At 40.3% G+C, this 136,181-nt stretch overlaps 8 protein-coding genes across 9 annotated transcripts in view; 7 read left to right on the forward strand and 1 right to left on the reverse strand.

Moving 5' to 3' along the window:
- Nucleotides 1-16,017, forward strand: part of LOC129112809 (leucine-rich repeat-containing G-protein coupled receptor 5-like) — a 35,772-nt gene extending 19,755 nt beyond the window's left edge. The window contains 15 exon segments of the mRNA XM_054625043.1: nucleotides 4,677-4,745; nucleotides 5,160-5,231; nucleotides 5,325-5,396; nucleotides 6,737-6,805; nucleotides 8,076-8,147; nucleotides 9,117-9,182; nucleotides 9,847-9,918; nucleotides 11,995-12,066; nucleotides 12,312-12,437; nucleotides 13,069-13,115; nucleotides 13,736-13,819; nucleotides 14,247-14,490; nucleotides 15,026-15,189; nucleotides 15,279-15,635; nucleotides 15,638-16,017. Of these exon segments, the coding sequence (XP_054481018.1) occupies nucleotides 4,677-4,745; nucleotides 5,160-5,231; nucleotides 5,325-5,396; nucleotides 6,737-6,805; nucleotides 8,076-8,147; nucleotides 9,117-9,182; nucleotides 9,847-9,918; nucleotides 11,995-12,066; nucleotides 12,312-12,437; nucleotides 13,069-13,115; nucleotides 13,736-13,819; nucleotides 14,247-14,490; nucleotides 15,026-15,189; nucleotides 15,279-15,635; nucleotides 15,638-16,017 (1,966 nt within the window).
- Nucleotides 16,018-24,794: 8,777 nt separating this feature from the next.
- LOC129112697 (myelin regulatory factor-like protein) lies at nucleotides 24,795-40,486 on the forward strand. Its single transcript, XM_054624905.1, is given in 24 exon segments — nucleotides 24,795-24,867; nucleotides 26,215-26,308; nucleotides 26,790-26,851; nucleotides 27,181-27,385; nucleotides 27,387-27,584; nucleotides 28,398-28,601; nucleotides 28,725-28,920; nucleotides 29,426-29,502; nucleotides 30,047-30,157; nucleotides 30,230-30,323; nucleotides 30,413-30,613; nucleotides 31,235-31,343; nucleotides 31,445-31,554; nucleotides 32,288-32,433; nucleotides 35,160-35,318; nucleotides 35,426-35,488; nucleotides 35,810-35,856; nucleotides 36,243-36,392; nucleotides 36,635-36,682; nucleotides 36,913-36,997; nucleotides 37,835-37,909; nucleotides 38,000-38,111; nucleotides 39,443-39,514; nucleotides 39,907-40,486. Coding segments are annotated over 24 exon segments (2,796 nt in total). The 3' UTR covers nucleotides 40,012-40,486.
- Nucleotides 40,487-46,412: 5,926 nt separating this feature from the next.
- On the forward strand, nucleotides 46,413-54,660 carry cct2 (chaperonin containing TCP1, subunit 2 (beta)). The gene is made up of 16 exons (XM_054624601.1): nucleotides 46,413-46,543; nucleotides 48,292-48,366; nucleotides 48,508-48,573; nucleotides 48,913-49,024; nucleotides 49,564-49,640; nucleotides 49,738-49,850; nucleotides 50,737-50,939; nucleotides 51,041-51,141; nucleotides 51,985-52,112; nucleotides 52,231-52,334; nucleotides 52,445-52,564; nucleotides 52,826-52,954; nucleotides 53,050-53,153; nucleotides 53,249-53,348; nucleotides 53,950-54,091; nucleotides 54,175-54,660. The coding sequence occupies exons 1-16, from the start codon at nucleotides 46,541-46,543 to the stop codon at nucleotides 54,203-54,205; spliced, it is 1,608 nt and encodes a 535-aa protein (XP_054480576.1). The 5' UTR covers nucleotides 46,413-46,540; the 3' UTR covers nucleotides 54,206-54,660.
- Nucleotides 54,661-56,447: 1,787 nt separating this feature from the next.
- Nucleotides 56,448-63,354, forward strand: nots (nothepsin). The gene is made up of 9 exons (XM_054624521.1): nucleotides 56,448-56,509; nucleotides 57,245-57,425; nucleotides 57,912-58,033; nucleotides 59,305-59,422; nucleotides 60,292-60,491; nucleotides 61,358-61,483; nucleotides 61,750-61,894; nucleotides 62,001-62,099; nucleotides 63,177-63,354. The coding sequence occupies exons 1-9, from the start codon at nucleotides 56,448-56,450 to the stop codon at nucleotides 63,351-63,353; spliced, it is 1,230 nt and encodes a 409-aa protein (XP_054480496.1). The 3' UTR covers nucleotide 63,354.
- Nucleotides 63,355-64,206: 852 nt separating this feature from the next.
- On the reverse strand, nucleotides 64,207-74,007 carry LOC129112810 (bestrophin-3-like). Its single transcript, XM_054625044.1, has 13 exons — nucleotides 73,856-74,007; nucleotides 72,721-72,815; nucleotides 70,177-70,264; nucleotides 69,379-69,524; nucleotides 68,322-68,476; nucleotides 68,021-68,098; nucleotides 67,189-67,341; nucleotides 66,841-66,921; nucleotides 66,129-66,280; nucleotides 65,799-65,889; nucleotides 65,166-65,284; nucleotides 64,793-65,050; nucleotides 64,207-64,573 (listed from the first exon to the last, which is right to left on the reverse strand). The coding sequence occupies exons 1-13, from the start codon at nucleotides 74,005-74,007 to the stop codon at nucleotides 64,207-64,209; spliced, it is 1,935 nt and encodes a 644-aa protein (XP_054481019.1).
- A 1,820-nt stretch (nucleotides 74,008-75,827) lies between these two features.
- LOC129112726 (uncharacterized) lies at nucleotides 75,828-78,902 on the forward strand. Its single transcript, XM_054624940.1, has 6 exons — nucleotides 75,828-76,022; nucleotides 76,564-76,726; nucleotides 77,229-77,330; nucleotides 77,469-77,594; nucleotides 78,394-78,435; nucleotides 78,607-78,902. The coding sequence occupies exons 1-6, from the start codon at nucleotides 75,865-75,867 to the stop codon at nucleotides 78,703-78,705; spliced, it is 690 nt and encodes a 229-aa protein (XP_054480915.1). The 5' UTR covers nucleotides 75,828-75,864; the 3' UTR covers nucleotides 78,706-78,902.
- Nucleotides 78,903-90,773: 11,871 nt separating this feature from the next.
- On the forward strand, nucleotides 90,774-120,222 carry shank3b (SH3 and multiple ankyrin repeat domains 3b). The gene is given in 30 exon segments (XM_054624424.1): nucleotides 90,774-91,140; nucleotides 102,080-102,251; nucleotides 102,591-102,794; nucleotides 103,153-103,224; nucleotides 103,335-103,443; nucleotides 104,073-104,224; nucleotides 106,089-106,218; nucleotides 106,422-106,459; nucleotides 106,717-106,833; nucleotides 106,990-107,067; nucleotides 107,251-107,317; nucleotides 107,473-107,688; nucleotides 107,838-107,922; nucleotides 107,924-108,057; nucleotides 108,159-108,272; nucleotides 108,427-108,502; nucleotides 109,730-109,812; nucleotides 111,116-111,240; nucleotides 111,314-111,446; nucleotides 112,078-112,158; nucleotides 112,335-112,352; nucleotides 113,250-113,380; nucleotides 113,612-113,705; nucleotides 115,029-115,209; nucleotides 115,211-115,629; nucleotides 115,963-116,253; nucleotides 117,178-118,213; nucleotides 118,215-118,472; nucleotides 118,580-118,606; nucleotides 119,295-120,222. Coding segments are annotated over 29 exon segments (5,232 nt in total). The 5' UTR covers nucleotides 90,774-91,140; nucleotides 102,080-102,083; the 3' UTR covers nucleotides 119,890-120,222.
- Nucleotides 120,223-128,054: 7,832 nt separating this feature from the next.
- The window catches only part of tymp (thymidine phosphorylase), a 12,298-nt gene continuing 4,171 nt past the window's right edge, over nucleotides 128,055-136,181 (forward strand). Inside the window, exons 1-7 of one of the 2 annotated variants that reach the window (XM_054624812.1) lie at nucleotides 128,055-128,119; nucleotides 129,830-129,953; nucleotides 130,035-130,237; nucleotides 130,332-130,430; nucleotides 130,712-130,841; nucleotides 131,330-131,448; nucleotides 135,598-135,760. In XM_054624812.1, the coding sequence (XP_054480787.1) occupies nucleotides 128,069-128,119; nucleotides 129,830-129,953; nucleotides 130,035-130,237; nucleotides 130,332-130,430; nucleotides 130,712-130,841; nucleotides 131,330-131,448; nucleotides 135,598-135,760 (889 nt within the window). In that variant the 5' untranslated portion in view covers nucleotides 128,055-128,068. Of the gene's footprint in view, nucleotides 128,120-128,578; nucleotides 128,638-129,829; nucleotides 129,954-130,034; nucleotides 130,238-130,331; nucleotides 130,431-130,711; nucleotides 130,842-131,329; nucleotides 131,449-135,597; nucleotides 135,761-136,181 lie in introns of those variants that run through there. The other variant, XM_054624813.1, reaches the window with a different exon arrangement.

Genomic DNA, 136,181 nt, shown 5'->3' on the forward strand with positions numbered 1-136,181 from the left:
TATCAATAAATCAAGTTGTGTGAATAGACTTTCTCAAAATGCACACTAGTGTACAACAACATGAAGGCTCCTTAGTCTTAATCAAGACTGAAAACTTTATTAGTCCTTTCTTCCTTGACAAAGGCAGAGCAGACAAGATCCACTCTTTTGAGATCCCCTCCTTATCTTTCACAATAAAAGCCCTAGACATGTTTTACCTCACAGTTTACCTCATATATACCTCCAGCATTGCTTTGGGTCAATGGGATACTGGTATTTCGTCCTCTGCCTTCACACATTTATCAAACCTTTTATCGTTAAAGTGCTGCAACTGTCTTAAACTTGCATCACTGCTGGTATGAATAGTTTTGATGTGAAATATTATCAGGTGAGTATTTTGCCTTTAGAGTGTAAAGACATTCTCAAAAGGACAAAATGTAACGTGTCAGCTGCTATTTCTGCTACTAGCGGTTAGCATGTGATCTGTTTTTTTTAGCAAGTATTTCTGGATATTAGATGGAGGCAGATTAACCTGCGTGTGTGTGTGTGTGTGTGTGTGTGTGTGTGTGTGTGTGTGTGTGTGTGTGTGTGTGTGTGTGTGTGTGTGTGTGTGTGTGTGTGTTTATGTTGGTGCGTGTGTGTATAATCTGAGGAATGTGTGTGTGTATATAGAAATGTTTCTGTTTTCTCAGTCAACCAGAGAAGCAGGTTTAAACACACAAACACACGCTGCCTTCATTTGGAAATAGTTCTGTATTGAAATGTGTGTGTGTGTGTGTGTGGCTCTGTGTGTGGCCCTGGCTGTATGCTAATCATAATTACTATTCATGCGCACACACACACACACACACACACACACACACAGAGTATGTGTGTGTGTGTGTGTGTGTGTGTGTGTGTGTGTGTGTGTGTGTGTGTGTGTGTGTGTGTGTGTGTGTGTGTACCTGTAGGATCAGCAATAATAAACCACACCAGAGACTCAGGTTCATCTGAAACTACAAACACAAACAGAGAGAACGAGAAAACGGAAATGAAAGCAGAAAAAAAATAATTAATTCAACAAGCGCAGTTTGGTTTTAAAGGAAAACACACGTTTTAGAAGGACGTCAGTGTCTCGTTCGTCTGTGGTGGTTTTCATTCTGTTGCCCATCTCAGCTTCATCTATGCTCACATCCCCTTTTTGCCCAAATTAGACATTTTCTGGTTCCAGTAAGTGACGAAGATGGTGGTTAGCAGGAAAACCCAAAAAATCCAGCTTTCAAAACATCAGATGAGGTTTAAACCATAAAAATACCTTGAAGCTGTCTGTGGCCGGCATGAGCCTCCAAAGACCCACCAGTACTGAGTGGGAAACGCTGGGACACCTGTCAATCAACACAAACAAATTCAAAAATAAAAGTTTTCCAAATCTTAAACTGAAATGCAAAGTTTGATCCGATATTCCAGGAAAAGAGCTGACGTTTCTAGAGATGGTGTTTCCTGCCAAGAGCTGACATCACCTGGTCTAGAGCTGACCATTCCCTGTATAGATGTAGCATTCCCAGTCTAGATGTGACAATTACCAGTATAGAGTTAGTATTAGCAGTCTAGAGCTAAAACAATCCCTGTTTTCCCAGTCTAGAGCAGACTATTCCCAATATCAACCTGACAATCCAAGTTGAGAATTTACATTCCCAGTATAGAGCTGGTATTTCCAATCTAGAGCTTTCATTTCCTATGTAGAGTTAGTATTCCCAGTCTAGAGTTCGGCACTACCAGTGTGGATCTAGTATCATGTTAAAAGCTGGCATTCTAGATTTAAATCTGATATTCTAGGGTTTAACCCATTATTACTGTTCTAGAGCTGGCTATAATGTGCATAGATGTGACAATTCCCAGTTCAGATGTGACGATTCCCAGTATAGAGTTTGTATTGGCAGTTAAGAGCTAAAAGGTTCCCATTTTAAGTTTGGTTTTCCCAGTCTAGAGGTGACATTTCCAGTCTAGAGCTTTTCATTCCCACAGCATTGTAGAGCTGGCCTTTCCATTATAGATATTTAATTTCTTATGCAGCTGATATTCCCAGTATGGCTGTAGTTAAAGAGATGGTATTCCCAATATAGAGCATTACATCACCTGATCTAGGGCCGACCATTCCCAGTATATATATGGTTTTCCCAGTCCAAATGTGGCAGTATGTTTCAGCAGTCCAGAGCTAAAGCGTCTCCAGTTTGAAGTTGGTTTTCCCAGTTTAGAGCTCACCATCACCTGCTATTGATCGATGGGAGAACTGTTTCTGCAGGACTCCTGATGTTCCTCCGCCCACTAACTTCACCTATTGAACCTAATCAGCATGCACAATTAAGATAATTAGGATCGCCCCCAAAGCCTTCTGGATCTCCCATGAGCCCTTAAACTGACTAAATCAAAAACCTATTATCCAGCACTCGGCCAATCACAACCCTCCAAATTCCATCAATAATAGTTTGTCAGAAAGCGTAGCAGCCATTGTTGTTACAAACCATCCTCTGGACACACACACACACACACACACACACACACACACACACACACACACACACACACACACACACACACACACACACGTGTGCTCACACACGAAGGTCCAGACTGAAGCAATTTCAATTTAATGGTATTTTCACAATGTGGCAGCTTCATTCCATATGGTCTATGTATGTGTGTGTGTGTGTATATATGTGTGTGTGTGTGTGTGTGTGTGTGTGTGTGTGTGTGTGTGTGTGTGTGTGTGTGTGTGTGTGTGTGTGTGTGTGTGTGTGTGTGTAATAGCCACCTGCTTCCCAGAGATGGATGAGAGGACCTAACTGAAGCCATGTGTAGACTCGGAGAATGCTCTAGTCTCTACTGGTGATGAAAGAAATGAGTGAGGCTCAGTTAAATGTTTCTTTAATAAACTTAACAGACGGGGGGGGGGAAGGATTGAGCTAAACATCAAGCTTGGAACACAAACATTTACATGAAACACGTTCCCAGTATGAAGCTGACATTCCCACAGCATTGTAGAGCTGGCCTTTCCATTATATCGCTAACATTGAGTTGTAATTCCCAGTATACAGCTGACATTCCAAATATGTAGCTGTAGTAGCAATCTAAAGATGATTATTCCCTGTATAGCTCTGGTATTCCCAGTCTAGATGTGACAATTCCCAGTATTGAGTTACTTTAAGTAGTCTAAAGCTAAAATATTCCCAGTTTAGAGTTGGTTTTCCCAGTCTAGAGCAGGCATACTTAGGCTAGAGGTGTCCATTCCCAGTACATATTGGATACATAGCATCGAGAGCTCCATTAAAGAGCTAACAATGACCAACATTCCCAATATATAACGATATTACCAGCCTAAAGGGGACCATTCCCAATTTGGAGATGGTTTTCCCATTCAAGATGTGTCTATTCCCTGATAGTTAGTAGCCGTCTATGGCTAAACTTGTTCTCAGTCTAGAGCTGGCCATTCCTTGTATAGATCTGTTATTCCCAGTCTAGATGTGACAATTCCCAATAGGTAGCTGTATTACCAGTCTAAAGGTAACCATTCCCTATTTGGAAATGTTTGTTTTTTTCAGATTGTAGATCTGATAGTTCAGTTAGTAGCAGTCTAGAGCTAAAAATGTCCCAGTTTAGAGTTGTTTTTCCCACTGTCAAGTGGACCATTCCCAGTACATATTGGGTACTTACAGTCTAGAGCTGACATTCCCAAAGCATTTTTGAAATGGTCTTTCCATTATAGGGCTAACAATGAGCTATAATTCCCAGTATACAGCTGACATTCCCAATATATAGCGGTATTACTAGTCTAGAGCTGACCATTCCCAGTTTGGAGTTGGTTTTCCCATTTTAAATGTGACAATTACCAGTATAGAGTTAGTATAAGCTAAAATGTTCCCAGTTTTAAGTTGATTTTCCCAGTCTAGAGCTGACCCCTCCCAGTTCATATTTGGTACTTACCATCTAGAACTGACATTCCCAGTATATAGTTGGTATTCCCAGTCTAACAGAGCTACAGTTTCAGTTCAGAGCTAATCACTTCTAGTATTGATCTGGTATTCCGTCGGGCATTTGCATTCCCAGTAGAGCCAGTATCCCCATTTTGGGAGAGATAAATTCCAGTTTAGTTCTGTTCTCAAAGTAAACGTAAATTTTCCGAATTTGACCATTTTTAGTCTAAAACCATAAATCTAGAGTTGCCCAGTTTGACAAACCCGGTACAAAGCTGCATTACCAGTCCAGATTTGGCATTTTCAAAATAAAAGCTGACCCCAGATATTCCATATCCAAGTTTGACCTCATATTCCAGGTTTAGAGCTGACATTCCCAACGTCAACATGACAATAGCTGACCATTCCCTGTATGCATCTGGCATTCCCAGTTTAGATGTTACAACTCCCAGTGTAGAGCTCACCATTCCCAGTATTGCCTTTATTTCCAAAGTAGATGCTGACACCCCTGAAGTTTATTCTAGTTCAGGTGAAATTCCAAGTTTGACCTAATATTACATCTAACATTACTAATTTAAATGTGACATATCTGATGTGGTCGTGTTTTTCCCAGTCTAGATCCAGTATTCCCAGTCTGTGTGTGTATGCGTGTTAAAGAGAGATCTGACTGTCTGCTGATGTTTTATCTTTTATGTCACATTCCCAAACATTTCCTGTCATGTGTAACTTCCCGCTCTTTTCTCTCAGGGATTTGAACTACAACAGTCTGGTCGAGTTTCCGACGGCGGTCCGCTCGCTGAGTCATCTGAAGGAACTGTGAGTGTGAAAGTTTTTATGTGTGTTTAACTGGGAAAACTTTATCACTATTATACAACTTATGATTTCTATCTTAAAGAGGAAAACTTCATGTGTCATCTATTCAATTTTCAGCCGCTAAAGGCAAAAAACACCTAAATATTCAAAAGGTTTGCAAAAGAATTGGAGGAAGTTAATCAAATTTTGCATTTCCATACATCTTTTGATACTTCAAAATTGTGCATAAAAATATATAAATGAAAACAAAGATTTTATTTAACAACCTGATATTCTTGAATCAGACAGTCGTACATTTAGCTGACTTTGTACTTCAGTCAGATTGAGAACAAGTACTTCATCCACCGATGTTCATCATTAAGGGATCAGGATTTTAAAAAAGCAGGAACACTAATCTGCGTTCTGCTTCCTGTCTAGTGGTTTCCATAGCAACAACATCCAGTTGATCCCGGAGCACGCCTTCACTGGGAACCCCTCACTCATCACCATGTACGTACCGCTGACTCACCTCATGCCAAAACAAAAACACAACTCCAGACCCGGAGAGACGATGAAGCTCTTTGTCTGCTTTGGTTTTTATAGATTTTTCTACGACAACCCGATCCAGTCTGTTGGACGATCCGCCTTCCAGAACCTACCGGAGCTACGCACACTGTGAGAAAAACACTGAGATTAAATGTGGATGTCCATTAAATGTTGGTGGTAAATGTAGTCTATTTAAGTGCTGTTATATTGAACCAGAAAGCTGCAAAATCTGTAGTTCTTCCTGCATCCAGCGTCGTGACAATGACATAGTTTGAGGAAGGAAGAACTAACGGCTAAATTTATTGCGCATTTTTTCACTTCCTGTTCCCTCCTGTGTCTTTGGTTAGATATCTGAAATAAAGTCTCTTTAACAAAGGCTGAAGAGAGTTTAACATTTAGTTCTCTGATATTAAATAGGTCAGTAAACACACCTCTGGTGAATCTTAAAAAGTGTCTAAATGAGCCGACTGAACGTCTTCACGAGAACAGGAGTCGTCCTTTAGCTTGGATCTGACGTGAAGTCATGTGACCGAGTTGGAGTTCCTTTATAGCCTAACGTTAGCTTTTTACATTTACTTCAAACATCATAAAAGTGGTGTTCGTTTGTGACGTTTATCCTGGTGAACAAAACCTGTAAGAATCATAAACGTTTGTTTGTTTGTCACAGAGATTCTTTTCTGTAATAATCCAAAATCAAGTGAAAAGATCAGAGAGAACCAGTGATGATGACTTCCTGTTGGACTATAAATATACTGTTGACGAAAACAGCTAATAAACTTTGTTCTACAAAATTATACTCCCATAAAACGAAACTGAACTAAAGTTATGTTACAAGGGAAACACATTTTCTACTGATTACAGTCGCAGTTTTAACAGTTTGAAGCTCTTGGTTACATTTAGAAACGTTTTCAGAACGTTTGTTTGCCGTTTTAGTTTTCTGTAACAATCCAACATCTAATGGAAGAATCCCATTGGCTGTTTGTGGCGGGAACCAGTGATGATGACTTCCTGTTGGACTACAAATGCACATCATCCATGCAGCTCCCTGTTGGAGCGTATATTTGTAGTTCAAATCCGCAAAAATGGAATATTGAACTATGAGTGCAGAGGACGTGATGTATGAGGTCGAGGCTGCAGCTACTTAAGCCTTTGACGAGGATGCAATGCATTGTGGTCCATGTAGTCCCTGCCTGCACGGCTCCACGAGCACAAACTCAGCTTTCTCTGTCACTAAAGCAGCTCTGAGGAATGAACGGCTTTAATTTACCATCAACTCTGATTGAACACCCACATAGAGAGATGCAGAATTTTCCCTTTTAACTAAATAAATAGTGAAATGAAACCAGCAGTCCGTCAACGAGCTGCTTCAGATAATCAGACACTGATTACACGAAGAACACAAACACAATATTTCTCCGTATTTTCTCGACTTAAATCCAAAGCAAACACAGAACTCTCTGTTTCCTCAGCTCTCTGAACGGAGCAGCGGATCTCACCGAGTTTCCAGATCTGACGGGAACCGAGAGCCTGGAAAGCCTGTAAGACACACTCACTCACTCACACACACACACACACACACACACACACTCACACACACGCAGAGGAATGCTTCATATCTTGGCTGTTTGCTGTTGTAGTCGACATCAGTGTATGTTTTGAGAGCCGAAACCTCAAATCAAACTGCTGTTATTAAAACTGTGCGGCGGTTATTATTCCTTCTGACAGACTGTTGTGTCCCAGAGTTCCACGCCATAATAAACACCTCCACAAGGTTTATTTTCTTCTATTTTTGTTCCATTTAAACTGCGTCCCCGCTGGTTCCTGAAAGCAGCGTGTGTTGAACAGTAACCTCACACTGAACCAGTAGGTGGAAATAAAACCTCCAACCAAACAAAGCGTCACACATTCTTCATCTCTCTGTTTTTATTGAACGCCTCAACATCCTGCCTGATGGAGAGAAACTTTATGAGGTTAATGTTTTTTATATTCATCACTGTTTAGTATAAAATAATCGGGTTATATTTCACACACAGTCCACCTTAAATGCCCCTGAACACATCATAGTACATTTGATTCACATAAACACAACACAATGCACATCATACTTATATGCACCTGAACACAACACAATACACCTGAACACACCCTGGTACTATCCAATATCCCTTAAATGCACCTGAACACACCATCTTTTAACTAAGCACATCAAATAGAATTGCTCTTGAACACAACACAATGCTCCATAACACTATATGTTAAACCCAGTCACATCTAAATACATTCTCAGTGTTCCTAAACACACCACAATGCAACTTAAAACACTTGAACTATGCTTGAACACACCATAATTCACTCTAAATGCACTTGAACGCATCTTCTATACCTCCAATGTACCTGAAGAACTACTTGAACACAACAAACTTTAACCAAACACATAATCATCTTCATTATCATCATTTTAAATGTTCCTGAATGCACCCTAGTAAAACCTAGGAAGATTGAAATGTTCCTGAATGCACCATAGTGATTTGTATAATACCTTTGCATGCACAAGAACACATCGTCATGCCTTTTAAATGTTCCTGAACACACCGTAACACAACCTAGTACAGTAGTGATGCACCTGAACACAACATAATGCTCTTTTCCTGAACACACCAATGTATGACAACCTAGTAAAGTCCTGATGCACCTGAACACATCTTAATGTACTGTGTGTGTCCTGTGTGTGTGTGTGTGTGTGTGTGTGTGTGTGTGTGTGTGTGTGTGTGTGTGTGTGTGTGTGTGTGTGTGTGTGTGTGTGTGCAGGACCATCACAGGAGCTCGGATCACCTCTCTGCCCAGTTCAGTGTGTGAACAGCTTCCAAACCTTCAGCTGCTGTGAGTATTTTATTACGACAGATTAAGGCCATCGTATGTAAAAAAAAAAAAAAAAAAATTATAATAATCAAAATACAGAGCCCGGGGAGAAGGGGTTAATATTCAGAGAAAAACAAAATTTTACAAGAAATTGATTGGAAAAAAATGCCACCTTTAAACCCTGTGATAACTGTGTGTGTAAAATGTATTAATTATATAAGTATTTTTTCCTTACCATAAGAACACAACTTTAGGAGCAACAAAATTGAGACGGCGGCTGAATTTGTGACTTTAATTTCAGAGAATTTCTGAGTGTTTCATGCAAATTTATGATTTATAATTTCAGAGAATATTTTATATATATTATATATGTTTTTCTCTTAATTTAAGACTTTAATCTTGGACATTTTTAGGGTTTTTAATAAGAATAAAACCCCCCTCCCCTCGGCTCTGTAATTCTTTTTTTTAGGCCGTCAATGACCGCCGCTGTAGACCATTTGTTCCAACGCTTTCTGAGATATGAAAACTTATCATTGAACAAACGTCTTATCTTTGCAGCCTTTTAGTGGTTTAATAATTGTCTAATACATTCATATATTGTAATAACACTCACGCAAAATACTTAACTAAACAAACAGCTGAGGCTGATTGAATGTCTTCAGTTCTGCAGGTATGTGAACATAAAACCAAAGTATTTGACACATAAAAGTGACCTGATCACCAAGCCCGGGTCACCAGAGTTATTAGAGTTCATCCTGAGGTGAACTAGAGTGTTTGTGTTAGGTTTCATGTCCAATCATCCAGTAGATGTCGAGATATTTCAGTCTGGAACAAAGTGATGGACCGACTGACAAACATGAGGAAATATCTGACGCGTGAAATCTTCATTCACTTGATATATTTTTAATATTTCGTCTGATACTCTGTGAGCTCACTGTGATGCCTTCAGGGTGTTTTGGACTGATGACAACTGAAACTTTCTCCCTGCAGAGATCTCTCCTATAATCAGATCCAGACTCTTCCGAGCTTCTCCGGCTGTGAGAGCGTTCAGAAGATGTGAGTTTTTATTTGCTTTGTTTTATCTTTTTAATTGGACACTTACTAAACCACAGGTTCCCTCAATCAGAGGTTACTGTACTCCATTTAAGACAGGGTCAGTGTAATGTAGTGTTGATTCTGGCGCCCCCTGTGGACTAAAGTGGTTTTTACTGATTTTTTACTCATTTTACTGCAGCAGGTTCTGACAGTCTGCTCCACTCAGTCCTGGTTCCAGTAACAGGGCCTGGGTCTCCAGCAGCGTGGACTCGGTTCAGGACCCAGATCCAGCTGAGCTCTGGGTCCTGAACCGACTTTATAGAAACAGACGGTCTTTACGTCTTCACCACGTCACCTCCTTCCATATATTCTGTTACTACCGAATCCCGTTTTCCAGACCTGTGAAGCCTCCAATCGGCTCCACAGTCGCTGTATTCTTAACTGTTACCATAGCAACAATAAAGTACAGCCAGCTGTGCATTGTGGGAATAATTAGCACCGTTGTGGTCCATGTTTGACCAATCAGATCGCCTCTCTCTCTAAAACAGATTGATCAATGTGATGTCATGGAAATATCGGAGCTAATGTGTGTGTGTGTGTGTGTGTGTGTGTGTGTGTGTGTGTGTGTGTGTGTGTGTGTGTGTGCATGTGTGTGTGTGTGTGTGTGTGTGTGTGTGTGTTGCAGTGATCTGCACCATAACGAGATAGAGGAACTGGAGGAGAACACCTTCCACGGTCTGATGTCACTACGCTCTCTGTAAGCACACACACACACACACACACACACACACACACACACACACACACACACACACACACACACACACACACACACACACACACACACACACACACTTTAATTAGGCTGGAGATCCTGAGCAGCGATCCGAAGATGCCCTCTGTAAATACTTCCACATGGAAACACGCCCGGGTCCAGGTGGTCCGGTTGTTGATGGGTCGGTGTGATGCCATAGTTTGGCTCAGAGTCAAGAATCTACACAAAAATACTTCAACCGGTGGTGGAGGAAGTACTAAGAACTTAAACTTAAGTAAAAGTACTTCTCAACAAGTCTACTTTTCTACTACACTTTAATAACAAACTTGTTTTAACATACTCTTTATTTGTTTGTTTGGTTGTTTATCATATTTATGTGAACATTTGCATATTTTCTATTTTTAAATTATGTCTTTTACTATTGTATGTATTACTATTGAACTATTGTAAATAAACTGTTTCTGATACAATAGTGTAGAAATACTCTAAATGTGCTGCATTCCAAATCATATGTACTGAAGTAAAAGTACAAAAGTTAAAGTCATCATTTCAGAATAATATCTATTTTCTTTCATTGGATTATAATAATATATTAATGCATTAATGTGTTAATCACTTTAATTTGAATGACTTTATGTACTTCTGGGTAGTTTAATCCATAATAATACATCATAATTTATTCGTATAATTATCATAGATATTGAATAGGAGAAGAATAGACATCGAACTTTTAAAAGAAAACGTTGATTGTTGTTAGTTGTCATGGTGACGTATGCCTATTTTATATCTATGAAAATACTGTATTAATAATCTGAATATGCAAAGTAACTCATTTCAGTATCAGATAGATGTACAGGCGTTAAGTAAAGTACAAGTACCTTAAAACTTTACTTAAATATATTTCAGTAAATGTTCTTAGTTTATTTCCACCACCATAGCATTTGAGTACATGAACCCATGCACTTTGGAATTTATTCAAAGTACATTTTCCTACTCGTACTTCTACTTTTACTTGAGTATAATCTTCTAGTATTACTAAATCCACCTAAAATATGTCTCACTTAAACTGTAATCTGTGATTTCCTAATAACTGTTAACTTTCATTTTCAACGAGTTACATGAATACTAAAGTATGAGCTGTTGTACTTCAACCTGTCTTAACATGATGACTTATTTTATTATCGTATTATAATAAAATAAGAGTATTATATACACACGTTTTCTTTATCCTGGGATTAGAAACAAAGACTGGCTGTTGAAGGAGAACCCGTGGTTAATCCATGCTGACGTGCCTTCACAATATCAGGCCGGCGCCCAGACTTCACTGGCAGATTAAAGGGAAACTTCGGTATTTTTCAACCTGGAGGCTTTTCCCGTGTTTCTGTGTTGTTTTTTAAATTGGTCCAGTATTGAAGGAGAAGGAGCTGTAATTCACTGGTTTGGGGCATCTCCTCACCGTCAATGTGCTTCCACTAAAAGTTCTTGTTTTTTGCAACTGACAGCCTCAGATTGTTATTATAAATCTGCAGCAACATTATGGAAAGTTATTGTTTCTAACCATGTCTTATTCAACGAGAAGTCTTGTTCTGCTGGAAGACAGCGATGGAAACATGGAGGTAGAAGTTGTCAGAGTTTGTTGTGTTGGAGAATAGAAAGTGTAGCTCAGTGTTATCTTAAAAAATGTTTAATGTCTGAATATTAAGATGATTTCAATAATGTGGATTCTTGGAAACACACAATAACAAACAAACCAGATCAAGTGAAAGGTTAAGAAACATTTTAATATCTCTTAATTGCATCATGTTGTCAACCACTTATTTGATAACAATCTAATCCTGTCCGCGGCAACAACAAGATCTTTTAAGAGACGAACACGAGTGATAACACTACGGCTCATTTAGCAGCTGCAGCTCTCTCCTTCAATACTTTACATCAGTCACTTAGACAGAAGTTATCCTTAAAAAACCCTCAAACAGGCTGAGAGAACTATGTCCTCTCAGTTTGATAGAAGGTTGCTGGTTTAAATCCCTAATTCCTGCCTGTATTCTGTCTCTGTAGGGACTTATCGTGGAACAGACTGTCATCAGTGAAGCCGAACTCTTTCTCTGCTCTGCCTGCTCTCATCAAACTGTGAGTAACCAGAACACGTTACCATTAAAACCACAGCATCACCAAAGTGTCTTTACTGGTTGGTACAAAGCGAGGTTCAGTGTCGTCGGACTGCAGAGCGTTTTTTAAAAGCTCAGATCTGATGAATGAGTTCAGAGAAACAAACAAATATAAATCATTATCAAATTAACAATTCATGCTTTGGATTTCTTTGAATCCCAGACAAAAAAAAAAGTAAATTAATGTGATTTATTTGTTGTTTGCAGCGACCTGTCGTCCAATCAGCTGTCGTCTCTGCCTCTGATTGGTCTGCAGAGTTTAACTCATCTGCGATTGGCCGGAAACACACAGCTGATGGAGTTAATGCCGCGAGAGGACCTGCCCCGAGTCAGGTGAACACACACACACACACACACACACACACACACACACACACACACACACACACACACACACACACACACACACACACAGTCCTGAACTCTAATCTGTCTCCTTTGTGTCTACTGGGAATAATTTAAAGGGACATTCTGGTGTAATAAAGTTGATTTAACTTGAGAGTGTTTGGACTTAACCGGTAATGAAACGCTGATAAATATCCACTAGTGGAAAGTAACTAAGTACATTTACTTGTTGTGTTTAATTACAATTTTGAGGTAATTAACTTTAGTATTTCCATTTTTTGACACTTTATACTTCTTTTACACTACATATATATCAAATAAATAATAATTTATTAATATAGATTAAACTACCAGCAGTATATAAAGTCATTAAAATGATCTTAACCTTTACCAGCTGCAATGCATCATTATCACAATCCAAATTATTCTGAAATGAGATATTCTGCATAATAAATACTTTTAGTATAATTTAATGCTGATACTTTTGTACTTTTACTTAAGTTAGATTTTGAATGCAGGACTTTTACGTGTACCCGTTTCTCCACTGTGGTATTAGTACACGTTTCTTCCACCACTGTACATGATGAAGATGTTGAAATGGGTTTGTTTGTGTGTTCAGGGTGATGGAGCTTCCTTACGCCTTCCAGTGCTGTGCCTTCGTCTCCTGTGAGAGGAGAGGAGGAGGAGGAGGAGGAGGGAGGAGGAGGAGGAGGAGGAGGTTCGTCCTGGGAGAGAGAGGAAGCAGCAGACTCTACTGGGAGAGAAACCTCCGTCCTCTCCAGCCAAGGTGACAGCAAACACTCAACCTCACATCTAAAACAAGACCTGCAACTAAACCCAATATAGCCGTGAAACTAGAGGCCGATCACCAGAGAAACCACGATACGATATCATCACGAACCAGGAAACCTCCGGTTCTGAAAAGTGAAGTCAAAGCTTCATGTGTTAAAGCTGCATTCTCTCTGCTGTCCACCAGGGGGCGACTCCTCTGGTTGTATAGAAGTCTATGAGAAAATGACTCTACTTCTCTCTTGATTTATTCCCTCAGTAAACATTGTAAACATGAGTTTATGGTCTCAATCTCTAGTTTCAAGTCTTCTTCAATACAGCATGATGTTCATTTAGTAAATGATGCTCCATTTAGAGTCAAACAGACCATAAAGCAGGGGATGCTTTAGGGCGGGGCTACACACTGATTGACAGGTCCACACCAGAGATATTTGAGTAAAATTGTATTTCAAAGTAAAAGCCTTTGATGTCCCGCTCTCTTTGCTGTGTGTCTGCAGTCGATCAGGACTGGGAGGATTTCCTGATGGAGTTTGAAGAAGAACCTAAACTTCAACACTCCGTCCACTGCAGCCCAGCACCAGGTACATAGAATACCTGTATATACTGTATATTTATCATTATTATATAACAATAGTAATGTTGTGTTAATAATGTTTTATGTTACATTAATATTATTGTTTAGTTTTATATTTGAATGCTTTGGCAACATCATTTTTATTTTTTACTTTCAAGCCAATAAAGCCACGTTGAATTTAATTGAATTTAGGGAAATAAAACTTAATTCAGCTACTAAACGAAGACATATTTGACATGATACATATTTTTACGTCCGCCGATGAAGTAAAATCTTTCTGGTAAAAATCAGCTTGTTTTTAGGAGCTTAGAATAAGAGAATACAAATTGTTCTGCACAGAAGAAATCCACATTAATCATGGACATTTTAAAAACCCTCAACTATACTCAATTGATGATTTGTTGATTGATTGTACTGGTTTAATCCTCCTCCAGGACCGTTCCGCCCCTGCCTCCATCTGCTCGGCAGCTGGTTGATCCGTGGAGGGGTGTGGCTCATCGCAGCGCTCTCATTGGTCAGCAACAGCCTGGTCGTCCTGTCAGTCTTCTTTTCCCCCGCCTCCTCAGTGACTCCGCCCAAGCTGCTGATTGGTCTACTGGCCCTGGTGAACGGCCTGATGGGAGTTTGGAGCGGCTGGTTGGCAGCGGTGGATGCCTGGACGTTTGGCAGTTTTTGGAGGTACTAAACAGAACTGGGATTGTAGGGACTCTATGGATTGCGGGGACTCTAAAAAATCTATGAATTATAGGGACTAAGGGGATTGTGGGGACTTTAACAATGCATAGGATTGTGGTCCCAATGCGATTTTATGGATTGTGGGATTTAGTGGATTTTGGGGACTCTGACAATTCTATGGATTGTGGGGATTTAAGGGATTGTGGGAACTCTGACTATGGAATGTGGGGACTCCATGGATTGTGGGGACTCTGACGGATTATGGGGACTCTGACAACTCGGATTGTGGGGACTCTTGGAATACTATCTTTTGTCGGGACCCTAGAACAATGTAAAGCTCTTGTAGGACTATTGGGAATCTTGAGAACTTAAAAGCATCTAGAGCTGGAATATCTGGCCAACTTTGGAAAAATGGGAACAATGGGAAGTCGGGGGACGCTTGGCACTGTGGGAAAGTGCAAAAACTAGAAAAATGTTCATCTAAACTTAAATATAAGTATGTAATATATCATGACTTCTTGGACTCTGTGTGTTGCAGGTACGGGGCGAGGTGGGAGAGCAGCTTCCTGTGTCGCCTCAGTGGCTTCCTGTGTGTGTTTGCATCACAGACCGGCCTCTTCCTGCTAACCGTTGCTGCTCTGGAGCGATGCGTGGCCGCCACCGCCGCCGCACGCCACCACGACAAACCGGACAGACACACTGGTGAGAAAAAAAACACACACACACACACACACACACACACACACACATCTGGACAGTGTTGTCTGATTAACTCCTCTCTCTCTCTCCAGGTCGCTCCTCGTCGCCGCTCTCCGTCCGTCTGTCCGTCGGCCTGTGCTTCCTGTTGGGCCTCGCCGTCACGCTGCCCCCCCTGGTGGCCGGACACAGCAGCTCCTCCCTCTGCTTGCCGCTGCCTTCCTCCTCCTCTTCCTCCTCCCTGGCCCTCTCCGTCTCCCTGGTGCTCCTGGACTCGCTGTGCTTCCTCCTCATGACGCTCGCCTACTCTCGCCTCTACTGTCGGGCCAACAAAGCTGCGCCCGCCGCCGAAGAGGAGGCGGCGTTGACTCGACACGTGGCCTGGCTGCTGTTCTCCGACTGCCTCCTCTACCTCCCTGTGGCCTTCCTCTCCTTCTCCTCGCTGCTGCGCTCCCCGCCGCCGGGCCGGAGGCGGCGAAGGGCGTGTTGCTCCTGGTGGCGCCGCTGCCGGCCTGCGTCAACCCGCTGCTCTACCTCCTCTTCAACCCGCTCGCCCGGCAGGAGCTGGCGGCGCTCGCCAAACGCACCCGTGGGGCCGTGGCGTTACCGAAACTCTGCATGGGAGGAGGAGGAAGAGGAGCATCAGGAGGAGGAGGAAGGTCGAGGAAGGACATGATGGAGTCGATGTACGACGAGGATGCGGAGAAACAGTCATGTGACTCGACGCAGGCGCTGGTGGCCGTCGGAGGCACGAAGGAGGAAGAGGAGGAGGAGAGAGGAAGACGACAGAGCGACACACAACATTCAGTGGCGTTTGTTGTTCCCCATCAATAGACTAAAACACACACACACACACACACACAAACACACACACACACACACACACACACACACACACACACACACTAAAGCTCTCACCTGCCAAAGACTCACCTGAGCTCGTTGGTTAGATTTTGGAGGAATTTATTTTGCCTTTTATTGTGAAGGAAACTTTACAGACACGACAGGTAAATGCAGAGGAGACCCTGATTCTTTGATCTCTTTTGTCCCAGATGGCCACCGTACTGTCTGTCAGACGTCAGCCAATCAGATCAAAGCAAAAAGACTTCAAGATTGAGTGTGAAATTTTAACTTTAAAAGAATATACATGTGATAATCAACTAAAGTGAAGTATTAATAAGTGAATTGTTATATAGCAGATCATTTGGCAGGTGAGTCAAAGACTTCAAACACACACACACACACACACACACACACACACACACACACACACACACACACACACACACACACACACACATATACACTGCAGACTGTGTGGTAGCAAATGTAGCAGAGACCCATAGAACTAAAACATTTTTTATCAAAAGTGAAAAGAAATATACAAATAAATGAAAAAAAGACCTTTAACATTATCAACTCTCTGATCGGTCAATTCAAGGACTCATGTCAGGAAACACACACACACACACACACACACACACACACACACACACACACACACACACACACACACACACATATATAATGAGCAGTCAGCAGCTTTTATTTTGAAATAAGACATGATTTACAGCACTGTGTTACCAAACATCCAACCAAATGTTCTACCAAATGCTGTTGAGCATTGTGTGTGTGCGTGTGTGTGTGTGTGTGTGTGTGTGTGTGTGTGTGTGTGTGTGTGTGTGTGTGTGTGTGTGTGTGTGTGTGTGTGTGTGTGTGTGTGTGTGTGTGTGTGTGTGTGTGTCCACAGCTAATGTGTTTTTGTGAGTGTGTGTGAAAGCTGCAGCGTCCGTGTGAGTTTCGTCACAGAGTCGATCCCCCCCGAAAGTGAAATAACAGGAGTCAGAGGACAAAAGGTGAAGAAGCTCATGTTCAGCTGCAGAGAGAAAACATTAAAGGGCCAAACTGCTGCATTTTGGGGTTAAATTGTTTCTTGAATGGTGGTTCAAAGAAGGATCCATACAGGAAACATTTAGAGATCACATGACAACAAACACCTGCTGTTAGAATACAAAATGTAAGATGTTTCTGTTTGTGTCAAACCAGATCCTCCGAAGCGGATTAAATCTGAAAATTCATCTTTTTGAAATGGCATGGTTGTTTTAAAAAACAAAGAACCAAAAGAGTTGCTCATGAGGTGGTTCACTAGTCTCTGGTGAACAAAACAAATAATATGAACATAAAAAACTGTAAAGTAGATTTTGTTTTGGACCAGAAAATGGAGGACTAAAACACAACATAACAATCAGCAGAACAAAAACTAATATACTTCATAAAAGAAACCTTGTGTGTGACTGTGTGTGTGTGTGTGTGTGTGTGTGTGTGTGTGTGTGTGTGTGTGTGTGTGTGTGTGTGTGTGTGTGTACATATTGTAAATACAAGCTACTGTGACAATCCTATTTTCTATTGTGTAGACTGAGAGATGTCTTTAATGTTTATAATGTCTGTACGTTCACAAAGTGTTTCATATCCGGATTAAATCCAGATGCCATTTTATAAACCTTTATTTACACTGGTCACATAAATGTGTCTCCGTTACTTCAGTCCAGATGGTGGCGCCAAATCTTAAAGCGACAAACTCACCAGTAGCCGAAGAAGCAACAACGTGGATAACATTTATCAAACTAGCTGGTTAGCAGTGGTTAAAAAGTAACTACCTAGTCAACCTAGTTTTTATTTCTTGCTGTTATTACTGCTGTTATAGCTTTTTATTCTATTTTATAACATTTTTGTAATAAAACATTACATCCGCGCATTGGTCACAAATTGTTAAATTTGTTAAAATGTTAAATTTGTTAAAATGTCAAATTTTATAATCGTTAAATTGTTGAATTGCTTTTATCTTTGCTGTTGTTTTAACGCTCCACGCTTATTCTCATTTTTGTTTTAAAGTATATTTACTGAATTATTGTACTTAAATACAATCATCAGGTACTTATACTTGGATACTTCATACATGAACATATACATTTATTTTGATAAATGTACTTATTTTGCTGATTCAGATTATTAATACAAAATATAAATCAATTGATGAATTGTGATAAAACGTTATTGATCGATGGTGGAACGTCACAAACTCATGAACACATTAATGCATCAATCCTTATAATACAACAAGTATTTGGAAATGGGCCGTTGTGCATAATATGTTTATAACTTTTGTACTTTTACTTGGTATCATTTGGAAGCAGGACTCTTGTAACTTGTAGTATTTATGCACCGTGTAGAGATGGTTTAAACAATCACATTTTCAATCTTCAAAGTTTCTTGAATGCATTCACATGTATTTATTAGTCAGACAGATTCCAGATCTGCTTCAGACACAGGAAGTGACCCAGTGTAAATGTTTTATATGAAATCGTGACGCAGCCCAGAAATGTTTTCAACATATTCTCATTGTTCTCTTTTTAATTGTTGTTTTGTTTCAAACTGTAAAAATGTAAAAGCTAAACTCAAGGTCCACTTAGTAGCTTTCAGTTGCGTCTCCTGGTCTTCATCGGTGGATGGGGTCTGTTAACCCACTCTGTCTCCACGGCAACTGAGGAAACTCTATCCACTGAGGAAGACGTGGATGAAAGCTCCAGAAAAAAGATGAATAAGTGGACCTTGAGGTTTAAATATCCAATAGGGTTTGAAAATGATTTGTATTTTGTTGCATTTTTTTATTTCTATCGTATCAGTTGAATCAGAAAGTTTGTAATGTGTGTGGGCGGAGTCTCGCTTTTCTGGCTCCGCCCACAGCTGTAACCATTTCTAAAAAGGCATCGACTGTTTGAATGTCTGCTGTGTGACGGTTCATCTGCTGCACTTTCAATAACCAGCACTTCAGATTTAAAAAGAATAAGAAGCTCAAAGGTCGCCCTCCTTCCGTTTCCTCTTCCTGTTGTAAATATTTGAATGTTTTGAGTTCTAGTTTAGTAAAAGTCAAGAGTGAAGTGTTTAGTTTGTGACGCATATAAAACAACAACATGGCTGTAAAGTGAAGTGTCTCGTGTTTTATTGAATGGAGCCACTAACAGGCTGCTGGGACTCATTGAGAGTGAATATAAATCAGAGCTCATCCATCCAGACCAGAGACCCAACCTTTAGAGGATCATCTGGAGCTACAGACCATTCTGACTCAGACAGATGAAGGTCAATGAAGTGTAGAAATACTACAAATGTTATGACCATTTCCTGAAATAAAAAAATATCTCCTGGTTAATACATTTGAAACATTTATTAGCAGTGGTATGTAACTATACATTTACTCAAATACGACTTCGAAGTACTTGTACTTTACTTGAGTACTTCCTAATTCTGCTCCACAACATCTCAGAGGTACATATTGTACTTTTTACTTCATTACATTTATCTGACAGCTTAAGTTTCAACTCAGATGGCGGTTCTTCGTCCCCTTCCTGTTCAGGTAAAACCTCGTATCTCCAGATGTGTTGATGTTGAATGTTTGTGATAAACTGAAGGATGAAGCGTTTCCTTTATGTGTTTATTTCGAGAAAATCCTCCTGCTTCTTCAGATAAATAAACTCTTTAAAAAGCCTCTTGGGTCGGCTGGAAAAATGCATCATTACAACGCTTAAAACATGGCTTTTACTTTAAGTACTTTAGTACATTTAGCTGATAATACTTACATACTTTACTACAGTAAGGGTTTGAATGCAGAGCTGCTGAGGGAGAATGTTCATGTGGTGATAAAAATACCTTTACTGCAATAAAGAATCAGAAAAAATAATCCAATTATGTGGTAAATGTCCTTTGGCTGTCTCTTTCACTTCAGCGTGCCGATCAATCATCACCTCGGATGTGATCAGAAACCAGCTTCAGGTGTTGAAGAGTTCTTGGGTTTTTCTTTGAGCACAACAAAGTTTGAAGTTTCCTTCATCGGTGAGTCAGAGAGGAAACGTTAACATCTTGTTAACGTCACTCCTTATCTTGTGACGCATTGTTGTTTTTTATATTCCGCTCCTTCTGAGGAAGACGTAATGATTAACTTCTTGTAGCTACAATAGAACAAAATGGTGAGTCACACTGCGTTTATAGTAAAGCAATTACACACAACAAGTAACGAACAGACTGAGTCACTGTTCAACGTTTTCATTTAAACTTTCCAAACAAAAGTAGGACAAAACTAAGCTAAAAGATGACACACACTACAATAGTTAAAACAATAAAAATGAATCAATATAATAAATCCAAATGAAGAGAAAAGAAAAGAAAATGATGATAAACAATTGTATTAAATAGTAACCCTGAAGATGCATTCACACATAATAAAAATAAAGAAGAATAAAAACATATTATAAATAGAAAAAAATATATTTTGCTGTGACCTATAAAAAACGAGGCACAATTGTTATGCTGTAAAACAACATTTAATTAACCCCAAATCCTCGTTCATTCTCTTCTCTGTTTGTTAAACAGATCTCCATCACTGAAACACTGGCAGGAAGCTGGTTGGCACGGAAACGCTGTTGTTGCCGTAATCTGTGATCCAGGTCACCGATAAGAAACACAACACTGATAAGGCAGACAATGGGGGGTGTGATGACGAACAGATAAGAGAGGACAGAAGAGTTATTGTTAAACAGAAGTTATGTTTTATGTTTCATTACGGAAGCGATAGAAAAGGTCAGAGGTCACAGAAATATGAGACGATGCCGCAAATATTAAAGACTGTCGTCGGCATAGAAAAGAATGTGAACATTTTTTCATATTTCTACTTCCAGAATAAGCTGCTTCATTTATTTCCAGCACGTTTTAATTAAACTCAGTTCTTTGAAGAAATTCTTAATTTGGAAAACAACAACAGCTGCATAAAGTCTCTGTTTTCCGTATAATTAGCACCAGATTACAAAGTGCCGTCCAAGAAGTTTCCTAGAAAATTGTTAGCAATTTATAGGCTCGTAAAATGAAGCATTAAAATAAAAAACTATACAAGCTGTTTTAAAGCCGTCTTCATGCTGCCAGGAATTAAATTAAATTCCTGCCGTCTGAATCTTTTATCTGTTCATTGTTTTGTTCGGCTAAAAAAACAGGATGTCAGCGTGGATGACTGGTTCAATTCAGCCACTGACTTTGATCGGTCTTTAGCATTTTGTCACCTACCAACAGTCAAGTTTTTGAACCAAATCAAGTCATTTCTGTGACCAAACGTCAACCATAGAAGTACAGTACAATGTGTTGTGTATCTCTAGTAGTGATGAGGCTCCTCTCATCTTCACTGAGCGACTTTCAGTTCATCCTTTATCAGCTTAAAGCAGCTAAAGAGAAAGATATTTCTGTCAGGGCGTGGTGGAGACCAAAAACAGAGCCAAAACAGAGAGGATCTATGACTTACATTCATCAGGTGGCACAAACACAAAGACGTTTGATGAATCATCATGTTGATCTGTAACTGCTGGAGGTGAAAACAAGCACAGCCTGATTCTGCTGTAAACAAGTGGACAGAAACATCAGTTATCACCAAACCCTGATCAGTGACAAACAACATATTTTGCTGTGGAGGTCTTGTTTTTTCTACACCTGAACAATATGCCACAGTGTCATTAGATGCTGCCAAAGCTGTTAAACAATCACATGTTGTTAAAAGCTCCAACATGTCCCATCAGACTTCCTCTGACTGGTGCTGGTTCACTGTTATGAAGATTATATCTCTGATTTATCAAACGGTTTCGCTTGACTGCCGTTTCTTTATTATTTGTATATGATCTGCCTGAAGTTTGCAGAAACCAAACTTCTCTTCTGTCTGTAAATACATTTTTTTGAATGTGGAATAAGACCCATGAGGGTTGTCCTGTAGCTCCACCTGCTGGACAGATGGAGAAACTAAACTAATCTGGAATTATGTTTTTTAATTATGTGATTTAACATTTAATATTATCTGATAATTTATCATATGATTACCTTCAGTAAAAGGTAAATATATATATACTTCAAAGACAATACTTCTGAGATTATTTTACTGGTATTCTTCATTTTTGTTTGACAGCAAAAGGTTTTTATTTTATCATTCATAAACTCAAATCCACAATTACTCATTAAACAGTCTGCATCACCACCTGCAGGCTGAATGATGGTACAGTATGTTGTTTACATGAATAAGATTAACAGAAGGTAAATGCACATTTAAAGTTGAATAAAGGGAAAAAACTAGAGAGATACAAAGATATATAGATACATTCACAGATACATACATACATAATAGCACTAGAATTACATTTATTCAAGTGCAATAATTACATTGTTTATAGTCAAATGGTAACATTGATTCTTGTCCAATAATTACATTGTTTATAGAGCTATAAATACATGAATTATATTGCACAATTACTTTGATTCTAGTGCAAGAATTACATTGATTCTTGTGCGATAATTGAATTGATTAGGGTTCTATAAATGCATTTGTTATGGGGCAATAATTGCAGAGATTTTGGTGCAATAAATACTTTGATTCTAGTGCGAGAATTACATTCATTATAGTGCAAAGAAAAACCATTGATTTGAGTGAAATAAGTACATTGATTCTTGTGCAATGAACACATTGGATAACTATATTACAAATCAAGCCCTGTGATGGTTTTCTCATATTTTCAACAAATGTCACCATCAAAACCATAAATATTGCAGTTTTGTTTGAATATGTAAAGTATATGTCGTATGCATCTTAGACTTCCAGGACACTTCACACCTCCAACAACCCCGTAGATGTGATTCATTTATCAGAATGAGGTTCTTCAAACATCCCGTCAACTGTTATTGATTTTGTGTCTTCAGCTCCTTCTGCTGGATAAATGAGGAACTTCGTCCTTTTTCTACACATCGTGTGTGGAGGACGGCGAGTATTTACTCATGATGTACAACAGATACACTCCTGGAGGTGTGTTTGTGTTTAGTTCTTCTATCTTTATGAGGACCAGTTTTAACCCATGAGAGGACCATTTACCTTCATCCAATACAACAATGTACAATGTACATGTATGAAGAGATCAATGCACGCTTATACAAATATGTTGTGAAGGTATGAAACATGTGGAAGTAGTCTTTCTCACACATTGTCATATGTTTTGCTTATTTCTTTTGTTAAGTAAATTGTAAGATTGAAGTAATTACAGATATTATGATTCTGTTACCTTTTTGCCAAGCTAGCTGTTTCCCTCTGTTTCCAGTCTTTATGCTAAGCTAAGCTAATCGTCTGCTGGCTGTAGCTTCATATTTACCGTACATACATTAGACTGGTGTCAACTGGTTTTCCCCAAAATGTTTCTTTTTTCCTTTAAGGTTTCAGAGTTTGAAGGTTGGGAATGAATGGATGTCAATGATGGTCCTCACAAGTGTAGCAAAACATGTGTGTGTGTGTGTGTGTGTGTGTGTGTGTGTGTGTGTGTGTGTGTGTGTGTGTGTGTGTGTGTGTGTGTGTGTGTGTGTGTGTGTGTGTGTATATGTGTGTGCACCTCCGGTAGGATGGTTTATGGCCTCATCACACACACACACACACACACACACACACACACACACACACACACACACACACACACACACACACACACACACACACACACACACACACACACAGGTGTGTTGTAAGCCTGCATCAGGTGTGTGAATGTCTTTTACCTTTTCCTGTTCAAAGCTCAAAGTCCAGAAGGACAGAGACGATCCACAGGCGCCACAAACAACAAGAAGAAGAATTCATCTCCAAAAGGTAATTTCACAACTTAAAACCACAGAAGAAGAGACCTGTCACATTTGGAGGACCTGTGCGATTAAATATCTGACTCTAATAACAGATGGATTGTACCTGAAGACGAGCTTCTCCTAGAAACTGACTGATCGACTGACTGCCGGCCATCTTGGAGAGACGGACAGGTGTGTTTGACAAATATGTCTGCGTAACTACGGACATTTTAGCTTTTTAAGTGTTAGATTTGGTTCAAATTTTGGAAGCTGAACCTGATTTCCTATAACAAGTATAAAAGCTGTGCAGCCAGAATACAGACACTGATATCCTCAAAGCCAGAAATGTCCACATTGAAACCACAACAGTATAAAAATCATTCGTTATTGGTTTGTTTGTGTTGCAATTATGCTGAAGATTTGTGTTTTCTTTTCCTCAGTTTTTTGGGAGGTCTCTTGTATAATCCTGCAGCTTCTTGATAAATATTGACCCATCAGTTTCAATTCTGTTATTGTGTTTTATTAGTGCAAGCTGAACTAAACACACACAAGAAAATCTGCTAGTGTCTCCATGTTTGTTCATCATACGCAGCAGGATGCAGTCAGAATTTCAGACAGATGTTTTGCTCACAATGTGGTGTATTTTTTTATCAAACGCTCCCTGAAGCTACAAAATGCTTAAAAATGTTTTAACGCTGCAACGTCACGTCACCAACATCAAATGTAAATATTCCAAAAGTCTTTATTCAATAATTGCAATTATCTTTTCTTTTTTTTATCATTTATTTATCATTTTTTTATACACATTTTCTGTCCTCTGTCCTTTAATTTTAATTTTAATTTTAATTTCTATCCACATTTTCTGTCCTCAGCTCCATCAGGGGCCCTCCCGATCCGTCCTCACTCCCCGGCTGCAGCGCCTCCTGCTGGGCAGCATGGAGCCTGCAGCAGGCCGGCTGCCGCTCCAGGTGCTGGGAGAGAACGAGGCGCTGCAGCAGTTCTTCAGTGGTGAGCAGCCTCATAACGTCACCTCATCCAGTTAAGATAATCAACCGTTTAATGGACCTGATCACATAGAAAGTACTTTATAGACTTTAAATCTTGAAGCACACTGGTCCAGTTCTATTTCTGTCAAGCCTGCACAGGAAGAAACAGCTTCTTAAGGATCTTAATTGTTGTTTTTTAATGAGGCTATCCCAAGCTTCCAGGAGTCCTTCAGAAGGTGAACAAGGTTGTTGTGGTCATTGAAGTAAATCTTTGCTTCCTGAAGAGGATCCAAGACTCATTAGAGGGATTCATGTGGCATTCAGGATCTTGAAGTGGTTCCAAGGATCCTTTAGAACGTTCAAGGAGTCCTTCAGGTATTTCGTGTGGATCTCAGTGGGCTCCTTAAAAAGGTTATTTTAGTCCTTGAAGAGGGGAGTCCATGTTCCATGAGTAGAAGGAAATCTCACTGGTCCTTTGAGGGGTTCAAGTGGTCCTACTGGAGGTTTCAGGAATCCTAGAGGAGGTTCTCCTGGTCCTTAAGAAGGGCTGAGGGGTTCTAAGGAGATTCAGGTTGTCCTGGAAGTGGTTCAAGGTCATATTGGTCCTAGAGGAGGTAGTTCTTGTGGACCTTGTTGGGCCCCTTGAAAATGTTCTACTGGATCTGAAGAGGACAGTACAATGGTCAGTGCATGCTCTAATTGTCTTTGAGATGATGTTGTCGTCTCTAAATTGGTTTGAGTGGTCCTTTTAAAATGTTGAAGTGGTCTTTAATAAGGTTCCACAGATCCTGGATTAGGTTCTAGCTATCCTTGAGGAGCTCCTTTGTGTCTGTGAGATAGTTCCAGGGGTTGCCAAGGATTCCCGTGGGAAGGTACCATGGGTCCTTGAGAAGTACTTCATGGTTCTTGAGGTGGTTTATAGTGGGTGTTGAGAAAGAGGTTCCATGGGTTATTGAGAAGGTTCAAGTGAGGTTTAAGTGAGTGAAGTACTGACCTTGAAGAGGTTCTCAAGGAAGTTCTTCTGGACAAAGAGGTTCCACTGGTGCTTGAACAGATTCAAGTGTTCCTTATGGAGATTTAAGGAATTCTAGAGGAGGTTTTACTGGTCCAAGAATGTTTAAGAGGTTCTTAAGAAGACTCAAGTTGTCCTTGAAGTTGTTCCACCAGTCATGGAGGCAGAAATGTGTCTCCATGTTGTCCTTAAGGTAGTGGTCTTTGAGGAAAAGGTGTCAGAGGTTTGTAGGGAGGTTTAGTTCCTTGAGGAAGTTATAATTGTCTGGGTTATGGTAAGGGTTCATGTCTGTAAAACGTGTAATTTAAAGAACACATTTAGACACTTTTATGCTAAAATTGATCCGTGTGTGTGCAGGTCAGGATGTGAGTGGTGTGTTGGACAGCTCTGTCGCCGTGGATACGAGCATCCTGGAGCGGTACCTCAGCAATGACATGGACCCCAACAGCTTGTAAGATTTTTTTGTTTTTATAATTTTTTTATCCTCAGCAAAGCTCCTACAAAGTCCTTTACACATGTAGTTATTTATGTTTGATGTTATTATGTTTTACTTAAGAACATAGTTTATACTAAAACTAGAAGAGGTATTAGGAGTAACGGTAGTAGGAACAGGAAACCAACGTCTTCATTCCTAGACACACATGCTGTTATATCACACACACACAAACAGCCTTGACCTCGTTGGTTATCAGCTGATGGACGGTTGTAAATAAAGAAAGCTGTTTGCAGAAAGAGGAGATTTCATTAGAACTACATAAGATGAAAAATGAAGCTTTCTATGGAATTAGAACTGAGAAAACAATTGAAAGAAATACTATATTCTGTCTGCAAGCTTCCAGCTGACGAATTCTTGGGTCACCAGATTCTCCACACTGTTGATGTGTTAGCATTTTCTTTTATTTGTTATTTATGTGTTTGTTTATGTTTCCCAGCATGCTCCCTGAGTCTCCTCCTGACTCGAGCTCGGAGGCCTGTTCACCTGCACAGATACCAGGTACTGTTCACAGCTGCAGGACAAGTTTAATAAAATAACATTGTCTTTTTATCGATTTTAGGTCAGCACTGTCAACATGGTTTATACATTTCAGCTCAAATCCACATAAAAAAGTTTGCTAAAGTTGAACTCTACACGAAAAGCTTCTCGAAGATTAACTTTACGTCTCTATGAACATCTCTATGAACATCTCTACAGATGGCAGCCTCTCCTTTGAAATTTATTGATTTCTGTCCAAAATTCTGCTTTAAATGCTGGTCTGATTATGCCTTTGTTTTGAATTGGTTTTGACTAAAGAAATTAACACAATCTACTTCCCTGATTGGCAGACTTGCACTATGAGGCGTCCTATTTGTCCAACCAGCAGACCATCCCGCCAACACAACGGCCCGCGCCCTCGTCGTCCTGTCGCTTTAAGAACCGAGGCCCCGTCCCCGCCCACCATGAGCTGCTCACCCACGATCAGCTCCACACTTTGGGCCTCACAAACACTTACATTAGGTCTGGGACCTCACCTGCTCCGCTGCACCCCCACACACCACTCACCTGAACACACACACTACTTGAGTCCGGAGAGCTGCCCTCAGGTTTACACTCCTCCCACACCTCCTTCCCCACCAATGCCTCCCTCCAACGGCTACGTCACGCCCAGCGCCGGTCCGGGCCTGGTCCCAAGTTTAGCCACGCCCCCTTCAGCCTACCTGCTGGGCTCCACCTCATCGCTGCACACCTGGTAAGCAAACCTCCAGCACTGTCTGTTTTGTGGCTTTCAGTCATTACTATTATTACACTTTGTCATTTTTATATTCTGCAAGTTTCTGTTCTGGTTTCTAAACTACAGCTGGTGATAACAGGCAGGAAATTGTAACATTTGAGTGGCTGAAGAAATATGTCATAAAAAAAGGAACTCGACACTGATAGTAGTAGTCTAGGTTCCTCTAAAAAGGCAACCTAAAGATGAGGAGCCTCAACATTGAAGCTTCTAGATCTAGACTCTAGCTACTGACCAAGGAACCTCAAGTAATGGTCCAGTTCATAATGGGACAAGAGTTCACATATGTATTTTGGACGTCGCCTACAACGTCACATTTTTAATCAATTTTGCAGTAAACTGGTCGCAAGTGTAGGGAGGCTAAAATAAGTGGATTGCACTCTTGCATGAACAGGAATACATGAAATTATAGTTGTCGAAATGGGAATAAAAGACTGCCGCTGTCACCAGGTGTCATGAAAACATACAAAGTGGTGTCATCAGCATACAGATGTAATCACATTTGCAGATAATATAGAGTGGAAGTATGTAAACAGAAAACAGTAGTGGAACCAAACATGTGCATTGTGGCACCATGATATCCAACTTATCTTGTTTGGTCAATTATCACATTTCATGTCATGACAGTCATCATATTCATATTTGTACCTGACACAATGAGGTAAAAACTGGCTTTCAGATTCCCTCACATTAAACTGTTTTGATAAACACTATTGTGACTCAGTCACTCAGTGATTGGTTGTTTGTTCTGAGTTCAGTCTCATCCTGCTTCAGCTCCCCAGAGAATAAAAAGAGGAGGAGATCTGAGTCTGAGGAACCGTCGGCAGAAATGGAAGCCACCTGCAGTGAAGGTGACGGGACTCAAGGTGGCAGTGTAGGGAACGGCATCAGCATTTTTGGATCCTACCAGCTTCTAACATGGGAACACTACAGGCTGGAACATTGGATCACCTCGTACGACGGCAGCTATCAGACAATGTGAGTATTGAAACACTAAACACTGAATCACTAAACACTGAATCAGTGGTTTTAATTTAAAATCGTACACCAAGCAGCTGCACAAAGGAGCAGGAATGACTCCTTCTTCTTCTGTGCTTCCAGGTCTCCTCCTGCCTACCACGTCGACACGGATAAAGGCTTCAACTACTCCACAGCTGACGAGGCCTTCGTCTGCCAGAAGAAGAACCACTTCCAGGTCACCGTTCACATCGGCGTTGCTGCAGAACCAAAATACATCAGAATGCCTAGCGGGCCGCAGCAGGTTGACCACTTCCAGATAAAAGTTTTCGGGGTCAAGGTTCGTAAAAAGAGACTAGCAAAATATAAAAAAAGTGTGTGTTTATGATTTAAGATAATATATGCTAATCTCACAATTCAGTTTGCTTTCATGCTTTGATGAAAGACGTAAGAAAACATCCAGGACTTCACCTTAAAAACAGCACATTCAGTACAATTCCCAAAAGGAAGATCCATATCAGTTTCAGTTTTGGTTCCATTGCAGAAATTGGTCCGGAAAATATTAAGAACAGTTTAGCACAAACACTGAAAGCAGCGGGACTTTGCTAGCCTAGCAGCAGAGAGCATTAGACTTACTTGCAGATCAACAGTGTTGTTGTAAGTCCCAACTCTACCATTAACAAAACCCAACTGGTTCTGAGATGAACTGGGTACTATGCAGCGTTCCATTTCTTGACAAACCCATCAACGCCTACAAGATGTTTTTCTGAAAATGTCGGACTGACTCCGCCTGGGGGTATTCAGTATTTACTCTGTTTGATACCTGTTTGTCTCGCTCCTCACAGCTGGAATCTCCGAGCCACCAGGTGACCATTGAGCAATCTCAGCCCGACCGCAGCAAGAAGCCATTCAACCCAGTCAGGTAGATTACGGATGTAGCATTCCTTCATGCACCAGTAGTTCAAATATAATCCAGTTTAATAAAGTTTAGGACTGACATTTGTCAGGTCAGTCCAGGTGTCAACCTCCGATTCAGTGAAGCGGATGCGGAAGTGTTTTTAAACTTGCATTCTCTCTACTGTCCACCAGGGGGCGACTCCTCTGGTTGTATAGAAGTCTATGAGAAAATGACTCTACTTCTCTCTTGATTTATTCCCTCAGTAAACATTGTAAACATGAGTTTATGGTCTCAATCTCTAGTTTCAAGTCTTCTTCAATACAGCATGATGTTCATTTAGTAAATTATGGTCTGTTTAGAGTCAAATAGACCATAAAGCAGGGGATGCTTTAGGGCGGGGCTACACACTGATTGACAGGTCGACACTAGAGATGAATGAGCTCTTTCTCACTGCACTCAAAAGCATACGTTTATCACAGTCGTATCTTGAAATTTGAATTGTTCACCAGTAGCTTTTGTTTTAAGTGTTAAAGATTTAAATATTTTACAATAAACTTTTTTTCACTAGGGTCAGTCTGCCCAGCGGCAAAATCACCAAGGTAACGCTCGGACGGCTGCACTTCAGCGAGACGACGTCCAACAACATGAGGAAGAAAGGAAAACCCAACCCTGACCAGAGGTGAGTGAGTGACTTTATGAATGAACGAATGAACAGGCAGAGCTACATGCTCACTGCGTGTGATGTTTGTAGATATTTTCAGATGGTGGTTGGTCTGTACGCTGCCGTGAAAGGAGACGAGACGTTCCTCCTCACAGCTTTGGTGTCGGAGAGAATCATCGTCAGGGTAACAACACCGACTACGAAACCAATGAACTATAAACTACAAAATCATCTGCTTCTGATTTATAAAACTGTAGCCCCTCCCCTCCGCAGGCCTCTAACCCGGGTCAGTTCGAGATGGACGGGGACGCCCTGTGGCAGCGCGGGGCGGTGCAGGACGCCGTGGTCTGTCAGGGCCGCGTGGGCATCAACACCGACTCCCCCGATGAGGCGTTGGTCGTCTGCGGCAACGCCAAGGTGATGGGCGCCGTCATGCAGCCGTCCGACCGCCGCGCCAAGGAAAACATACAGGAGGTAAGATGGCGTCATATCACTGAAACCAACAATATGTCACAAAAGACAGAGTTTGGTGACGTCGTAAAGTAATAATCAGGGGAAACCTTTTCCAATAATTAAAGTACACAATTCAACAAATATATATAACATAGGTCTGGTTGTTTTGAGACATTTTAATGCAGAAAAGTTAGATATTACACCTTTTCAAAGGAACAGTGTGTGTGATTTAGTGACATCTAGTGGTAAAGTTGCAAATTGCATCCAGCTGAATATCCTTTCTTTTTCCAAACGAGAAACTACGGTGGCCTTCAGGGAAGTAAAAATGTGAAAGTCTCTCTCTAGAGTCAGTGTTTGGTTTGTCCGTTCTGGGCTACTGTAGAAACATGGCGGTGTTACTTTTACTTGAATATTATTTGTGTGTTTCAATCTCATATTACCTAATTGAGTTGCAAATTCATTTCTTTTGCAAATCAACTGAAACTTGAGACTATTTTAAAGACACAAAATGGTATAACTTCATGCTTTGGTGCCCTCTAGTGGAAGTTATTTTACAACTCAAACTCTATTTTCGTAGTTTTCTGATTCTGCTTTTAACCGTCAAACCCTTAAAAAATGTGCTCGTGTGTGTTTGTTTTCCAGGTGGACTCTGAGCAGCAGCTGAAGAGAATCACTCAGATGAGAATAGTTGAGTTTGATTATAAACCAGAGTTTGCCTCCACCATGGGGATAGACCACACCCACCAGACAGGTGACCAGACGCGCTATTTAAACTTTATATAAATATTGAAACTGTTATTTATTCATTGTACCAGGTGAGTGATTATTTTTAAATGAAACGTGATGTTTCAGGTATAATCGCTCAGGAGGTGAAGGAGCTGCTGCCGTCGGCGGTGACGGAGGTCGGAGACGTTTCCTGTTCGGACGGAGAGAAGATTCATAACTTCCTCATGGTGGACAAAGTAAACTCCTCCTCTTCCTCTTCTTCTTCTTCCTGCCTCCTCCCTCTGATGTGTTTGTCTCTGTTGGTATTCGGAAAAGGATAATTTAAATAATATCAAAACTGTTTGCCAGAGACGTGAAGATCTTATGTTTTTTAATATCTATTACTTCTTTGCATCAATTCATTTTTTAGTCTATAAAATATCAGAAATGATTAAAAAAAGAAAATGGTGTCTTCAAATGTCCATCAGTCCAAAACCAAAATATATTTAATGTACAACGACATGAAACAGAGAAAATCAGCAGCTGGAAACAGAAGATGTTTGATAAATGACTTTCATTATAAAAAGTGTTGCCCATTAATTTTCCGCCCACCAACCAATAATTTAACCGACTAGTTATTTGTATATTTTCTTGGTTTAAAATCTAATTATTTTGGCACTTTTGGTACATATTATCAGATAAAAGGCTATTGGCTAAAGATACAAGTTTACTCCTAAACAACTACAGCTCCCATGAGCCTTAGCAACAAGCATGCTACCAAACCTAATGGGATTTTAAATTGAATATGAAGAAACATCAGAATCTCACTGGAAACAGAAATAATATTGTTCTTTGTAGTTGACAAAGAATTTGTGTAGAAACTGTATTTCCTCTGATTCTTTCCTCTTCATCATAATCTTCCTCTCCCCCCTCCTCCTCCTCCTCCTCCTCCTCCTCCTCCTCCTCGTCCTCCTCCTCCTCGTCCTCCAGGAGCAGATCTTCATGGAGAACGTCGGGGCGGTGCAGCAGCTGTCCAAGCTCACCGACAACCTGGAGACTCGGATCAACGAGCTGGAGGTCTGGAACCGCCGACTGGCAAAGCTGAAGAGTCTGACAGGCAGCCTGCGCTCCAGCGGGTACATTCATCCATTCATCCATTCATCTGTTCATCTGTTCATCCATTCATCCATTCATCCATTCATCCATTCATCTGTTCATCCATTCATCTGTTCATCCATTCATCCATTCATCCATTCATCCATTCATCCATTCATCTGTTCATCCGTTCATCTGTTCATCCATTCATTCATCTGTTCATCCATTCATCTGTTCATCCATTCTTATTCATTCATTTATTCATCCATTCATTCATTTTATTCATTTATTAATTTACTCATTTATTCATTTATTCATTTATTCATTTATTCATGTTATAGTGGATAAAAAGTCAAAAGGACCCTATTGAGCTTTAGTTTGTGGTCATGTTGAGAAAATGATGGATACCTTGGCTTATTAAGCAAACTGCAAAAAAACATCCAGCTGAAAAAAACAACAGTAATAAAAATAAAAATAAAAGATATTTAAATAAATGAATAAAGAAAGAAAGAAAAAGAAAAAGAAAAATGAGACCTAAAATAAAATTTTAAAACAAAGTTAAAAAAATGATATTAATAAAGATAATTATAAATGCCTTTCATTTGTTTAACACAACGAACACAAAGAAAACCAGAAAAAGAGTTCATTACCAATGTTAACAGCATTTAGCTGGCTATAGCTAGGAAGGATGGCTAGTCCGAATAATGAGTTGATGTCAGAAATATTATTATATAAAAAATAGTTGGGGCCAAAATAATTCAGTAACTGTGAAACATTTTCACTTGTTTCCCTCCATTATAACTCCACCTATTACTTTATAAATCTTCAGACATTCTCTTCTTTATTTTAGTTAATTAAAAATACAATAAATGAAAAGAACAATGTAGCATTAGTTTGACTGCTGAACGGGATTTAATTACAAAAGAACAGCTAGCTTTATAATTAATGTCCTCGTATATAAAACAAATCAATCAAGTGCCAATAATTAGCTTAACATGATATGTTTTTCTCAGTAACTGTAAAATAAAGGCAAAACTCCATATAGTCTGTTTGTGAGTGCAGTTCAGGTTGGAACAGTACTGATTAAGTGTGTGTGTGTGTGTGTGTGTGTGTGTGTGTGTGTGTGTGTGTGTGTGTGTGTGTGTGTGTGTGTGTGTGTGTGTGTGTGTGTGTGTGTGTGTGTGTGTGTGTGTGTGTGTGTGTGTGTGTGTGTGTGTGTGTGTGTGTGTGTGTTACATAACAGCAGCATCCCTGTGTTATCAGTTCATCACAGTTCAAGGCCGACTGAGTCTCTGAAGGCTACTGAGAAGGTGGAGCTGCAGCCGTAAAAGACTTTAAGGAATTCACTTTAGCTAAAAGAAAAAAAGTCATGAAGCCTCAAAAACTGGTCATTTACTGTGCTGTGGTTCTGCCCATTGTCTGTTTCTTGTTGAAAGGCATTGTGGGAAATGTATACATGACTAACTGAGTCATAATTCCAGGAGGAAGGTTGGTAGAAAATACAGTAGGATAACAGCTGAACTGTGCTCAAGGGCACTGACTGAGATTAATGGAGTGTTGACCTTATTAGTGATTATAAAACTGTTTCTAAAGTTACAATCTCAAAGGTCCCTGTTTTGTTGTCTTTGGCGGCACCTGTGGTGATAAGCGGTAATTGCAGAAGTGTTTTTGGTTCCCAGAGATTAAAACAGAGTCCGGAGTCCTGGAAATGTAGCTACAGACACCAAGTGTGTAATAGTGCAAATGCAACTATGACTCAATCCAGTCCAGTCATCATGGAAAATGTTGACTTTGTACATTTCTGCAAAACACGGATACGTTGAATGTGTATATTAAAAAGAAAATGTGTAATGTGTCACCAAAATGAAATGTTATCTATTTATGCTAGTTATGCTCCTAAGTAACGTTACCTATGAAAGTCCACTTGGGTCTTAACTAGGGTAGTTTTGTTACAATGTATGTTGTTAAGTCACGATGTTAGGTCACGATGTTAGGTCACGATGTTGAGTCACGATGTTAGGTCACGATGTTGAGTCACGATGTTACGTCATGATGTTGAGTCACGATGTTAGTCACGATGTTCATGATGTTAGTCACGATTGTTGTTGATGTTCACGATGTTGCGTCACGATGTCGCGTCACGATGTGATGTTCGCGTCACGTCATGATGTTGGTCATGATGATGCGTCACGATGTCGCATGATGTTCACGATGTCGCGTCACGATGTCGCGTCACGATGTTACGGCGATGTACGTCCACGATGTCGCGTCACGATGTCACGATGTTACGTCACGATGTTACGTCATGATGCGTCACGATGTCGAGTCACAATGTCGATGTCACGATGTTATGTCACGATGTTACGTCACGATGTTACATTTTTACGTAACGATGTGACGTTGCGTTACAACGTGATTACGGTGTTATGTAGCATTACAATGTTGTGACGTAACATCGTTTAACAACATTAACAACGTGACATTGTGACAAGGCTAATATGAAACATTTTTAAGAAACATATTTTTTGATCAAAAATGACGACATTTAACGTAACCCTTAGTAAGCAGAAAAGTGCAATGCATTGTAAACATTTTCTCGCAACTGAGTTGCTCAATCAATACAGCGTTACCTCATTCGGTGATAGATAGTGACTTAAAAGACATTTATATAAATGAAAACTTGAAAGTGTGGACATGATGGATTGTAAACTGGGTTCATCTGTGATTTCAGAATAAAAGCTTGTCTTCTTGTGTTTTTCTCCAACAGGAAAGGCAGGAAACACAGCAGTGTGTCGATGACGACGAGTCATGACACTAAGACTGGGAACGCTCAGAAACAAAGCTGGAGTCAGAAATACAGCCACTGTCTGCACCGCAAAGTCCTCAAGGTCAGCATCTTCGCCCTGCTGGCCACCATGGCTTTCTGGTGAGGCATGCTGTCACTTCCTGTTTTTACTACATCGAAATAATAAATACAATTGTGAAAGATAAATATAAATTTAACACAATTATGCTTTGTGTGTTTGTGTGCAGTGTCATCTTCATCACCGCTCTGTACTTAATGAATTTGAGGGACGAAGACATTGACGAAAGCAGGTAAAAGAACAATGAACTAAAAGCACTCTAACCACATACAGTCCCAAAACAACACCAACGCAACCACCGAGCAACAAATGACAGTCGCATGGCAACCACCTGGTGACACCCTGGTAGTTTCTTAGCAACCACATGGTAACACAACTTTAAACCATTGTTCCATTCTGTAAATTTAAACGTATGCGTTTTATCCTGAGAGTCATTGCCTCGACATCTTTATGGGGTTTTCATAATTAACAATAACAATGCAGCTTTATTACAACATGGTTTTTGTGTTCTGTGTGGTGTTGTTTGTTTTTGCTGATTGTTTTTGTCTTCTAGTAACGGCAGTGCGGTTCCTGTACAGCCCACCGCCTGGAGCAGCACAGGTACACCACAACTCCACAACGCTGACTGTGTTTACCTTCACTAAACAGAGAATACAGTCTGAATAATCATTATTTAGTATCATGTTCAGGTAGATAATCAGGTAACCCAGAGTCCAAAGTGATGTCAGCTTATGTAATGATGTCCATTGATAAGTGAACGAGTTGATTCATTCATTCAGACATTCTCATACTGACATCTTTTTGCAGCACTTTTGCAGAATTGTCGTATTTCAGAAGAAAATTAAAGGCACCAGAGTCATTTAAATGTTTTTCACAAGATCCAATTCCTCAAATATATTGGCAGCAATGCTAACTTGAAAAATATGCCAATAGAATGGTTGAAACAGCTCATTTATATAACGTTAACTCCCACTTCTCTCTACCAGTCCCACCCACCACTCCACCGGGCCCCTGGCCTCCAGACGTGGACTTCTGTGACCTGCTGTACTGTGAACGGGTGTACTGCTGTGAACCACCTGCAGGGGGCAGCACTGACTCCAACATCACCGCCACCGAAGAAACATCTAGTCTGACAGGTAACAGCTTCCTTTGTACATTATATAAACATCAGTGCAGGCAAAATGAATGAAAAAGGTTAAGAAAATAAACAAATATATGCATCCATAATGTAAAGTCATGCTTCAAATACATTCACTCTGCTTCTAAACCGCTGTGTGGACAACATTGTCCGTCAGTTTACTTGTAGCTGGAAAAGTTGGAAAGGTCAAATGAGAATGTGTTTTTGTGTTTTTGTGTTTTTGTGTTTTTTGTTCTACAGAAAGAAGAAAAGAAAAACTTTATAATGAACTGAAAAAGGCCAGAGACTGTGAGTGTTCTCTCAAACATATAAACAGACACATGAAGACGCTTTCGGAGAATTTGATTGGATGTTAGGAGACGGACAGTAACAGACAACGCTACATATATCCATACATATCTGTGTATATATATATATATATATATATATATACTTTCTTCTTTCTGTCCTCGCTCAAATAAAGAAGTAATTCACAATATGCTGTTAACAATATGTATCTCAATAATTATCTTCATCAGGGACGAACACCACCATCCATGCTTTCATGATCAAAGAGAACCAGCAGGTGATTGACAGTAAATACTGCCTGAGAGACGAATGTGGGTAAGTGAAGTAAACACACCAAAAACACACCATAATTACTGTATTATCTGTGTGCTACACATGGTCAGAGCCTTAAAGCTAATAGCTACAATTATAGCAATACTAATACAGAGCCAATAAGGATTAATGATTAATCAATGATTTGTGATGAAGCGCAAGGTTTTAATCCTGTCCTAGAAACTGGCTCATAAACTTTCATATGCAGTGGTATTTGTATTATTTAAATGAGTAAAAGCAGCAATACTCTTCTGTAAAAATACTCCATTGTAAGTAAAATATTTGAAAATGTGACTATATAAAGTATACAACACTTTATTGTCCTGTTCTCATTAACTTCCTGTAATTTCCTAGAAAATAACTGACTGGAAATAAACCTGAAGGGAAACATTTTGTAATTTGGTTCCAATTATACGGAAAAAAATAACATTTTGTTCAATTGGTACTCTTGCAAATAATGAATTCCAATGAATTACTAGTATAACCCTGATAGTCTTAAAAACAGTCAACATTTAAGTTTTCCTTTCATGAAAATTGATCTTTAAATCAATCAATCTAAACCTCCAAACACAAATAACTGCTCCTGTCTTTGTTTACTTTCCCGATAATTTACATAGATGCTTCTAGGAATGTCCTATATACTGTAGGTCTTGGGACTTTTCTTGTTTGTTTTAAACTGCAGCCAGAAATGTCTAATTATTAACTTATATTAGTCAACATGTGAATTTCTTGGCTTTCATTTATTTTACCTTTTGAATATGGGGCTTAGTTTTCCCCTCAGTTAGTAAATAACAACTTGTTTGAATGTGAGCTGATTGGTTTTCACTGTGTTTCCTTCAGGCCGGGCAGATACACCTTCAGAGTTCCCATCAGCCAGTTTGTTCCAGTCAACATGAGAGTCACGCTGCTCATGAAGTAAGTGCTGACCGACTGTAAAAACTGTGTTTTGACATATATTATATACATATATATATATTTGTAATGTTTGTTTTTATCTCTGTGTAGCTCCACAGAGCTGCTGGTGGTTCACCTGTGCAGCCTCGATGAGTCGGCCACCTGCTCTACTCTGCTGGATATCAACACTGTCATTAGGAGCGGATATTCAACAAACACACAGGTAAATGTCATTGATCAACGTGACCTGTTGATTGGTTGATTACATTCTGAGCTATCACAGCTCAACTAATACATCTTATTTTGTCAGTTTATACGCTGTTTCTGGATAATACTGACGTGGTTCAAAGTAAAGGAGCATGTTTGTCTGAAGTGAGGAGGAAAAAGCACGAGAAGCCGCAAAAGTCTTAGAATTAAAAAAAAGAACGTAAAACACGTTTAAGTAGTTAAAATTAGCTCCATCTTTACAAAATTAAAACACTGCTTATGTAAATGCATCAACAAAAATATTCCCATAATATATATATAAAATATATACAACACTGAGTGGAATCATTTTGCAGACTCTTACTTCTGATACTACAGAGGTTTGGTGCGGATACTAGATTTTGAATGCAATACTTTTAATTGCAAGGGACTAGTTTTATACTTATTTCATTTGGGTTAAATATCTCAATATTTCTACAACCACTGCTCAGTTTTTATTTAGTACATCGGCAAACATTGAACTGATTTAAAATGACTTAAAGTTGTAAAGCTCTTAACTTTTCTGGGAGTTTGTTCCACATATGTGGAGCATAAAAACTGAATGCTATGTTCTCCAGGTTTACTTTGCATTTGGGAAGTTTAAGACAAACAATGATGCATTTGGGACGTATTTTTTAGTTTTTAAATGGAAAAAAAGGCAATTTTAATCACAATCTATAAAAACATTCTAACAGACGGATTTAAGAACATCCATCAAAACAAGGTTTCAGTGCATACTTTGTGTTTTATGAACAATGAAAGGAAAATTGCTTTCTGTAAAAATAGAGGCAAACTGCACCTCATTGCTTGACTGTGTTGAAAACTAGACATCGACGTGTTTGGATCAACTTCTGTGTGTCTTTGTTGGCTTGAGGGTCACTGAGGTTCCAGTCCAATAACTCAGTTACCATTACAGTAAATAATGCAGTGTGTGTGGGGTAAACACTGATGAATAGTGGATGTGTTGCAGGGTTTCCCTCACATCAAGACAACGACATGCTAATCACAGCTACGCTCACTTTAATCCATGGACACCAAACACACAGCGACACGTGTTAGCTCAACATACAACATGCTTTACCTTCTGCACGGCACCAGACCATCAATCCAAACAATAATATTCAGATGGTTTTAAAATGAAAGTAATCTTTAGTGTATGTCTACTTTGTTTTATAACATTCCTTAAGAATTTGCTCTGAATGAAATGGTGTTTTAAATCCAAAGAGGACTTGAATGTGATGATTTGTATTAAACGTATCTGTTGTTGGATGAGCGTAGAGCTGACTGTGTATCTGTGTGTCTCTGCAGGGGGAACATGAATGGCCTCTTCATGTCGCTCGTCTTCATAACAGCTCGTATCACTTTCGCTCCACAGTGGCTGTAAGAGATTTGATTGTGTTTCCTGTCCTCTGCCTTCATTATCACAAGACCCGTGTTTGTATTATTATTAAACTCTCTAGAGCACCAAATGTCCACCGCTGAAAATAGTCCCCAACTAATGCTATACACTATTCTCTTGTTGCTTTTATTTATTTTTTAAACTACAGTGACCTCTTTTAATAATGAAATGATGAATGTATGTTGTCTTCAGTAGGAACAAATCTATGCATTTGTAAACAAATGTACCTTTCCTACTTTAACCTACGACAGATTGGTCACTTTTACTTTTAATAACATTACTATACAAAATAGATATTTCTACAGCCTTTATTTTGTGGTATTTAGTATGTTAATATAAGTAATAATAAGCTTGTACATGTCTCCCCTCTCAGGGTCAAGCAGACTGCAGTACCGACCGTAACTACGCGGGGGCGCTCTTCACCGACTACCACTTCCACTTCTTTAGACGCTGCACAGACTCACGGACACACATTTAAAGACAAATAACTAAATAATATTAATATATTAAATGCAATTATATTAAATATTTGCTGTTCGCACAAAAGAAGACAATCGGACTTCATTAAGTCATTTCTTTAGCTTTTACGTGTTTTTAAAGCTGCAAATTCATTTTTATTGTGATACTCGTCACTTTTGCTGATAGATTGTTCTGCGTAATTGCCACAGTAGACGAGTTACAGTGGAGTTTAACCGTATTCAGGCCAGTAAAAACAGAAAAGGGAAATATGAGTACAGTATACAGTCGACCTATGCAAACTGTGACGAGGCATTGCTCAGTTCGAAAAGTGCCTGGAAGGAATTAGTTTGCTGTTTTTGTGTTTTAGTTATTCTTATTGATAAAGTGTATTTACTGTGAAGTACTGATCTCTTTCCAATGGAACGGGATTTTCATCCTGTGTGGAAGAAATTTGGGATTAGTTTCAAAATCCCAAGCAAAACGTTGAATATTTTAGCAAGAATTCAGAAAAAAAAAAGCCTAAATGTTGATATCAGAAATTGTGTTGTGTTTACTTCAACTCTTATTTGTAATTTAGTCTTAAACAACAAAACCTTAAGAAAGATTTTCTTCAAAATTTAGGAATTGAAGAACATTTTACGATGGTCAAAAAGCAGTAATTACAAGATGTAAAACGTACATATTAAAAGTAAAACAAAATGTAAAACTGATCACTAATTAAAGAACTAATCTTTATTATGAGATGAACTGAACGTGACTGAATCCTGAATGCTCTACATTATGTGAAATGAAAACTAATAAACAGAGAGGTATCTTTAAAATTTCTCATTGCATCTATCTTGACAAAACATTCTAGAGAGTGTCATCTGTTATTGAGAGCTTGTCATATTGACCATATTTTAAACCTGATTCTAACCTCAACCCTGAAGTGTGAATCCCAAAGTGAACACTCCAAACTTGCGAAGAAGCAAACCTTGTTCCACAGAATGAAGGCGTGTCCCCACAACGCTGTGAAATGTCCCAGGTCCCCACAGTGTACAATGGGTGAATATGTGAGTGTTTCATTAGGTTTTTTTCTCTGTTTACTTTTAAGACTGTTTTATCATCTTTTTTGGCAGGAGTGGTAAAAGCCCTGCTTTCAACATGCAGTATATCTACAACAGCAGTGATGATTTTACTTCATTAAATGATCTGAATACGTCCTCCACCACTGAGTTTGAAACTAGCTAGTAGTTACTAAGAACTCACAAAGACTTTATGCAACATTCGTCTATTTACAAGCACCTGGTGCGACCCAGACCAGGAGCAGGAACTGCAGCCAAATATATCAAATATATTGTCATTTTAAGTTACCACGAGGAACTTTCATTTAGTGTTGATTCTGGCGCCCCCTGTGGACTAAACTGGTAGTGTCTCTGAGCACCAGAGCCCCTTTAAACCTCTCGTTTACTGCAGCAGGGTCTGACAGTCTGACCCGCTCAGTCCTGATTCTGGTTCTCCTGTGACTCCCTTCACCTCCAGAGGGTCCAGTAACACAGTCTGGGTCTCCAGCAGCGTGGTGTCGGTGTCGGCATTCAAAATAACTTTATAGAAACACAATCTTCTCTCTGATGGTCTCGTTTACTGATGGAGGTCTATAGAGGATCAGGACTACACTGAGACTGGTTCAGGACCAGATTAAAATTCCTCACTGTCTCTTTAACTGCAAATTAAAAATGATAGAAGCTGTATATGAATGTAATTTGTAGGAGAGACAGTTGGTTTTCCTAACATGTGAACTCCCTCTGCTGTAGACACACACACACACACACACACACACACACACACACACACACACACACACACACACACACACACACACACACACACACACACACTGATGACTAATTCAGGTGGAGGAGGTGCAGCAGCAGAAACACCAAACTAATTAGGTGTCAGAGACAAACGTCTGCAGAGACGAAGGTAAAGTTGCAGGACGGAAACAGACAAACTGAGAGATGGACGTCCAGCACACGGTGAGTACAAACCTGTTTGATTCTTGAATTAATATTTATATATATTTATTTATTTCTTTTTTCTTTACATTGACGTATTTGCTACAAATAAAAGCGTTAAAAAGGATTATTAAAACAGGAATCCTTGAAGCTGCAGAAGGAGCTTGATCAGTTTTCAGTGGCGATATCAGAAATGTTTTCTCTTCAGAGAATCATTTAAATGCACAGAAATCTAATTTTGTCAAGCAGGACTTTAATTATGAGATAAAACAGTTGAAGCATTTTTTTTTCATTTGGGGGTTTCAGATTTGGATGATTCTGTGTGAATTTCTTAAATTATAAAACGATCTAAAAGTTCTATAATCGAGTTTTGAGATCAGAATTTCCTTTTATGGTTTTCAGATGAAAAACTGGATATTTTGGACTTTAATGTAAAAAGATAGAAGTTAGTTTTTTTTACATGTCCAAGGAAAAAAAATAGATTTTCAGTTCATCCGTTTCTTTATTAACAGGCCACAAAGTCATTTCCCCAGAGGATGAACCCTTTAGATTTCAGCACAAACTTTACATTATTTAGTTAAAAGCATTGATAAAAAAATGAATGCAACATAAATAACAACTCACACCTTCATCTGTCCAATAATTTGATCCAAAGCATCACCTGGCGTTTTATGTCATATTACATTGCATGGTTTCTGTAAAAGGAAGGTTTTCTGTTTTTATTTAATCTTCAGTGTAGAGCGCTTTGAGCTACAGAGTCTGCTATATGTATGATATTTCTTCCAGCAAATTGAGACTTTCTTAACGTGCAAATATATCTTTTAAATTGAAAAACATCATATGTGTAAATCATGGCACAATTTTCTTTTTTCCTTGAAGTCACTTTTATGGATCTCCGAGTTAAATAGTTAATCCAAACAAACCAAAAACCAGGTGTAACGTTCCCGAGCTGATACAGGTAACTAATCTCTACTCAGCAGTGTGTGTGTGTGTGTGTGTGTGTGTGTGTGTGTGTGTGTGTGTGTGTGTGTGTGTGTGTGTGTGTGTGTGTGTGTGTGTGTGTGTGTGTGTGTGTGTGTGTGTGTGTGTGTGTGTGTGTGTGTGTGTGTGTGTGTGTGTGTGTGGCGGTGTCGTCTGTCAGCTCGTAGACTGATGGACAGATGTCTCTTGTCACCACGGAAACTGTCTCTTCCAGGCTTCCGTCTGTCCTCTTCTGATAGCATGTAATTAACTGATACCCAATCCTCTGTGTGTGTGTGTGTGTGTGTGTGTGTGTGTGTGTGTGTGTGTGTGTGTGTGTGTGTGTGTGTGTGTGTGTGTGTGTGTGTGTGTGTGTGTGTGTGTGTGTGTGTGTGTGTGTGTGTTGCAGTGCAGGCTGGGAGCTCGTCATCTCTCTCAGATTCAGGAGGAGTCGGACAGCAGAGAGCAAAGGTAACAGAGCAGCTGTGGAGTCGTTGAGGTACTTTGGTTTAGTACTTCCATTATTTGCTACTTTACACTTCTAGATCACTACATCTCAGAGGTACATATCATTTTTTAGCATATTTTTAAAGTCTTTTTTGACTAAAACTTGCTACAGAGTATTTATAAACTGCAGTAATGAAACTGCAGTAAAAGTTCTTCTTCCTTTTTACTTCTCCAGCACACAAAAAGTATCCTTTCACCGCCTTTAGAGACTAAATGTCCAGTTGTATTTGACTTTGAGGAAACCATGAACACACAACCTTATTTAAAGAATAAAACTGGATTTATTATTATAATCTGGTTTTCTTATGTCACTCTTATCATTCGGACCTGGTACGACAAAAAACAAGTATTTCCCCATAACAGCTAAAAACCATCCAAACACTAGAAATGTGATGTTTAGTTTTCATTTGAATCAATAAACGTGTTGATGGAAACATCTGCTCTCTGCAGAGGAACTGGAAACTCTTTAATGACAATCTGATAACAGTGTGTGTGTGTGTGTGTGTGTGTGTGTGTGTGTGTGTGTGTGTGTGTGTGTGTGTGTGTGTGTGTGTGTGTGTGTGTGTGTGTGTGTGTGTGTGTGTGTGTGTGTGTGTGTGTGTGTGATACTCTCGACCAAAGCACGACCTTGGCACAGGGATACGTTTCTGTGATCAGACCCGACTGTAAACAAATCTGAATGGAAACTGGTTTATATGAAAGTGTGTGTGTGTGTGTGTGTGTGTGTGTGTGTGTGTGTGTGTGTGTGTGTGTGTGTGTGTGTGTGTGTGTGTGTGTGTGTGTGTGTGTGTGTGTGTGTGTGTGTGTGTGGTGACAGGATTACAACATGAACATGATGAAGTGAAACATGAACCATCACTCTCTCTCTCTCTCTCTCTCTCTCAGCACCTGTTTCCTGCCTCCTATCCTCCAGCAGCAGACGGGTGGAGCAGGTAAACCGGGCGTGGACGAGGTGGAGCAACAGGAAGTGATGCGTCCGTCCGATCCCCCGCCTCCGTCTCCATCTGAACAGCAGAGGACGCTGGAGGACGACGGCAGTCTGCTGGAGGAGGTAACCTTTAAAAGAACACGATATCAACACTTTCACATGAGGTGAGGGTGAAACAGCGCCATCTAGAGGTCAGAATTATATCATTTACAATATATGTTTTATTTAATATTTTGTAATACAGCAGCAGTGGTAGTTGTAGACTGTTTTCGTACAATGACATGTTTTATAATGTAGATATCGCATCAACCTGCAAAGTCAAAGCTTCCTGTGTTAAAGCTGCGTTCTCTCTCCTGTCCACCAGGGGGCGACTCCTCTGGTTGTATAGAAGTCTATGAGAAAATGACTCTACTTCTCTCTTGATTTATTCCCTCAGTAAACATTGTAAACATGAGTTTATGGTCTCAATCTCTAGTTTCAAGTCTTCTTCAATACAGCATGATGTTCATTTAGTAAATGATGCTCCATTTAGAGTCAAACAGACCATAAAGCAGGGGATGCTTTAGGGCGGGGCTACACACTGATTGATTGATTGATTGATTGAGTGTGTGTGTGTGTGTGTGTGTGTGTTTCAGTTGTGTCGTATCGAGGCCGAGCTCCGGGAGTCGGTGCGTCAGGACGCCGGTCGGCAGCGTGAAGTGGACTTCCTCCGTCAGCAGGAGAAGGAGCTCCTGAGAACAGACCTGTGTTACCTGAGCCTCGGCCAGCGCGTCGCCAAGTAAACATCAGCGACTCGCATCCCTCCGCCCGAGTACTTCATATTCTATATTCTATATCAGGGTAACTTCAGGTGTTTTATGTCGTTTCCTCTGCAGACCCTGGGTCAGCAGCTACTTCAGGAAGTTCCCCATGCACATCTACTGCCTTCCTGTCCAGGCAGCCAATCACAGAAGCCGGAGGCGGGGCCTGACGAAGAGGAGATGAAATGTTGAAATTATTAATGTTTTTGCTGTTTTTTAACTGAAAAATAAATGTTATTTCCTCCCCGTCCATTATTTTCTCCTCATGTTAAAGTCCTTTAAGTACAAAAAGACACGTTTCTACATCAGAATCCAAACTAGAAAACGTCCCGTGATGGATCTGATGCCATGTGTGTCTATACAGACTGAGAGAACAACATGTTTCAGTCTGGACTTCTTTCCAAAAAGCATCTTAAGGATAAACATGATGGTTAAATGCTTCCTGTCCACTCATATTGGACTGAGAGCGCCCCCTGCAGGATTCTCTGTGAACTGCATGGTTCATTTAAAGTCTTGTTTTGATGCCATCCAGTGTTTGGTGCAACATGAGCAGCAGAGGAGGAAGTATTAAAACCCTTTACTGCAGTAAAAGTACCAGTGCCACACTGTGAAATACTGCACTACAAGTAAAAGTCCTGTATTCAAAAGTAAAAGTATCATTGTGATGAAATGTTACTTTAAAAATGCATCAAATTAACTGAATTGTTTGTATTTTTATTGCTTAATTTATATTAATAAGAAAGAAATAAACAAAAAGAGTAAACTTGATGAATCGAGGTCCCTTCTGTAGACGTTCTGTAGCTTTTCTTCTTCCACGACTGTTTGATACGAAACACAAGTTAAACAAAACATCATGTCCTGCACTGGCTTATTGAATTTAATCATTTATTCATTACATTTTTAATAACAAATGTATTTAAATGACAATAAAATATGTTTTGTGTATGTATATGTTTTATTTGCAGTAGATAAAACAATTAATTTCATTTTTAATCTCATATTCAAGAGAATACACAAAAAGCAAGCAATGACAATAACAAACTTAAAGGAAATTACAAGACAAAAGAAAAATAATTATGACAAAAAAAATGGATTTTTCATATTCTAAGTTTTGAAGAAAATACATTTGTGTATTTAAACATTTTCCCAAAAATAATAAAATTATCCTGTTTTCTTGATTTAGTTCATATAAGGACCTAAAAACCAAAATCTGGGCGTTTTTTCTTTTAAACGTCCCCTCCGATCTGCCTTTGAACGCAGCATCACGTTCTCTACGTAACGACGTCACTGCGTCACTACGTCACCGCGTCACTTCCCCAGCCCTTCTCCTGCGCTGCTGCATCCCGACACGCAGACATCATGGTGAGCTTCTGCGTCTATTTCCTCCCTTTTAAACACAAATATACAGAATGTTTAAGCTTCTACACGCAGGTTTACTCCCGCAGAGTCTGCTGGAGGCGGCTCAGGCCGTCCGAGCTGTCCGTTCACAGCCCCGTTAGCTTCCCGTTAGCTTACCGGCGAGCAAGCACATGGACGCGGTGGCTATGCTAACGGCTAAGCTAACTGCGCCATAGCGGTGAATGGGATTAGCCTGTTAGCATGCTAGGCTAACCTTCAGCGATTACAGACAATAGCGGATAACGGGGGTTATAAATGATAAAATCAACACGTGATGAAAGATGTAAACGAGTCACGTGAACAGCTGGTGTGATTCACGTGGTTAATAAGTCTTTTGTTTGTGTTTTTATTTGTGTTTTATTCGTTTTGATGGAAGCTTCCAGATGAAAGCGGCTGGTGTTGCGTTCAGGGACGCTCGGAATAAAAGGCTCCGTCCACGCCTTTAATGGCTGCATTCATTCTGCAGCTTAATGTCATAAATATTAATAAAGGCTGCACATTTATTCATAAATTATATTAAAAAATGCCATATATTTGAATATCTTAAAATGTCACAAAACACTAAAATATTTAGTTTAATTTGATAAGAAATAAAAATAACATGTGTAGTCTATATTTATATTAATATATATTAATGAGTCAAAGATCAAAACATTAGTTTTTAATTGAGTTTAGTTTTTTAATCATCTCAACATCCTGATTTTTCTGCACATCATAAATATTTTGTTTCTTTATTTAATTTATTTTAGATTATTTCATCTCTATTTTTCTGAACACACATAAATTTTCTTTTAATTATTTAACATAATTATGTTCTAAAAAATATTTTTTTTTACATATATTCCTCTTTTTTTTGCCCTGTAACTCTTGAATAGAAAATAAATATATATATATATGTTATTTACAAAAATCAGCAGGTGATAAATAATAAATGCACACTAAAATATTCAGTTTAATTTAATAAGAAATAAAAAATAACATCTGTATTCTATATTAATATATATTAATGAGTCAAAGATCAAAACATTAGTTTAATTGATCATTGAGTTTGGAAGTTTTTAATCCATCTCAACATCCTGATATTCTCATTATAATAATAATCATATTTGTAGATATTTTGTTTCTTTATTTAATTTATTTTAGATTATTTCATCTCTATTTTTCTGAGCACACACATACATATTTCTCTTTTAATTATTTAACATAATTATGTTCTAAAAAATATTTTCATTTTTTTTTTACATATTTGCCCTGTAACTCTTGAATAGAAAATATATATATATGTTATTTACAAAAATCAGCAGGTGATAAATAATAAATGCACACTAAAATATTCAGTTTAATTTGATATGAAATTTGATCTTTTTTATTTATTTCTTGGTGAAAAACTTCAGGTGTGAATAATAATATGAATGTAACTGGATCATGAGTGTAATTGTCAAGTTTTCTCCTTAAGAATCCTAAGTGTTGTCTAGATGAAAGGATCAGTAATAATACAACACAAATAAAATACAGTTAATGGGTTATATATTTGCACAACTGATCAATTTCTACATAAAACTGAGATAAAGACAGAGTGAGACGTCCCTACAATACTACACACTGGAGCCCTAACGTGTGTGTGTATATCTATATATCTCAGAGAACTATGTTATAGTGTACTGATATCAGTGTGTGTGATGATATTGATCGATTGGTTGTTTTCTCTGCAGGCGTCCTTATCGATGGCACCGATGAACATCTTCCGACATGGAGCAGATGAAGAGAAAGCCGAGACCGCACGACTGGTGGGTTTATTGTTATCTGTGTTTTAAGGTTTTCATTTTGGTCTTAACTCGTCGTATTGTTAAAGCTGCTTGTCCAGTTTATAAAATCAAAGATAAACGTTTAATCTTTTCTCTTGTTTCATTTGTGTTTTTTCTCTGCAGTCGTCCTTCATTGGCGCCATCGCCATCGGAGATCTGGTGAAGAGCACTCTGGGCCCAAAGGGGATGGTAGGTCACGTTAATCCATAGAGCTGATTATTGTTTTCATTACAAAGATTTTCCATGTGTATTAAAGCATTATGGAACCAGAAAATAGCCCAAAATGTGAAAAAAAACGGGCATAAATTGTCTTTTTTTCACAATAAACATAGTTAGAGGAAAGAAAATGACAAAAGTCCAGAATCATAAATGGAAAATTTGACAATAAATTGCATGCAAGATATTTATTTTTAAGGTCTGCTTGTTAAAAATGACACGTTGTGATTCTGTTGTATTTCAGAGTAAATGTCAAGTACAAGTTGTTTTTCTCCACTTTGTCCTCTGAGCCGTTTCCTCTCGTCTCTCCAGGATAAGATCCTCCTCGGTGGAGGTAAAGGCGCCTCGGTGACGGTGACCAACGACGGAGCGACCATCCTGAAGTCCATCGGAGTCGACAACCCGGCCGCCAAAGTCCTGGTTGGTGAGTGAACGAACTGGTCAAACTGGGACGCACATCCTTCAGATTATTATCTCTGCACAATGCAAATATTCTGAACACTTTATGCTGTTAACCTTTAAACATTTCTGCTCAAAACTATCATCTTTTTCATTTAAAATACTCACATTTTGTATCATTTTTCTTTCCATTCTATATTTATTTTTCATGACTCATTATTTTTATTTTCTCTAACTATGTTTATGGTTTTGTGCCCAAACAGTCCAAAATTCCTTGTATGTGAAAATGTTGATAAACTATTTAATAATTTTGTGAAACTAGTTTTGTATAACCAGCCATAAAAATAACTTTTATATTCATAACATTTGTGGTGAAAAATCATCTTATACAAAGTTTTCTGTTTGTTTTTAAGAGTAAAACTACAACAAAAGATGGTTTTAATGGTTGCAGTAATCATTTCATTCATATATCTAGCAGCTTTACTCAACAGAGAGAATAAACATTAATGTTAAATAGTAAACTGTAACAGAATCAATAATCAGTTTTAATCCTTTTGTCTTCAGACATGTCGAAGGTTCAGGACGATGAAGTCGGAGACGGGACGACCTCGGTCACCGTGCTCGCTGCAGAGCTGCTGCGGGTAAAATACTGTTTCTATTTCTATTAAATATGAATCCTGACGTTTTTTAAAGCGTCATGTGACCTCACTCTCACTGCTTCTCTTTAAACGTCAACAGGAAGCCGAGCTGCTGATCGCCAAGAAGATTCACCCACAGACCATCATCGCCGGCTGGAGGAAGGCCACGCAGGCGGCCAGAGACGCTCTGAGGGAGGCGGCCGTGGACCACAGGTGAGACTGATCATTTAAAATATATTATATATATATATATATATATATATATATATTAAACTATTTATCTCAGTGAACACACACAAATACAGTGTTCGTTGTAAATGAGTCCAAAAGATGCAACAACAGGACATTGATGGTTTAGGTCGGTGAGATGAAGTGAAACTGCTCTTCTGTTGTTTTAATTCTTTATTTTTTTTATTTGGATCTTCAGTTGTTTTGTTCTCCACTCAAAAACAACAGTAACATAATCATTTTAAAACACACAGAATAATTAAAAGGAGAAAAGGTTAAACGAGCCAAATATAAAGATAAAAAAAATAAAAGTGAAATGACTCAACAAATGAAACAAAAGCTGATAGAAGCTCACAATCAAATGTAAAGTTAGAAACAGGAAGCAACATAAATAAAGTGAATGAATACAAAGAACTCAAATAACATCTACTGTATGAGAGATTAAACCCTTTTTCTAGTTAAGTGACTTTTTGATGTTCCAGACAGAAGAAAACCTTGTGATATAATTTTATTTATTATAACTTTGAATAAAAAAATATTCTGATTAGAATGATAATCATCTTCTAACTATTTTGTTTCTTTTTTTAAATTTAATTTTAGTTTTTTTTAAATTTAGATTTTTCTGAGCACTTGCATAACGTTTTCTTAAAAAAAAACATCTTCTAAAAAATATTTACATTTTTGCATTTTTTGCCCTGTGCCTCTTGAATAGAAAATAAAGAAATAAATTAGTTATTTGCACAAAAAAAAATGAAATGTACATCATCGGTTTGTTTCTAATCAAAGCAATAAAGTAAAATGAAATAAAATCCGTCACCAGTTAACCTTATTTACCTGTAGCTCCTCTTCTCCATCCCTCCCGTCTCCGTAGCAACGACTCAGCCCGTTTCCAGGAGGACCTAATGAACATCGCCCGGACGACGCTGTCCTCCAAACTGCTGACTCACCACAAAGACCATTTCTCCCAGCTGGCCGTGGACGCCGTCATGAGGCTGAAGGGCTCCGGGAACCTGGAGGCCATCCACATCATCAAGAAGCTGGGAGGCAGCCTGACCGACTCCTACCTGGACGAAGGTGAGCGGAGTGATGTCACAACGTACCGGGGGAGGGGCGGACGGTCTCTGGCTTCTGATTGGCCGCTGAGACGTTCACGTGTGTTTCTGCTTCGTCTCCAGGTTTCCTGTTGGACAAGAAGATCGGCGTGAACCAACCCAAGAGGGTGGAGAACGTGAAGATCCTGATCGCCAACACCGGCATGGACACCGACAAGATCAAGGTACACACACACACACACACACACACACACACACACACACACACACACACAAGATCAAGGTACACGCACAGTTTTTATTTGTTCCTGTCACATTTTTCTCTCTGTGTTCTTGATTTTCATTTCAAAATAAAAGTCCTGCTCCTCTGTGGAAACAGAACAATCATGACTAGAAGTAGAGAGAACTCAAACACGTCTTTAGTGCAGAATAACAGTTATTATGACATAAATCATAAAGTAAAGAGTAAAACACAAGCTGGATATATTTGAAAACACTGGAATCTATATATACAACATGTTTCCAATGTTCTACAACTGTTACCAATGCTGGAAAACAAAAAGGAGGCTTTACATATTATATATAAAGTTATTAATATTTTTACATCCTCTCCTCTCTGCTCTGTGTTCAGCAGCCTGAAGAACTCAGAACTTAATGTTTTTTTAAAGAATCTGGTTAAAACAAACCAGAAAATTTTAAATGAGACCTTTTTGATAAAATATCACAATTTAAAGCTTTGTTCAGTTGAGTTTTTTTTACAGAAGCGTTCATCACACATGATGTGTTCAAGGACCGTCGGAAAGATGAATATCTGAAGATAATGACAGTTTTCAGGGCTTCTGGTTGTGATAAACTGTTTAGTTTTGGCGATTGTTTAAAGAAAACCTGCCGGTGGGTTTTAGGGTTCAGAGGGTTGAACGTAAACAGGATTCAGTATTTTTAAACTGGAGGATTTTTAACAGTTTGCAGAGATTTAAAACCCATTCTCTTGTGTTTCACTCTGTTGTGACTGTATATCTTGTGTTTCACTCTGTTGTGACTGTATATCTTGTGTTTTTGTCTCTCAGATCTTTGGCTCCAGGGTTCGCGTCGACTCCACGGCGAAGGTTGCAGAGATTGAGATGGCTGAGAAAGAGAAGATGAAGGAGAAGGTCGACCGAATCCTGAAGCACGGAATCAACTGCTTCATCAACAGGTACACACACACACACACACACACACACACACACACACACACACACACAGCTACACTTCATCCTTCAGTTCATCACAGACATTCATCATGTGACGTAAACTGTTCTTTCTGTCCTCAGACAGTTGATCTATAACTACCCGGAGCAGCTGTTCGCTCAGGCCGGAGTCATGGCCATCGAGCACGCAGACTTTGCCGGCGTCGAGCGCCTCGCTCTGGTCACCGGTACGTAAACACACACACACACACACACACACACACACACACACACACACACACACACGGTTATGGAGTTCCTCGTCCAGTTAAACTAATGCAGACTCTTGATCCATCAGGAGGAGAGATCAGCTCCACCTTCGACCATCCAGAGCTGGTGAAACTGGGTCACTGCAAGCTGATCGAGGAGGTGATGATCGGAGAGGACACACTCATCCACTTCTCCGGGGTCGCCATGGGTACGGACACACACACACACACACACACACACACACACACACACACACACACACACACGGCTAACAGGAGGTAACTAGTAACGTTAGCAGCTTATGAACGGAGTTTCAGTTCAGTTACATCATGATGCGTTCAGGCTCTGTTCAGTTAAATTTAGTATTGGCTGAAGGTAAATTATAACGTTATCATGATGTGTTCACATGTACCTTCCTCCTGCATTGAGGCTCTGTTTGACCTTTGACCCCTGACCCCTCTCCTCTCAGGTGAGGCGTGCACCGTCGTCCTGCGTGGAGCGACTCAGCAGATTCTGGACGAGGCGGAGCGTTCGCTGCACGACGCTCTGTGTGTGTTGGCTCAGACTGTGAAGGAGCCACGCACCGTCTACGGAGGAGGTACACACACACACACACACACACACACACACACACACACACACACACACACACACACACTGTATGAGGTGCTGACGGTGTCTCCTCTCCGTCAGGCTGCTCTGAGATGCTGATGGCCAAGGTGGTGACCGATCTGGCCAATAGGACGCCAGGAAAGGAGGCGGTTGCCATGGAGTCGTTCGCCAAAGCTCTGAGGATGGTACGCTCACGTCTACTTCCTGTTCAGAGGATCACAAGTGATCTAGTGTGATTCAGATTTAAGGAGATTTGAGTTTTTTTTGTCTCTTCCTCCAGCTGCCAACCATCATCGCCGATAACGCCGGCTACGACAGCGCCGACCTGGTGGCTCAGCTGAGAGCTGCACACCAGGACAGCAAGACCACCTTAGGCCTGAGTGAGTGGACGGACTAAACATTCAGCACCTGAACGCCTCACGAGATCATAACATATTAATGCTTCTGTGAGAAACAAGGAAGTCGAGCTTTAACCCAAAAAACTGATGAAAAATGAAAAGTAGCTCAAATGATTTATCTTTACTGTGACTCCAATCTGTTTAAAGAAGTAAAACGTAATATTAGACTTCAGTAATATTAGACTTCAGTAATATTAGACATCTGTAATATTAGACTTCAGTAATATTAGACTTCAGTAATATTAGACAGTAATATTAGACTTCAGTAATATTAGACATCTGTAATATTAGACTTCAGTAATATTAGACTTCAGTAATATTAGACTTCAGTAATATTAGACAGTAATATTAGACATCTGTAATATTAGACTTCAGTAATATTAGACTTCAGTAATATTAGACTTCAGTAATATTAGACTTCAGTAATATTAGACATCTGTAATATTAGACTTCAGTAATATTAGACTTCAGTAATATTAGACTTCAGTAATATTAGACATCTGTAATATTAGACTTCAGTAATATTAGACTTCAGTAATATTAGACTTCAGTAATATTAGAACCTGTGTTTTCCTCCCTGCAGACATGTCTGAAGGAGTGATCGGCAACATGGCGGAGCTGGGCGTCACCGAGTCCTTCCAGGTGAAGCGTCAGGTGCTGCTGAGCGCCTCCGAGGCCGCAGAGATGATCCTCAGAGTCGACAACATCATCAAAGCTGCTCCCAGGTCAGTTCTTCACACCTCTGGATCTCTTCTGTTTAACCTTTGATAGATGAGTTTTCACTGACTGTCGTCGTTTGTTTCTGCAGGAAGAGAGTTCCCGACCATCACCCCTGCTAGAGGAGGATGAGGATGATGAAGACAGGAGGAGGAGATCACTTTTGTTATTTATCGCCTCTGTGTAGTTGAAGTTTAAAGAAACGCTCCACTGTTTGTTTTTTCTCTGTAAAACTCAGAACGTCGTCGTTTGTTTTGTTTACTGAAAATAAAAAGAAAGCGACTCTCGACTGAAGACGTTTGTTTTTTATTTGTTACTACTTTAGAGTTTCAAAACTCAAAGTTCAGAGAAATTTTGTTTTGGATGAATTTTGGCTTCAAATGTCCGTCATCATTTCCTGTTGAGCCCTGATTGGCTGTTTCCAGCGTCACATTGTGAGAATTTGCTCCTAAATGTCAAAATCTTAACGATCTTAATGTGAAGAAATACTAAAATCATGTGCGTTCAGTTTATTCTAAGATGATGAAACTCAAATGTAACTTGTTTTAAATAAACATGATATTGGAGTTGAATTAAACTTCTGCAGCATGTTTTTATTTTTATCTGAAAAAATACATTTATTTCTTCAAAGAGGAAAATAAAACCTCCATTATCTCATTTCTATTCACTGTTGGCACCAAATCAGAGGTGGAGGAAGTATTCAGATACTTTAGTCAAAGTACTAATGCACACTAAAAATACTGTTACTGTAAAAGTACTCTGGTAAAGTTAAAGTACTAACACACTGTAAAAAGACCCAGTTCAGTAAGTCACATTATACACAATATACTGTTGGAGTAGAAGTACAAATACCACACTGTGAAATACTGTAACAGTGAAATGACTAATACCACACCAACAATATGTCTTACATTTATAGTACTTATACCACACAGTAAAAATGTTGTTACAGTAGAAGTACAAATACCTCCGTGTAAAGATACAAGTAACAGTAAAGTAATACCAGACTGTTAAAGTATGTTACAGTAAAAGTACTCTTACATTAAAAGTACTATTAATACACAGTAAAAACTACAGTAAAATGTTCCTTTAGTTAAAGTTCGTAAAATCAGTAACGTGTAGTTTAAGTATTCAAACTGTGACTGTTTCACTATTATATATTCTTGACTGTAAAGAATATAAAAAATACTCCCTCCACATTGTACCTGAGTACATCAGAGCCTCATTATTGATCTGATGGACGTCTGAACTCATGTTCACGTTATTTTGTCCACCCTGTGTCGGCTCGTTGTTGACGTTGTCTCATCAGGTCAAAGTGACTCAGACCTCAACGTGTCAACAAACTGAAGTGTCACATCCAGACGGAAAACTAAAAACTACAACGAACTACTACAAGATGATTTGTTCTCCTCTAAACTCAATCACTTCTAAATCATCTTATCATGAAAAAAAGACACGATGTGGTTTAAATAGTCAGAAGGACATTGAGATGTCCAACACGTTCTGAAGTGTCACATTATTTGTCATTTTTAGCAAAAAAATATGTTTTTTCAGTTGTGAGAGTTTTTTAAGGGCAATAAATACAATTTATACTGTATTTTAACTCAGACACTCAAATAAAATGGCTAAAAGTGAATTTTACGACGCTGTGTAGAGTCACTGTAGGAAAAAGTATTTTAACAATATAGAGTTATAAATCTCAGGATTCACGAGATTTAAATCGTAAATTAAATATCACAATTTTCCACAAAAACCTTTAATATTGGCCTGAGATTTAAATGGTACATTTATAAGAAAAAAATCCCACAAATTTAAAATACTAAATATAGTTATTCTCTGAGATAAAAGTCATAAAATGACAAGAACATTTTTTTTTTTTGCCCCTTACTGATAATCTTTATTGTTTTATATTTAGTTTAATTTGAAGTATTTATTTGCACTATTTCCTTCTTGTTAATTCAACTGCTGCACAACAATTTCACTCAGGATAAATAAAGTTTTATCTTAATAGTAGTTTCAGAATAATAATTCAAATCTGGAGCTTTCAGCCACATCTCATGGACTTCATCTGTGGATGAAAGCACCAAAACAATCAACTAAATACAAATACACCGTGACTTTGGGATTTCTTGATTTTTACTGTATTTTATTGATGCCACAATTCTCTGCTGTCTCTCACACACACACACACACACACACACACACACACACACACACACACACACACACACACACACACACACACACACACACACACACACACACACACACACACACACACACATCCAATCAGAGCAGCAGTGGTCTCTGATAGCAGCTCCTGTCTGTCTGACGCTCATCAGTCTCACTGACTCTCAGAGCGACATGATGAAGCTGGTGCTGGTTCTGCTGGTGGGTTGGACGTGGACGAGCTCGGCGCTGGTCAGGTAGGAAACGCACACCTTTGTGTTTATCTGTGTACAAGTACAACGACTCACTTTGCTTTGGTCAAGTCAGATGGCGCCAAAACAAGGAAATTACAAAAAGTAAGAAAAAGTGTCTTTTTATTCCCACGTGTTAAAAATGTACCCAACAAATAGCTTTTAATGTCAGTTCAAGGTTATTTTGTACTCCAGAAAATTTTAAGTAATCCAAGTAAAAGCTAAAGTTTTTCAGGATTCTTTAAAAAAAAACAAAAAAACAATAGTTTGATATTTTAGATTAAGCAAACATGGACAGAACCATCCTAACAGTCTTTATGCTAAGCTAAGCTAACTCATCTAACTCTGGGCAAGAAAGCAAATGAGCGTATTTGGCGGCTGTGGCGTAGTGGAGAGCAAGGTAGTTCTCCAATCAGAGGGTCGGTGGTTCGATACCCGGCTTCGGCAGTCGATGTGTCCTTGGGCAAGACACTTAACCCCAAGTTGCTCCTGAAGGCCATCGGTGTGGACTGATGATGAATGTTAGTTAGAGTCTGATGGTGGCACCTTGATGGTAGCCTGTCATCAGTGTGTGAATGGGTGAATGATATGTAACATACTACTGACTGTAAGTCGCTTTGGAGAAAAGCGTCTGCTAAATGACTGTAATGTAATGTAATGTAATGTATTTCCCAAAATGTTGAACTATTCCTTTAGGAAATGAGAAAAAATAACTGATGGGACACTTAAATACCCCCCCAGGGTCCCTCTGAGGCGGGTGCCTACGATTCGTTCACAGCTGCGGGCCAACGGCCTGCTGGAGGACTTCCTGAAGGATCACCGGCCCGACATGTTTAACCGCCGCTACGCTCAGTGCTTCCCGCCCGGAACGCCGTCACTGCGGCTCGGACGCTCCAGCGAGAAGATCTACAACTTCGTGGACGTAAGAACAAAACAATGTCTCAACATTACTGATGTGAGCTAACCAGACGGGAACACTTCCTGTGTTAAAGCTGCGTTCTCTCTGCTGTCCACCAGGGGGCGACTCCTCTGGTTGTATAGAAGTCTATGAGAAAATGACTCTACTTCTCTCTTGATTTATTCCCTCAGTAAACATTGTAAACATGAGTTTATGGTCTCAATCTCTAGTTTCAAGTCTTCTTCAATACAGCATGATGTTCATTTAGTAAATGATGCTCCATTTAGAGTCAAACAGACCATAAAGCAGGGGATGCTTTAGGGCGGGGCTACACACTGATTGAATATGGTCACTTCCTGTTCACTGGTTGCAAAAACCAAGATGGCGACGGTCAAATAGCCGAACTCGAGACTTCAAAACGTCCACAAACCAATTGGTGACGTCCACTTCTTACATACAGTCTATAATTACAACATGCTACAGACTCACAGTGTGTCTGTTGTGTTTCAGGCTCAGTATTACGGTGACATCACTTTGGGGACTCCGGAGCAGAACTTCTCTGTGATTTTCGACACCGGCTCATCCGACCTCTGGGTGCCGTCGACCTACTGCGTCAGCCAAGCCTGTGGTACTACACAACACTACACAACTCTACACAACTCTACACAACACTACACAACACTACACAACACTACACAACACTACACAACACTACACAACACTACACAACACTACACAACACTACACAACACTACACAACACTACACAACACTACACAACACTACACAACACAACACTACACAACTCTACACAACACTACACAACACTACACAACTCTACACAACACTACACAACTACAACACTACACTACACAACTCTACACAACTCTACACAACACTACACAACACTACACAACACTACACAACTCTACACAACACTACACAACTCTACACAACTCTACACAAACACAACACTACACAACTCTACACAACACTACACTACACAACTACACAACTCTACACAACACTACACAACACTACACAACTCTACACAACACTACACAACTCTACACAACACTACACAACACTACACAACTCTACACAATACTACACAACACTACACAACACTACACTCTACACAACTCTACACAACTCTACAACACTACACAACACTACACAACTCTACACAACACTACACAACACTACACAACTCTACACAACACTACACAACACTACACAACTCTACACAACTACACAACACTACACAACTCTACACAACACTACACAACACTACACAACTCTACACAACACTACACAACACTACACAACTCTACACAACACTACACAACACTACACAACTACACAACTCTACACAACACTACACAACTCTACACAACACTACACAACACTACACAACTCTACACAACTCTACACAACACTACACAACTCTACACAACTCTACACAACACTACACAACTCTACACAACACTACACAACTCTACACAACACTACACAACACTACACAACACTACACAACTCTACACAACACTACACAACTCTACACAACACTACACAACTCTACACAACACTACACAACACTACACAACACTACACAACTCTACACAACACACACAACTACACAACACTACACAACACTACACAACACTACACAAGACAATTTAACACCACACAACACAACTGTTGGAGTTTCTATTGGTGTTTTATCAGAGTTGTGTTTGTGGGGTCAGGACGGCATGACAGCAGGGTTTGGTGTGTTCCTGACTGTGATAAGAAGTTCAAGGTCTGTGTGTGTGTGTGTGTGTGTGTGTGTGTGTGTGTGTGTGTGTGTGTGTGTGTGTGTGTGTGTGTGTGTGTGTGTGTGTGTGTGTGTGTGTGCTTTCAGTGTTGCACAGGCGTTACAGGGCGTTTGAGTCCACTTCGTTCCGTCATGACGGTCGGATGTTTGGGATTCACTACGGATCAGGACACCTGCTGGGAGTCATGGCCAGAGAAACACTGAAGGTCCAGTTTATCCTCCTGTATGAAAATATGTCAACAATTACAGAAAGACAAGGTCATCAAATGTGCGTTTCTATTGGGGAATCCTGATGGCCAAATAAATTAGGAACATACCGTTTATCTGCAACGTCCCCAGTTCAGTTTCAGTCGGGGTTTTGGTTCCTGGTCAGTCAATAATTCTGATTAATCCACACTAAACAACAGTCCTAGTATCTTAAATATAACCACTTTTGGTCCCAAAGCTTGCTTCTCAGAGATGCTGGAGATATAATTACCTACATAATTTCAGCCTGTAGTAATCTAGGACATGAGGTTCAAAACACTTGAAATAAATGCATAAGTATATAAGAATTTTAACAAATAAACAAATCTCAAAAAATGTAAAATATATTTTTGGGGGATCATATCAAAGTTTTGGATCATATCAAAGGCAGTACAGTATTTAAAAGTATTTAAAAGTATTTATTTAAAAACTAATATCATTTAGTAGCCGAATGGTTACAGACCTCCACGGTTAGATTATGGGACAGTCTCTTGTCTCTTCACAACCGACTGTCCAAGAAGTTTGTTTATATACGGCATGATATATTTTGAAGACACTCGTGTGCCTTTACATATCCAGAAAAAATACATATTCTGCAGTCAAAGAAATATAAAATGTCCAAATATGAAATTGCAATTTGTAAGATTTGAAGATTTGTTTTGAACCTGTTTAGCTGAAGAAGCTGAAGATGTTCTTATCAGATTTCCTTTATTTCCTGTTTATTAATAAACTGTACACAGGAAGTTGAAGCGCAGTAAAACAAGGAACCATTAAAGGGTACGTTAAAACAGTTCAACAAACATCCTTTAACATTTATCTTCTGATCCAGATCGGGAGTCTGACCGCCTGGAACCAGGAGTTCGGGGAGTCGGTCTACGAGCCTGGTGCTGCGTTTGTTATGGCGAGGTTCGACGGCGTTCTGGGGATGGCTTACCCGTCCCTGGCCGAGATCCTTGGAAACCCCGTTTTCGACAACATGATGATGCAGAAGGCTGTGGATGAGCCGATCTTCTCCTTCTACCTCAGCAGGTACAACCTCCTTTCCCCAGACCAATGCCATGACTAGATCTCTCTATTTTAAAACATCAAACTGGGAGCTCACCAGTACAACCAGTTTAGGGGTTCATTGGAGTGAGGAGAATATCTTGTTGTTCCTACCTGTACATCATTTTGAAGAAGCAACTTTCAAGTCACATTTGCTTGGGGTTTCCAAGTTGGAGTCCAAGAAGTCAATTGTAAAGTTCAAGGATCCACAGAGTTTTGGGTGTTGAAGGGGTTTCAGGAGAGTTCTGGAAAGGTTCTAGGGTTCCCAGGACGTTCCAATGGGTTTCAGGTGATACAGAAGGTTTCCCTTGTGTTTCAAGAGAGTGCGAAGAGCTAAAGAGTTTTGGAGATCTCCAAAGGTTCAAGGAGCATCCAGAGGGTCACAAAGATTTAAAGCATTCTTTAGGGTCGACCCAGTGTTTTAGTCCAATGGTCCGGGAAAGATCCAGGAGTCCCCGGTTTCAAGGATGGTCCAGTGTGTTCAGGGGTTCCTGAGGGGCCCAAGAGTACAGCAGATTGTAGGAGTTTTAAGGTAGTCTAAGGGTTTCTGGGTAGTTCCAGATATGAATAAAAGATTTCTAGGGTCCTCGGTCCAATGGTTCTGGAGGATCGCGAACATGCTGGTTTATGAATTTGTTGTTAGAATCTTTGGTTGGATTAATAACTTGCAAAATCTTGGGAAATGGTTTGAGACTAATGGTCTTAAGATCTAGAGATAACTAAGAGTTGGAGTCAGAGGGTCCAGAGGACTCAGTGGTTTGATAAGAACGTTTTGGGGTCCATAAAGAGAGAATAAACAAAGAATAAATTGCATTTTGTTAATTTAAATGTGATTTTTTTTTTTTCTGCAGGAAAACGAGCAGCAGCAACACTCAAGGTGAACTGTTGCTAGGCGGAAAGGACGAGGCATTGTACAATGGACCAATCAACTGGCTTCCTGTGACTGCTAAGGGCTACTGGCAGATTAAGATGGACAGGTTTCAAGCATTATTCAATATTTTTACACACATGTTTAAATACATTTTCAATACAGTTGCTTATCTTAGAAATGTATTTCTTGATTTTTGTGGCACCTTTGGCTCTTGACCCAACAATTCACATTTACTGATCAACTGGGTATCATCTGCATAACAATGAAAGTTGTGCAGTAAATGCAACAACCACTAGATGACTCTTTAAATAAAATGAAACAGCATGACAGTGATAAAAACATGCCACATTATGTTATCTGTGTATGTTTCAGTGTCGCGGTGCAGGGTGCGACTACTCTCTGTTCTCGTGGTTGCCAGGCGATCGTCGATACTGGAACCTCCCTCATCGCCGGACCGACCGTTGACATCATCAGCCTTCACCAGCTGATTGGAGCCACGCCCACAAACATAGGAGAGGTTAAACCCTAATTCAATTGTATAATCTAAATCTCAAAAGACGTTTCTGGAGAATACTTTAAAAATAATAATCTCATTTGACCTTTACCTTTTCTCTGTGTTCCAGTTCCTCATCGACTGTGTCCGGTTGTCCAATTTGCCTCACGTGACATTCGTGCTCGGAGGAACAGAGTACACACTGACTCCTGAGCAATACGTTAGGAAGGTTCGTCTTTCCTTCCGTGCTTTGTCTCCTTTAGCTTTGTTTTCCCAAATGGTTGACAGACTTTGTTCTGCCGTTGTCTTTGTTTGTTGTGAAATACTACTAATGAACACTTGTCAGCATGTTGGGTTGGTATCATGTGGTGTGGTCTAGATGTTTCTAAAGGATGCTTAAGAGTTCAGCAGAGCCTAAAGGTCAAAGGGTACCACTAAGTTATCTGGTTTCTCAGGAGGTCCAGGGGGCTCTAAGGAGCTCTAAGGAGTTTTCAAGAAGGGATTCAGTGTTAGGAACATCTAGCAGATATCTCAAACCATTGCACATTATCATTCCAGCCTCTTAAGAGCTGATTAGTTTCTCCTCTCTGATCAGTGTATTTCTAATCACATAAATATGCTGGTATGATGCTTTTTTGGCCTTTAGACTTTTTTATGATTATAAAGAAGGTACAAGAAGGTTCTAGTTATGTTCAAAGATGTTTGTTTTAGATGTAGAGCAGACATCTAAAATAAAAGCTACATAGGATGACAAGATGCAGGTTTTGACTCCAGCTGAACTCAAACCAAATCATAGTTTTCCTCTCAAGTTCAGGGTTTGCTGAACATGTTTTCAAAAAACATGGGTATTGTAGGAAAGGATGAAACTATAGAAATGGAATACATTACTTCTGGATCCAGTGCTGCCACTGGCCAGCACGTAGCTGAGTAGCTAGCTAAAAAGCCATCTGTACGCTAGTTAGCTACAGATTAGCTTTCAATTTCACCATGCTTTTAAGATACACTGAACTTGCTGTTGATTTCAAAGGAATTGTCAGTTCTTCTCTTATTTTATTTCCAGGGATATAACTGACAAATGTTTTGAATCAAAAGTTTTGCTTCTTTTAATCAAGCTGGCAGTTTGTCATTTGTGTGGTGGACCCATTTGGTTTTGTCTGTTTTTATATTTTGGATCTGAGAGAGACGATAAATAATTTGGCTATATTTTTATGGTTGACATGAGAAATATACTTGAACTTTAATATACAGTATGAAACTGAAATGTCTTTGTCAAAAGTCTTCTCTCTGTCCGTCTCTCCATCTCCAGGAGATGTTTGGCACGAAGGAGTTTTGTTTCAGTGGTTTCCAGGCCATGGACTTTGTTTCTGCCGAAGGCCCCCTGTGGATTCTGGGAGATGTATTTCTGACCGAGTTCTACAGCATCTTCGACAGAGGACAGGACCGGGTTGGTTTTGCTACTGCTAAACACCCAACCGAACTCTAACCCATCGGTTAATAAATGATAACTGTATCATCAATAAATACAATTCATGCAAAGGCACTAACACAAATAGTACTCGTTTGTAATTAACTAGAAGCTTTTGTTCTTATGCTGGTCAGGTTTTTTATGAATATTGTGATCCGTGGTTCATTTGCCGTGCCCAATCATAGACCATCCTCCAATGACATCATCAAGGACGAACAACCATTTGCTGAACTGTTGATTATCGCCTTGGTGACATCATTTTTAAAAATAACTACTCAATTTTTTTTGACAAATCAGTCACGTTTTATTAAAAAAATGACAGTTTTTGGTGATCGTCAGCAGCAGTTCTGTATATTCAGGACTTCAGTTACATTTACAAAAACAGACAAACTGCTATCACAGTTGCCACAGTGCATGTTGGATCCTAAACTGAAGTGTGTTCAGCTGCAGTTCTTTTGATGGCCACCAGATGGCATGAAACAAAAACCCGCTAAATGTATTCAAGTGAGTGGAAAAATCAGCTCTTGGTGGCTAATTTCACGTGTTCCAGTGTGCATTGAGTTTTTCTTCCATTAAGAAAATAGCAAGGCATGAAAAAGACAATTTTTTTTGAGCCAATCAAGCTCAGCAGTTGTTGTTTGCTGTTTCCATTTTTGCCCAAGTTGATCACCAGTATTAGGATTCTTTTGTGTCTTTTGCGTTCTTTGGTGTACCGTTTTAGGGTGACAGTTTGTCTCCAGTGACAAACCGTGGTAAACCCAAACCTTCAGAGGTTGGAGATTTCTTAGCGACTTCCCTCTTGTGACTTTTCTTGTTGGGTAAAATGTCCAGCTCTGAGATTTGTAGCATCATATTCCTGTGTGAGTGGACCTCATTTGTTCTCCGAGCTCTGCGATTGGGAGTCTTGGTGTTTGATCGCTTCACTGTTGTTGGTTCCTTCCTTCTCGTCGTCCTCAGTCCCTGCCACTCCCTGGAAGTCGTGGTCGTACTCGGGGTCTGGCAGCTGCAGTGTGTTGTTAGGAGGACCGGGTGATCGTCGGGATTGGAATCGAGCCAGGCCTCTTCTCCGCCGTCCCAGAGCCTTGGGGCTCGGCAGGCTTCGGACCGACGCTTTCGATGACTGCCTGGAGAACTGGAGGGAGAACTGGCGACCCCGTGGCCGGGTTGGAGGGTGATATGTCCAACGGAATTCCTTCGGTCCCAGCTGGGTCGGGGAACAACAAACCGTGGAGCCGGTCCTGGAAATACAAAGAATGAATCAGACCACAAAGGAAAGTAAAAGGAGTGGGAGGGCAGGAAAAGAAACTCAAAGGAAGATATTACCAAATCTAAGACCAACTGTGGTTGCTTGTCATTTTGATAATCCCATTTTCTCAAAGCAGCAGCATAATGGTTCCATTAAGGCCAGTGATGGACAAACAAGGACTGCAAAGTCAGAAGTGATGACACTGAATTACCTCCAGGTATCCAGGCCCGGTGTCTCCTCAGAGGGGGAAGGATCCAGACCATTCTGAGGTTTTGCCGCTTCACCGTTGCCAGAAGAATCCATGCTGTGACGGACGTCAGCGGACAACGGCGGACTGACAACAAACCGGGGGAAAACAGTCGAGGGCGGACTTTCAGGAGATGGAGGGTTGCTGCTGACCTCCCTTAAGGTGGAAAGGGTGTCCATGGCAGGTGAGGGTTGAGCCATGTCCTCTGGACGTGGACTGACCCTGGATGGATCGAAGGACAATAAAATGAAAGACCAGCCGTTAAAACAATCACACAGAAATTGAAACCCACCAATATGGGTCCCATTAAGTGCCTTAAAATTGAACAATACTGAACCTGAAGTCTGGGAAGAAGCTTCCTGTTGCGTCACTGCTGTGTCGTTTGAAGACGGGTCGAGGAGGTTGGAGTTCAGGAGGGTCCTGAACGCTCAGGAGCCGGCGGACTCGACCCAGAACCTGCAAAACATCCAAAGATATGACCGTAGAAAAAGTTTAGATATCAACTGTTGTGAAGAAAGAAGAAAGAACTTCAGTCGCCGTAAAATCCTTAAAATCCTTTGTTTTACTATTATTCATTACCATGTTTAGATTCGTATAGTCTTTATCAGTCTATGTCATCTAGATGTTGTCACATTTGCATGATTCGTTTAGGGGTTCTGGTAGAATTCATCAAAGAGTCCTTTACTGTAGAATTTGGCTGCCAAAAGAATCATAATGTTTGGCTCATTCTAATATTTTAGGAGCTATATTTGTCAAAGGTTGTATGAAAGCTGTAGGAATGCCAAACTAAGTTTTTGCAAGAAATGACCACCCCAAAAACTATTAATACCTTCCTTGATTGATGTCCTCATGACATTCTCCATTATTTTCCACTGATATCTGTAAATGAGTTGTCTGTTATAACGTGCTTACTGACTGACAAACACTCATACAGGGTTAAAAACAGAAGTGATACAAAACGCTCTATTACCGACTCTTGGCGCCGAGCTAAAACAGACTCCTGTCTCCGAGGACGACTGTCGCTGACCTCAGTTTCGTCAATCTGCAGGATGTCAGAGAGTCTGGAAGAGACATTGGACCAAATATTTCTATGATGATGATGAAGAGTGTGTCCTCTAGGATACTAGTTTTATACATTATATTACCTTAAAAGTATTCCCTCCAAACAGATTATAATTAAAACAGAAAACATTGGCTAGCTCCCTGTGTAACAACCACGGAGGGTTACATGATTGGTTTCAACCAATCAGCTTGCTTGGTTGAAATGTTTAATATATAAAGCATGTGAGTGCGTGTTGACCCCATGTCGGTGGTGGAGCCGAGGAATGACGGGATGCAGTAGTCGGCGGCAGCCAGCGTGTACGGCGGCCGCGCCTCGCAGTCGTTCCAGTACATGTCTTTGGTCATGTGAGGCAGGTTCATGTGCATCTCGTCTACAGCCAGCAGAGACACCTGGAGGGACAGGGGAACAGGAAGGGACAACGATGAAAGGGTTATAGTGGGGTTTCTGTCTTTGAGAAAAGCCTACAGGAATGAGTTCAAAACCCAGAAATCAGTTGTGTTTGTGCAACAAAAGTACAACTTTATTATGTTTAGGAAACAGAAGCACATCTTTATTATGTGTAGGAAACAGAAGCACTTGGTTATGTTTAAGCAACAAAAGTGCAACTTGGTTACAGTAGGCAACAAAATGACTACTTGTTATGTTTAGGCAACAGAATTACTACTTTGTTATGTAACAGAAGAAGAACTTGGTTATATTTAAGTAACACAAATACTACTTGTTTTGTTAAGTAAACAAAAGTACTACTTGGTTATGTTTAGGCAATAAAACTACTACTTGGGGAATTCCATGGACTCATTCGTAATCCCAGACAAAGCGTTTTCTCAATGTGTACAATGCAGTTTTGTTGTTCAGGAACATGATTTTTAGGAGACAGGTTTGCAGAGAAAAGTACTCTGTTTCTAGAGTAATGTTATCCTGTGTCTGAGCGCTGTGATTGGCTGCCGACCTGAAGGTTCCTGTCGATGATCCAGTTCGCTTCAAAGTCGTCATCGTCTTCTCCGAACGGGTTGATCAGCTGCTCCGCTACCTGACGACAAGAAACAAATCACACCTGGAGTTCAGTCACACGTTTTCAGTGGGAACCAATGGGCTCCTGGCCACAGACAGGAAGTCAGAACAAAGTACTGGTTGTGTTTAGGCAACAAAAATACTTGGCTATGTGAAGACAACAAAAGTACTTGGTTAAGTTTATTTAACAAATGTACTTTGATATGTTGAGAAAACTAAAGTACTTGGTTAGGTTTAGGAAACAGAACTACTTGGTAATGTTAGGTAACAACAGTGCTCAGTACACCTTGAGCCAGCCGGAGTAGAAGAAGAACTGCAGCAGCGTGAAGACGGGGACGTAGAGGTCGAGGTCGTGTCCTTGGTAACCCTGGGTGGGGTCGAGAAACTGACGACCAATCAGACAAGCGAAGAAAAAGGTGTAGACGGCGAGAGTGACGACCTAAAGAGAGAGAGAGAAGAGAGAGAGAGAGAGAGAGTGACGACCAACAGAGAGAGAGAGAGAGAGACAGAGAGAGAGAGAGAGAGACAGAGAGAGAGAGACAGAGAGAGAGAGAGAGAGAGAGAGAGAGAGAGAGAAGAGAGAGAGACAGAGAGAGAGAGAGACAGAGAGAGAGAGAGAGAGAGAGAGAGAGAGAGAGAGAGAGAGAGAGAGAGAGAGAGAGAGAGACAGAGAGACAGAGAGAGAGACAGAGAGAGAGAGAGAGAGAAGAGAGAGAGAGAGAGAGAGAGAGAGAGAGAGAGAGAGAGAGAGAGAGAGAGAGAGAGAGAGAGAGAGAGAGAGACAGAGAGAGAGAGAGAGAGAGAGAGAGAGACAGAGAGAGATAGAGAGAAGAGAGAGAGAGAGAGAGAGACAGAGAGAGAGAGAGACAGAGAGAGAGAGAGAGAGAGAGAGAGAGAGAGAGAGAGAGAGAGAGAGAGAGAGAGAGAGAGAGAGAGAGAGAGAGAGAGAGAGAGAGAGAGAGACAGAGAGAGAGAGAGAGAGAGAGAGAGAGAGAGTCTTTACGGTTCTTCTCTGTGTGGGAGGTTCAGAGCTCTGATTCAGTTACAGTAATGATGGAGGAAGATGTGATTAGACGAGCTGTTGTTTTGACAGATATGAATATTAATGAGAGACAGACCTGAGTGTAAACCAGCGGGACGCCGACCCAGTCGTATCCGAAAAGAGTCGAACACCAAGTCCTGAAATGATTCATCTCCTGAAGACAGAAACAGATTCAGATTCATACATTTTCCCTCTGGTGTCACGTTACCTTCATGTCCGGCTAACGAGTGTTTAGAGTCTAAAGGGAATAAAAGTGTGTTTGTGTGTCTGCTTGTTGACATGATATCTGTAATCTAATGAGACGCTTCCATTAATAATTGAATTACTACATCTCAGAGGTACATGTTGTACTGATCATATAAACTGTTTAGAGTCACGTTGAGAATGTTCTGCAGGTCGATGCTGTCCTGGATGCGTCCTTCCTGTCGAGCTTTAGACGCCAAGTTGGAGAACCAGACGACGGGAATCCAGTACTTCAGGTGAGGAGAACGAATGTTCTCAAACACTTTCCTCTCCTCTGGAGTCATAAAACCTGTAGGTGGGCGGACAAAACTAGTTATCAGCATAAGAGCATCCAAAACCAAGACGGCCTCGTCAAAAAACAAGATCGCAACTTCCAAAACCAATATGGCAAAGGGGAAAAAACAAAGATCATGTGGTCCAAAAAAAACAAGATGCCGATTCCCAATACCATGATGTCGATGGATACATTTCTAAGATGGTGACGTCTAAAAACTAAGATGGGGATGGCAATAATCCAAGATGCCGACATAACAAGAAACCCAATAGCGACCGCCAAAACCAAGATGGCGGAGACCAAAAACCAAGATGACAAATATTAAATATATTATATTAAAAAGGCAGCTGGGGTGGTGATTAAAACAAAATAAAATGTGTAAAGGAGGCTTGTTGTGTTTGGATTTCTTTATATTCTTTATATCACAATTAAAAAGTATCCAGTTGTGTATTTATTTTACTTTTCACTGTTCTGTGTACAGGAAGACATTTCGACCTAGATTTGTCTCTTCTTTGGGTAAACAATTATGAACTACAAATATATTAAAATCTACAGTTGTTGACATGTTTGTGTTTTTAGACCAACAGATTAACCAAAAAAGAAAATGCATTGCCAAATTGTTCCCAAATGTAAATGTAAAACGGAAATCTGACAGACGTTCTGATTAAATAAAACAAAACAAAAAACGGCCTCATCATCAGCTGTGCTCTCAGAGTCCTGCTCTAATTGGACGATAACGAGCCAATCCCAGGGGTCGGATCAGACGCTTACAGGAAGGAGGAGAGACGGACGAGAAGGAGCTGAACTCCATCTGACTTTTATCTTTTCAGTTCAGCACAGACAGTTCTGTTAGAAACAAAACATAAATATATAACATCATTCATAACTTATATGAATCGAACCTTAAACTCTCTCACCTGCCTCGACCACGTGGTCCATGGTGGGGAAGCGTTTGCAGACGGCGGTGCTGACGGAGCGGAAGATGAGCAGCGACGTCAGGTTAACGTAACGTACGAGGGTCCGGCGCAGCAGGCGGCCATATTCATCTTTACCCTGAACACAACTGGAGGAAAGTGGAAATAACATACAATCACAAACCCCTGAACTACCCACCAGTACTGTGTGTTTGGGAGCGCTCTTAGTTCCTATGCATCTTGAACTAACCACCAATTGGTTTGTGGACGTTTTGAAGTCTCAAGTTCAGCTATTTGACCGTCGCCATCTTGGTTTTTGGCAACCAGTGGACAGGAAGTGACCATATTATGGACTGAGGAGGAGTGACGTAGAGACGCCGTATACGTCTCTGGTGTCGACCTGTCAATCAGTGTGTAGCCCCGCCCTAAAGCATCCCCTGCTTTATGGTCTGTTTGACTCTAAATGGAGCATCATTTACTAAATGAACATCATGCTGTATTGAAGAAGACTTGAAACTAGAGATTGAGACCATAAACTCATGTTTACAATGTTTACTGAGGGAATAAATCAAGAGAGAAGTAGAGTCATTTTCTCATAGACTGAGGAGTCGCCCCCTGGTGGACAGCAGAGAGAATGCAGCTTTAACACATGAAGCATCGGCTTCAAAAATACATTGATGTGCAAATGAATCGCACACAAAAAAACACTCTTGGTGTCTAAAAAGTCCAATCCATCAAAGTCAATAGACAGAAAAGAAATCCCAGTTAATCACATGACTTCTAAATGAATATTTAACTCACCTGGAGATGAGGAACATGAGTCGGTCCGGCCACGGCAGGTTGACAAACTGATTCCACCATCGATTCACCACCAGAGTCACATAAAAACCTTAAAAAACACAAATAATCTTAAATTACAATAAATCCGAAAAGGTGTGCGTGCGTACGTGTGTCTTTGCGTCTGTCCGTCCTCTGTAACATGTGTGTGTGGCTTAGGGAGTAGCATTTTTTAGCACATAACAAGTGTTTTTTTAGCATGTATTTGTCTCAAACATAGCCAGATTAATTTACTAATTATGGACATTAAACTTGAACAATAACAGGCCATTTATCTGATTTTATTATTGCACAGGTTTTTACTTTATTCTTGGTTTCTTTGTTTGTTTCTAGAAGCTTTGGGTTTCATAGACACAGGGCTGTGTTCAGGGTTCAGAGAAACAACATGTCTGACTGTGAGAGTGGATCAGATACACAAACACTCATCCAGCTTTTAGCCTTTCTCTGCTCGTTAATGATCTGTTTCCATTAGCAGCCGGCTAATGAGGCAACCCAACACCCCGTCTGTCTGTCTGTCTGTCTGTCTGTCTGTCTGTCTGTCTGTCTGTCTGTCCGTCTGTCTGTCTGTCTGTCTCTCTCTGTCTGTCTGTCTGTCTGTCTGTCTGTCTGTCTGTCTGTCTGTCTGTCTGTCTGTCTGTCTGTCTGTCTGTCTGTCTGTCTGTCTGTCTCTCTGTCTGTCTGTCTGTCTGTCTGTCTGTCTGTCTGTCTGCCTGTCCGTCTGTTGGTCTGCCTGTCTGTCTGTCTGTTGGTCTGTTATGCTTTCTGTACTCAGACAGGATGCAGAGTTATAGTTATTTTGATTTTTCTGTAAGATTCTGATATTTCAGTTCCACTTTAACACAACAATGTATCCTCACACAAAGTTTTATATGATATCTTACGAAAAGTAGATTTTTTTTTGCCTTTTTCCAACAAAAGTCCAGCAACACGTGTCGATTTCTGCTTGTTACATGAATTCAGTCTTTTCAAAATAAACTTTTGTGTTCAGAGGAAACAACTTAGTTAAGTTTAAGCAACAAAAGGTGAAATACTTAGTTAGGTTTAGTAAAAGATTGTGAAATATTAAGTTAGGTTTAGTAAAAGTTTTCAAATGCAAATTCACGGCTCATTGTGTTTTGTGGATATTGTACGAATCCTGACAGACTTCACACAGGAGACGGAGTTTGGATCTCTGGGAAGTTAAATCCTGCCTGTAGTTACCGCATGTAACCACATGTGTCGCCAAAGAGACTTTGAAGTAACTTTAAAGTACCAAAAGTAAAAGTTATCATTTTGCAGATTGGACCATTTCTGAATAGTATATATTATATTATTGGTACATAAATGTGATCGTTACTTTAATGTTGCAGCTGTTAAAGGTGGAGCTAATTTTAATTACTTTATATAATCTATAATAATAAATCATAATTTATTAGTTCACTTTTATTTTGTATTTAATTATCTGAAACTCCCAGATAAATATAATGCAGTAAAAATAACAATATTTAGCTCTAAGATGTTATGTAGGAGGAGAATAAAGTAACAGAAAGTGGAAATACTGAAGTAAAGTAGCTCAACATTGTATTAAAGTGCAGCACTCTGTTAATGTTCTGGTCTCTGGTATCCAAACAGAAGTTATCTGAGGGTCGGACTGTTGAGCGTTAAGCCTTTTTCCACGAGGACTAAAATGAACCCGACTCCTCCTGTGATATTAATAAACAACACACAGACACTGAGCCGCTTGATCTCCTGTGAATCTCATTAATGTCTAATCTTTAATAAGGAGTCCGTCTGAGGAGAGATAACGAGGCGGATAACGAACGTGTTATCTTTAAACGGGCTTCTGTTATTAATCAGAAATGTAACGTTTCAGTTTCACAGAATCAGGTTGTTTGTTATTTGTTATAGATTTTTTGGGGTTAAAAACAGTGTAACCTCTAACCTCAAGGTCACAGTATATTAAAGTGCAGGTTACCGTAGCAACATGGCTGAACAATAATTATTATCTCACTAGTTTAAGTTTCCATCATAAATGTATTCTTAAAGCTGAATCCAGCTATAGTGCAGTTATGTCCCGCCCTCCTCTGCCTCTGATTGGCTCACCCTGTTATTCCTGTGATTGATTTAAGGCAACAATCATTTACGGCACGCAGACAGGAAGAGTCTGTGTTTACAATTTAAAAACATGGCAAGGATTTCTTTTATGATATAAAAATGATCATTTATATTCTTTGAAACCTTGATTTCTTTTATTTTTTTATTTACCCATATCTCTATCTGTTTATCTATTTATCAAATTAGGTTATTACATTTTAGTGGTCTAATATAATCAATACAATGCTACAGCAAACACTATAGTACAACCCTGTACAGCACAATACAATACAATAAAACACAAAAGTAGCATGCATGGAAAGGAACTTTGGATGTATATTGTGCGACTACAGAATGAGGGACTCTGGTTTGTATTGACGCTGAGTTCATCATTGATCCTGTGAGAGCAGAGCGTCAGTGATCAGAGAGACGTACCCAGAACGAAGGTGACGGGGATCTGCTCGGCGTATTTATCGCAGTATATCGAGAGTTTCTCAAACAACCTCTTCTGCTTGTCGTAGAGGACGAGTCTGCGGAGGACACAGTCGTACATTTAGTATACAAGCTGTACTTTATCAGGTTCTTTTATACTCATACTTCACTACATCTCAGAGGGAAATATTGTACTTTTTGCTACATTTGCAAGGTTTATTTTGTTAATTTTGTTTGAGAGATGCTTCATGTGTTAAAGCTGCATTCTCTCTGCTGTCCACCAGGGGGCGACTCCTCTGGTTGTATAGAAGTCTATGAGAAAATGACTCTACTTCTCTCTTGATTTATTCCCTCAGTAAACATTGTAAACATGAGTTTATGGTCTCAATCTCTAGTTTCAAGTCTTCTTCAATACAGCATGATGTTCATTTAGTAAATGATGCTCCATTTAGAGTCAAACAGACCATAAAGCAGGGGATGCTTTAGGGCGGGGCTACACACTGATTGACAGGTCCACACCAGAGACGTATACGGCGTCTCTACGTCACTCGCAAAAGAAACCAAGATGGCGACGACAAACTCAAGGCTTCATAACATCAGTCTACAAACCAATGAGTGACGTCACGATTAATACCTCAACTTTTAATATACAGTCTGTGGTTATTCCTTGACTTTAATAGATTAAACTAATAGAAATGACAAAATCACATCATGTTTTATGAATTTTCTCCAATCATTTGAGATTTTGTTCTCTTCTTCTGCAGCGGTTTAATGGCACCTGGCCGGAGAACTAGCACCACCTACTGCTTATCCTAACATTCACATAACAGTAGCGGATAGAAACGCACTTAGATCACAGTTAAATACCTAAAATAGCATTTTCTTTTGTGTATTTTCTGAAAATTGTCTTTTGTCACATTTGGATAAAAACCTGGCTGCCAATTTGATTAAATTTAAGGTTTTTTTGGACATCTCAATGACCCAGAAGAGGAAGACATATCTTGTTGTCAGTAGAAACATTCTCTGCTGTTTTTTGGGGTCTTTCAGGAATATAATAAAAATGCAGAATACCACCAGCCTTGTGCTTTAAAAGAACAAATTACAATCAGTAACCTAAAGGAAGCAGAGAGCGTGTGACCTGTAGACGAGGCTCAGCAGCGTGTAGAGCACCACGAACACGATGAACTCTCGGTACAGCAGCTTGTAGATGCTTCCTCTCCAGCGCAGCAGCAGCCGGTGGAAACTGAAGAAGGTGGCGTTGGCGACTTTACTGGAATATGTGACGGTCATCGTGAGACGACCTGAGGGACAAACTGTCGTTACATCACAGCCTGAACTCCATTGTGACATTATGACTCAATACAGACACAAGTATTTATGTATAAGTATTATACTCACAGAAAGAACTCTCAGACGTCTTTGTTTGTCCTCAGCGGTGCTTTTCATCGGCTCCTTCTTTCCTGATTTGTTTCTGCCAAATGCCAACCAACCACTGCCCCCCCCTCTCTCTCTCTCTCTCTCTCTCTCTCGCCCACCATGATGCTGTCCAGTTTCCCAGTAATGCCAGGCATCACACACACACACACACACACACAAACACACACACATACTTACAGGTCCAGAGTGGTATTGATGAGCCGGCAAGCTAAATGTAGTCATGTTTCAGCTGTGTGTGTGTGTGTGTGTGTGTGTGTGTGTGTGTGTGTGTGTGTGTGTGTGTGTGTGTGTGTGTGCATGTGTGTGTGTTGGAATAGACAGCAGTGAAGGTAAACATTTATAAAAAGAAACGCAGTCAGCAACAACGTGATGTCCATCCTGTAAGACGACCAGTCACAGAAACTGAAATACGAACTTAAAGAAATTTAAAGTATGAATATTTTCCCGTTTACTGAATCAAGTAGAAAAGTGTTGACTTTGTATTTCAGTTTACTTTAATAGAGTTAAAGTTTGGTTGAGCAGCATCTAGTGGCCACTAGAGGAACTGCAGCTCAGAGCAATGGCTTTAAAGGAATAGTGGAATAATCTTATTCACTTTATTATCATTTATCATTTGTTTTGTACGTAGAGTCATTTATTATACTGTGTGATCTTTACTTTTGGATTTTTTTGCTTTTCTTGTTTTACTGATACTATTATATTCCTTTATTGATCCCCATGGGGGAAATTCAAGTGTTGCAGCAGCTCAACTACACAGACACAGACAATAAATACACATACTATACAACAAAATAAAGATAGACATAGACAGTCTCGATACTGTGTGATTTTGAATGATTCTTGTAGTTTTCTTGTAGTTTTTCTGTGTGGAGAACAAGAAGAGTGACCACTTTGTGAAAGCTAATGTGGATCCACATAAAGAATGTCTGTGTTAAAGTACAGGTTTTTTCGTATTCGTATTCGTATTTGTATCGTCTTCCATGTTAAGCATTTTATGCTTAATAACGAAAATATAAAAAATGAAAACAACCAATAATAATAATATTTAACCAATTTACATTACATTACAGTCATTTAGCAGATGCTTTTCTCCAAAGCAACTTACAATAAGTAAGTCTTTATTAGTTACGCCGTGCCTTAAACTTTAGCAAAAAATACAAAAATAAAATAATTATAGAGAAAAAGTTTTATCATCTGATGTGTTTTCATCATATTTTTGTGAATTATATATTATTAGTTATTATTAATCATTATGATTAATAATAATAATAAATTATTATTATTATTATTATTATTATTATTATCATAGTAATAAGGACTTTGGTTCCTTTGTTGTGAAGTTTTGAATTTGGAAAGTACTCCTTTAAAACTTCAGTGAAGCATAAATGAAACGGAGTGAGACGTCTTCATTTCCCTTTCCTTTGTGTCCTTTACACAGACGTAGATCGTCTCTGACAAAATGGCGGCGGAAAGAGAAACAGTTCTGATGTCTTCATCATGTTTTGGGGATTTTATTGATTAGCACTAATAAGGATTAAAATAATAACAACACAGTGTTAACATTTGGTAAAGACCAAGATTGTTACTTTATAATAATACGTTTTAAATTTGTAAAGAATTCCTTTAAAAGTCCGCCATGATGGATGCTGTAACTCTAGTACAGCATAAACAGAACGGAGTGAGACGTCTTCACTGGTATCCGTTATACGCATGCGCAGACACAGATCGTTTGTGATGTGGTTCTCCCGTCGCCTCTCTCTTCAGGTCTTCAGCCGCGCCGCTGAAGCCCCGCCCCTTTGGGAGAATTTCGCGGCAAAATCAAGCGTTGACACACGAAGAGCCAGCAGCAGCAGCGGCACTAAGAACAGGTAAAACAACACAAAACAACACACAACAACACGAAACAATACACTTTAGTCCTCACATGGGTGGTTTTTATTAATGTGAGCCACAGTTTGTGTTGCTAGGTAACCGTCCGCCATGTTTAATACGCCATTAAGGAGTTAGCTCAGTTGCTAACCAGCTAGCTGACGCCTCGAATGCTCCAATGTGATTGGCGCTCCTTTCCCCTCATCGTCCAATCGGATGCGTTGAGGGGCGGGTCTTCTGTGGTTGACGCCCCCGTATTCCTCATCGTCCAATCGGATGCGTTGGGGGCGGGTCTTGTGGTTGGCGCTCTTTTTCCTTATCGTCCAATCGGATGCGTTGAGGGGCGGGTCTTCTGTGGTTGACGCCCTGACAACCGCATGGCAACGGACTAGATGTTTAAATTTATAAATTAATAATAATAATAACTTTTCCTAATCACATGTATCAATAGATAGATTAATAGATTGATTCAGATTTCAGTGTATTTTAACAAACACCTGTCTTGACTTCCGGTCGTCTCTCTGTTCTGCGCATGCGCAGTAGAGCCATGCCGTCCAACGTGGAGATCAAAGCCACAGTGAGCGACCCGACGCTGTTCGCCAAGATGGCCGCCGAGCTCAGCCAATCAGAGGGCTCCATCATCAGACAGCATGACACGTTCTTCAACTGCAGCACAGGACGACTGAAGCTCCGAGACCTCATGGTACACATGATTAATACACTGTTAATTATTATTAGTCACTAAAAAAATATATAAAAAAAAAAAAAAAAAAAAAATGTTAGAATAAATCAAATTTTTATTGATTTATTCTAACATTTTTTTTAATAAAAAATTTTATATAATTTTTTTTAAAGAAGACGAATAAACTAAAATAAATATATTAATATAATAAAAATAAAAATAATAATAATAATATACAGACATACAAAAAAAGATGAGAAGACAATAAAAAAATGTAGCTAAAAAATAAAATTAACAAATCAATAAATGAATAAAATAAAACTTAATAAAAAATACATAAGATACCAACACAAATTATAATAGATTTAAAATAAATCCATTAATAAAACTTGTTTTTTTGTATAAAAAATAGAATTATAATATTATTTTTAATTAAACAATTATATTAGTATTGCCTGAATACACACATCCTGTACAGTGGTATTGAACTGACTCATTGGTTGTTTGTTTGTTTGTTTGTCAGAACAAGTCGGGTCAGCTGATCTTCTACGAGCGTCCCGACACCGACGGACCCAAACTGTCCCGTTACTCCATCAGTCCGACCAGCGACCCGCCCAGCCTCCGGGTAAAAACCACAGAACAGCCAGAGTGTTTCTGCAGACACAAACTTCTACAATGCCATGTTTTATATATATATGTGTGTGTGTGTGTGTGTGTGTGTGTGTGTGTGTGTGTGTGTGTGTGTGTGTGTGCGTGTGCGTAGGCCGTGCTGTCAGACGCCCTCGGGGTTAAAGGTGAGGTGAGGAAGGAGCGGCGGCTGTTTCTGATTGGTCAGACCAGAGTTCACCTGGACAACGTGGAGGGACTGGGAAACTTCATGGAGCTGGAGGTCACACACACACACACACACACACACACACACACACACACACCTGAACTTACACACTCTGAGACGCTCACACAGACACATGGTTTATTGTAACTTGTATTGAAATTAGGAATTGATAAATGATAATTGTTTAGGTCCTTCGTAAATTAGGTTTTTTAATTTGGTTTTAGCCTCAAAAATGTGAAGATATTTCTGCTTTTCTTTTTATTATTATTATTATTATTATTATTATTATTATTATTATAATTATTATACATTCAATAATCTTTATTTTAAGACACTTGGTTGACAAGAAAAACTTTTTTTTCTGACATTTTACAGACTTAATGATGAATCAAAAAAAATGATAAATTGATATTAAATGATAACCTGCCTTCATGGATACAGTGTTTTTTGAAGGTTGAATATAATAACTTTTATTATCTATTAAGCTTAAATATTGTTTTGGGAAAAGCCTATTACATTAATTTAGTAATTTTAATGATGCTGTTTTGTATCATAATCGTAATATTTGAGTCTTGCAATTATGAAAAAATTATGATTAAAAAAGTATTTCCTATTAATGAAAAAGATTCTGATTATCCCATAATTACCAGCAAATTATCTCATAGTTGTCTTATTTAGTTTGTAAAGAAATAAACATCCAGTCTTGGGAAATATTAAACCTTTTATTAGATAAAGTTTATTAGAGAGTTTTAAAAGAAGAGGGATGACGTTGCATCTTAAACTGGATGGCGCCTCGACTCTTCCTGGTTTAATCAGCTGATCAGCTGAACAACATGTTTGTTTGTTTGTTCAGGTGGTGATGCGTCCGGAGCAGACTGTTGAGGACGGACAGAAGGTCGGTTTGATTTCTGTGTAAACATAAAATTCTACCTGTATCAATTTTACATTAGCATTTAAAAGTAGATAAATATTGGTAAATATTCGTGTGTTTCAAGATCAACAGATAAACATTTATGTTCTAAATGATTAGATTTGATCCGTTTTGTTTTGTTTTGTTTTGTTTTAGGTGGCCGAGGATCTGATGGAGAAGCTGTGCGTCTCAAAGGAGAGTCTGGTGACGGGAGCGTACATGGACCTGTTACTGAAGGGACACAAAGAGACGTAAAACAAGCGCACACCTGGAGAAAAACCTGCATAACTGAACTCCTCAGTACTGTCAAACAGTAATGAAAGTAGAGGTATCAGAATACTCTGTAGTAATAGTACTGTGATCAGAATACTGATTTAAAATAGAAACGTTGTATTTTAGTTCTTTGACTGATTAATTAATATGAATAAAGACTTTTTCTAAATAAAGGAACTCAAAAAGATCAGCTTTGTGTGTGTGAATGGATTCAAACTGCTTCTTGCAGAATGAAGTTAGTTTAAAAAAAGCAGAAAATAAAATGACAATATTTGTTTACCTGAACAACTTCAAGTACTTTTGCTCTAAAGGTGTTTTGTCCACTAGGGGGCAGAAAAACTCACAACAGTCTGTGAGGTAAATCGTCTTTGTTCTAATCACTCACAGGTTCTCTTTAGATCCTTCAGGTGTTTTTCTGCTCTAATGAAGTTATTTTACACGACAAAGCAACACAAATACATTCTGCTGTGTAGCTGTTATTGTTTGTTATTGTTGCTGTTTGTTTTCTCTGGTCAGAGATCAGATGATGAAGGATTTTTCAGCAGATTTTAGATCAGAAACCAATCAGAGTACAGGCTCCTTCAGTCCAGCAGAGGGCGCTGTAACTCTGCAGCAAAGACAAAACAGCTGTTTATGTCATAAAACTTTATTTATCTCAGAGGGAAGGTGATGTAGGAAAAGAGTGCAAATATACAGTAATAGAAATACAAAATATTCAGAATGCAAAAACATTTTTAAAATGCCCAAAATATGTAAAAAGTATTTTTTTTATCAAACCAACACAATTCATAATTTTCTCAGCTGCGACTTTACCTATAAAACATTTAATTATATCTTCCTGAAAAAAATGCCTTCAGAGGTTTAAAATGTGTAAAACTATATTAATGTGCGTTTTTTTAATGTAAATGTGCTAAAACTCTGGAAATCAAACAGTACTATTGTTCCAGACCTCTTGTAAAATGTATTTGTGGACGTTAAATTAAAGTTATCTTTAAACTGAATAATACATTTATTAATTTGCTGCAAGCAGGTCGTGTTTAAATATTAATTTATAATATTATTAGGAAATATTGTGATGTTTCTATGGGGAAATATTTTATCTAAATGTCAGTAAATTGTTGCATCTGATAGATAAATGTTGACCTCATCACTTCATACTAAATTCACCAGAGGAGTTTTTACTGATGTTTTTTTATATATAAATCATAGAACAAAACATTTAAATCTCCCCACAGACCTGAATTCAGACATTTTGACTTCTAGACGAGACAACCGGAAGTGCTGACTCATTTGGGACCCCCCCCCACCCATTTACCGCCTGTGATTTGGGCTCGCGGTGGATTTGACCCAAACAAAACAAAAACACCTACGTCACAGTTTATCCAGTAACTTAAAGCCACCTGACAGAACTTTCATTTAGTGTTGGTTCTGGCGCCCCCTGTGGACAACAGTGGTACTGCACCTGAGCACCAGAGTCCCTTTAGAAAACCTCTCGTTTACTGCAGCAGGGTCTGACAGTCTGACCCGCTCAGTCCTGGTTCTGGTTCTCCTGTGCCCCCTTCCTTTCAGAGGGTCCAGTAACACAGTCTGGGTCTCCAGCAGCGTGGTGTCGGTGTTGGCATTCAAAATAACTTTATTGAAACACAATCTTCTCTCTGATGGTCTCGTTTGCTGATGGAGGTCTATAGAGGATCAGGACTAAACTGAGACTGGTTCAGTTAAAAGTTAACTTTAAAGTTAATGAAATTATTATATATTTTAATAATCTTTTATATATTTTTAAGTATTTGAGGGGGTCATGGTATAAGTATAGATTTAACAGACCTCTAGTATAAAGAAAAGTTACTTATGTGGATCAAATATGTATCATCAATCAGATTCTTTAAGGTTGTTGAGGTCATTTTTGAAAAATCATTATAAACTATATTTAATTCAGTATTTAGTCCTTTAAAATGTGTTTTTCTTTTATTATTGTGCCTGAATTTGAGCAGAAAAGCCAGTTCCTCCCACCAGTCGCTTTATTGGAGCTCCATCTGTTCTCACAGTCGCCTCAGTTCATTCACAGATAAACTGACTCCAGGTCAGTCCTTCCTTCAGTCAGCAGCAGATCTTATGTTGCTGCCGATGATTCATCCATCAACTGTGATCGCTGTTGTTTTGTTTCATGCAGTGACAGTTTAGACAAACAGTGTTGACATCCGGCTGAACCTTTCAAACCCCAAAAATAACTAAAAACACAAATATCTGTTTTGATCCAGACTTCAGAATAAAGTTATTATCTGATGACAGGTTGTTTTGTTTCAACATAAAACGGTCAAAGGACACTTTAAACTCTCCTCCTTCATCAGATTAAAGCTTGTTAGGTCAGTTTTACATATACTATTACTACTACTGTGAGTGTCCTACTATTACTAATATCATGTATTCTATAATTACATTATTAATACTGGTGTATTAATGGAAAAGCAGGATTTTACTGTTGTAGTTTGTTGAGCTGGAACTCATTTTCATCTATTAATTAATGATTATTTTAATTATGGATTAAATCTGCTGATTATTTTCTCCATTAATTGTTTGTTTGGTTTCTAAAAATAGTGAGAATTGTTATGATTAGTTTAACTTGTACAAACTCATTTTAAACCAATAAGAAGCTAAAGTTCTCCACATGGACTGTTTACCTGCCTTCAGCCAAAGCTCCATCGTGATTGGTCGATACTTCTCCGACTACAAACAGAAACCAGAACACCTTTGATACCAAAACATCGTCCCGTTGGCTCCAGATTCTAAATGTTGATGAAAATATTACTTTTATTATTTTTTTGTCAATAATAAAATAAATGAGATAAAATAGAAAGTAGCAGGAAAAGTACGTGGAGATTGTACCTGTACTTGTAAATGTACTTTCATCGCTCTATTCTCGTAATGTAGTGTTTGACATAAAACGATGTGTATACTACCGACATGTATACTGCCATTTATACTGGCGTGTATACTACGGATGTGTATAGTACTGGCGTGAATACTACCTATGTGTATACTACATATAGTATACCACCTGCGTGTATTCTACCGAAGTGTATTCTACAGGCATGCATACTACCAAGAGTATACTACCTGCGTCTATACCACCTGCTTATATACTAATGTGTGTACCACCTGTGTGTATACTACCACCGTGTATACCACCTGTGTGTATACTACCAGTGTGTGTACCACCTGTGTGTATACTACCAGTGTATACTACCACCTGTGTGTATACTACCAGTGTATACTACCACCTGTGTGTATACTACTGGTGCACTACTGTGTATACTACCAGTGTGTATACCACCTGTGTGTATACTACCTGCGTGTATACTGCCAGTGTGTATACTACCAGTGTGTATACCGCCTGTGTGTATACTACTGATGCACTACTGTGTATACCTGCGTGTATACTACCAGTGTGTATATCACCTGTGTGTATACTACCAGTGTGTATACTACCAGTGTGTATACCACCAGTGTGTATACTACCAGTGTGTACCGTCTCCTCAGTGAGGAAGGGGCGAATCCTCCTAGAGGAGGAATCTGCCTGTGTGTATACTACTGGTGCACTACTGTGTATACCTGCGTGTATATACTACCCATCACCTGTGTGTATACTACTGGTGCACTACTGTGTATACCTGCGTGTATACTACCAGTGTGTATATCACCTGTGTGTATACTACCAGTGTGTATACTACCTGCGTGTATACTACCAGTGTGTATACTACCAGTGTGTATATCACCTGTGTGTATACTACTGGTGCACTACTGTGTATACCTGCGTGTATACTACCAGTGTGTATATCACCTGTGTGTATACTACCAGTGTGTATACTACCTGCGTGTATACTACCAGTGTGTATACTACCAGTGTGTATATCACCTGTGTGTATACTACTGGTGCACTACTGTGTATACCTGCGTGTATACTACCAGTGTGTATATCACCTGTGTGTATACTACCAGTGTGTATACTACCTGCGTGTATACTACCAGTGTGTATACTACCAGTGTGTATATCACCAGTGTGTATACTACCTGCGTGTATACTACCAGTGTGTATACTACCTGCGTGTATACTACCAGTGTGTATACTACCAGTGTGTATACTACCTGCGTGTATACTACCAGTGTGTATACTACCTGCGTGTATACTACCAGTGTGTATACTACCAGTGTGTATACCACCAGTGTGTATACTACCAGTGTGTATATCACCTGTGTGTATACTACTGGTGCACTACCATGTATACCTGCGTGTATGTCAATGTGCATACCGGCTGACTGGCACGTATAGCGCAGTATTTACCTGCATGTATACTAGTGTGTGTACCACTTTGCATACTAGCTGGTGCATACTGGGTGTATACTGGTGATATACTACCCTGTATACAGGTGATATACTGGTGTATACAGGTGTATACTGGTGATATACTATGCTGGTGTATGCTGTTGTATGCTTGTGTATGCTGGTGTATACTGGTGTATGTTGGTGTATGCTGGTGTATGCTGGTGTATGCTGGTATACTGGTGTATGCTGGTGTATGCTGGTGTATACTGGTGTATGCTGGTATACTGGTGTATGCTGGTGTATGCTGGTTTATACTGGTGTATACCGGTGTATGCTGTATGCTGGTGTATGCTGGTGTATACTGGTGTATGCTGTATTCTGGTGTATACTGGTGTATACTGTATGCTGGTGTATGCTGGTGTATGCTGGTGTATGCTGGTATACTGGTGTATGCTGGTGTATGCTGGTGTATGCTGGTATACTGGTGTATGCTGGTGTGTGCTGGTGTGTGCTGATGTATGCTGGTGTATGCTGGTGTATGCTGGTATACTGGTGTATGCTGGTATACTGGTGTATGCTGGTGTATGCTGGTGTATGCTGGTGTATGCTGGTGTATGCTGGTGTATGCTGGTGTATGCTGGTGTATACTGGTGTATGCTGGTATACTGGTATACTGGTGTATGCTGGTATACTGGTGTATGCTGGTGTATGTTGGTGTATCCTGGTGTATGCTGGTGTATACTGGTGTATACTGGTATACTGGTGTATGCTGATGTATGCTGGTGTATGCTGGTGTATACTGGTATATCACCCCAGACCGATGGACAGTGGAAAGGAGGACCCTGAAGCAGATGCTGAAGAAGGTGATAGACGGAATTGGGACCAGCTGCTTCCCTATCTCATGTTCTCGATCAGAGAAGTGCCCCAATGCTGTATGCTGGTGTATACTGGTGTATGCTGGTATACTGGTGTATGCTGGTGTATGCTGGTATACTGGTGTATGCTGGTATATGCTGGTGTATGCTGGTATACTGGTGTATGCTGGTGTATGCTGGTATACTGGTGTATGCTGGTGTATGCTGGTGTATGCTGGTGTATGCTGGTGTATGCTGGTATACTGGTGTATGCTGGTGTATACTGGTGTATGCTGGTGTATACTGGTGTATGCTGGTGTATGCTGGTGTATACTGGTGTATGCTGTTGTGTAACACAGCAGCAGTTGTTCAGAGCTCTCAGTGATTCTCATCCTCTGACTGAGGTTCACATGTGGAAAACACCCTCTTCATCTCCTTTGGGGGTCATGTGACTCCGGCTGCCAACGAGGCGCTCTGATTGGTCGATCCCCGCTCTCATGGAAAACACAAAATCTAATTAAACTGAAAACATTTATAATAACATACATATATTTATATATTTTTACTCCCTATCATCATGCGAGGGAACAAAAATACTCTCGGTGGAGAAGTAATGACTTGCCATCAAGTGGGCCCTGGAAACCCTGAAGTACTACCTGTTGGGCGCCACACCCTGGCCCGAGGAATAAGGACAGTAACGCCAGGGTCACCCGCTGGTTCCTATCATTTACAACCTTTTGCCTATCATCATGACTTGTTCACAGGTCCGCGGATGCCCTATCCAGCCACGGCTCGTCATCATCGGCCAGTGATGATGATGATGATGATTTTTATTTCTTTAGCTATTGCACGGTTGCCATGGCGACGGGGCCGCTCCTCCACACCCACGCCGCTCACCCTCTCTCTCTCTCTCTCTCTCTCTCACTCTCTCTCTCTCTCACTCTCTCTCGAGAAAGAGAGAGAGTGAGAGAGAGAGAGGTGTGTTTTCTAACCCACGCAATAGAGTGGGAGACAACGTGCACACTCACACGTGCACGCCCTCACACACACACACACACACAGGAGCTGGTATGCTCGGAGTGTGTGTGTCATGCTGGCAGTGTGTGGGCTGAACCGACCAGCCTTCCACTCATCCTGCCTCTCCCTCTCTCCCTCCTCTTCTTCTCCTCTCTCTTTACGTCTCCAGATACACCTCCTCTTCCTCCTCTTCCTCCTCTTCTTCTTTTTTCCATCCTCCATCCTTCCTCTCTCTCTCCTCCATCCTTCCCTCTCTCTCTCCTCCATCCTCTCTCTCCATCAGTCCTTCCTTTTCTTTTCAGTTTATCATCATGGAGAACGAGTCGGTGATCTTCTGGGTGAGTCTCTCTCTCTCTGCAGCCCTGTGTGTGTGTGTGTGTGTGTGTGTGTGTGTGTGTGTGTGTGTGTGTGTGTGTGTGTGTGTGTGTGTGTGTGTGTGTGTGTGTGTGTGTGTGTGTGTGTGTGTGTGTGTGTGTGTGTGTGTGTGTGTGTGTGTGTCTCGGTTACTTGCTGCCGGTCTGTAACTTTAGAAGTCGTGACTAATTTCTCTTTAAAGTTAACCTTTTTTTTTAACTCTCGTCGTCCTTTCATCTCATCCTTTCGTTTCCTCATCACCTTGCCTCCTCCCTTCCTTTCCTTACCTTCTCTGCATTCCTTCCCTCTTTTCCTTCACTACTCTCCTCGTTCTTCCTCGTTCATTTCTTCTTACCTTTTCCTCTGTCCCGTCATCTCCTTCCCTCTTCCCTCATTTGCTTCCTTGCCTCCTTTCATTCTTTCCTTTCCTTTTCTGTCCCATTCATCTCCTTCTGTCATTTCTTCATTTCATCCTCTTTCCTTGCCTACCCTCCTTCGTTCCTCATTCATACTTTCATCCTTTCCTTCATCTCATCTTTCTCGTCTTCTCCCTCGTCTCTTCATTTCCTTCCCTCTTCACTTATTTGCTTCCTTGGCTCCTTTCGTCCTTTCCTTTCCCTCTCTCTTCCCATCATCTCCTTCCCTCATCCCCTTGTTTTCCTGCTGTCCTTTCCTGGCCTCTTCCATCCTCTCTCCTCTTCTTTCCTTATTTCCTTCTTCTTCACCTGTCATCTGCCTCCTTTCCTTAATTCCTCCATCCTTTTCTCATTCCTCCTCACCTGAGTTGCTTTCTTTCCTTTCTCTTCTGTCCTTGTTGCTACACCCTTTAGTCCTTTCCTTCTCTCCTCATTTCACCTTGTTTTATTTCTCCTCATCCACTTCCTCTCTTCCTGTTCCTCCCTCTTCTTTACGGATTCCCATGCCTCCTTTCCTTCCTTTCCTTTTATCTGCTCCTTTCCTTTCTCTTATCCCTCTTTCCTTTTCCTCCCATCTTTCTTTTATATTCTCCTTCATCTCCTTTCACCTTCCTTCACTCCTTTCCTTTCCCTTTCCTGCTTTTCCCTTTAAATGTCTGTCTTTTTCCATCATTCCTTTTCCATCTCTCCTTCCCTCCCTCTGTCTCTCTGAGGGTTGTCTTTTTATTTCCTGTTTCCCCCAGCATCAATTTCAATCCTGTGTGTGTGTGTGTGTGTGTGTGTGTGTGTGTGTGTGTGTGTGTGTGTGTGTGTGTGTGTGTGTGTGTGTGTGTGTGTGTGTGTGTGTGTGTGTGTGTGTGTGTGTGTGTTATGTAAGCTCAGCAGAGAGTGTGTAGGCCGTAGTCTCAGACCGTCTATCTGAGGAGATGATCTGCCTCGAACACTTCAAACAGGAAGTGGATCTTCTTCTTCTTCTTCTTCTTCTTCTTCTGCAGCCCTGACACCTTTTTTTAAAACACGTGGTTGTCATGGCAACGTGTTAAGGCCATCGCTGTGGCTTCATGCCGCATGCATTGGTGGTCAAAGGTTAAACTGCATCGCCGGCTGAATCGACAGACGAATAATCACCTGAATCTGAAGCGGCTCTCGTCTTTACGGAGCTTTAAAGTGAGTTTCAGACTTTAACTTTAATGTTTATTAACTTTAATGTTTATTAACTTTAATGTTCTGGTTCAGATGAAGAAGAAGCTGTTAATAAAAACACCAAACACGACCTGTTCAGCATCAAACAGCAGAAGGATCCATTCTAAACTAGCTGGTGAACAAAGTGGAGTAGTTAGCAGCTAAAGACACAGATATTTCCCTCAGGAGGTGGTTGAGACCAAAAATGGAGCTAAAAGAGAAAGAATTACATTCATCAGGTGACAGAAAAAGAAAGACTTTTAATGAATCATCATTTTATTATGTAAACTTATGAATGTGGAAATAATCACAGCTTGATTCTGTGGATTTTGTCCCTGAATCTGACCAAATCTTAATCAATGACCAACAACATATTTTGTTACTTAGTTTGGAGGTCTTTCAGTTTTTTTCTAAACTTAAAAAATATCCTGTCAAAGCTGTAAAATAAACATTGTTCACTTCCTGTTCAGCAGACAGACTCAGTTATTAACTAGCTTGTGAACAAAGTGAAGCATTTAGCAGCTAAAAAGACAGATATTCGTCTCAGGAGGTGGAGGAGACCAAAAACAGAGCAAAATGACAAGAAATCCTTATTCATTATGATTTCAACGGAATTAAAAATACGATTTGGTTATTAAAAAAATGGGATCGAAGGTTTCATATGGACCTTATAAGATACACAATATTTTCCTGATCATTTTTAGCCTAATTTTGACTGTTTTCTGAGTATTTTCTGACTTTTAGACTTAAGTCGGAAGTTTAAACTTCTGTTTAAACGTCGGCAAATTTAGTCGTAAGTAAAATCCGTAATGTGTGGACGGAGTGTGATATGTAGTTGCTGCTTAGCGTAATTTCAGTACAGAAAGTCCGCCATTGTTGTAGTTGTTTTTGTTGCATTCTCATAACGTAAAACAACAATCAGCAAAATCTCAGTTTTTGTGATTGGACGTCAAAACCTAGAGTAAAATATAAGTTTTTCAAAAATGTCTGTATGCATGAACAAGGCCTTTAAATGTCGTCTATAATGAATGTTTCAACCTGTAGGTGGCGCTCACAGGGCTTCAGTTCTGGTTCTAATGCTAAGAGAAGGAAACAGAACCGATCCGCTTCAGATTTAAGATTTTAGGTTCCAAGGGATGTGAGAAACTTGACAAGATGAAGCCTGTGTGTGTGTGTGAGATGAAAATACAGTGTGTTTTATCAGCTCCTGCCATTGGTTACCATGGTAATGGCCAAGGGAGCTCCATTTTCAGGACACACACACACACATTCCGCTAACACCTAACAATGAAATGCTTGTCGGCGATCTGACCACAACTGGAGCTCCAGATCCTCGACTGTTTTCACACCTGAAGTGTTTCCATCAGATTCAGACCGACATGCGAGAACGAGAGCGGTGTGAACACATGACGGATGATAATGAAGTCAAAACGCGGCCTCGTAGAAGATATAATCACCACTCAAGTTCAAGTTCTTCATTTATCATGTGCACAACAGTTAAACCGAAGCAGTCGATCAATCTTAAGTCCCCGCTGACAATGATATTAAATATACATAGAAAAAGAATAAAGAAGGGCCGTGCAAGTGTAAAATAAATGTCATTATTATCAGTTAAATGGTCATTTTAGCAGCAAAGTTAAACCCTATTTCAGAATGAGAATCAGTCCAAGTATGTGAACATATTGAAGGAATTTGAATACAATCTTTATCTGAAAACTAAAGCTGTCAGATTGATGTACTGGAGTAAAAAATGTGATATTTCTCTCCAAGATGTAACGGAGTAGAAGTATGACAGTGTGTGTGTGTGTGTGTGTGTGTGTGTGTGTGTGTGTGTGTGTGTGTGTGTGTGTGTGTGTGTGTGTGTGTGTGTGTTTTATCAGTGTTGTCCAGCTTCTCGGCTTTTTCCTGCCAAACATCCGTTTCCTTGGCAACCCAGACAGGGAAACAGGAAGTGTGAGTCACAGGAAATACTTCTAATCTTTTGTCAAGTTTTTTTTAGTTTTTTTTTATTGTTTTCTTGTGTCCAGCATGTCCTCCTGTTGTCCGCATCGTCATGGAAACGTCCTAATTTCCACAAACCCACACACACATGCACCAGCTGGCTAGCATGCTGTTAGCTATTAGCAAGCTACCAGCATGCTACTGACTGACTAAACAGGAAGCTAACAGCCCTCTGATAATATGCAACCAAAGGTCAACAGCTGGTTCCTAGCAGACGGCCAGCACGCTAACAGCAGTCTGTTAACAGGATGCTAACAGCGCTAACACGACAGTAGTTCAACAAAGACGGCCAGCTACATTTAGCTACATTTATGTTAGCTGTTAGTAGTGTGATAATGGGCTAACAGAGGCTAACAGCTGGTTACTAAGTGTCTAATGGGCATCTAACTGACAATTAGTCGTTAGTCCGCTAACAGGCTGCTTGTAGCTAACAGCGCCATCACGACAGTAGTTCAACAAAGACGGCCAGCTACATTTATGTTAGCTGTTAGCAGTCTGATAATGGGCTAACAGAGGTTAACAGCTGGTTACTAAGTGTCTAATGTGCAGCTAACTGACAATTAGTCGTTAGTCCGCTAACAGGCTGTTTGTAGCTAACAGCGCCATCACGACAGTAGTTCAACAAAGACGGCCAGCTACATTTATGTTAGCTGTTAGCAGTCTGATACTGGGCTAGCAGAGGTTAACAGCTGGTTACTAAGTGTCTAATGTGCAGCTAACTGACAATTAGTCGTTAGTCCGCTAACAGGCTGCTTGTAGCTAACAGCGCCATCACGACAGTAGTTCAACAAAGACGGCCAGCTACATTTATGTTAGCTGTTAGCAGTCTGATAATGGGCTAACAGAGGTTAACAGCTGGTTACTAAGTGTCTAATGTGCAGCTAACTGACAATTAGTCGTTAGTCCGCTAACAGGCTGCTTGTAGCTAACAGCGCCATCACGACAGTAGTTCAACAAAGACGGCCAGCTACATTTATGTTAGCTGTTAGCAGTCTGATAATGGGCTAACAGAGGCTAACAGCTGGTTACTAAGTGGCTAATGTGCAGCTAACTGACAATTAGTCGTTAGTCCGCTAACAGGCTGTTTGTAGCTAACAGCGCCATCACGACAGTAGGTCAACAAAGAGAGTTAGCTAGCGTTATGTTAGCTGTAAGTAAGAAACAGAAGAATGACCAAAAAACTATAGAATAAAAAAATAAACATATATGAACAATATGACAACAATTAAGTGTTAAGAAATGATACTGACACCATCGCAAAATATATCCTATTAGCAAAAATTAAGTGAAATTCATTGGCTAGCATGTTGACGGGCCTCCGTTGCCATGGTGGAGTTGTTGGTACAAACAAAACAGAGAGAAGCAGAAAATCTGAGACACCAAGAGGATTTCTGGCATTAGATAAATGTCTCTGTTATGTTCCCTCAGACTCCCTCTGTGGTCTGTTCTCTACTTTTAATTAAACCAAACACATTGTTGTCCTCCAGTCTGTGTGAATGTGAAATGCTAACCGCTAACAGGAGCTAACAGTACATTCCTGAGAATAAAAAAACAGAAAGATGGATCAATATTTAAAACTTTACATAATACTATGGTTTATAAAGGAGGCTGTCTGTCTCTTGTTGCTAACGGAAACCACGGCTTCACATTGTGTAACTGACTGAACCTGAAATGGCCTCCGCTGAAACGCATCAGTGTCTGACCCAGTTCTGGTTTTAACAGCTCGCTGCCTCCACCCGTCTTCTGACATGTTTTATTTTTCCCCTTCCCCCCTCCTCCCTTTTCCTCCCACATCCTGGCCTCCCCCTTCTCCTTTACCTCCCTCCCACCTCCTCCCTATCTTCCTCCCTCTTTTCCTCCCTTTCTACAGGATGGGCAGGGCAGATCCCAGAATACAATCTGAAACTCTGAGACCTCTCATTCTGCTGCAGGATTACTACACGAATACCACAGTTATACTCCAGAAAACTACCTAACCCATTGCTGTAAAAAGTACTTCATATACTGTGTATTCTGCTCATCCTACAAGAGGAACTACGGAAAACTACGTCACTCCTACTGGATTACAACGATCCAATCAGAACCCAACCAGAGACAGAACCTGGCACCTCAGGCTGGACCAGAACCAGGAGAACCAGGCCAGACCAGTACAGAACCAGTAAGCCAGTCGGACTCTGTGGAGCGGATCGAACCAGGCCCAGGACGGACCAGAAGAGACCAGTAGAACTCAGTAAAGGCCATCGGAAAAGTTTGATGGGACTGCTGACGATAGGTGAGTTGAGTGGGTCTGATTTTTACTGGCAGAGGTTTGGACTCGAGTCACATGACTTAAACTAGAGTCACAGATTTAATGATTTAGACTCCACTTTACTGAACCAAAAAAGACTTTAACTCCAATGAATCGTGACTTCCGTTGAAAGTTCTTGATACCTTCCCTCAAAACCCAAAGATTTAAAAAGTGTGTTTTATTTTGAAAAAGTGCCACCAATCAATTCATTTCTCTTTATTTCCTAATTAAAATAACGTTGTTAATTCCCAGCAAATAGACACTTAATTCCCAAAACCAATTACTTTGAGCCAATTCAACAGCCTCCATAAAGAACTAAAGTTACAGAAAAACAGTTGGAAAAGATAAAAACCAAAGATGAGAAAATTACAGACTGATATGCAAATTATGTTACAGTTGTTGAAGAACACATTACGACTTGTTAAGGACTCCAAACTTGATGTTTGGTGCAAAGATTTGAGATTCACTAAAGTAACGTTACAGCTCGACAAAAAAATGAAACCAAAGATGAATTCGTCGTTGTGCAAAAACTACGCAGTCGTCAAAAAGAAAATTAATTGTAAATTTCTAAACTTGCAAAATGTATTTATTTTGGTGAGGACTCACTTGTGACTTCCAACACAATACCATGGTCCCACCTCTGATTCCTGGAAGTGCTGTTGATTTAAAAAGGATGCAACATTAGTCAGTTCCAAAACCCCAAAACACAAACATGCTATTTATTACTCCATAACAGTATGTGAGATGTTTAAGTGCCTCTAAAACCTTATAATAATACATTAAACACAGTTTTCAGTGCAAGACTCTGCCTTGTAACAGAGTATTATTACTGTGAGGTATCTGAATACTTCCTGCACCACTGTCTGGTTTTGATCATTTGCAAGTTAAAAGGTGTTGAAACGATCAATAAACCAATAGAGGTTTTACTTTATTTGTCTTGAATATGATTTAGCAAAGTCACCAAATAGGATGATAATATATTTAAATATATTTTTCAACGTTTACTCATCCAACTTCTGTTATAATATCACATTTTTATAAAACACAAACACATCCTGAAAAGTCACCATGACTATAATGAAAATAACAGATCTAATACCAGACAATGTTTATGGATGTTAACTCGTTGTCTATAGATTGTCAGCCCTTTACGCAGATGCAAAACTACACAACGCAACATATTCAAAATGGCGCCAATAAATATAGTAAATTGCAGCAGTAAAAAAAGCAATATATTCATAAAATAGAAATATAAAGTATTCAAAATGATGAACTCCGCATTCACCCGCTGCAACATGAACACGATGCATCAATAATATATATTAAATGTGAATCTGCATTATGAGTATTTTGATGCCGATTCGTTTGTACTTTTACACATTTTATAGCAGGACTTTAACCTGTAACAGAGTACTTCTACACTGTTGTACTTCTACTGCAGTAAGAGATCTGATCTGCAGGTTTGTAGTTCAAAGACTGAAACAGGAAGAGAAAGTCAGCAGATTTTGGTTCTTTTAGCTCGCAGACGTTCCACGGCCTGATTAAAGACGAGGTTCTGCTGGTTCCTTCATCTTCCAGAGATATTTAATATCTTATATTTAATAAGTGTTTTTATATCTCAGTCGTTAAAGAGAGCAAATGAACTTCAACACATGAACCTTGAAGCGTTTTATCTGGTGTGAAGAAGAAGTGAACAAAACGTTCTGCCTCCATACCAACCTGATTAAATATCTCTTATATTGAAAGTTCACCATCTACAAAAAAAATCAAATATTACCATACATTTCACCAAATTAATCATTATCGATATTGTAGAGTTAAATATTGGTCTTTTCACAAAATATATACACAATATTTTTATAAATAATCTTTATCAATATGAACATAATAAGTGTAAAAGGCAACTGATGGCACAATCTTGTGAGTTCAGAAATTAGATCACGTTACTGCAATGACCTTAAAACCATGAGAAATCTAATATATCTAGTCTCATTTAAAATATAATATATATATTTCTCAGTCATGCAAGGACCTCTTGGGCAAAATATCAGTTTTATTTTCATGTCAAAACACCCCAAAAATGTTAAAAACACTTTTACGTTCCAACATCAAACTCAGCGAGGACGTTTGTCTCACTTTGTTTTTGTGAAAGCTGATTTTCAGTTTCTGTATTATGCAACGAGTGGTGGTGACATCTTCTGTTTGTACCAAAGTTACACCAACGATTATGGATTAAAGATATTAAACTTGTTAATCGTGACATGAGACTAGATCTCATCTTAGATTTTGGATATCGTAATATTCTCATGGTTCTAAGGTCATTACAGTAACGTGATGTTATTTTCTGAAATAACCAGATTTTACACTTATTATGTTCATATTACTGATGATTACTTATCAAAAGTATTGTGTATATATTTTGTGAAAAGACCAAAAGTCAACACTACAATAACAATAATGATTTATTTGGTAAAATATATAGTGATATTTGATTTTTCTTTTGTGTAGACGAAGAACTTCAATATAAGAGATATTTAATCACATTCCAATGGAGGCAGAACGTTTTATTCACTTGCTTTAAATACAATTTTCAATATTTACTGTGCACCATTTTATCTGGGTGTTCAAATATACCAAAGTAAAAAAACTCAACATTTAAACTGCCCTTCATGATATCAAGAACTCAAATTAAATTAAATTGAGTAAATTCTTGATATCTGATCAGATATTTTGGTCTTTTCACCAGATAAACTTGAATCATTGATATGAAAGAATGAAAGAATGACTTCCCATTAGGTTTCTCAGAGCCGTGTGGGCAAACACACCGAAGCACTTTGAATGTGAGTCTGATTTCCAGATGGAGATCTTATTGTTCAGGCTGTGTGGGAGGACAGCGGCTCAAGAAAAACGGAAAATGATCGAAATGGTGACCCCGAAGTTATTTCAGGACAGAGCCTCATGCTGCTCGAGTCCAAACAAGAATCTCACCTCTGAGCTCGACAATGAAGCGGACCTGAACATCCTGGACTGGGAGGAAACTGGGAGGAAACCATGAGGAAACTGGGAGGACGGACCTGAGGCGACGTTACATAACGGATCCCTCTGCAGAGAACAATGGAGAAAAAAAACAACCCGCTCAACAGAAAAAGCTGCTCCAACTGAGTTTTACCTGAAGGAGCCATTCACATTCTACAGCAGAGGATTCTGAAGACGCTGAACACACATATGGTGTGATAGCACAGAGCAGAAGTGCTCTGATTACTGAGGCGTGAAAGTGGGAAAACCAGAGAGAGGCTGCAAGTAAGGAAGGAAGGAAGGAAGGAAGGAGGAAGATCAATAAATGGAAAGGACCAATCATTTAAAGGGGGAAAAGAATAGAAGAAGGAAAGATGTTCTGTTTTTTACATCCCAATTTTCATATTGGGACAGATTTCTTCACTTTTTTGACGTTTTGTAGTAGAAGGGAGGTTGATTAATTGTGAACAATCTGGATGTTGGATGATGATGATTTATTTAGCAGTTTAGCGATATGATATGTTTTGGTTCCCAGCTTGTTCTCGTTGCCTCCACACGGGTACAATTATTGTTTTTTGCAGCAGTATATTCAGGCTTGTGTAACTAAAAGAGAAATAAGTAGCAGAGCTGGGGGAATGTATGAAACAAAACCTTGAATAATCTATTTACAATGTTTACTGAGGGAATAAATCAAGAGAGAAGTAGAGTCATTTTCATGGCGACGTGGAAGTCGCGAACTCGAGGATTCAAAACTACAGTGACCACGTCCACGTCTTATGATGGGAGGTCTGCTTCTTGATTGGTTTTTGCTCTGCAGACGCCCGTTAACGGTGGGAATCATCATGTAGAAGCTGTGTCATCGAGCTCTTTCACCACAGTGTTTGTGTGTTACAGATTTATATTTGAACAGCTGTCAGAGAGCTGGCTTTCATCTCGTCTTTAGCTCCACTTTGAAGGTTAATCCATCAAAAGCGTTTAATGAGCTTTTATTCCGGGAACTGATGCATGAAAACAGAAAAAAAAAGAAAAAGGAACAGTTTTCCCATTTGTGTGTTTTTTCCCTTTTGTTACAACGAATAAGAGTTTCTCAGATTGAAACCTCCGAACAGGTGAAGATGAGAGGAAACTCACACATGAAGGAAAACCCTCCCTGGGGTTCGTTCAAAAAGAGCTTCGTCAGGTTGTGTTTGTCGGATGGTTAAACCGGCTCAGAGGGAGGTTCCTTCAGATTCATGAAACACCAGAGAAAACGGGTTTATTGTTTTACTCTGGCGCCCATCTCACCCCTCAGAGGAGGAAAGGCTTTGTTTCAGAGCTTTAAATGGCAGGAAGGTGATTCGGAGCCCCTGATTGGTCGATCTGAAGGGTTTTCTGAAGTGGGGAGAAACAACTGAAGGCTGAAAAATCAAACCCAACAACTCAAGAGTTGATTGCAGAGGCAGGAAGTGGACAGAGATGAGTCATTCTTGACGTTGATGCTCCGCCGGTATTATTTCAATAAGCAGAGATGCAGATTAGTAACATTACATAACCTGATAATCTGATGTTTGGACTCAGTGTTTACTGTTCTGTCAAAACAGACGGTTCATCAACACTCTGGGAACAAATGATAGATAAAACAACGACGTGTTCTGCTACAGAGCAAGATAAAAACGTTGATCTTCTGTCTGTCGACAAGGTCAGAAAACACCAGCAGGACGCCAGAATCTAAAACAATAGAAATATCATTCACATCTATTGAAATAGATTCAATTCATGCCCTTAAAGAAACGATACAGGAAAATAAGTAAGCATCTTAACCAAAAGGGTGCTCCGAGTTTAAGGGGCTGATAACAGCAAGAAGTCGTTGCAGGTCAAAGCAGGTCGGACCAAACGTGGTGGTGTGCAAAACCACTGATATTGGATTAATGGAAAATGGATAATGCGCTTGTTCACTTTATCCCAGTTGAAACTATCACAAGATGAGATTTAAACCCACTTCTTCCCTCTAACACACTTGGAGTGCTGTGAGCTAACCAGCTAATGAGAGAGCTAGCCCTACCACATCTACCAGCATTAAAACAGGAAGTTAAAGGTAAATTGATATATTGAAAAATGTGTGACATTGAGGAGCGTATGCCGTGCACCGCGTACCAAAGGAAAACATTGGTTTAGTGGGTGACATGTTTCTAAGGACGTGTTTTTCACAACACATTTCTAATGACGCGTTTCTAGCGACGGGTTCCTAGCGACGGTTTCTAGGGGTTCCTAGAGACGGGTTCCTAGCGACGGGTTCCTAGAGACGGGTTCCTAGCGACGGGTTCCTAGAGACCCCCTTTCTAGCAATGTGACGCTTTTCTAGAGATGTGCTTCTAGCTGCACTTATCTACAGGGGCTTTTCTAAGGACGTGTTTCTAGTGACTAAAGAAACACATCCTGTGACTAAAGAAAAAGAAAAACACATCATTTTAAGAAGCAGAATATTTTGTCTTCTTTCCTGTGAATAATCTTGTGAAGTTTATTTAGTTAGTTATGGAATATTTTAGCATTTTACACAACAACATTTAATCAATTATTTAAAAAAGTGAATAATTGATATTGAAGAGAATGGAGCCTTAATGAGACACAGTGTGTTCTAGAAACACAGCGTCTGTTGGTGATGTGAGTGTCTGTGGTCAACCTGTCCATGACCTCCACCCAGTTGCATGCTGGGATACTCTGCAGCCCGCTGTGACCCTGAATAAAGAAGTGAGTGGTTGAAAGTGAATGAATGTAACGCCTTTTAAATCTGGTCCTCTCACATTTCAAAGACTGACATGTGTGTCGAGGATTCCTCCACAGGGTGAGATGTGAACGTTAAATGTCGCCGCAATTACCGGGCTTTTACTGTAGTAAATGAGAGGAAGTAGGAAGAGATTCATTCTGTGTGTGTGTGTGTGTGTGTGTGTGTGTGTGTGTGTGTGTGTGTGTGTGTGTGTGTGTGTGTGTGTGTGTGTGTGTGTGTGTGTTCTGCCGGCTCGGCTTCATTACTGCCACTTCATTTCACCGTGCTGTGAAAGTGTGTTTGAGGTATTTGACTTTTATGGCGATTTAAAATGATCTTCGTGGCTTAATGCGGCTGAGAGCAGTGACTGTTTTGAAAATTCTCTCTGCTGGTGCCTTCAAGGACACCTGGATATCTGACGCTTGAGAGGCGACGGCTCAGCAGAAACATGTTGATTATTGTTTGTCTCAAAGCTCTTTAACACATAAGAGGAAGTTATTTACCAAACTACATGAAGAGGCTGTTTAGTGGATCTATCAGGACTGCTTTCGTGTTTTATGTTAAATGAAATCCACTGGTTTCACAGGTGTTGCTCAGGTAGTAGTATGACACCTTTAGTCTCCAGAGGGAGCTGAGTAAAGTCTAATAAAGGGCCTCAGATGATGTCACTTGAGTCAGTGTCGCTTGAAGACTTCAAGTTTGAAAAAAAAACAAACCGAAGATGTCAAACCCAAAGAAATAGAACAGAAGTAGAAGTGATTTAACTGTTTTCATTGGCCGTTTGTCTGGTTCAAAAGAAAATGGCGATTGCTGTTAGTTGCTATGGTGACAATGCTAGTCAGTAGGGCGGTAAAATGTTGCGGACGAATCTCCCAAGACAGATAACTGGCTAATTAGCCAGTTAGGCTAATGTTAGCTTGTTCTTCATCCGAGCGAAGGGGAGTTAAGCGGAGTGACAGTTACACCAACTAGCCTGCTGTTCAGCTCATTAGCAGAGTATCCCAGCATGCAACTGGGTGGAGGTCGTGGACAGGTCGACCACAGACATCTACATCAACCCCTTCAAGTCGCCAACAATCGCCGTGTTTCTCCAACAACGAGACTGTATTTCGTCAATGTTGAGTCACACTGTGTCTCATTAATAGTTAGCTAGCGTGCTGATTCCACCGCGCTTTAATGCTGCACTGGTTGCAGAAAATAAGCCGAAACAAAGTTGTCATTCATCTGTTGATAGCAATGTTTCCTACGTTAGGACAAGAGTGTGTGAATGAAGCTTTAAGTTGTTCGATTTTACTCAGTTTTGATTTGTACGGAAGTTAGCCGCGCTACAACCGCAGCAAAAACCAATGTTTTCCAGTTTGCTGATAACATTATAATATTGATATCTTATTTTAGCTCCTATCCTCTCCAGATGGACCCCAAATAATACACGCTTTTCTAAACTGGTTGCAGATGAAGATATATATTTTATATAATCTGTTACACAGTTAAGACGCTAAAACGTCCAAAAACAAACAGTCTGGTGGATCTGTTCAGCTCAGCTCTGCAGACCTCGTTTAACCCACGTCTGAACTCCAATCTGTTTAATATTGATCTGTTATTGGTAATTGGTAATAATCAATCAGGGCTTTTCCTTTTTTATTTAAAACACAGACTCTTCTTATCATGATAAAAAGGGACGGAGAGACGGAGAGAGAGAGAGAGTCGGAGTCAGCAGGTAGGACGGTAGTTTCAAACGGGAACTGCGAAAAAATTGTTCAACTGCGTTGCCATAGCAACAGCGAGCATGTAGATCAGGGGGCTTTTTTTAATGCACACACACACACACACACACACACACACACACACACACACACACACACACACACACACACACACACACACACACACACACACACACACACACACAGAGTGACACTGTGAGGTTAGCACAGGATTCCCTGCTATTCCAGTTTCTATGACAACTCACAACTCATCCTCCTCCTCCTCCTCTTCCTCTTCCTCCTCCTCCTCTTCCTCCCTCTCTGTGTCTTTCATCTTCAGCTGTAACGATGGAAGCAGCCATTAAGTTCTGACATCAGCTCGGCTGAATGGCAATCAAGTGTTAATTAGCGCCGATTGCTGATTAATACGGATGATAATTAAATACTTATTAATGTCGTGTTGATCAGAAGAAGATTTGAAGAGAACTTTGTATGAGATTTGTTTGTTTTTTAAAGCAACAGCCACCTTTCTACCTATATTCCTGTTAAAATAAAACAATAATTAAGTGTAAAAATGCTCAAACTGGTTTAAAATTAAGCCAAACATCAAACCAGTTCAACGAGATTTACCTAAAGGTGCTGCACTCAGCAACTTAACAGCTGCTTTCTAATGAATGACAGTGGAGCGACTCCAGTCCACTAGGTGGCGGTAAATATTTGTTTATACTCTGACGTGGCGTCGTAGCGTTCGTTGCATTATTCTCCGAAACGCCAGAGAACGTACAAACAAAATGTTCTTTAAAAAATCAAGAAGACAACGAGTGAAACCTTCAAAAGACCATAAAACAACCTCCACGACGCTGCAAAATATTTACTCAAATGTGGATTTTTTAAACCTCCTTATAATCACTAAACATGTAAATAGAGTTTATATGGCGGACTAGCATCGCTCCTTTGCTTTGTATCATCTCTTTGGGTTGCTATCTATTTGTTTGACTTTGTTTTTTCACCATGAGCACCAACTGGAGGACGTCTTCTTCATAATTTGAAGATAATTTGATAATCTGAATCAGTTTGTTAACACTCAATCTGACAGCAGTAACGCCGACTGATCTGCTCTTACAAATGGGCTTTTCATTCCATGTGATGTAGACAAATCAAGCTCCGCCAAAAGACGCTGGAAAAATAAGATACTGGTACTATGTGGACACTGGGCCTTTCTTGCCAAAAAAAACAGCTTGAAGCTTTTAAAAGTTGAAATATGTTTATAGGCAAGAAAGTAACTATTTAGATTCCCAATATGTGATCAGTTTATACAAATTTGGTGAAATAACGGCAAAGTTTTTGGAGCTGTGAGGAGATGGAAAGCTCACATCAACTGTGTTTTTGTAATTACTTATTTCCAAAAAGGTAAACACAGCACCACACAGTATGTTTAATCATGGGGGATTAAAAATGAATAATACATTAAATAAATGTGGCAATAGCTAGATTATCTCCCTTAATATTTATATTTATTTGCTGAAATTTAAAATTGCATCTCTCGGTGTGGACATTTGTCTTCCCTTCTGACAGTGAGAGCATTTAAAAAACACTTTCAACATGTTCTTTTGTATCACGAGTACAACAGTAAGGTGAATTAAATGTATATATTTAAAAAAGAAGAGCTATAAAATGTTACAAACTGAAAAAATACAAAACTCTCCCTCTTTATTTTGTAGTAATTTTCATACAGTTTGTAAAATTACTGTAAAAACGGTGTTTAAAATGTTCTCCAGATTGTGAATCAATGTGTGTGTGCGTTTGTGTGTGTGTGTGTGTGTGTGTGTGTGTGTGTGTTTGTGTGTGTGTGTGTGCTCAGGGTGAAAAACAGGATGTGATGTAACATCCCGCTAACATTATTATTATTATTAGCATTGTAGAAGGTGGAGGTCAGATCGGAGTCAGACGATTTCTGAACAGGAAGTTGTCTGCTTCGTGTCGACTCGTCAAAGCAGAAAAAGAAAATCACAAAACCTAATTTATTACATTAACACAAGTGCGTTGCTTTCTGTTGAACACCTAAGTGGAGAGCAGCCATTACTGCTGTTATTACTGACACCTTTTGAAAATGTAAAATGTCTGCTGTGAGGAGAGTCTGTGGGAGGCTGACAGACTCATGCTAATGTCCCTCTGACACAAAGCACACATCACATCCAGCTGCTAATGGTATTAAAACACAAAGATGAGTTTCAGTGACGATGAGTTTCAAAGATTCAATGAAACACGCACAGACAGTTTTGTCACAAAGTTTGTTTTAAATCCTAATAAAATAGTAATATAGAGTAATGGCTGTCGTGTTAATGTGCGCCGAGCAATTCAAGTTAATAAAACTCATCATATCTTGGTTTAAATAAAACTCAGTAATATTAAAGGATAGTTTTGGATCACAGATCGGATCAGCACAAAAGAAAAAAGGAGCAGATATATCTTCTAGAGATCCCTGATCACGTTTTTTTGCCGCCGATACTAATTACTGATCATTGATAATCCATATTGTTGTTTTTATGGCAGCTGAACTACAAGAATCTAGACTTTTTTTATTTTTTTGCCACCGTTCCAAAAATCATTTCAATGCTCTGAAGTCAGTAAACCATCAAAAATACTAAATGTTAATGTTTTACTTTGTTACAGTAATTTATAGGTTTTTTATTCTTCATAAGAACACGAAATTCAAATGATAAGGAAATGAAAGATTGTATTTTTATTGGTTAAAACAAATCTTATTATTATCTTATTAGTAGTGTTAATGATGTATTATAATCTGCTTATAGTTAGTGTAAACATCATAATTCATCTCTAATATTTATTCTAGTTTATCACCAACACTACATTTTACAGATTACATGTGAACACATCATGATAACACTGAACAGAGCCTGAACGCACCACAATGTAAGTGAATGGAACCTCCGTTCATCAGCAGTCAGCGGTGCTGCCAACGTTACAACCACAGAACAAGAAGAGAAAACTTTCTCTTTTCAGGGTTTCAGGAAGTTAAACAATCAGACGACTATGAGCTATAAATGATTTAAGATTTGACCAAGAATAAACATACATTGCTAAGAACATAAAACCCTTTAAAATATGTCGTTAATGTATGTTAAGCTGCAGAAGAACATAGAAATCTCCCGTAGTAGTAAACTGTTTAACTGAACATGCTAATGAATGCAGCTTAGATCAAACAGATAGACTGTTTAATCAGTATTTTAAAAGTCTTTCTTTGACTGCAGCCCCACTCACACTGTGGAGGAGCCAGTGTGTTTCTCTGGTGAACTTTAGCTCTGACACTAACGAGCAGCAGAGGCCAATTAAAAACATCCACACGTTGATGAACGTTTGCAGAACAAACTAAAGTCTTTAATTATTATTTGTGCTGCAGACTGTAATCACATCTCTGTGTTTGTGTGTTTGTGTGTATCAGCCACATGCCTCTGAGTCCGGCTGCTGACACCAAACATGATCGCCCACGGCAACAGGCGGTTACTAACGGCAACCCGACAGGCTCCGATGTTGCCAGGGACGACGACGCGGATGACACGCCCCCTGGAAACAGCATTGTCGTCCGCATTGGCATCCCAGACCTGCAGCAGACGGTAAAACACACATATGTACTTTTATACACACTATATATATAAACGGCTGTGGCACATGAGGCCGTGAGGTAGAGCGCTTGACCCACAACCACAAGGTCGGTGGTTCGAACCTCTCTACAGGCAACATGCCGAGGTGTCCTTGAGCGAGACACCTGACCCCAAAATTGCTCCCCGGGCGCTTCATTGCAGCCCACTGCTCCTCTGGGATGGGTCAAATGCAGAGAACTGAATTTATATTGTATATTTGTATTTTTATATATAGTAAATAAATGAATCAGCACGACAAACCTGTGAGTCTGTGTGTCTGTCTGTCTCTTTCTCTGTCCGTCTGTCTCTCAGAAGTGTTTGCGGTTGGACCCAGAGTTACCAGTTTGGACCAGTAAGCAGAGGGTTCTGGTGACGTTGACTCAGTCTCTGTCGGATGTTTTGAACTATGGTCTCTTCCAGCCGGCGTTCAACGGCCGAGCCGGAAAGTTTCTGGACGAGGAGCGGCTGCTGAAGGAGTATCCTCTCCCTCCCATCACACCCATCCCATACCTGGAGGTACAGAATATTTATATATATTTATATCACTTAAAGGAATAATCTTTTATTTTTAGCAATTGATTCATCTCTTAAAACTTTCTGACTTCCTGTCTGTGACTGTAAACTCCAAACACAATGGTTTAAACACAAATATTTAGTTACATTTCTTTTTTTAGTCTCAGTAATTTACTAAAATTGCTGTTCAGTGTAGTTTAAATTGAAAAAAACTAAATAAACTGGGAACTATTTTCAGCGGCGGAAGAATCCACATTTGGTGTAATCTTAGTTCATACTGTGTTTGAACACTCGTATTGTTGTCTAAGCATTTTTTGAGTTCGTACAAATGAGCAGAAACCTTTCACCTTTTGTTTTTCAGTTCCGTTATAAGCGGAGAGTTTACACCCAGAGCTACGTGGACGATAAGCAGCTGGCAAAGCTGCACACAAAGGTAAAAACTCACACATCACTTCAATGTTGACTTCTCCATTTAAGGGATTTTATAGGAGACTTTTCATGCTTTTTTTTGTTCCAGATAATAGTTTAGATCTTGTTTTTCAGGCAAACCTGAAGCGTTTTATGGAACATGTTCACCAGAAGAATGTGGAGAAGGTTTCCAAATGGTTGGAAAAGGGCCTGGACCCCAACTTCCATGACTCCGACACCGGGGGTGAGTACTAATACACACATAGTACCATCCAAACAATCACACAGCTGATTAGCATATGTTTAAATGATCACATACTGAATCCTTTTGCCTCTCGTCTTACCAGTTATAAAGATTATTAAGAGATAAAAACACACTTTAAAGCAACTTCAAAACATCCTGATTTCTGTGTCTTCAAACACACTGGTAGAAAACAAATATCAAAATGAAATGTTATCTGTTGTTATCTTGATTTAGGTTCTGTCCACCAGCTCTTTAAACAGCATTCATAACAGAAATTAAACAAAACTGTGTACGGTAGTCAACGGCGAGATGAATGACACGAAGATGTTTGTCATTTAAAAGATAATTCTGCACGTCAAGAAAATCGCATTTTGTCATAAAACTGCTGAAGTATAAGACTCTGAAAATATAAAGACGACACACCCACATAATTATATTTTCGTAATATTGGATGATTTAAATTTGGTTTAAAATCAACCTTTATAAAATCCATTAAAAGGTGATTAAATCTCCACATATGCAGACACAACACTGAGGACGTGATCTCGCTGTCCTCAGTCCCACATGGTTAATGTTCTGGTGACTCAACAATAATAACTGGTTTGTTTTTGTGTTGTTTCGTGTCTCAGAGTGTCCTCTGACTCTGGCGGTCCAGCTGGAGGAGAGTGGGGACTTAATTAAAGTCCTCCGCAGTGGAGGAGCCCACCTGGACTTCAGGACCAGAGACGGTATCACCGCTCTGCATCGGGCCGTCCTCTGCAGGAACAGTGCCTCTCTCACTGTAAGAACACAGCAATCACTGATGCATTATGGGAACTTTTCACTGGGTTTGACCCATTTTTACTGTAAGGGCCCAAAGGCAGTGGTGCATTAATTCATGTACATTTACATTTGCTTTCATATGATGTTGTTCAGACTTAAAGCATTACTACAATGTTGATGTATTTTATGGTAAAACATTGTTTCTAATAATTATAGTAAAGTATATAAAATAAAGAAAACAAAGCATATAATTATATAAAATGATATATATGAAAATCAGAATGAATGGTCTTTGGTGAGTGACCATGGTTTTAGTGGGACAATGCTCTTGGAGGTGTCCATAATCATTATCATTAGTTCCGGATAATGGCCATTATCCGTTATGTGTACTAGTAGTACAGTCACAAGCCCCCGGCTGAGCGCCGCTGTTCTGGAGTTCTCCCCGGAGAACGAGAGGGTCGCCTCTCTGCGACTGGGAATCGCAGGAGGAAAGTCTCTGACTGTTGTTTGTGCCTATGCACCAAACGGCAGTTCGGAGTACGCGGCCTTCTTGGAGTCCTTGGGTGGCGTTCTGGAAAGGGCGCCGACTGGGGACTCCATAGTTCTTCTGGGAGACTTCAACGCTCACGTGGGTAACGATGGAGAAACCTGGAGGGGTGTGATTGGGAGGAACGGCCTGCCCGATCTGAACCCGAGTGGTGCTTTGTTGTTGGACTTCTGTGCTAGTCATGGACTGTCCATAACAAACACCATGTTTGAGCATAGGGAGGTTCATAAGTGTACTTGGTACCAGAACACCCTAGGCCAAAGGTCTATGATCGACTTTGTAGTTGTGTCATCAGACCTGCGGCCGTATGTCTTGGACACTCGGGTGAAGAGAGGAGCAGAGCTGTCAACTGATCACCACCTGGTGGTGAGTTGGATCAGGTGGCGGGGAGGCTGCCGGACAGACCCGGTAAACCCAAACGTGTAGTGAGGGTGAACTGGGAACGTCTGGCTGAGGATCCTGTCCGCAAGGTCTTCAACTCCCACCTCCGGAACAATTTCTTGTGCATCCCGGGGGAGGCTGGGGACATGGAATCCGAGTGGGCCATGTTCAGATCCTCCATTGTGGAAGCTGCTGCTAGGAGTTGTGGTCGGAAGGCGATCGGTGCCTGTCGTGGCGGCAATCCAAGAACCCGCTGGTGGACACCAGCGGTGAAGGAGGCCGTCAAGCTGAAGAAGGAGGCCTTTCGGGCTTGGTTGGCCGAGGGGTCTCCTGAATCAGCAGGCAGGTACCGGTTGGCCAGAAGGGCTGCAGCTGCGGCGGTTGCTGAGGCAAATTGCAATCATTTATGATGTAATCACCCTTTGAAACAAGGGGGAAGGGGATTGATTTTTGTAATTGTGGTTATTTAAATGTAATTAATGGTGCTGTTAGATTGCTGCTAGATCCCCCAGTTCGTGTACGGCAAACAGTTTGCAGTAAAACGTTTACTTTTAAAGGCTTAACGCCAACAAATATGGACTGAAGCAGAATATTTCCTGAGATAAAAACATATTTTGAACATCATTAAATCTATCTTTTTTTAAATAAATGCAGACTTTTGGACTTTACAATGCCCTGGAGTTATTGGAAATCAGAGTCAGTCAATCCTACGCAGCCAGCACTGGAATCAAACTCTACTTAAAGTTTAATAACAATAATATTAGTGTAGCCTGATCTTTATCTGACACTGTGCCAAAATACCAGCTTTAAAAAACAATGAATAAACTGTGCAGCATTTGAATGTCTCCGTTATGAATGAAGCTTCCTGCTCTCCTACCTCCCTAGAGTAAATGTTTGTTAACGGTGTGCAATGTTACGATAAGATTAAATAAAGCGTCACTGTTGTGGTCCTCAGACTCTGCTGGACCTCGGAGCGTCTCCGGACTACAAGGACAGCCGAGGTCTGACTCCTCTCTATCACTCGGCCATGGTGGGCGGCGCCCCCTACTGCTGCGAGCTGCTGCTGCAGGACCACGCCACCATCGGTACGGAGGCTCACCGGGGTCAAACCCAGCTGTTTCTCTGTGTGTGTGTGTGTGTGTGTGTGTGTGTGTGTGTGTGTGTGTGTGTGTGTGTGTGTGTGTGTGTGTGTGTGTGTGTGTGTGTGTGTGTGTGTGTCTGCAGCTCTTTAAAGCATTACTGTGTGACTGCTTTGAATATTTATTTATTTGGTGTATTTTGGGTGCAGGGATGACTGATGAGAACGGCTGGCAGGAAATCCACCAGGTGACACACACACACACACACACACACACACACACACACACACACACACACACACACACACACACACACACACACACACACACACACACACACACACACACACACACACACACACACACACACACACACACACACACACACACACACCCATACAATTATGATTTTCACACACAATCAGTACAATTACTTTCCCCATACAATTATGTTGTGTGTGTGTGTGTGTGTGTGTGTGTGTGTGTGTGTGTGTGTGTGTTCAGGCATGTCGCTATGGTAACGTGCAGCACTTGGAGCACCTGCTGTTCTACGGCGCTGACATGAGCTCCCAGAATGCATCGGGAAACACCGCACTGCACCTCTGTGCTCTCTACAACCAGGTAATATGCAACAACAAACACTCAAGTTTTCAAATGTTTTAATCATAAATATATATATTTTTCATCTTGTTATTGTCGTTCTCAATGTAATGTTTTATTATTTTATTTATATGTTTATATTTGAAGTTAATGAAATAATTGCTGCTGGTTTCGCAGGACAGTTGTGCCAGAGTGTTGCTGTTCAGAGGAGCAAATAAGGACATCAAAAACTACAACAACCAGACTGCCTTCCAGGTAAAATAAAAACAAAACTACAAAAATATCAATGATTCCCCTAATTGTAAAAAATAAAAGCCAAATGTCTGATTCAGCTATTGTTATGACATATATGAACTGTGTGTGTGTGTGTGTGTGTGTGTGTGTGTGTGTGTGTGTGTGTGTGTGTGTGTGTGTGTGTGTGTGTGTGTGTGTGTGTAGGTGGCAATAATTGCTGGGAACTTTGATCTTGCAGAAATCATAAAAATCCACAAAACCTCGGACGTTGGTGAGTTGGCTGAGAGTGTAAACACACATACGTTGTTTTTACGTGTGCGTGTCTAAACGCACACGTTACAGTAGCTGGTGAAGTTAACTGTGTGTGTTTGTGTGTGTGCGTGTGTTTGTGTGTGTATATATGATATATGTTTATATATGCCCAAGTAGTTCCCTTCAGAGAAACTCCATCCTACACAAAACGCCGCAAAGCCGGCGTGTCCAGGTCGTCGGCAGGAAATGGTCTGTCTTCTCCGCGCTCTCTGATTCGCTCGGCTAGTGACAACGTTCTGGAAAGCCCCGCCTCCTCTCCTGGCCCCTCCCTCCAAAGCCTGGAAACGCACCACGACACGCACACACATTCACTACGACGACACCCACGGCGACTCAGGTACACATAACACACATGAATACACAATTCAGTTTGTAACAGTGTCGTTTTAGTAGTTTTTTTGATTAATCTTCTCCTGACTTTACTGTATAAATCTGACAGAAATAGGTTTAAATGTTGCGTATCTGTAACCTGTCTGTCTGCCTCTCTGACCTGTCTGTCTGCCTCTCTGACCTGTCTGTCTGCAGCCCCAGCGGTGGAGGTCATGTGGAGGCCAGCCCCCCCTCCTCCCCCCAGCGACCCCCAGATGAGGAAGAGGAGGCTGTACAGCGCCGTACCTGGACGCACCTTCATCGCCACCCGGTCCCACGTCCCCCAGGGGGTCGGAGAGATCCAGCTGCACCGAGGAGAGAGGGTCAAAGGTCAGAGCGCAGTGAAGACAGTAGTACTTTGGTGTAGTATATATATTTATATGTATATCTGCAGTAGTAGTACTCTAATACTGTGTGTTGTGCGTCTACAGTTCTGTCTATAGGTGAAGGAGGATTCTGGGAAGGAAGTGTTAAAGGAAGAACTGGTTGGTTTCCTGCTGACTGTGTTGAGGAAGTCCAGATGAGACAATACGACCCACGACTGGGTAAATACTAACAATAACAATAATATTTAATATTATACTTATACTATATATATATATATATATATATATATATATATATATATATATATATATATGTATATATATATTATGATTTTTATGTACTTTATGATTTTTATGTCCTTGAACATTTCAGAGACGAGAGAGGACCGCACTAAGAGACTGTTCAGACATTATACTGTAGGATCCTACGACAACTACACCTCCTACAGGTAATACACCATCACTACACCTCCTACAGGTAATACACCATCACTACACCTCCTACAGGTAATACACCATCCACAGGTAATACATCACTCCTACAGGTAATACACACCATACACTACACCTAAAACAGGTAATACCAGGTAATCACTACACTAAAACAGGTAATACACCATCACACTAACAGGTAATACACCTCACTACATCCTCCTAAAACAGGTAATACATCACTACAAACAGGTAATACACCATCACTACACCTCTAACAGGTAATACACCATCACTACACCTCCTACAGGTAATACACCACCACTACACCTCCTACAGGTAATACACCATCACTACACCTAAAACAGGTAATACACCATCACTACACCTCCTACAGGTAATACACCATCACTACACCTCCTACAGGTAATACACCATCACTACACCTCCTACAGGTAATACACCATCACTACACCTCCTACAGGTAATACACCATCACTACACCTCCTACAGGTAATACACCATCACTACACCTCCTACAGGTAATACACCATCACTACACCTCCTACAGGTAATACACCATCACTACACCTCCTACAGGTAATACACCATCACTACACCTCCTACAGGTAATACACCATCACTACACCTCTAACAGGTAATACACCATCACTACACCTCCTACAGGTAATACACCATCACTACACCTCCTACAGGTAATACACCACACTACAAACAGGTACCATCATACAGGTAATACACCACTACACCTCCTACAGGTAATACACCATCACTACACCTAAAACAGGTAATACACCATCACTACACCACACCTAAAACAGGTAATACACCATCACTACACCTAAAACAGGTAATACACCATCACTACACCTAAAACAGGTAATACACCATCACTACACCACCATCACTCTAAAACAGGTAATACACCATCACTACACCTAAACTACATAATACACCATCCACAGGTAATAACCAACAGGTAATACACCTCCTACAGGTAATGCATAAATATCATAATTAGTAACTAAAAATAATATTTCAATAATGATTTTTCTATTGTTATTCATGAGCATTAAAACATGATTTTAGGAAACCTTCTGTTTATACTAAACAGACTTTCTAATCTCTTCTCAGTCTGCATTTACTCTACAATTTATTTTGAATTAACTCTGAATTTTAGTTTCCCAAAAAACCAGAGGATGTGTTTTCTTTCTTTGCATTAGTGACTATGTGATCGAGGAGAAGACGGCCGTGCTGCAGAAGAGAGAGAGCGAAGGATTCGGCTTCGTCCTCAGAGGAGCTAAAGGTAGAAACACAGAAGAGAAGGATGGAGGAGTGGTGGGTGTTTGGAGGTGTTTGGGAAAAGAAAAAAGAAACTGAAAGAGAAGTCTTCAGAGGAAAACCAGTGAGCTTTAAAAACTCCTCGCTGTGTCGTTTAATAATAACTACAGAGTCCACTGAGTCTAATCCTAAAAAGACTACAACCCCCATCCTAACATGAAGCAGTGGAAGAAGTACTCAGATTAACTTCAATTACTTAAGTAAAAGAAGCAATACTTCAATGTTAAATTAATATAATATTATATGGATTGGCCGGTCTGCATTCTAAAAGCGGGATTTAGCCAAGGGGTCAGTTGCGTTGCTAGGCAACATCTTGGGCCCACTTCCTGTTAGCTGATTTCATTCACAAACACTGGAACAGTAAATACACCTTTTAAACTGTGCGATGCTCTCCATCATGTAGATATTTACGGCTTTCTTAAAGGCACAGGTTCTCCACGGATTGTGCTTTTTGTTCTGAGACTGTTTATAAAAAGCTGACGTAGCCTTTGGACGTCACCCATTGGTTTGCGTGCTGCCATTTAAGCCTCAAGTTTGGAGATTTAGAATTTTTGCAACCAGTGAACAGGAAGTGACCATATTTGGACTGTGGAGGACGTAGAGACGCCGTATACGTCAATCAGTGTGTAGCCCCGCCCTAAAGCATCCCCTGCTTTATGGTCTGTTTGACTCTAAATGGAGCATCATTTACTAAATGAACATCATGCTGTATTGAAGAAGACTTGAAACTAGAGATTGAGACCATAAACTCATGTTTACAATGTTTACTGAGGGAATAAATCAAGAGAGAAGTAGAGTCATTTTCTCATAGACTTCTATACAACCAGAGGAGTCGCCCCCTGCTGGACAGGAGAGAGAATGCAGCTTTAAGACAGGAAGCATCGGCTACACTCTAAAGAACCGGAGGTTGGCCTCTGGTTTTGATACTTTAAAAGTATTTAAATTGCACTTAAACCTGGTTTATTATTTTTTTTAAACAAAAAAGCCCCTTGTTTTACAACGTGAGACCTTTAAAGAAACCTCAACTTGGACTTTAAAGGATCTTAACCCAATTTGTAATACTTCCATCTCAAAATTGTACTTAAGGACAGGATTTGAGTGACTGTACTTAGTTACTTTCCTCCATTGAAGCCCACAGAGTTTAGACACGAGGTCTAGTCAGCCAGAATAAATCACCTGTGTCTGTGGACCTCAGGTGTGCAAGTTAAAACATAAAGTCAAGTCGTTGTATAAAAACATATCGTCTTTTTTTCCGCCTCTCTTTCCAGCCGAGACCCCCATCGAGGAGTTCGCCCCCACCCCGGCGTTCCCCGCCCTGCAGTACCTGGAGTCAGTGGACCAAGGGGGCGTGGCCTGGAGGGCGGGGCTTCGGACCGGAGACTTCCTCATCGAGGTACTCACCTGTCCTCTAACGCGTGGCGTAAAACGTCAGAGCTCTGTGACTCACCTGTCTGTGTGTCGTCCAGGTGAACGGCGCCGACGTGGTGAAGGTGGGTCACCGGCAGGTCGTCTCTCTGATCCGACAGGGAGGAAGTCGACTGCTGATGAAGGTCGTGTCCGTTTCCAGGAAATCTGAAACCAACCTGATCCGGAAAAAAGGTGTTTTATTTATTTAAATTGAATTCATTTATTTTATTCTTGTATCGTTTCTTTTATTTGGTTACATTGATGTGAAATTAAATATTAAAAATAATCTAGTTTTACATTTAAGGTTAGTTTGAATTAAAATTTGTTATAAATTTAACAAAGAGAGGATTTAGTTGATTTGTTAACTGAATCAAGGCAAATTTAGTTAACCACAATTTGTTAACTGAATCAAGTTAATTAATATAAGTCCGGGATGGGCAAACGATTGATTATTATTATTATTATTAAACCATCACATAGAGACGCACGGTCGCAGTTTAATAGTACAAAACTACATGGTTAGGTTTAGGAAATTAGATATTGGTATGTGTTAAAATAAGTTAAGATAAGTAGTTAACATCAATAACTCCAACTTCTGGTTTCATGCTGGACATGAACAGGGGTTTCCTGGGTGAAAGTCCTGAGTTTATACTACGTCACATGATTTTCAGCCGCGGCATGAAATGACACACAAACTGTGTGGTGATAACACGTAAGGTAGCTTAAGATGTAAGCGTGTTTGTTTCGTACTCCATTTGGTGATAACGGGCTGAACTTGTTTTTTCTCACTAACTTGATCTTGTGGTTGGTTCTCGTCTTGTAGCTCCGCCCCCTCCAAAACGAGCCCCAAGCACCTCGTTGACACTTCGCTCCAAGTCAATGACCGCTGACCTGGAGGACATAGGTAAAACAAACACACAAACACACACAAACACACACACACACACACACACACACACACACACACACACACACACACACACACACACACACACACACACACACACACACACACACACACAGTGCAGAGTTAAGTCAAACCGTAGGAGTGTGTGTTGTTGACCTTTGCTCTGTCCGCAGCCCGGAGGAGACGCTTCGGTGAGTCACATGGAGCTGATGATGTCATAGTTGTTGTTGTTGTGGTTTTTATTTGTTGTTGTGACGTAAAGCTGCAGTGACGATGATGTTGGTCACATGGCATCATGTGTCAGTGATGTCATGTTGCAGTGATGTAACAGTCAGGGCCGTAGCTGACACATGTATTTAGGTGAACTAAGTACTAAAACCACACTGAAAAAATACTCTGCAACAAGTAAAAGTACTGTACGACACGATAAAAATACATATTTACTAGCACAAGTACTAATAACACACTGTAAGAATACTTTGTTACAGTGAACCACACTCTATAAATATTCTGCTACAGTAATAGTACCAATAGCACACTGTAAAAATACTCTGTTACAGTTGTTACAGTTTAAAAGTACGAATACCACACTGTAAAAATACTTTGTTACAGTAAAAGTACTAATACCACACTGTATAAATATTGTATAACAAGTAAAGTAACAAAACCACACTGTAAAAATACTCTGTTACAGTTAAAGTACTAATACTACTCAGCCCAAAATACTCTCTTACAAGTAAAAGTACGAGTACCACACTATTAAAATACTCTGCTACAGTAAAACTACCAATACGATAAAGTAAAAATATTCTGTTACAAGTTGAAGTATTAATACCACACTGTCTGCTACTGTAATAGTACTGATACTACACAGTAAAAATATTCCCTTACAAATAAAAGTACTATAACCACACGATTTAAATCCTGTCTACGGCCCTGGTGACTCATGTTGTGATGTCATGTGTGATGTCATGTAGTGATGTCATGTAGTGATGTCATGTTGTCGTGGTCGTGGTGTCATGATTTGACATTATTTTTGCCTGTTTGTTTATCTTGTTGTTGTTTTTCATCACGTCTCCTCCCTCCAGACAAACTGGATGAGATGTTGGCCGGAGGTCAACAGGAAGTAGTTTTAAGGGCCCGACCGTCCGACGACTTCAGAGCGGCGACGGTGAAACAGAGGCCGACGAGCCGCCGAATCACACAGGCCGAGATCAACGTAAGAATACTGGCATCCAATTCTTCTAATTATTTATCGTGTATTTTTACTTATTAAAGCCTCTAAATATGAAATAAAGAAAATGATCATTCTTTGGTTGAACTCGTCAGAGCTGGTTTCTTTGTTTTAGCAGAAACATTCACAGATTTGTCTTTTTAAACCCTCAGATTAGATGAGCATTAAATAATCTCAGTGTTTTGGACTTAATGTTTTTTATGTTTTTGTCTTCAGTCGTTGTTTGAGCGTCAGGGTCTCGTTCCTCCTTCCGCTCCAGAGAAAAGCACCATGGCTTTACCCCGAGGAATGTCCAGAACCAAGAGCTTTGGTGAGACACCAACACAGTATTTTATATACATAAATATTAATATAAACAGTGGTGGGAGAAGTAAAAGTAGAAATACCACTGTGTAAAAATACTGCATTTAAAAGTGTATCTACGAAAAGCATCAACATATACTTAAAGTACTATTTATGCAGAACTTTTCTGAACAATATATATGTAAAATAATTGTGATATAATTATTGATAAATTAATGTTTTCATAACTTGAATGTTGCAACTGGTAAGGGAGGAGATCATTTTAATTTATTTATATACTGCTGGTAGTTAAATCTATAATAATACATCTTTTTATTATTATTATTATTATTATTATTATTATTATTATTATTATTATTAGTTTGTTATGTTTTAGTTTTTATTAACTGAATCTGCAAAGTAGTTAAAATTTTAAAATAAACTTAGTGGAGTAGAAATATAAAGTACCGTGAAATGGTGATACTTAAGCAAAGTACAAATACTTCTAAATTGTACTTAAGTATATGTACTAGAGTAAATATACCACTGATTGTAGATACTTGAGACTTTAAATGTGTGATTTCTATATTTGTATCTTGTCAGTGGTGAAATGTTTATTATAACATGTCAAACATTTAACATAAGTGCATTTTTTTTCACATATGTATTTATTTAATTCACATCATGTAGCAGTGATTAATTTAATTTATTTGTTTACATCTTTGAATTAAATCATAAAATGTAGTTTTACTGAACTACATACTTACATTCAGAGACTTTCTTCACAGGCCAGTTTGAATAAAAATGTAGTTGCATCAAGTATAAACTGCCTTTACTCCCTAACAGACAGGATTCAGATAATATATTTTAAAATAAGATAAGATAAGATAAAATAAGATAAAATAAGATAAGATAATCCTTTATTAGTCCCGCAGCGGGGAAATGTGCAGGATTACAGCAGCAGAGAGTAAAGTGCACACAAGAGACATAATAAAAGAAAGACAAGATAAAAATAAAATGAAATAAAAAACAAGTATTATAAATAAGCAATAAAAAACAGTAAAATCCACAATAATTGAAATATTATATGTACAGACAGAAAAAATACAGAAAAATACATTATGTTATGAAATTAATATATTTAATTTATTAAAAGATAATATATAAACAGTATAATAATTAGAGCCTGAGCAATAAGTTGATGTGTAAATTAATTTGTTCATTTTTTAAATTTATTTTAAGCCCATTTTATTTCCTATATCTCAAATCACACATTTTCGAGTTTATTTTTGTTGGCTGTAGTTTAAAGTATCTGTTGTGCTTCTTTATTTTAACGTTTCCATGGTAACAGGAACACCTGAGGACGACAGGATCTCGGCTCTGATCAATGAAAGTCGGTTTCCACGGAGCTCCTCGCTGACGGACAGCTTCATCCCTCCTCCTCCTCAGATGGCTCCGCCCCCTCCGCCCTCCGCCTCCTCCTCCACCTCCTCGCTCTTCCTCCTGGACTCCGGCCCTCCTCCCTCCTTCCTCCCCCTCCTCCCCGGCCAGAGGGGAGGGGCTGACCCGCTCCAGCTTCAAGCCGGGGGCGGAACCACGGCTCCAGGAGCTCTCCGATTCGCCGACGAGGAGCCACGCCCACGCCGAGAGGCAGAGAAAGGCGAGGTCAATGATCATCCTGCAGGACACGCCCCCTCAGCTGCAACCAGACGCCACGCACACTGCCACGCACACTGCCACGCACACCGCTACGCACACGCTTCACACCGCCACGCACACCTCCACGCTGTCTCTCCACAGCACCAGCCCCGCCCTCGGCCACTCACCGCTGTCACGCCGCCGGGGACGACCAATAGAAAACCCGTACGCTAACGTGGGACAGCAGGCTCCGCCCTCCAAGCCCCAGAGGAGGAAGTCGCCTTTGTTAAAACAACTTCCCGTGGAGGAGCAGGGTCAGGACTCTGATTTCTATATAAAATATATTTGTGCCTAATTTCCTGATGCACGTTTAAAAAAATTGGTTATCGTAAGTAAGTTATGAATATGCACTAGTGTGGAAATAAACAAATAAATTGAATGAGCAAAGAATTGATTATTGTCTGCAAAATTAAATGATTCTTTCCGTGATAGTTATTTCTCTACAAAATAAATTCAAATGCTTGCAAGAAACATTTTTGTGCTCAAAATGTCCCTATACCTGCTCAGGATTGAAACACAAATATAATGCCATAGACTCCTAATGTCACTCCTACCAGTCTAACTTCTTGTTTTTCCTCTTCTTCTAGGTCTTGGAATCAAAGATCATGATCTGTTGAAGGTAGACGGAGGACCCAGCAGCCCCAGTCGGGCGGAGCTTTACCAGCAGCAGGTTCTTTCAGAGCGAGCTCGGGTTCAGGGTCGCAGGTCGTCTCTCTTCCTGTCTGTGGAGGGAGCCGGGTCAGAAAACCAGGTTCCACTCCTCCTGACTCAGAGCCATTCTATGGACGACCTCGGCGAGCTTCCACCACCAGCCCCCGTCCTGTCGCCCTCTCCAACGCCTCACACCTTCCTCCACCCACTGACAGGGAAGCCTCTAGGTCAGTCTCTTTCTGTAGAGTCTGGATTCATTCTGTGGAGTTACAATAATCAAAGCTTGTAGTACAAATAAGAAGTAGGCAATAATTCAATTTGATAATTTATCGTCTTTCAATTGAATCATATTGCAAAAGATTAGAAGATCGATTTGTATAACAGTATACAAAACCATGTGGTTATTTCATAAATTTATTTATTATTTGAAAAACTACAAAACCTGCTATATAATAATATATATTTGTATCGAGATATGAAATTACCTATATTGTGAAAGATGATTTTTGCCATATCGTCCGGCCCTAAAGTGTAGGTCCGCAAATAGAAGGGGGCCTAGGACAGAGCCTTGAGGTGCTCCACAAAATAAAAGGGCACCTTGGACAGTGCATCAGGATACTTGCATTAAATAGAGGACGACTAGGACAGAGCCTTGAGGTACTTCTTAAAATAGTAGAGGACCTAGGATAGAGCCTTGAGGTTCTCCACATAGTAAAAGGGGACCTAGGATAGAGCCTTGAGGTACTCCATAAAATAGAGGACGATGACCTAGGATAGAGCCTTGGGGTTCTCCATGAAGTAGAAGTGGGTCTCGGACAGGGCATTTAGGTGCTCTGCAAAATAGAAGGGGACCTTGGGCAGAGGATCAGGGTACTCCACAAAATAGGGGAAGACCTGGGTTGGAGCCTTGAGGTACTCCGCAAAATAGAACGGGACCCAGGACAGACTCTTTAGGCATTCCACAAATAGAAAGGAATCTAGTTCAGAGCCTTGAGTAACTGCACAAAATAGATCCTTGACGATGTAAAGTTACCACCAGCAATAGTAAGCTGTCTGTTGGCGTGGTGTCTTCAGCTCCAAAAATAAAATGAAGCATGAAAATCCGTCTGTACGTAATCTTTCCCGCCTTTAATCTTCTCTTCTCTCCTCAGACCCCTCATCTCCACTCGCCCTGGCACTTGCTGCACGCGAACGAGCGCTCACTGCCCGCACGCCGAGCCCAGAGCCACGAATGAAACACGTATCTGCCTCCACCACACCCATACCCACCCCAGCCGCCAGCCCCGAGGGCCGACACAAGCGCACCCCTATCACCACCCCGCAGTGCAGCCCTGAGCCACGGTCCAAACGCACCACCCCTCAGACGAGCCCCGAGCAACGAACCAAGCGCACCACTCCCCAGACGAGTCCTGAGCTGAGGCATAAACGCATTACCCCGCCCTTGTTCCCTGACGGACAGGTGGAGCGTCCAGAAACAGAGGGAGGAGTGACATCACCTGCAGGCCCCTCCCCTGAGCGCTGGAGACCAACCCCCTTGCCACCGCTGGCCAATGAGAGTCACTCTGCTCTGATTGACAGGCGCAGAAGCCTCACAGTGGGCAGCTCAGAGGAGGAGGGCGGGGCTTATACAGTTACACTCCCACCAGCGTTGTTGTCGTCCAGTGATGAGGAAACTAGGGAGGAGCTTCGCAGAATCGGCCTGGTGACTCCACCCGCTGCCTTTGCCAGTCCTCCCCCTCTTCCTCCCCCATCCTCCCTCACCCTGTTGCCACGGCGAGGTGGGGAGGGAGGGGGAGGTGAGAGTGGCCCTGACTCCCTGGGTAGACGAGGAGATGAGGAGGAAGGAGGTGACGAACGGCTCCACGATAGCTCCTCCCCCAGCTCACTCCCTCCATCCATTACCTTGGCATCCCCTCCTGATCCGTCCTCCCCCTCCTCACCACCGGTTACTCACCCTGCTCCCTCCTCCCCCTCCACCTCCCCATCTGGGTTTAAGCCTCGCCTTCGTTCACCTATAGGTCGGGGCCGCTCTGCACTCCGTGACCCGCTACTGAAGCAGTCATCAGACAGTGAGCTCCTCCCGTCCGCTGCATCCTGCTCCTCCCCCTCCTCCCCACTCTGTCACTCCCCCACCAGTGGCGGTGGACGGCAGCCACGCTATCTGTTCCAGAGGAGGTCAAAGCTGTGGGGGCGGGGACGACCGTGAGGAGCGGCGGGGCTTCGGCCAGGATGAAGCGGGTCGTCCAGTAGCAATGGGAGGTCAGGGGTCGGGGTCGGCCGTGGATCTGAGCAGCCGGTCGGCTTCAGCACTGGAGCTGAGCGGCAGAGCAGGTTCTGGACTAGATCTGGCTAATCGGCTACAGCTGCTAAACAAAGACAGTCACTCTCTTGGGGAGGAGCCGAGTCCTCTCGATCCAGGCCGGAGGTCACCAGTAGGAGGTGCCAGGTACTACGAACAGCCTTTTTCTGTAAATACTGCGGTACTTCTGACCTGAGTACTACTGTCTGTGTTTCAGCACGTTGTAACAGAACCTGTTGTTTGTGTTGTTCCAGATGTGTGGACAGTGAAGACAGTAAATCGTAGGTTTTTATCTCTGGTAAACATTCCTCGTTATCGCTCCGAGATTATTTTCATTCGCTAACAGCTAACTAATAAGCACCTTTGCAAATGACTAACTACTAAATATCTGAAATTAATGTCCGGTCCGTCTTTTGATAAAACCTTGGAATTGGCCATTTGCTTAACACAAATATTTGTCCTGTTATAGCTTAGCACCCGTAACATAGCATGGAAGCTTTGTGTTTCTCAACATTTTCTTTCCAAAACCAAAGGCACATGAGCAGTAAAGCAAGATATATATATATATTTACTTCACCTCAAACTACTCTAATGTTAGCTGCAACTATTAGCATATCTGACTTACTAGCAAATACATCTACAGTAGGACCTTAGCATTACTTTCTAAGGCCAAGAGTTGGCATATCATTGGCTAGCACAAATCATACTTCTTTGTTGCTTCTCCAGGTATGTTCTATAGCAAACAAAGCATCCAAACATGTTTCTCTGAAACACAAAAACAATGCTGACCTTTAATTTCCTTCTCCTCTACATGGATACTTACCTTTTGCTATAGACACATTAGCTTTTGACTAAGCTAAAGGCTAAGAGGCCTAGCGAAAGATCAAGTAGTAACTCCATGTGGACACATCAACTGATAACCGTGGTAAGTGATCCAATGTCATTCATATATGGTTTAATGTGTTGCAGGTTGTTCTCCAGTCTCGGTGAACTCCACACTATCTCCCAACGAGGATACGGCGCCAGCTATACAGTCCGACCAGGAAGCCGCTACCCTGTAACCCGTCGAAGCCCCTCCCCCTCCCCCTCCCCATCTGATAGGTCAATAGGGCATCCCTCCTCCACCGCCCCCTGCAGTGAAAGGCCAGATCTGAGCTCGGGTCGCGGTCTGACCATCCTGAAGTCGTCTAGTCTCAGCCTCCCCTCAGAACCAAAGGAGGTTCGGTTTGTGATGCGGAGCGCCAGCGCCCGAACCAGGTCCCGTTCACCCTCACCTTCGCCCCACGCCTCCCCCTGCCCCTCCCCTGTCCTCAGCGGGCCCCTGTTGGCCCTTCGGCCATGGCGGCAGCGGCCCCTCAACTTGTGGAATAAATATGACGTGGGCGACTGGCTGGAGAGCGTGGGCCTGGCCGAACACCGCCAGCGCTTCCAGGAGCACGAGATCGAAGGCTCCCATCTGCCCGCTCTCACCAAGGAGGACTACGTGGAGCTGGGCGTCACCAGACTGGGACACCGGATCAACATCGAGAGGGCGCTCAGACAGCTTCTAGATGGTTCTACTTGACCCCTCACCTCTGACCACTAACCTCTAGACATCCTGAACTGTGACCTCATAACCCCTGACCTCTGGTCAGACACTAGGCCATCTCTTTGACTAGAACATCTTAGCAGTGACTGAATCTTTAGACCTTTTTACCAACTACGAACCCAGCTCTCTGAGTGATCTCGCTGACATTTTGGCTTATCAGCTCTTTGATCAACCCAAACGGACTGGTAGCACCAACGTCTGTGTCCAGTATAAAGCTTTAGTGATATTTTAGATCCCCAAGATATAGTTTTACCTCTTTTAACGTCCAGTGCCTCGTGTTAATAGTGTATAAACCCCCAACGAAATGTCCCTATTTTTAAGTAAAACAATCCACAGTGAGTGATCCTGGTTGCTCTGTAGTTTAAAGTTTTCTTGCAGAGCTTTCTTGCCAAAAGTGCAAAGTCATACAATGCACAGAACTTGGCCATCATTTCCAATGGAAAGACCGGCAGCAGGAGCCATAACAGCATTTACTGTGCCTATTTTACACCAGGTATTGTGGCCAAAGTTGAAGTATATTGAACTTTACAACCAAATACATCGACCAGGCAGTACAGAAGTTATATTATGGTATTGACGGGAAATTTAAGTTAAGGCTGCGACAAATTCAGGCCAAGCTACATCAAACAAACTTTTCATTCTTGAGTTTTTGTTCGAAAACCAGGCCATGGAATAATACCGTTTTGTACGACGCCAAAACTGCCATTGAGGTCTGAAAATGTCCAAAAATAGAAGTAGAAATTTACAGACCAACGTTTGATACACATTCATCAACAGTCCACAACCCAAAGATATTCATTTTAGTATTATAGGAGTACATTTTCTTATTTGAGAAGCTGTTAACAGTGATTTTTGGGGCATTTTTTCCTACAAAAGACAACAATCAATGAATCAGTTATTGAAATTGTTGCTTATCGAATTTTTTGGCCAACTCTAATGTAATGTTTTTATCGGTTTCACACTATTTTTACTCGTGTCCATTCACTAACGGGGTTGGTGAAAATTTCCCTACAGTTGCTAACTGAGGTGCTAGCCATCGAAATTGTTCTTTTTACAAATACTTACGTAACGCAGCTGCTAAACAAAGTTTTCTTGGTGTTCTGATCTGGATCACCAGGAAATACCAGAGTTTTGACTAAAGCTAGCTCACAACCACACAGTGTTCGACAGCATTACGTTAGCTTACTAAGCTAATCACAGCTGGACACAGTGCCATGAACAGGTGAAGGGTCATTGATCAAAGAGCTGATCTGACAAACTGATAAATATAATGAGACGGGTTATTTTCCTCGTGCCATTCTGCTTCCCCAGACGAGTTCAGCTGGACTTTTTGTGAGCAGAGCTGGACGATTAGCGAGCTACTAGAAGTCTCCACCTTAACAACAACGGGAGATTAGCTGAGGATATTTTTCCGTCTTTCTTGTGACTTACCTTTTTTTTTTTGTTTCTTCCAAATATCACTCATGAAGAATATTGTGTTTTATTTTGAGTTCATATCTTAACGCCGATCATTTAGAATTTATGAATAACAAGTAATAATAATGTGGTGGTGATGACTTACAGAGTTTATAATAGTTTGGAAAATGATTTTGAGTTCCTTATGATTTGACAATGAGTTGAATTTCAAGGTCATTTCGGTGACGTTTTGAAATTCATAATGATTTGTCAATGAGTGTGACTTTGTGCTGATGTGCTGTGTGTTTCAGGGAGAGCTGCAGCAGAGCTCCAACTGGTTTCTAACCTGCTTATCGAGGGCTTACTGTACATGGTGCTATCTGTTTAAAGCCATCTGTACAGAAAATACCTTCCCCTCCTATTCCTTCCTCACACTAACACATGAAACTCTTAGCTTAACCCCCCTTAACTCTATTATTCCTAAATAATCTATGGCTGTACCTGCCATAACCATCCCGCAGTAATGGTAACTACGCCAGGAACAGGCCATATATGGAGTTTCCTCCCTGCCATATTGGGGATTTCTTCCCTGCCATACGTGGAGTTTCCTCCAGACCATATGTCGAGTTTCCCAGAGGCCATAAATAGAATTCAAACCGATTACGGTGTACCTTACATTCACGTGAATGTTAGTTTATTAGTTAAAATAGGTCCCACCTAAATTTGATGCACGTATATTTTTAATGAAGAACGCTGCAGGAAGTATTCATTACGGCTTAAAATTTGATAGGGGTGGACTTCAAGCCCAATTTAGTTTTATATTACTGCACAGTGAAATACTACCTACTGAAGTATAAGAAGAAGAAATGCTGCTTTATTGGGAGTCAAAGGACAATTATAAAAGTTAATGACATTACAGTAGGGCTGGGCGATATGGACATGATTTTCTTTCAAGCTTTACAAAGCAGAGAGAATAAAACATAGCTGACACATTATATTCTTCAGGGCTTCATCTGCAGGATCGTTAAGGAAGAGTTATTAAAGACCTGCGTCAATATGCATGTTCATAATTATTCAGATCAAGCTACAATAATATTATTGGTATTATACTATTTGTAGAGTTAGATTGGCTGTGTAGGATTTTTTCAGTTATGTGATCCAAACATTTTCAAATACTGCTAAGTCCAAAAGTCAACATTTATTGAAAGTGAGAATACATATGTTTTTATCCAACGAAGTATTCTGCTTCAATACATATTTGTTGGCGTTTTGCCTTTAAGAAAACAACATTTTCACTGCGATCAATAAACTATTTGCTCTCCTTTTTGCTGCACACAAAGAGAGGCAGAACCTACACAACCGGGGTGATTGAGCAGCAATCTAACAGAACCATAACTTACATTTATAGAACAACAAAAACAAAAATCATTCCCCCCCTTTTTTAGGGGGATGATGGCCCTAAAATATATCCACAGACATTCAAAGCTTCGTTTGAAAACCTTAATATCTTAAAAGAAGCTTCAAATGTGAAAATAAAAACGGTTTTCGTTGGAAATTTCCTTCTAAAACAACATAAATCATCAAATACATCTGATATATCGCCCAGCCCTACAATAAAGCATTTTATATAAGCTGTACGATTTACAGTTTGTCGAATTCTATTGCTAGCCTGCCTGCTATGCTAGCTGACGCACTTTATACTAAAAATCCTGTCAAGCTAACTTTTTACAACATTATGCAAAAAAAATGTATCCAGCAAAAACTGGTCTGGTTAACAAAATTAGTGGACAAAACTCTTAAAGAACCAGTTGCTTCTTTTGCCATCTTACCCAGAGATAGATGAGAAGACTCATATCTATAGGGCCAGGACATGGTTAGCCTAGCTTAGCACAAAGACTGGATGCAGGGGGGAACTGCTAGCCTAGCTCTATCAAAAGTGAAAAAAATGCACCTTCCAACGGCCAAGCTGTAAAATGTACATGTTGTATCTTGTTAGCGAGCAGTGGTGGAATGTAACTAAGTACATCGACTTAAGTATTGAGTTAGGTACAAATTTGATGTACTTCACTTAAGTATTTCCATTTTGTAATTACTTTTCAGATTACAGTTTTCTTATACAGTGAAATTCACATATCTCAAGATGTAACACATTATTGCAGCAGTATAATTAGTCCAGAAAAAAAGAGTTTAACACTGACAGGGAACTTTTTACTGCACAGTCAATAGTTTTATCTTTTATTCTTTCATTCCTTTGGCTGATAATGCTGACATCCTACAATACTTATAGGGGAGTATTATCACAGAGGGGTATCAGAGTTTTATTGAGTTTAAACCCAAGGACGATGCTGACTGCTGCTTAAAACAACATTTATTTCTTTACAGTCTTCGCCTGCACAATAAACAAGATACAACACATAAATAAGATCTCTGAAGTCACTGGAAGGTGTATTTCTTCACAACTCAGATGCCTGTTGCTTTCCGTTTCTACTTGCTTTCCAAATAAATTTGTATAGTAAATTTTAACTAAATAACCTACCTGACAAGTTACAGTCCCTCCTTTTCAATCCCCTCTAAAGCACAATCAACGTTCCAGTGCCTGTTTTCCACAAAAACAAATCTACTGCGTTTATTAAGCTTTTTATCGCCAACTGAAATACCTGAATTCAAGCTGAACCACAATCATGAATCCCAAAGTTGTAAAAGTTCACGGTGCCCTTTTACGTGTAAAAGTATTACCTGCCCATGGCAGAGCACAGAGGTATAGAAAGTGTAGTCTATGTACAGCACATTACAGTAGACTTTATAGCCTGTATAATATATATTATGGTAGAATAATGTAGCTATAGTGTAATATATAAAGTATAGTAGACAATAAAATGTATACAGTAATATTTTGGTAGACTGTAGTCTATTAAGGTTTTAGCCGTATGTGATATTCAGTCTTTGTAATCAGCCACACATCAGCTGTTTAACTTAAATCTTTAAAAAGTAACTTAACTCTAAATAAACTTGTATGAGTTAATTAATTATGTCTTCAGTAACTTTATCATACTTTCAATTTATTCTAGTCCATCGCAAGAGTAGTTAGTCGTGTTCAGTCCGATCTGAGCAAAACATCAAGTCGATTTTGAATCCTTTCTGATCCCTCAACGTTTCTACTTACGTTAAGCTTTTAACATTTTGCAAGTAGCTAAAGCCATAAGTAACTAAAACACAGCTTTAGTTTGTTGGGTGGAACCTAAGTACAGTTTTCTACCTGAGCCCAACCCTGTTTTTATTTCATCCTGACCTCAGATGATCGTCTCTTAGAACCCAAGTTACTATTATAACTAAGAGCATTCAGCCGACAGTCGTTGGGTCCATAGGTGGTTTAAAGTTTCTGGTGGCAAGTTTTTATATCTTCTCTGACTAGATATGATTACTGAGACAATCAATTTATATTTTGTATGAACAATTGTGAGGTAAAATGACTCGCTGCATTAAATGCGCATATTTTTCATGCAGTACTAACATCGGCCCAATACTCAACCAATTATCTGTCTGACGGGGATTTAGCCTCTGGAGGCAACGGACAATATTTTGGAGCTTCTGGTGTTGCTGGCAGATACCCAGGATTTTTAAAGAATCTATGATAACAAATGACCTTCAAACTGAAACCAGAACGCTTCTGATTCCAACATTTTGTCCCCTTGCCAACAAATTCTGCATTTACTCGCCATGTTTCTAGAAACCGCTGGCCGTGCCGCTTTCATCTGTTAATCCAAGGTGATTGGAGGGTTGCGCTCCCGTCATATCAGTCGTTACTAAGCAACCATAACCTTTGCACTGCATTGACGATGATGAAGTTGAGGTCATTTAGCAGAAAGACTCAGTGACTAAACTAAACAAAGATTTCCAGCACTGGAAACATTCATAGTTGCTTTATTGCTCCATTCGTCTTTTCAGTTTGACCTTAACTTCTCCTCCATTTATTTACCATAGAATGAAAAGATATCTGACAAGCCGTGATTGGTTGTTCATGTGTAGAAGGTTTCATGATTAAAACCAGTTTAAAAGATGACTGAAAAAGATTGAGATATGAGCAACACACGACTGACTCACTGAGCTCTGGGTCCAATGTAATGGTTAGATTAGAATCAAGTAACTTAAAGTTTAAAGGTGGTTTATTTCATTGTATAAGGGTGTTAACTTATTATGAAAGTTAACGCCCTTAAAATAACTGATGCATCTGATTAAACATGCTCGTATTAAACTAGTTCGTACAAGGTGCTGTTCGTCCACCTCTTGGAAACATGCGACAAATCAAACGTGGAGAGGTTGTTACCTCCGTTTACTTGGCCAAACGCTGCAAGATGTAGGCGAGATTGTGAGTTTATTGTTTGAGAAGGTTCCAAAAGTTCTCCCAAATTCGGACATAATAAGGGGTTATTTTATCTTATCTTATCGTATGTGTAGACGGACGAGGTTTCGTTCTGATGCCGTTAGCTACTCACAGATGTTAGCTAACGTAGCCTTCCACGCTGGACTGCACCAATAAAATCGACTCAACTTTAAATCACAAACATGTTTTTTAGTAATTCAACAGTTTTGGTCCCAAAGATAAAGAGAACGTAGCTGTTTACGCTGAGTGAATATCACATATAAACTAAATGTAGTATATATTATAATGGACTATAGTCTACTGTACGCAGTCATCCACAGAGTGAGACGTGGGCTGTCCTTCTCTGCAGTGTAACAATGAAAATCAGCGATGGAGAGGTCATGTGACCTCTTAACCTCTGACCTCAGGTCCCCTAACCCTGTACACTAACACAAACATGAGCTCATTCATTTGTTGTGGGATTTCTCAGCCCATCAGAAACCAGCAAAAACCTGCTGCTAAAGATCTCTTCGCTGACGTGGTGATGAAGTGGAAGTCAGTGGTGTTCCTCCGCCGGGAAAAGTAGTTCCTTCTTGATTTCTGCCTAAAAGTTCTGCCTTCAAAATCAAAACAGGTCGTTCAGATTCGACATCTTCTGAAGTTTATGACGATGAACACGTGAACCTTTTTCTTATTCTGTCCATCCATAACTTCTTGGTTTAACATAAGCTAAATGTATGCTAGCTGATGCTAACAGCAACCCCCTAAGAAAAGTAACGTTAAAATGACTCAAATACTGTACAGGAGTACACTGTTGAGGTACTTTAATTGAGTTTCCGAAAGTTATGCTACTTCATTACATTTCAGAGAGAAATATGGTATTTTTTACTATCGCTATAGTTACTAATAGGATTAAGATTTAACAAACAAAACACATGATGACTTTATGAAATACGATCCATTATTACAGATTAAACTGCTAAAAGTATAAAAAGTAGTAAAAAAGTTAAATTAGCTCCATCATTAACAACAACATTAACGCCTAGCTTACATATTATCAGATAAACAATAATAGATAAGATAAGTTAGTGCTTTATGAGTCCCACATTTGCAATTAGGGCAAAAAAAAGAATATTTTTGTGCATTTAAATGTAGTCATTGACATTAGCCACTCTGTATTACGAGTACTTTTACTTTTGATACTTAAAACATTTTCTTGTTAATACTTCTGTACTTTTAAGGAATATTTTGCTTGTTATGGGGTATTTTGATACTGTAGTGCTGCTACTTTTACTTAAGTAAATCTCTGGAATACTTCTACTATTACTGCTGATTAGAAAGCAAATATAATCTGAATGATGGAGAGAAAACGGTCGTAAACAACAATAAAAAACTATTTTATGTTTACCATCCTGATACGACCGTAGAAGACGGAACAAAGAGCCAAAATGGCCGCCACTGCAATTCTGATAGTGTTCACCATGGTAACGCCTCAGCTTCCTGCTGATTGGCTGAGAATCCTGGCTTTCTAACCTGCGTGTGAAACCTTCCTCCTCCTGATATTCACCTGGTTATAATGGTTTAATGGTTACCTTCCTCCTCCTCCTCCTCCTCCTCCTCCTCTTCCTCTCTAGCTTCCTCTTTTTACAGTATGTTTGTAGTTTCTTCTGGAGTGAGTGGCGTGAGTGTACTTGTAGTTTTTTTCTTCCCTTTTCTAAAAATGAAAGAGCACACAAACGACAACCGATGAGCTCTGCAACGCAACAGATTGTAATCTTTATAATAAACTGTCATTTATTACAAAGTTAACCCTCAAATGTCCCGTCTGGTTCTTTCACATTAAGGCGAGACTTTTTGTCTGAAGTGGTCTTTTTCTTTTCAGTTCATTTTTACTTTTACAAGTTTATTTTAGTACTTTGTCTATTTGCGTCTGTAGATTTCTTCCAAATTCCCCAAAATATTTAAACATAACATTTCAGAAAACTTGTAATACAACAAAATAATCATCTTAATGTCAGTAATCAACTGGTGAAGTTTCATGTTGATATCTTTTAGTTATTTATTTTACCCTATTCACCTGTAGAGTCTTCAACATGTATGTCATTTAACTAAACATATCTTTAAAGGACGTTTTCTCTAAATGAGTTTTTTCTCAGACTCTGATCCATAAATCATCATTCATTCCTCTCTATATTCTGAGAGGGGTTTGTTCATATTTCATTTAGAAAATGTAGGATGTGCACGGACAGGCGTTTGTGTAACCACAGGGATTGGCCATGTCTGTGTCACTATGGCCGTGTGGACACTGAGTAAACCAGAGCTGGATCCTCATTGGCTGATAAACTCCTCCCCTCCTTGCTCTCCCATTGGTCGGTGGACTCCTGACCTGAGACCATTATAATGAGCTGCAGGGTTGACACACCTCAGTCTGCAGGGTCAACAGCAGAACAGGTACGTTATCCAGTAAAAGTATTGTTAGTAGTATCATAGTATTACGTAGTATAAGTGCAATATTATGTTTTACTATTTTATCTGATGTTTATGGTTTAATATTACTGCTGCACCCATGACTATGTTGCATTTTGCTACTATAATGAGTGAATGAGTGACAGCAACAATAGAGAATGAGATAGAAACAAGATAATGGGCGGGTATTTCACAAGAAGTTAGATGTATATAATAAAGTTTTAAAGTCCTCAGTAGCTGTGGGGGGGGTCTGTTTGTTGAGGCGTTGAGTCCTTACAGACTGGGACCTGGTGTGGTTGAGTCCTTACAGACTGGGACCTGGTGTGGTTGAGTCCTTACAGACTGGGACCTGGTGTGGTTGAGTCCTTACAGACTGGGACCTGGTGTGGTTGAGTCCTTACAGACTGGGACCTGGTGTGGTTGAGTCCTTACAGACTGGGACCTGGTGTGGTTGAGTCCTGGCTGAAGCTGCTCGCCTTCTTGTGTAGGCGGATAGCATAAAAGTAAGTTCCACAATCCGTTTTAAACCAACCAGTCTTTCTGGTGCTTAGAAATTAAACTTCTGACTCATCACCAGGTCTATTACATTACATTACATTACATTATTACATTACATTACATTACAGTATTTAGCAGACGCTTTTATCCAAAGCGACTTACAGGAAGTGTATTCAACATAGGTATTCAAGAGAACTACTAGTCACCAGAAGTCATAAGTGCATCTCCTTTCTTAAACAAGCATCTTAAAGCATAAACCAGAGCAAAAGTATAGTGCAGAGGCAAATTACTACGAAAACAATAAGTGCAACTGATGAGGAGGAGTCACTTCATTACATTACATTAGAGTCATTTAGCAGACGCTTTTCTCCAAAGCGACTTACAGTCAGTAGTATGTTACATATCATTCACCCATTCACACACTGATGACAGGCTACCATCAAGGTGCCACCATCAGACTCTAACTAACATTCATCATCCAGTCCACACCGATGGCAAGCCTTCAGGAGCAACTTGGGGTTAAGTGTCTTGCCCAAGGACACATCGACTGCCGAAGCCGGGTATCGAACCACCGACCCTCTGATTGGAGAACTACCCTGCTCTCCACTACGCCACAGCCGCCCCTTCCAACTTCCTGTTCACTGGTTGCGAAAAAAGCCAAGATGGCAACGCCTTCAAAACATCAGTCCACAAACCAATGTGTGACGTCACGATGACTACGTCCACTTCTTAAATACAGTCTGTGGTGTCAATGGCGTCCAGTAGCTACGACGAGTTCCAGTGCACGCTACTTACTTCCTGCCTCTTTAATGTTTATAATATCTATAATCCATCACAGGGTGAGTTTGTTGTGTTTGTCCACCAGTTTATAGGGAATTATAGTTTTAAAAAGTGGGATTGAATAAAGAACATCATGCTGGACGTGTGTTGGATGCTCCAGGTGTGAAGCAGCTGTATGAAGTGTGATTGAGACTGAATCCTCTGTGGATCTGATTTAGGATTTTATATTGCAATTATTCACTGTGTTCTATATTTCTGCCTAAAACCACTTGACTATATGCACCTTGTATTCTGCCATATAGTTGTCGTAAACGTTGCAGTTTTTCAGTCCAATAAAGTTTTAATCTTGTGTTCGGATAATCTCGATGTGATAGACGCTCATAAATTCATCTACAGGTTTTTTTTTCTTTCTTCCAGGTCGACATGACGTCCATCCCAGATCTGATCAAGAAGAAGAGAGATGGAGGAGTTCTGAGTGATGAAGAGATCAAAACCTTCATCGACGCCGTTACAAACGGAACCATAAAAGACTGTCAGACAGGTACGAACGCTTAACTCTCACATCAAACGCTCCACAGAGGTCGAGAGTCACCTGAGAGCTTCCTCGTCCTTCTCTGTTTAGGAGCCATGCTGATGGCTATCTGGCAGAAGGGGATGGTCCAACAGGAGACCAAGACCCTGACCAAGGAGATGATGTCATCGGGGGAAGTGATGTCATGGCCGAAGGAGTGGGCGGGGCTTATGGTCGACAAACACTCCACAGGAGGAGTTGGAGATAAAGTCAGTCTGGTGTTAGCGCCTGCGCTAGCTGCCTGTGGCTGTAAGGTACGCCCCCCCGCCTGCACCCATCACACCTGTGTATCTACCTGTACATCTGTGATGTCATAACCCCAGGTGTGTGTGTGTCTGTGTTGGTCAGGTGCCTATGATAAGTGGGCGGGGCTTGGCTCACACAGGAGGAACTCTGGATAAGCTGGAATCGATTCCAGGATTTAACATCCACCAATCAGCAGCCAACGTACGAGAATCTAACAGTGATGGAAGAAATGTCACAAATACTAATTAAAAGTCAAAATCTTAGCCAAGTATTAGTATCAAAATATACTTAAAGTACTCATTAAATTACCATCACTTTTTGGTTTGTATGATATTTTACAAAAAAGTTTTTGGTGAGTTTTCTTACCAGAACTAAATGAAAGAAAAAATGGCTAAATTATTATTTAAATCGAAAAATAAATAAATCTGTACCTCTGTATTTTACTTATAAAAGGTAATAGTTTAAATGTGCCGACTGTGCAGATCCTGGAGATCCTGGACTCAGTGGGCTGTTGCATTGTGGGTCAGACGGGGACGTTGGTTCCTGCAGATCGAGTCCTGTACGCCCTGCGGGACGCCACCAGCACCGTGGACAGCCTGCCACTGATTGCTGGTACTGAACAGGTTTTAGTTATAGAGGACCAAAACCACCAATATAACAAATAAATTACACAATAAATAAATAAAATACAAAAAAAAGGAATAAAAGCCTAAATATCAATATCTGGTTATTCTGAAAATAAATACTTTTGGACAGCAATAGAAAAATAAACAACTAAATACACTAAATAATGCATATTTGTATTTTCTTTATGAATTTATTAACATGTTCATTTATATGCCAATTTATTATTTTCTGTTTACATTTATTTCTGTTTTTATTTAATTCTCTATATGTTTCTTTCTTTTCTTTCTTTATTCAGTAACATATATATTTATTTATTATAATGACAGCTTGAGTCCTAAATAATGACAAACCTGTCCCTATAATACTACTACTAGTAATACTACTACTACTAGTAATACTACTAGTAGTAATAACTAATACTAGCAGCAGTACTAGTGAAGCACATATTCATTTAAACGTGTTTGTTGTTTCAGGCTCGATCATCTCAAAGAAAGGAGCCGAGTCTCTGTCTGCTCTGGTGCTGGATGTGAAGTTTGGACAAGCTGCTCTTTATAAAGACCTGGACAGCGCCAGAGAGCTAGCACAGTTATTAGTAAGTCCACTACAAGTATTAATCATATTAAGAAGTATTCATTTAGTGTGTCAAGCTGAGTAATACACAGTTAAATATCCATCCATCCATCCATCCATTTCCTTCCGCTTATCCGGGGCCGGGTCGCGGGGGCAGCAAGCTAAGGAGGGTCCTCCAGACGTCCTTCTCCCCAGCAACACTTTCCAGCTCCTCCTGGGGAACCCCGAGGCGTTCCCAGGCCAGACGAGATATATAATCTCTCCAGCGTGTTCTGGGTCCACCCCGGGGCCTCTTACCAGTTGGACGTGCCTGGAAAACCTCTAAAGGGAGGCGTCCAGGAGGCATCCTGATCAGATGCCCGAGCCACCTCAGCTGGCCCCTTTCGACGCGAAGGAGCAGCGGCTCTACTCCGAGCTCCCTCCGGATGTCTGAGCTCCTCACCCTATCTCTAAGGCTGAGCCCAGCCACCCTACGAAGGAAGCTCATTTCGGCCGCTTGTATTCGCGATCTCATTCTTTCGGTCACTACCCAAAGCTCATGACCATAGGTGAGGGTTGGAACGTAGATGGACTGGTAAATCGAGAGCTTTGCCTTTCGGCTCAGCTCCTTCTTCACCAAAACGGTCCGGTACAACGCCCGCATCACTGCTGACGCTGCACCGAACCGCCTGTCCATCTCCCGCTCCATTTTACCCTCACTCGTGAATAAGATCCCGAGATACTTGAACTCCCTCGCTTGGGGCAGTGACTCACTCCCAACCCAGAGGGTGCAATCCACCGTTTTCCGGAAGAGAACCATGGCCTCAGACTTGGAGGTACTGACTCTCATCCCGACCGCTTCACACTCGGCTGTGAACCGCCCCAGTGCGTGCTGAAGGTCACGTTCTGAAGAAGCCAACAGAACCACATCATCTGCAAAAAGCAGGGATGCGATTCTGAGGTCCCCAAACCGGAAACTCTCCTCCCCCGGCTGCGCCTTGAAATCCTGTCCATGAAAATCACAAACAGGATTGGTGACAATGGGCAGCCCTGGCGGAGGCCAACACGCACTGGGAACAAGCTCGACTTTGTGCCGAGTATCCGGACACAGCTCTCACTTTGGTCATACAAGGACCGAATGGCTCGTAGTAACGAACCAGGTACCCCATATTCCCGCAGTACCCCCACAGGACTCCCCGAGGGACACGGTCGAAGGCCTTCTCCAAGTCCACAAAGCACATGTAGACTGGATGAGCAAACTCCCATGCACCCTCCAACAGACCTGCAAGGGTAAAGAGTTGGTCCGCTGTTCCACGTCCAGGACGGAATCCGCATTGCTCCTCCTGAATCTGAGGTTCGACAATCGGACGGAGCCTCCTTTCCAGCACCCTGGAGTAAACTTTCCCGGGGAGGCTGAGCAGTGTGATACCCCTATAATTGGAGCACACTCTCCGGTCCCCCTTTTTGAAAATGGGAACCACCACCCCGGTCTGCCACTCCACAGGCACTGTACCCGACTTCCACGCGACAGTGAAGAGACGTGTCAACCAAGACAGCCCAACAATGTCCAGAGCCTTTAGCATCTCTGGTCGAATCTCATCCACTCCTGGCGCTTTGCCGCTGAAGAGCTTTTTAACTACCTCAACGACCTCCGCCAGGCATATGGACGAGTCTTCCCCTGAGTCTTCAGACTCTGCCTCTTCCACAGAGGACGTGTTGGTCGGGTTCAGGAGTTCCTCAAAGTGTTCTTTCCACCGCTCGACAATATCCCCAGTCCGGGTCTGCAGTTCTCCCCCTGCTGAGCACAGCCTGAGAAAAGCCCTGTTTCCCCTTTCTGAGTCGTCTCACGGTTTGCCAGAACTTCCTTGAGGCCATTCGAAAGTCCTTCTCCATGGCCTCGCCAAACTCCTCCCACACCCGGGTTTTTGCCTCAGCAACCGCCGCAGCTGCAGCCCTTCTGGCCAACCGGTACCTGCCTGCTGATTCAGGAGACCCCTCGGCCAACCAAGCCCGAAAGGCCTCCTTCTTCAGCTTGACGGCCTCCTTCACCGCTGGTGTCCACCAGCGGGTTCTCGGATTGCCGCCACGACAGGCACCGATCGCCTTCCGACCACAACTCCTAGCAGCAGCTTCCACAATGGAGGATTTGAACATGGCCCACTCGGATTCCATGTCCCCAGCCTCCCCGGGATGCACGAGAAATTGTTCCGGAGGTGGGAGTTGAAGACCTTGCGGACAGGATCCTCAGCCAGACGTTCCCAGTTCACCCTCACTACACGTTTGGGTTTACCGGGTCTGTCCGGCAGCCTCCCCCGCCACCTGATCCAACTCACCACCAGGTGGTGATCAGTTGACAGCTCTGCTCCTCTCTTCACCCGAGTGTCCGGCCGCAGGTCTGATGACACAACTACAAAGTCGATCATAGACCTTTGGCCTCGGGTGTTCTGGTACCAAGTACACTTATGAACCTCCCTATGCTCAAACATGGTGTTTGTTATGGACAGTCCATGACTAGCACAGAAGTCCAACAACAAAGCACCACTCGGGTTCAGATCGGGCAGGCCGTTCCTCCCAATCACACCCCTCCAGGTTTCTCCATCGTTACCTACGTGAGCGTCTCCCAGAAGAACTATGGAGTCCCCAGTCGGCGCCCTTTCCAGAACACCACCCAAGGACTCCAAGAAGGCCGCGTACTCCGAACTGCCGTTTGGTGCATAGGCACAAACAACAGTCAGAGACTTTCCTCCTGCGATTCCCAGTCGCAGAGAGGCGACCCTCTCGTTCTCCGGGGAGAACTCCAGAACAGCGGCGCTCAGCCGGGGCTTGTGAGTATCCCCACACCCGGCGCCTCTCACCCTGGGCAACTCCAGAAAAGGAAAAAGTCCAGCCCCTCTCCAGGAGTTTGGTTCCAGAACCGGTGCTATGCGTGGAGGTGAGCCCAACTATATCTAGCTGGTAGCGTTCCACCTCCCGCACCAGCTCCGGTTCATTCCCCGCCAGAGAGGTGACATTCCACGTCCCTAGAGCTAGTCTGTGATGCCGGGGGTCAGCACGCCCAGGTTCCCGCCCCAGCCTGCCGCCCAGCTCACATTGCACCCGACCCCAATGCCTATCCCTGCGGGTGGTGGGCCCACAGGGTGGCGGCACGATGTAGCTTTTTCGGGCTGGGCCTGGCCGGGCCCCATGTGCCAAGGCCCGGCCACCAGACGCTCGCCGGCGAGCTCCCCTACCAGGTCTGGCTCCAGGAGGGGCCCCGGTTTCCCTATTCCGGGCGAGGTGCCACAACCTTGCATGGTCCGATTCATTGGGGTTTGGTGAATATATATATAATATAATTATATATTTATATTAGAGTACCCAACACTTTATAAAACTATAGATGAAACAGTTGTTTGTTTTGTGCATGGACAGAAAATTAATTACTATTAATATAACTATTTTGATTATAGAAATCTGACTTATTTTTCATTAATAATGTTAATGTTAATGTATCAGTTATATTGTTTATAATTGTAATATTGTTATGGATAAGTATTAATGTTAAAATTGTTAACGTACAATTAATGTTAATATGTTATAATTTTAATAATTTGAGGTTATAAGTTAACAAATAAGAAGTACTGTTTATATTGTTGACTTATTAGTAATAACTTTAATGCATAAGTAATATTTTTAACAATGTTCATGTATTAGTAATAATGTTAATAATGTTAATAATGTTAATATATTAGTAATAATGTTAATAATGTTAATAATGTTAATAATGTTAATAATGTTAATAATGTTAATATATTAGTAATAATATTAATAATAATAATGTTAATAATGTTAATAATGTTAATAATGTTAATATATTAGTAATAATATTAGTAATAATATTAGTAATAATAATAATAATGTTAATAATGTTAATATATTAGTAATAATGTTAATAATGTTAATGCATTAGTAATAATGTTAATATTGTTAATAATGTTAATATTGTTAATAATGTTAATGCATTTGTAATAATCTTAATAATCTTAATAATCTTAATAATCTTAATAATCTTAATGTATTAGTAATAATGTTGATTCACTATTTTTACAAACCAAACAATCAATCGATTAATGGAGAATATTTCCAGCACATTGATCCATAATATAAATAACCATAACTTCTCTAATAAAGATGATTCTGTTTCTTATTCCAGGTGGACGTGGGGAAGGGACTGGGCATTGCCACGGCGGCGGTGCTCAGCCGTATGGACTCTACCATTGGTCAATGTGTCGGCAACAGTCTGGAGGTGATGGAGTCTCTGGAGACGCTGAAGGGGAATGGACCCGACGACCTGATGGAGCTGGTCACAACTCTGGGTAACGACTTTATTTAAGGACCCTGAAGGTCCATGGTTTAGATTTAAGACATTTGGTGACATGAGTTACTTGGTTAGTTCACTTTATTTTCAAATGTGCAACATATGCCAGGAGGTTAATACAAAGTTATATATATTTATATATAAATAACAAAAATGACAAAATCTAAATAAACTGAAAAATGTCTGAAACAATAGCCATAAAAGTAAACAATTAAATGTAAAACTAACTGATGCTAATGAGCATCATTAGCTGAATACCTTAAAGTATTTAGGTATGCATTAATGTACACCTAAATACATTAAAGAATTATTAATAAATCCATAATAAAATACATCAAAATGAATTTAATACAAATATTAGATAAATGTTAATATAAATATATATTATATTATTATTATTATATTATTATTATTATTAT

Source organism: Anoplopoma fimbria, chromosome 23, assembly GCF_027596085.1.
Source record: "Anoplopoma fimbria isolate UVic2021 breed Golden Eagle Sablefish chromosome 23, Afim_UVic_2022, whole genome shotgun sequence".
Classification (NCBI taxonomy): domain Eukaryota; kingdom Metazoa; phylum Chordata; class Actinopteri; order Perciformes; family Anoplopomatidae; genus Anoplopoma; species Anoplopoma fimbria.

Coding starts and splice junctions, on each gene's coding strand:
- cct2 (XM_054624601.1), top strand. Junction 48,574..48,912: donor CTCTGGGCCCAAAGGGGATG/GTAGGTCACGTT, acceptor TCGTCTCTCCAG/GATAAGATCCTCCTCGGTGG. Junction 51,142..51,984: donor TGGACACCGACAAGATCAAG/GTACACACACAC, acceptor TTTGTCTCTCAG/ATCTTTGGCTCCAGGGTTCG.
- nots (XM_054624521.1), top strand. CDS start 56,448: ATGATGAAGCTGGTGCTGGTTCTGCTGGTGGGTTGGACGTGGACGAGC. Junction 57,426..57,911: donor AGATCTACAACTTCGTGGAC/GTAAGAACAAAA, acceptor GTTGTGTTTCAG/GCTCAGTATTACGGTGACAT. Junction 61,895..62,000: donor CGCCCACAAACATAGGAGAG/GTTAAACCCTAA, acceptor TCTGTGTTCCAG/TTCCTCATCGACTGTGTCCG.
- LOC129112810 (XM_054625044.1), bottom strand. CDS start 74,007: ATGACCGTCACATATTCCAGTAAAGTCGCCAACGCCACCTTCTTCAGT. Junction 72,816..73,855: donor CTGCTGAGCCTCGTCTACAG/GTCACACGCTCT, acceptor TGTCCTCCGCAG/ACTCGTCCTCTACGACAAGC. Junction 68,477..69,378: donor GGACCACGTGGTCGAGGCAG/GTGAGAGAGTTT, acceptor GCCCACCTACAG/GTTTTATGACTCCAGAGGAG.
- LOC129112726 (XM_054624940.1), top strand. CDS start 75,865: ATGCGCAGACACAGATCGTTTGTGATGTGGTTCTCCCGTCGCCTCTCT. Junction 76,023..76,563: donor AGCAGCGGCACTAAGAACAG/GTAAAACAACAC, acceptor GCGCATGCGCAG/TAGAGCCATGCCGTCCAACG. Junction 77,595..78,393: donor GAAACTTCATGGAGCTGGAG/GTCACACACACA, acceptor TTGTTTGTTCAG/GTGGTGATGCGTCCGGAGCA.